This window comes from Callorhinchus milii, unplaced genomic scaffold, assembly GCF_018977255.1.
Source record: "Callorhinchus milii isolate IMCB2004 unplaced genomic scaffold, IMCB_Cmil_1.0 Scaffold18, whole genome shotgun sequence".
Lineage (NCBI taxonomy): Eukaryota > Metazoa > Chordata > Chondrichthyes > Chimaeriformes > Callorhinchidae > Callorhinchus > Callorhinchus milii.
The window spans coordinates 4,110,988-4,255,166 of record NW_024704759.1 but is presented as its reverse complement, the minus strand read 5'-3'; the positions used below and the strand labels follow the sequence as shown (position 1 = coordinate 4,255,166).

Here is a 144,179-nt window from a genome sequence, read left to right as displayed (position 1 = left end):
TTTTTGCCAAAATAGGGCACATTCAGAGAATTTGTTCGAAACCACTGTTTATGTTAAATATGTGTGTTTGTTTATTCTGCTAAGAAGTGCAACTGCAAAACAAGGGATAACTACTTTTTAGTCCAGCCAGGACTTTAAAGAAATGAGGGATTTTGTTTTTAAAAAAAGATGTTATTTGACAGTATGTTTCAGAAGAAAATCTACAGGGTGACCAAAAAAGTTGTGATATCTCCCCTATTATCTAAAAAAAAATCATCCTTTCTTTAAGACTTATTCGACATTGTAATGGCATCGCAACATTTTGGTTGTGAAGCAGATGTTTGGTTCAATGGTTGAAAGTTTAGATGAAAATGTACGAGTTAAATGTGCCCTCAGAATCCAAGCAGAGACTGAATGACTGAGCAGCCTGTGGGCCTTTAGGTTGGATGTGTAAAACTAGTTTGATTTGGATTAATTGGGTTGAAATTTGAGCTGATTTCTCCTGAAGACTTAAAGCAAGCTCAAGAAATAAAGTTAGCTTAACTTGTTGTCAGTCTCTTGTTGCTTGACTCTACCCATTCTAGAAATGTTTGGTGTCTGATCTTGCGAGCCTTCTTGCATTCTTGTGGAATAGGGATCCACATATGATTGCGATTACAGCTGTGTTATCTTGAGGCACTAGTTTAGCATTCCATTTCCAAGCCAGAGACTGCTGATGGCATTCTTGAGCTTCTGAGCAACAAAAATAATAAATTCCAAAGCTTGGGTAGGCAGTTGCTTAAACCTTGACCCATTGCGGTGAACTTGGACTGGATCATTTTAAAGTCTTAAAAAGTTTTGAGACATGATTTAAAAACTTAATTTTACTGCTAATTACTGTATTTACTGAAGTAATTTGTTTAGCTGAGAAAAATTGCCAAACAAATGGGAGTATGTATTTTTTTTGTGGGGGTGGAACTTTCATCCCTCCTCTTCTCCAGAAGGTGCAAACTGCTTCTGGGTAAAGTTGAATACATGGCAATCACCCTCCAGAACCTCAACCAAATGATCATTTCAACAAGGACATGCACTTGTATAGCGTCCTTCACACGGGGCAGCGTCTCAGAGTGCTTAACAGCGGTGGAGCCTGACACCGAGCTGGGGGGGGGAGGAGGTGACCTTAAGCACGGTCCAAGAAGAAGGTCTTCAGTCGTGATCTAAAAGGGCAGGAGAGGGCAAGGTGGAGGGATTGGGGAAGAGAGTTTCAAGGTTTGGGGTGTAGTGCTTGAAAGCATTTCATTGGAACCCAGGAAATGAGTCTTTGCAATGAAGCAGGCTGCTTGACCATGGATGGAGGGCACCTTGCTGAGCTGAGCCCAATCCTATTTTCAGTGCTCCGGGACACTACCCCACGTGAAGTGGGCTATATAAATGCAAGTTGTTGTATTCCAGGCTGGTGCCCACACTCTCCAGCTAGAGACACCGGAAAGCGATTCATACCAGAAATTCTTCCCCTTTACCCATTGGCTACTGTTTTCTGGTTCCAATCGGCTAGCTCAGCTTAGTGTTCAACTATGTAGGATCTTTAGGGGAAGCCAAATAAGCTTCGGTTTTACCCCTTGTCAGAAGCCTGTTTGAAAGCAAAACTATTAACTTTATATTGGGCAAAAATTAAAGTGAGGAGCTTTGGATACAGACCTCTAGTTGAAACCATAACACCTCTAAAATGCCTAGTATACCTCAGTTGCTAAAGAAATCAGATTGTAGAAAGCAAATCCTGATGCTCACATTTTATTTTGAAATATTTTCTTCAGCTCTGATCTCCGACACTGGTTGTGTTTTTTTTCCCTGTTGTGATATTAATCAATAGGGCGTTTGAACTTCTAACCCATTCGCCTGCGCATTTCATATAAAACTGAAATATGGTTGCTTTAACAACAGATCACCAAGTTGTAAAGGAGCTTGGAGCAAAATGTGGACGATAAAATGAGCCCATACATATACTCATCTAACTCATCTGTTTCAACAGTAGTTTTGTTGCATGCAAAGTCAGGTAATTGAGTATTAATAGCTGGTGAGAGAGTAGCCACTGACTGATGTAACTAACTGACTCATAACGTTTTGATCTGGAGATGCCTTCTGCCATCAGCTTACCTTAAATTTACAGTATGACGTTAAGCCTGGACTCTTTACAGAAAGTGATCCCATTTCCTCTAATGTGTTCGGATAAAATGATTGGGTATAATTTAGGCGAGGAGCAGTCATGTGGTGTGTGGAGGAATAATTGGACACAGAAAGTGAGGAGAGGAAAATCTCATCTCTTAAATTTAACTTCTTGCAAAACGAAAGGAATGAATGACCCATATGGGAACCACATTGGCCAGGGGAGTAGGAGAACCCCTTCTTTGAAGTGCTTTAGCGTCTTTGGTGTTAGTTAAAATAAACTAACATTTGGAAGCCATTAGGAAAATGCGGGGGAGATATAAAACCTTGGATCTATTCTGACACAAAGCCTGTGAAATAGTCGAGGTTGTGTTATCATTAACCAGTTCATACAGGACTTGGCATTCTTGCAATGCTCAAGGACAATTAGTGAAAAATAGAATTGTATCTTCTGTCTGCAACAGTTAAATTTATTAATAATCCCTTGGGCAAAGCAACTACAATCATCCCAGCTTTGCTTGCCTGCTTGTACAATTGATACGTAGGAATGAACCTTTGGACTTGAGGTAGTTGCGTAGTTATTGGATTGGAATGTTTCTGGGCAGTTAGACACAAAACTGGTGGGCATATTCTTGTATAGAAATTAAGGGGAGAGAAAGGAAAGTGTCTGAAATATCTAAATGTGTATTACTGTAATGCCTTTCTTTTCCTGGTACATTGAAACAGGACGTGATGTAACTTTAGACATTTACTAACAACAAGTTACATTTGTACAGTGCCTTTCACGTCGGTGGGGAAGGAGGGTCTTGAGACATGCCTCTCAGCCCCGAGGCTCTGGAACTCCATCCCCCAGTGCCTTCGCCGCCTCCTCCCTTTCCTCCTTCAAGGCCTGTCTCAAGACCTTTCTCTTTGACCGTGCCTTCAGCTCCCCTCTCGACTCTCTACCCCCTCCTCGCTCCCTCCCTTCCCTCCCCTCACCCTGACCATTTCCCCCCTGCTTGGGTCCCGACCCAACTGTCCAGCACCTTGGGACGTCCTCCCGACGTGAAAGGCGCTCTATAAATGGAATCTTGTTGTTGTTGTTGAAGGAAGTAAGGGAGGGAGCAAGCCAAAGGGACTGTGGGTTGGAATTCCAAAGCGTCGGGGGCAGAGACGCTGAACGCCCAATCGCCAATGGTGGGGCGTGCCGGGCGGGGGACGTGGAGCAGGCTGAGCAGAGGGAGTGGACAGGTTGATATGGATTTAAGCAGGTCACAGAGGTAGGAAGGAGCAAGGCCGCGGAAGATCGTGAAGGTGAGGACGAGGATTTTGAACCCTATCCTCTGGATAAATACTAGGTGGAAGATCTGGACTTGATGCTTGGATCGTGAGTCACAAATGGAAGTTTAATGTGTGTAGGAATCAGCCGGGGATGAAATGGTTAAAAGGAAGCAATGGGGAGAGCATTGGCAGTCGGTGTATTTAATGGAGTTCCCTGAAATTTGTATCCATGGGTGTGCCTGGATGGGAGGAAATGGCTTTAGGAAGCTGTGTGTTGATTGGTATCAGCTGTTTTNCCAGTTCAAGCGTTGCGGATACATTAATGAACATACTTTAAATGTAGTAATAATAATAATAAATTATACATTTATTAATAATAAATGATAACAATAAATGTGATCAGCTCTCAATTAAGGGCCATGTTTGGTATTGGCAGCAGTTTCTCTGGACGACAGAGCTTAAATAAATGCCTCGGAAATGCTGTTTTTTGCAAAGAATTATTGTTATAGAGCTAGTATATAACTTGAGCGATTATAATAATCCTTGCAGTCGATATTGTGCCTTTCATGGACAGAAGACTTTTTGAAGCGCGTAACATGATACTGTGATGTGAACTGACTGTATTTTGTAGACAAAAGGCAAGAAATTTATATACGCCTTAGCACAAGAGAGAGAATGGTGCAAATCTTATTTTTGGCCCGCATTTTGAACAGATAACTTTAAAAGTTCTTGATCACATTCACAACTCAAATTTAATGCTCTACAGGTGGAATAAGTGAACATGCGCAGAATTGCTCCAGCAGTATAAACTAGAGAAAATACTTTAAGGACTTCCCTGATTTCGTGTGAACAACATGCTGCGGACATGAATAGTCAAGGACACCTCCGGTTACGTACAGTGAGATTCAGGGCATTAGTATAAAAAAACAAATGAAGTAGTTGCAACCTCCCTTAATCTGTGAAGGCTTATTGTTTTGAGAATTCACTGAACTCCTGTTACTCATTCTGTCTGCCATTCCCTGTCGTTGGGGAAACGCCCGTCTAAAGTTATACTTTTGTCCATTGTTAGAAGATCAAATTCTAAGTTCAATCCTGTACACCCATCATGTAAAAATGCATGTCTGAGACAATATGATGGGACAATGCAGCATTTCTCCCTCTTAACTGCAAATGGTTAAGGAAAAATGAGGAGGAGTTGACTAAAAGTCTGCAATCTGTTGCACTGCCATCTATATTTGGCTTGTTATTTATCAAGGCAACACGTATGGTGCACGCAGCAGTGTCTTATAGTGCTACACTGCTAACCACTTTATGAGTTTGTAGAGTTCCTCACTAGTTCTTGTTTGTTTAAATATCCGTGACCAGCGGTTTGGGAGTGGGGAAAGTGGATAAAACATATTCCGTAAATGTATGCAAAGAAAATAGTTTCTAGTTGGGGATCTTAAAATAAGTAGATTAATGTAGGTGACCTCTTTTCAGTTAGTTATACAACTTCACATACCTGTGTGGTGTATAAACACTGGTGTGGACTCGCTAGGCCAAGTGGCGGGCTGTTTCTGTGCTGTACATTCTCTGTAAATACAGTACTATAAAGGAGATCCTGATGTGATTCCTTTAAAATATAATTTTTTGAGTCTGGACGGTTGAATTCTCTTTCCATCTGACAGTTTAAACATTAATCCAGATTTGAAAGTTGTGCATCTGAAATAAAATATAAAAGGCAGGCAGTGCAATGTGTCATTGGATAGCATAGTAAACACAGTGAAGATATAAATGGAATGCGAGTGCTCTTTCTCTGCGCTCTCTCTCTCTCTCTCTCTCTCTCTGAACCACTTTCATCTCTCCTGACCGAAGGTGGCAATGGTATCTCAATGTCACTAAAGTTATACTAAATGATCGTAGCAATTCTATTTTACCCTTGATCAAATGTGCAATGGAGTAAAGATCCTTATACCCAGGCAAATGTGAATGGGTAGCTACGTTTAAGTAAATGCATGCAATTGGAGTTTTGAAATAGCCTTTCATTTTAAAATAAAACAAAGGTCAAATAATTGATTTGCAGTCAAACTTCCACAGGAACGGCCCAGTATATAATGTGACGCAACTAATAATAATTACATTTGTGGATGGCTGGATGGGTAATTGTTGTTTGGCGGCTAGTAACCCAGAAAGGAATTACCATGTTGAGCCCCTGAGTTTGGCTGATTTACAATGCAGCCACGGCAAGGGACCCACAATTGACCTCGGTATCCCTCTGTGCTAGGGAGTGAAAATTGCTAATGTGCCCAATTGTCACATTAAGTAGTTATTGTAGGCAGAACCCTCATTTCCTGAGCTTCACATTGCATTTCAAACTTTTTTTTGTTCTGTCCCATAGAATTTCCATACCCCTCCCTCCTTGACCATTGTAATTGGTCCTGTTTTTGAAGACTGCTCTGTTGTCACATAACCATTGCTTTCTTCTCCCTTTCCAATACCTTGTCCTGACCGCCATTGTTCATGAGGGAGCCTTGGCCAGTTGGCTGGATTTTGAACACAGGGGGGGCATCACAGCAGAGTCTGTTATCCCGAAGTCCACACTTTTGAGAAGGGTTGATATTGGTTTCAATGGCGGGAGGGGGGTGGGGGGGGGGCAAGGAAACCTGACTGCAATCAACGCCATTTCTCAATGTTCTGCTTTCAACATGTTGAGCTTCACCTTAACCATGTCGTGTGATTGGAATCCTACTGGAAAAAGTTATGGTTTTTGATTTCTTTTCTCCCCCTCCCCAATAAAAAAGCTTTTAATCATATTCTTTACTTGCCAGATCACCAAGTCTTCAACATGTCGAGCAAAAGATCAAAGGGGAAGACAACCAAGAAACGCCCTCAGCGTGCGACTTCCAATGTATTCGCTATGTTTGATCAGTCTCAGATCCAGGAGTTCAAAGAGGCTTTCAACATGATCGACCAAAACCGGGATGGCTTCATTGATAAGGAGGATCTCCATGATATGCTGGCTTCCCTGGGTAATGCCACATAACTTCTAATAGAACCTATAGTACTTTCATGTTAAATTACACTTGAATTGTAAATGAAGAATTTTTTTTTCATCTTTCTTACTGTCATTATCTGCTACTCGTACTTGTCTGCATAATATACAGATCATAATGGCACCCAACTGCCATTAATGTTATAAGTAGGTCGTGTATGTTTGTCTTGTCACTCGCTCTGTTTTATAAAACTGTGTGACTGTTTTGCTAAATATATTGTTTTTTTTCAAGTTGCTTAAATTCCCCACGACCGGTGTGTGCTGTGATCCACATTGTGCAGTCAGTTTCTACTGTGTGACCTGTATCAAATAATTCAGGTGGTTCACTTTGAATTCTTTTTTTACAAAAAACACAGGAAAGAATCCAACAGATGAGTACCTGGAGGGAATGATGAATGAAGCTCCTGGCCCCATTAACTTCACCATGTTCCTCACTATGTTTGGTGAGAAACTGAATGGCACCGATCCAGAAGATGTCATTCGGAATGCGTTTGCCTGCTTTGATGAAGAAGGAACAGGTAAATGTGATTGTGTCAGTTAATAAAGTGTCTAGGCTGTCACTGCAGTGCTTGGGGAGCCCTGCAACGTTGGAGATGCCATCCTTTTGGATGAGACTGAGGTCCCATCTGAGCCTGTTCAGATGTATGTTATGATTTCTGTGGCACTTCTGAAAGAGGAGAGAGTTTCAACCAGTATGTTGGCCAACAGTTCCCTGGATCAAATTGGTCAGTAACTTCATGGCTGATTGTACAAATGGACTACCGCATTCGCCTAGAAAATATGCGGTCACTACATTTAGTGTTCCACCTGTAAAGCGCTTTGAGACATTTCAATGACATAAGGCTCTATATCAATGGAAGGATTATTATTATAACGCTCTATTCTGAAGACCTAAAACAAAGTGTGTTAGAATTGATATGGATTTGTAAACCTGGATCTAAGATTGTATGAATGCTTAATATTTGCAAGTCGTGTCCTTAGGAAGGATTTCACTTGCATTCTATCGCTGGAAGGGACAGGCATGTTTACTCAATCTTGTTACCGATAAGCATCACATATGAATTACTGCTGTCCTTCCCTGTGAACACTGTAATTTAAAAATTACAAATGCATCTTGAATTGGCAAGTATCTTTTCTTTTGATCATTTATCAGTTGATCTGTTGATAATTTAGCTTAAAAACATAAATATTGCTAGACGAAAGAAGACCAAGGTCCATCCAGTTCGCCTTACGTTTACACAACACCTTTCACGTCAGGCGGACATTCCAAGACAGTCAGGGATCTGCACCCGAGCTGGTTGTTCAGATCAGGAGTTTCCTCTTTTACAATTCAAGTGGTAGGAGGATAACCGAAGGCACGATCAAAGAGGAGGGTCTTGAAGGGGGCGAGGCAGAGGGACTGTGGAATGGAGTTCAAGAGAGTGGGGGCAGAGAGGCTGAAGGCCCACCTACCAACGTTGGGGTGGGCAAGGCGGGGACGTGAAGCATGCCAGAGCCCGCTGAGCGGAGGGAGCGTACAGGTTGGTAGCAAAGAAAGATATCTGCCTAAGTAAGAGGTTAACTATTCACCAGTTTTCCCCATGTTACTGTAGGTTTCATTCACGAAGATCACCTACGAGAGTTGTTGACCACGATGGGGGACCGATTCACAGACGAGGAAGTGGATGAACTTTTTCGAGAGGCACCGATTGACAAGAAGAGCAATTTCAATTATGTGGAGTTCACCCGCATTCTGAAACACGGTGCCAAGGATAAGGATGATTAATTAAAAAAAATTCTGCTGTAATCTGCTTCAAAACTCACCTAGGTTTCAAAATCTTTCTACAAAGCACATCTGTCACCGTTGATGTACCTGTCTTAATGCATCTTCTGTAAGCAGCAACCTCCCTTCAGTTTGAGGTTTTAACTGGGCAAAGGGCAGTATCCCTTGTTTTGTGAATACTGGGGATATGGATATAATCAAAGTAATGTGGAACGCATGTAATCAAAGCCAAGCGAGAGAAAGGGTGGGATCACAAGTTAATCTCTTCCATATTAAAGTCGAAACTGACCGCTCACAATAAACATCGTTAATGGACTCCTGCCGCATATTGGTATCACAAAGGACTATAATGAATGTTTTAAAGAGGAAACAAACGCATGAGGATAGCAGAATCTTGTATTTAGGCTTGTATGTAACTTTATACTTTTTCTGTGTATTGTACTAAATGGCTTAATAAATGGTCCATTACACAATGATGTTGTGGTCTGTAATTGTGCATTCACACAACTGGTTGTTCTTGGAGGGAGAATCCTGAAACGTTGCCTTTTTGGTGGTGCCCTCGTATTGGAGGTTGAGGTGCTTTAATTTACAAGGAGAAATGCAAGTTTTTTTTAATCTGGAATATTTTTTATCACCTCTTTGCATACAGGAGAGATTAGGAAGTGTGTAGGTATGTGGGAGAGTATGAAACAGCAAATAGCTCATTGCCATGTTTAACATTCTATTCAAACTGAGTTTCGCCCACAAAATACAGTCAATCCACTTTACAGTATATCCTGCGAAGCTCTTTGAGATGTCTCAACGGTGTGATAAAGTGCCATCAAATGCAAGGATTATTATAACTTGGGATAGTTTATTTCAGAAAAATATACGTTTGTGTGAGATCTCAGACACAACTCCTGAACAGAAAATACATTGAAAAAAATTTGGTTTTCTTTTATGGTTCACCCTCTCTGAACCAATCATAATTTTTTCCCCTTCCTCCATTTTACTAAATGCTACGACAGACATTCTTTTCAACTTTCCTTTGAAACTCCAAAATGAGTCAAAAGTTGAAGTTTCCGTTTTTCTAGCAAGAACTCATTCTGATTAATAATTAACTCTAGGTCACAGCCTGCAAGGCAATCGTCAGAAACTTAATGGTTGCCAAGGTCACAACATACACTTTACCTTTCCCTCAACTCCTCCAGTCTAAGGTTTTGAGGAAGTTTTATCAAAAATAAACGTCCTCCATGCTTTCCCTCCTGTAATCCCGAACAGATACTCTACCAAGCAGATAAACTATGATATTGTCACGTTTTCTTTAAACTGGCAACAAATGCCTCCACCTTATGTGATGGGGTGTTTTACCCACAAAATACACAGTCGATCCACTTTACAATATTTTCTGTGAAGCACATCTCAACAACGTGATTAGGCGCTATATCAAATGCAAGGATTATCAGGATTATAAATACTGTATTCAAATGTTCAGTAACTTTGCTTTCCTCTCACTGATAATCCTCCATCTGGCCCACGGGGTTAAGGCAGTCTCTTGTGTCAGGCTTTCAGTCTGCTAAGTTTGCGGATCTCAGCTGGGAGCCACCAACACCATTGGAGGAAGGAGACATCTACCCGGGTTCCCCACTTCTCCTAAGAGTTAGTAGAGCTATTAATAATAATAATCCTTGCATTTAATATAGCGCCTTTTCACATATTTGAGACGTCTCAAAGCGCTTCACAGAATATACTGTAAAATGAATTGACTATATTTAAAGGGCATTGGCAATAGCAACAATAAGATTACATTTGTATAGCGTCTTTCACGTCGGGAGGATGTCCCAAGATCTGCCATGATCTCATAAACTGGTGGTCAACAACAACAACAAATTGGATTTATATAGCGCCTTTCGTCGGGAGGACAAGGGTTTGCATCTGAGCTGGGGGTTGGAAACAAAAGTGGTTGAGGTCAAGGTGGATGGAGGTGGGAGGAAAATTGTTTAGATGGGCTGAACGGCCTTCTCCTGTTGTTGTTTTCGTCTGTTCCACTAATGAACAACAATAACAACAACTTGCAATTAATCATACAGCGCCCTTCACATGGGGTAGCGTCTCGGAGCACTTAGTCGTAAGAGTGGCCTCTGCTGGCAGGTGTGTGTGTGTTCAAGGTCCAGGCAAGGAGAGGATCAGTGGTGGCTGTGATACCCCGCCCCTGGACAGCCAAGGTTCCTGCTCCTGATTAAACACATTAACCTCAGCTGCAAGTTGCATGTGTGAAAGTCAGATAAGGCCAGAGATTGGCGCAGCTCTGATTACCCGCCACACACACATACGTAAACACACACACCAAATCACTAACAGCCCAGCCCACTGGTGTTCCCATCTCGTCTGTCTCGCACGTGAGGAAGGGCGAATGACTTGGTTACGTTAACTGAGGACTGACTGCTGGCTTTGTGGAGCAGCACCAGTATGCTCCATCACCTCATTCCCCTGGATGGTTGAGTCTGCCTTGTAACACGACTCGACTCAGCAATTAGCAAAGGAATGTGCAGGCTGGGGAGCACCTCAGCCCCACAAGGATCAGGTTTCTAATTTGTTGCACGAGTACTTGTTTCTCTTACAATAAGCTGGACGGCAGACCGTGACACGCTGGGAGACGGATTGTATTAGGAATCTACCAAAAAAAGCAAAACTCACCTTATGCACTGAGTTGATCGCTTCAATACACATATAATAATAATAATGATAATCCTTGCATTTTATCTAGCACTTTATCATGCCATTGAGATGCCTCAAAGCGCTTCACGCAATATATTGTAAAGTGGATTGTGGGTGAAACGCGGCAGCCAATTGCACACGGCAGTGTACAACAAACAGTCGTGGATTTTTTTTTGAACCTGGGAGCTGATCAAGCATTCAACAAAAAACAACCACCTCGACAGCTTGCATTGATGTAGCACCCCAACTCGGAGTGAGTACAATGTTTTTGGAGGTGGGGGGGCAATGCCAGGATAAGCACACGAGTTTCACAACCAACCCTGTGTGTGTGTGTGTGTTTGCTGCCGAGAGTGGGTTTTAAAAACTCTCTGAAACCCCCCACCCCCACCCCCCTCCCCAACTAGTTTGACAACTTTTTGGGAAAAGCAGCGGTGTGTAAAGAAAACGGTAAAACGTCACTCAACGGCTATGTTCCTGCTGAACCGCGACTTCCAGCGAAACAGATGACAATTGAAGCGTTGTGGTTTTTTTTGCCACAGGCTTCATTCTGGAGTCATTTGATACCGATTTAATTGAGTGAAGCGTACAGTGTAAACCATTCATGCCAGCGGCCAGACCAGTGCAAAACGTCACTGGCACAGCTGTGGCTTTCTCACTAGCGCACTGTAAACATGGCCCTAAAATCACAAACCACAGGTCGTTCAACCCCAGGAACACCCAGCAGTGTAAATTAGGAGTTTTTTTTTAATTCCCTTTTTTTGCTTCTTTGTTTTTTAAAACAAATCCTTAAAGTGCAGAAAACAAATCATCTGCTGTTTCACGGCCACCGGTTTTACTATCTTAAGATGACCTTTTACCTCAGGAGGACATCCCAAGGTGCTGGACAATCCAAGGTTTGCACCTGAGCTGAGGGTTGGAATCGAGGGGGATGGAGGGTTCGGGGAAGGTGGGAAGATGACCAAAGGCAAGGTTGAAGAGGAAGGTCTTGAGACAGGCCTTGAAGGAGGCAAGGGAAGGTGTGACGAGGTGAAAGGACTCTGGGATGGAGTTCCAATTGGTGGGGGCAAGAAAGGCTTGACCGCTGATGGTGGGGCGGGCAGGGCGATGGTCATGGGAACATCTTTCTGTAGGTTATTCGCTTCATGTCTGTTTGTGGGACTTTGCTGCGCGCAAATTGTCTATTGCCTTTGTCTAAATATACACAGTGTCCTCGCTTCAAATAACTATGAAGTCCTTTGAAATGTGTCTGACGTGTTGCGTGCGAATATCAAAAAGAAAGGATTATTATTGATAAAATTAAATAAATTCCAGATATCCTGTGGCTCAGTGGTTAGAGCATTCGCCTCCCAAGTGAGAGACCTGGGTTTGATTCCCGGCAGGGTGAAACCTTGGGCAAGTTTCCTTATTCCACATGCCTGATAATAATCCCTCAAGAAAAAAAAGAATTATTTGGTCACTCAATTATTTGGACTCTTGTGGGACACTGCTGTGCGCAATTGGCTGCTGGCGTTTCGCCCACAAAATATACAGTCAATTCACTTTACAGTATATTCTGTGAAGCGCTTTGAGACGTCGAGAAGACGTGATAAGGCGCTGCATCAAATGCAAGGATTATTATTATTAATATATGGAGTTATAATAATAATACTCCTTGCAATTGATGAGGTCTCAAAGTGCTTCACAGACAGAATATACTGTAAGTGAAATGACTGCACATTTTGTGGGCGAAACACTCTGAAACCAGCAAATAGAGCATTCCACATAGAGCAGCTTCATATAACTCGAGCCCAGGTTACTTTAGCCAATCTCTGCATGAGGAAGAAAAGCATACCCTGTTTATTCTGGGAGGGTAAAACCCTGATGGAACCCGCACTCTTGAATTGAGTGTGAAAATGCATCCTCGCAGGACGGGTGCCTCAATTGTAAGCACTGCTCCTCGCCTCAAGCCACTCTCTGTGATTTTTCATGTATTTAACTTGGAGTCTCCGATTGCCTTGTTTATCAGAAAAAAAATGAGCAAACACCAATCTCAAAATAATTTCAGCAGCTTGCACTGTAAAAAACATTTTCAAGTAAAATAAATAATCTGGTCACTCAATCCACTGCTGTGCGCAATTGGCTGCTGCGTTTCGCCCACAAAATGCACAGTCAATCCACTCTACAGTTTACGCTGTATCAAAAGCATCATTTTTATTATGTTTCCAAAGAACTGTCTGATTGAGGACAAGATAAAACTCAGCGTAATTATGTCTCACCCTCAGGCAGGGTGATGACCAGTAACTTGTATGGTTTTGGGTGGGAGTTTGTGCGATAAAGATTGTCACAGACACTTCACATTTTCAGATAATTTTAAGATAGCTCATACGTTAGACAGACAACTCAAGGGTTAACACAGCACTCCAAAGTCCACACAATGCTATTCAGTCACATTTATTCTTTTTTCCGCACTAATTATACTTTCAATTTCTCCCCCACCCCAAAGGTAGTTTTAATTAATAAGTAGTTATTATTCACTTGTGTGAGTGGGGTGGGGGGGAGTGAAATACCAGCCTTGTTACCCCCTCTTCCACTGCTCTCTGGAACTCTCCTCACCTCCTCACTCCCTCCCTTTCTACTTTCAGACCTCTTCCAAAAAACATACTTCTTTGACTAAGCCTTCAGTCACCTCTCTCCAATCAACCCCTCCCCTCCCCCTCGGACTCCCAACTTGCTCGGGCTGTCTCTCACTCTGTCTCTGTCGAACTCTTTGAGATGCTTATTGCATGCGAGCGGAGAGATCTATGAAGTGCAAGCTGCTGCAATGTTTTTGTGTGAGCCTCAGCAGTGCAAGCTGCTGACAGGCATGTTCGATTGCAAGGGTCAAAGCAGCCGTGAGTGGAGAGCAACAATTGTCCTCAGTCTCCCCGGCCTATAAAGTGGGAACATCAGAAAATCCTGCTCATCGTTGCTAACCCCCCTCTCTTAGAGCTACGGCAAGGACAGGACCGAGCTTGAATCTGTCATCCCCTTCACGACTGAGCAGCTTGTCAACACTCACAGAGGCCTGAAATTCCTCACTCCCATCCCCCCCTCATTCACACGGTTCTTTCTCTTGACATTTTAAGATGGTGCAGAATTGTGGAAAGATTCAGCCTCAGTCACCCGAAGTTCTTTTTCGAGACAATTTCCAAAACGATGACTGTCTTTCGAGACCTTTCGAAAATCCAGGACAATCTTAAACCTAAGGCAGTGAGAAATGATGTGCCTCTATTTCCAAGTGTGGGAAAGTGTGTTCGTGTCAGTGACTGGTGACTGGTGCATGTTAGACTCCAGCTGGACACATCCAAGGCATGTCATGGAATCTCTGAGGCTTGTATCTTCCTAATAGCAGGTGAGGGGAGGCGGGGGCGTATATGTTTTTACTGCCTTTTCAGGCAAACCTGCGTGCAACACATTTAATGATAATAATTATACTAGTAATAATAGTAATCCTTGCATTCGATACAGCGCCTTATCACGTCTTCGAGACGTCTCAAAGCGCTTCACAGGATATACTGTAAAGTGAATTTAAAAATGAAAGAATTTAAAGTAAAAAAAATTCATCGCATTCTGAATCAATAGGATCAGATTACATTTTTAACAGCATTCCTTGAATGATTTACGTTTTTCAGTTCTTGTTATGGATGTTCAGAAATGGAGAACAACTGAAGCCAACAGTCACTATTAACAACAACAACAGTTACGGACCTGAGCTTAAAGTACAAATGGGAAATGCATTTTCAGTAATAATAATAATCCTTGCATTTGATATAGCACCTTTCCAGTCGATGAGACACCTCAAAGCACTTTGCAGGATATACTGTAAAATGGAGTGACTGTGTATTTTGGGAGTGAAACACGGCAGCCAATTGCGCACAGCAATGTCCCACAAACAGCTTTTTTGCTGTGATTCTACGAAAGAGAAGCAAAACAATTGGGGAGAAACCAATCACATGGGAATGCCAAGAGATACAATTGTATGTCAAAAATTCAGGAGGCAAGATTAAAGTTTTATTAGTCAATAGGATTGGCAGTAGTTTGCAGATTAGAATGTCCTTTGAGAGACCATTTAGACTAATAGCCTTGGACAAAAATGCAGGTGTCACATATAGTTAAAATCTTAGGTAGACACCTGCTTTTGAGATCTCTGGTCTCCCCGTTAGGTAATAAGGAAAAGGAAATTTTGGTGTTAACCTTTCTCGTTACCTATTTATGTGGGCTTTCGGCCACAAAATTAGGCCCAAAGTCAACAGTTTCCAATTTCCTTTTAACGTCAGTGGCCTTGACTGATCCTGCTATATGGCTCCACTAGTGTTGGAAGCTTCTCAATATCTTGCCCAAAAGGCTGTTCTCCATGCAACAGTCTGGACGGTAAGTGTCGGCAAAACCTGTTTGAGTCCAATTGTGCCCTCATCTAACATTTATACACACCCTTACCAGTAAGTGGACACTGGATAATGAACAAGAGTGGGAACCTCGGCTGTTTTTCCTCTCCTCACACAGTGATACTGAGGTCAATTACAGCTTCACAACACACTGCCCTACCTGCTATCAGCACACACATGAATTCAAGATTTTCTAGTTTATGGCTCGGTTTCACTCAGCAACGATGACAAATAACGACAACAACTTCCATTTGCACAGCGCCCTTCACAGCGGATAACATTTCACAAAGGCAGGGTTGGACTAGGCAGTGGCTTCCCAAATTCCCCCATCAAAAGAGCCCAATAAATACTACTATAAACACTATAACACACACATGTACACACACATATCTGTCAGCCCAGGCAAACAGCAATAGTGCAACATGCACACGCACAAACAGGAGAACAGGAACTTAGAACATAGGGGTTAAATACCTTGGACATACATCATCTGTGTGGCCTAGTTCACAATAAGCAAATTCATTATCTTAGCTGACTTGGTTTAAACATTTTCTGGTGTTGCCGTTTACGGTGCAGAAACAAGAGCAACAAAACAAACATGCTCAGTGATTAACAGGCATTCAAACATGCCTCTTCCTGTTAGCACAATGATGGTATTAGGTATTTAATTTAGATATCTGCAGGTTACGTCAGACTCAAGCTGGATGTATTGCAGTCGCGACAGCTCACTGTAATGTAAAAATAGAACTTGCAGAGTTTGAGTAATGGTGAGGAAACGCACTTGATAATCAATACAATTTACGTAGGCAAATCAGTTCCCGATATCATCATCCATAAATACATTAAGGCAGAGATTATACTCCCGCACATTCACAAAGTAAAATGTTATTACCAAGTACGTGAAGCGGTTTACTCTGCCTTGTCTTGTCCTTCCTAACCGACACTTTGCCCTGTGTAAGCGTGCCATTTAATAGACAGTGTGTTGTGGTTCAGTAATATGCTGTTGCAGGAGGCAAACACGCAACAAAAGGAAACGCGTTTAAACTGCTGATGCTTTGGGAGTCCCTGATCTGAAGTGTGCTGTGTGGTGGGAGGGACATAACTGACATGAGAATGATCCTCAGGGTAACGTCACACACTGCTTCAGTGATCAGCTCAGGAAAGCATTGTTTGAGGCCTAGGGAAGGAGGTCAGGCTCAGGACATGTGGAGAAACCAGGCTGGGAAGGAACAAAGAAAAAGTTTATGCCTCCACTCACTTTGCCGTGCAAACCAAAACACATCGTGCTAAATTGGGATTTATTGCTGCTGCTGGGGGTGGCGGGTGGCGGGGGGGGGGCTGGGTGCTAATTATTAAATAAAATAATAAATAATGAGGCTTGTATTTGATATCGGGAGGACGTCTCGAAGCACTGCACAGTATTTACTGTAGCATGTAGTGACTGTGTGTTTTGAAATATGGACAAGCCTCGCAGTTGATATAAGGTTGTTCACGTTTCCGAGACGTCCGAAACCGCTTCGCACAATTGGTGCGTCAATGTCCCGCAAACAGCCATGAAGTGAACGACCAATTCATTCGGAGGGGTGGGGTGGGGGTAGGGTTGGTGGTCATGGGAAACTGCGCCACGAGATCTTTAAAGCCCACCTGTACAGGCAGGCAGCGGTGCCCTTGGTTTAACATCAATTTACGATCAATACATTTATTATAAATAAGTTTTATTTTGGATTGTTTAAAAAAAACACTAGTTTTTTTCTGTGTGTGTGTGGGTGGCGGGGTGGGGGGGGGGGGAGGGTGATGGAGGTGCACATGAATAGGTAAAGTGCCCCAATACATGTTAGTTTCATCTGTGTTTTTTAATATATCTTTATGGGTTTTGTTTTTAAGACAGGAAAGGCTGACCTTACAAGGTAGTGGAACCGAGAGAGACACAGAGACAGAGACAGAGGAGGGGGTTGCAGAATAGACAGGAATTGGATTGGAAAATCGAGGCTGTGTCCTTATTTCACCATTGATAAATAGAGCTGCTTTACAAATCCAGACACAACCTCGTGTTACATTAATCCTTCCCTTTATTGTCACTCTTTTCCCTGGAAATTCTCAAAACCTGCAACAACCCCTCCTCTCCCCTCTCCCCCCCCCATTCCCTTATCAATCTCCCCCTCCTCTCCTTGTTTTAAAGTAGAAATGGGGGGAACACTTATTTTGCAATACATATAACTGCATACTTAAAAATGAAGATCATTCCCAATTTGTGGTGAGGAGATGCAAGATTGATATTTCTGCAACATTAATAGGGGGACGTGTCTGTGTGTGTGTGTGTGTGTCGAGTGTGTTGTGTGTGTGTCTGTGTGTGAGGTTTGTGTGTGAGTGTGTTATCTGTGTTTGGGTCTGTGTGAGTGTTATGTCTGTGTTTGGGTCTGTGTGTGTGAGTGTTATGTGTCCTTGTTTGTGTGTTGTGTGTATGTGTTGTACCTGTGTGTGAGTGTTGTGTGTGTTGTGTGTGTTGTCTGTGTTGTGTGTGTTATGTCTGTTTTTGTGTTACGTCTGTGTGTGTGTTATGTCTGTGTGTGTTGTGTATGAGTGTGTTGTCTGTGTGTGTGAGTGTTGTCTGTCTGTATGAGTGTTGTGTGTGTTGTCTGTCTGTCTGTGTGAGTGAGTGTGTGAGTGTTGTCTGTCTGTATGAGTGAGTGTGTGAGTGTTGTCTGTCTGTGTGAGGAAGTGTGTGATCAGGGAGTGTGTGAGTGCATTGTCTGTGTCTGTGAGTGTGTTGTCTGTCTGTGTGTGAGAGTGAGTGAGTGAGTGTGTGTGAGAGTGAGTGAGTGTCTGTGACTGTGTGAGTGTGTGTGACTGTGAGTGAGTGTGAGTGTGGTGTGTGTTCAGGGAGTTGTGACAGATCTGAGGGTCACATTGCGGTGTGTATCGCAGCTCCGGGGGGAGGGGAGGAAACAGGTTTGTGATTTTAGATCTTTTTTGGGGGGAGGGGGGGGAGAGAGAGGAGAGAGGGGAGAGGGGGGAGAGAGAGGAGAGAGGGAGGGGGAGAGAGGGAGAGGGGGGAGAGAGGGAGGAGGGGGAGAGGGGGAGAGAGGGGAGGGGGGAGAGAGGAGAGGGGGGGAGAGAGGGAGAGGGAGGGAGGGAGAGAGGGAGAGGGGGGAGAGAGGGAGAGGGAGGGAGAGAGGGAGAAGGGGGAGAGAGGGGGGGGAGAGGGGAGAGGGGGGGAGAGAGGGGAAGGGGAGAGAGGGGAGGGGGGAGAGAGGGAGAGGGGGGAGAGAGGAGAGGGGGGAAAGGGGGAGAGGGGGAGAGAGGGGAGGGGGGAGAGAGGGGGGGGGAGAAGAGGGAGAGGGGGAGAGAGGGAGAGAGGGGGAGGGGGAGAGAGGGAGAGGGGGGGAAGAGAGAGGGAGGAGAGAGGGGGAGAGGGAAAAAGAAGAGAGAGAGAGAGAGAGGAGGGGGTGACTTGACGTCTGTTTGCGAGGTCGTTTCCGGGGTGAGCTGTCACACAGTGAGAGAGAGAGAAAGAAAGAATAGAAAGAAAGAGAGAGGAGAGAGGGAAAGAGAGAGAGAGAGAGAGAGATCTGTCCAAAGCAGATAGGTAGAGAGAGAGAGAGAGGGGGGAGAGAGAGAGAGAGAGAGAGAAAGAGAGGGGGGAGAGAGAGAGGGGGGGAAAGAGAGAGAGAGAGAGATCTGTCCAAAACAGATAGGTAGAGAGAGGGGAGAGAGAGAGAGAGGGAAAGAGAGAGAGAGAGAGAGAAGGGGGAAAGAGAGAGAGGGAGATCTGTCCAAAACAGATAGGTAGAGAGAGAGAGAGGGGGAGAGAGAGAGAGAGAGGGGGGAGAGAGAGAGAGAGAGGGCGGGGAGAGAGAGAGAGAGGGGGGAGGAGAGAGAGAGGGAGAGCTTTGTGTAACTGCGCCACGCTATCCTTACAGGAGAGAGAGAGAGAGAGAAAGAACAGAGAGAGAGAGAGAGAGAACAGCAATAGAGAGAGAGAGAGAGAGAGACGCGATCCAACAGCATTGCGCACACACTGTAACGTGCTCAGTCAGGTCAGGCTCCCACTCTCTCTCTCTCTCTCTCTCCAGCTCCAGCCACAAGCTTTTACTGCCTGATATACATATATATATATACACACACATATATATATATATTCCAGATATAAATACAGATTATAAACCCATAGAGAGAGAGAGAGATTAGAGAGAGAGGGAGAGAGAGATTTATTTATTGCAACCTCTCTCTCTCTCTCTCTCTCTCCCCATCAGTCAAACCCAACAACATCAACACTAAAGCTGCAACAAGATGAAAGCTGCAAAGAAAGGTAGGTTAAGGTGTTGACCTTGTTAATTTTTCTTTATTTAAAATGATTGCTCCCCCCCTCCCTCCCTCCCTCTCTCTCCCTCCCTCTCTCTCTCTCTCTCTCTCTCCCTCTTTCTCTCTCTCCCCACCTTGTCCTTGTCAAAGTGGTGCTGGTGCTGGTGGTGGAGGTGACTGACCCCCTCCCCATCCACTACTCCCCTCCCAACAGCCTGACTCCTCTCCCCATTTCCTTCAAACAAGGTGGTTTTTTTTTCTGGGATTAAAAACAAATTTGTGTTGGGGTGGGGAGAGAAGGGGGGAAGGTGGAAGAAGAGAAAAGAAAGAAAGAAAGGGAGGGAGGGAGGCTGTGTGGTGCTGGTGGGGAGAGAAAGGATGTTTCTCTGCCTGTGTGTGTGGTGTGTGTTTTATTATTATTATTATTATTTATTTCTCTTGTGAATTGAATTGTGGCGGAAAAGCTCCTGGAAACATTAGGGGGAGAGAGAGGAGAGAGAGAGGGGGGGAGGGAGGGGGGGTCTGAGCTGAACGCGTGGAGTCGGTCTGTTCATTCAGTGGCTTTTTGCTACTGAAAGGCAGAATAGTATCTCTCTGTCTGTGTCTATGTATCCGTGTGTCTGTGTCTATGTATCCGTGTGTGTATGTATCTATTTGTCTATTGTGTGTGTCTGTGTGTATTTCTGTGTCTGTGTGTGTGTCTGTATCTGTGTGTGTGTATCTCTGTGTGTGTCTGTATCTCTGTGTGTGTGTCTGTATCTCTGTGTGTGTCTGTATCTCTGTGTGTGTGTGTGTCTGTGTGTGTGTCTGTATCTCTGTGTGTGTCTATCTCTGTGTGTGTGTGTGTCTGTGTGTGTGTGTGTCTGTATCTCTGTGTGTGTCTGTATCTGTGTGTGTGTGACTGTGTGTGTGTCTGTGTCTCTGTGTGTGTCTGTATCTGTGTGTGTGTCTGTGTGTGTGTCTGTGTGTGTGTGTGTCTGTATCTGTGTGTGTCTGTGTGTGTGTCTGTGTGTCTGTGTGTGTGTGTGTGTGCACAGATGTTTTGCAGAGTGAGAGACATTCAGACAGACAGACAGACAGTGTGGGGTTGAGGGCTGAAGTCCGCCGTCTGCTCTTTTGTTGTTGTTGCAAAGAAAGGAGAACGTGTGCGTCTCCAGTCTTTCTCTTACTTTCTCTCCCTCCCCTCCCTCCCAGTCCCTTTTACCCCAGATCCCCCCCCCACCCCCCTCTAACACCCCCCTCTAACACCCCCCTCCTCCCCAACACCCCCCCCCCCCCACAAACAAAAACACCACCAAAAAAAAAGTTTTTAAAAAGCTGAGCACATTGAGCTGCTCAGACCATGATGGGAATCTCCTAACACGAGGTCCTTCAGATGTGAAGCCTTCTCCATGATTGTACTCACTCCCCACCCCCCCACCCCCCCTCACTCCCCATTCCCCACCCCTCACACTACTCCCCAGCACCCCCTCCCCACACACATACACTCCCCACTCCCCCCCACTCACTCCCCAGCCTCCACGCCCCCCCACCCCCACCCTCAACAAGAGAGAGAGACACACACACACACACACAGAGCAAGGGGTGTGAGTGTGGGTGGTGTCAGGGGGTGGGGGGGGGGAGAAGAGGGGCAAAAAAAAAGTTAAAAAGTTTATTTTAAGTTGCAGACAGAACTTCCTGTTGAAGCCTCTGACAGATGAGGTTTGCTTCTTGGGTTGGGAATAAACCCTGTTTGTTCCTCTTTTACCAGCAACAAAAAGAAACCAGAGCAAGAGAGAGAGAGAGGGGTGGGGGGGGGGGTGGGAATTTGGGGGCTAGTGTCTTAGCTCACTCACTTGTCAAATGGCGGCAAAAAATGTGTCCCTTAAATAAACTTTGGGATCGTTTTCTTTATGTCTTTTTATATAAAAAGTAAGGTCGTTTCCCCCCCCCCCTTCCTCCCCCGCCTCGCTCTCTCTCTCTCGCTCTCTTTTGTCTACGTTGTAAAGGTGGGAGGGGGAATAAAAGCAGGAGGGAGCTTTTGCGCCGCTTTAATTCCTTGACACGACACTTATTCTTTTGACAGATAGATTTAAAAAAAACAAGAGAGTTAACGTTTGTTTGTTGGGGGCGGGGGGGGGGGGGGGGCGGGCGGTGTGTGGGGTGGGCGTTTGGGGGGTAAGATAACAAAGAGTTTGGAGGAGAAGAGAGGGGGGAGGTGGGGAGGAGAAAGAATTTGGGTGAGTTAAGTTCTGAGCAACTTGTTTCAAACTTTTTTCCTCCTTCCCTCTCTTTCTCTCCTGCACTTCCTCTCTCTCTCTCTCTCTCTCTCTCTTTCATTCCCCTCTTTGTTGTAATAAGTGGCTTTTTCTCCCGTCTTCGCAATCTGTTACGAGTCGTGCGTTTCCTTACTGCCCTGTTGTTGATAGCCATCCGAGACGCCGTCCAGCGTATAAATGCAAGATGTTGTTGTTACTGTTGTTGTTATTATTGTTACACTTGCAATGCGATTTAATAATAAATAATAATAATCCCTCGCATTTGATACAGCGCCTCATCACGTCTTCCAGACGTCTCAAGGCGCTTCACGGGATTGCACTGTAAAGTGAATCGACGTCTTATTTTGTGGGCGAAACGCGGCAGCCAATTGCGCACAGCAGCGTCTGTCCCCACAAACAGCCGTGGGTTGAAGTGACCAAATTATCTTTTAATTTATTTTGAAGGAAATTATTTTTGAAGGATTTGTTTTTGCCTCTGTCGCCGGTAACTGAACTCATTCACTAACCAGTCGATCTCCTCTCTCTCTCTCTTTCTGTCTCTCCTCTTTTCCCTTTGTCCCCAGCCTTTGCTAGCCAGAGGTCGGTGGAATTGACCATGTCAGACAGCGAGACGGGCGAAGAAGATGGCAGTTTCTCTCCGGACATGGCCAATTCCAAAAAGAGGAAAAGGCATGTGATTTTTTCCAAAGAGTCTGTGACCATCCTGCGGGACTGGCTTTACGAACATCGACTCAACGCATATCCGTCCGAGCAGGAGAAGCTGAGCTTGTCTGGACAGGCTAACCTCACAGTCCTGCAGGTAGGAAATGAGTTAGTCAGATTTTTAAATCAATGTGAAGTTTGCCACTGGCTAAAGTTTTCAAACCTCTTTCTACTTTCCTGACAGTTTGACTCCTTTCTTCCACCTCCCAAACACCACCCCCCCCCACCCCATCCCTTTTCTCTGAGGGCAGCAATAATAACAAGAATAAGTATAATACTTACATTCGATACAGTACTCTCCAAACCCACACACACACACAGGACATCGAAATGCGCTTCACAGGACACTACTGAAAAGTAAGAGCTCCGGATGTCATCCTGCATGAAGAACGCTATATAGGTGCAAGTTGTGGTTGAAGTTTAGTGCCTGTCCTTTTTGTAGGTGAACACGGCAGCCTAGTTGACAGTAACGACTTACAAACAGCGACAAAATGAACGACTGATTTTATCTGCCACGGTTTGTTGGCCAGGACACCCAGGGAGTGAAACTGCCTTTCTATAAGGAACAACAGTTATTGTCCTTATATTTGGACTCCAGTGTCTGTTAAAGCCAGAAACGTCAGCGGCTCGCTCGAGTGGAATGGAATTTGTTGCAATTTTGGTATTTTGTTGTTTTTTAAAATTGTATTATTGTATTCGCCGCAAGCGGGAACCATCACCGCGATTAAGAGTATCCAAACTAAACAGAGTTCCAAGCATCCCATCTAGACGTGGAAATTCCCGAGATATTTGTTGGGATAGAATGCGCATTCTCTCCCTGGAGGGATGCATCCTGCTTACCTATTGCCAGAAAGTATTAGGCGCAGGTTGGCAAGAGCCAAGGCTTGGGGACCCCAGAGTGTGGGTTGGGGGTAACTGCTGGAGTCCAACCAGCTAAAACTGCATAGCTTGCTATTGAGAGTGCCTTCTGGCAAGCTTTCCCGCTGCTTGACCAGCTGGGACCACCCTGCCCATTAGGGCTTTGGCTTGCAGGATTAGCAGGAGCTGAGTGGAAAGATTCCCTGCCCCCAGTGACTGGTCTGCCCTTCCAAATCCTGCCGATGAGCCAGGCCGGCTGTGCTGTCATCAGCAAGTGCCCTGGAATACTGCAGACCAGTCTGGCTCAGGGACTGGACTACCAAGACCGCCACAGACCTATTCAGCTCCAAGGAGACCCTGTTTACCTCCCCTCCCCCACTCCTCTCAGGAGGATACTCACTAGTTGGCCAAAAGAAAATTGTGGTTAGTCTCCTGTTCGGACATAAGCAAACCAGGAATCGAGTGACTGTGAGGTGCTCGAGGATTTTGTTTTGCACTTGAGAGTCTTGTGCTTTTTGAGTGCGTTGATCTCAGCTGTGTCTTTCCCACTGACAGGAAGGGAAACGGTGAGAGTGGGCGATTTCACCGGCCACACTTGTGTATCTTGACATCGGTGGCCTTTGGAATGTCACCACACCACACAGTGCCGGTTCAGAACCTTTGCCAAGTGTGTGTGTGGGGGTGGGTGGGCGCCAGAGGGAGATCCTATGGAGGGGAGGGGAGGGGAGGCGAGGTAGGCAGCGGAAGTGGAGTGTAAAAGAAAGGAGTGCTATTCTCATTCGAAAATAATTAAACTGCACTCTGTATGGACATGTCAGCTCTTAACGTGGCACAGTTTTCATTAGAATCGTAGAATTTCACATCGCACAAGGAGGTCGTTTTGACCCAACTTCCAATGATCTTTTCCAAGTATTAGTTTAATATCCTTTCCAAAGGCTCTGAGTTAGGGTTAGGGGCGCTATATAAATGCAAGTTGTTGTTGTACATGTTCTGCTTCAAGCACTGTTTTTTGAGGTAGTGTATCACATGTGGTGATAACAAGAACAATAACAACTTGCATTTAACTTGCATTTAAATAGCGCCCCTCGTGCAGGGTAGCATCCCAGAGCACTTGACAGTGGCGGAGCATGATGTGTGTGTGTGTGTCTTCAAAAATATATATTTGCCTAACCGTTCCCTTTGGGGGATTTTTAGGCAGTTAAGTTTATTAAACACAAATCCTTGGTGCGATACAGCGCCTATCACACAGGGAGACGGACATCTTAAAGTGCGCTCACAGGGTTTACTGTAAAGTATAGTGACTATGTTTTTGTACTGACTGACTGACTAACTGACTGACCTGTTTTAAGGTGCGATGGCGAGATTTTGTACTGTGGTTGTTCCAGAGATACAAGTCTGCATACTCTTCTCTTTGTAATTTTTTTGGGGGGAGGGGGGAAAGGAAACACACTCACAGCTGATTGAAAGACCTAGTAAAAGTGAAAATAGCCAGTTCCTGCTGCAGTTACAGGGCCTTAGCATTTTGCGATTTCTTGTAATTGGTGCGAGTTTCGTTTTCTTCTTTCCTTCAAAAGCTTTCATCTGATCCTGTTAAAATTTACAGAGAGCCGTTTCCACAGCTGAGGATTAAATGGACATTTTATTGCACGCTAGAAAGAGCAGGAGAGACTTTTGAAAAGTTTTTTTGTGTGTGTGTGTGTTGGGGGTGGATGGGGAGAGGGTTTTATTAAATTTGAGACCGAAAAGCAAAGCACGGGAGGTACAGAAAACAATTTCCTCGCACATGCCTGACAATCGGGCTGATCTAGGAGATACAGCAATCAAAACACGAAGAGACTTTACGTTACTCTTGTCCGCGATTAAAGCTGCTTCCTGTTCGTGGCTGTTGCATCACAGCAGGAATTAGGAAGAGATGTTATTCTGCGCTGTGTTAATAGTTAATACAAGGGCTAGTGGCAGAGTACAAGAAATTCAGTTTGCAAGGTTAGTGGTGGGGGTGGGAGGGTGGGGGGGGAAAGAATGACTCATGTTAAGGTGATTTTCAGGGTTTTCCCACATCGCAAGTTTAACACTAAAAAATATTTCAACCTGCTCCGTCCCTTGTTGGAACTGCGCTCATCAATCAGTCGATGATTTCACTGGTGAATTCCTGTGTTACTCCACTCTGCACCTTCATTACTATTTAATTAAATTCGGTTACTGGGGATTCAAGGCTGGGTCGGTCAGGAAGATTAAGAGTCGATTTGCACTTCAGTTAGTAGGGCAATAATGAGCTACATTTTGTTTCTCTACCTCCCACCCCCACACACACACAGAGTTTCCATAGAGTTTCCTTCTCTCCCCCACTTAAAGCGTAATATATTCTCTTCGAAACAGGGTAGAACAGCGAGACTTCTGTACAGTGCACCCCAATGCACATAGACTCCAGGAGCCAAGCTGATTGCAAGTGGAGCAGTCGTTTCCGCCCCCCCCCCCCCCACCGCCCCCACCCCGCATTGCTACGTCCCAATGGATACGTGAGTTGTGAGGAGCAGATGCCAGGCTCAGAAATCTAGTAATTCCTTATAATTAATGAAGAGAGGCTGAGCCTTTCTACATTTGGGTTACATTGACCACATGTTTTGCAACCCTTACAAAGGGATTCATTCCACCCATTGCCCGAGTCTCTATCAGGCGGGCCATCCCCAAAGCGTATAAACAGGAACGACTGCACGCGCTCACTATAAACCCTGGCCCACTCAAGTCCACGTTTGATTTTAAAATAGCAGATTGCTGCCTTTTATAGGGTTGCAAAGCAACAATGGATTGACCTTTAACACTGGCCTCTGTTGTTTTACTGTCAGTTATGCCAGCTAGTGGATGGTAAATTTGAGTTCAAACCTAGCCTTAATCCTGTGCACAAATTGGCTGCCGTGTTTGCCTACGAATGCAGCGGGCCACACTTGACTGTAATTCCCTATGAAGTGCTTTGAAGCGTTTTTTTTTGACGTTGCATCGAATGCAAAGATTTATCAGTATTAATATTTGCAGACAGTGTTGCTCAGTTACAAATTGCGGCGTATAAACCCGACGATTTTGTTTTGCACAGCAATTGATTTAATCCTTTTGCATTAGGGATAAGACTTGGTGGGGGTGGCAGGAGGGGTTAGTGTGTGTGTGTGTGTGTGTGTATGTGTTTGGAGGAAACAGTCTTACATCTTGTCTTTACTTGACTCAGATATTTTCAAACGTTACAGGGTTTTTTTTTTGACAAAAACCCAATGAGTCACAGCATAGAATTAGTTCACTCTTCACAAGAGTAAATTGTCCCCAGTTTAGGAAATCCTAGGTGTAAATTTCAATCTTTGTATTTTTTGCTCTTGAAAAGTAACTTACTGATCATTGTTTCCCTTCCCTCTTTCTCTCTCCCCTCCCACTTTCCATGCCCATCCCCACCATTGGCTTCTTTCTCTCTTTGTGAGAGAGTACGTTTTAGCCAATATATTTCTACTCGTAAATCAATAACGGCTACAAAAGTTGGTATTTCTTTGTCTTTCTTTCTGACTCAGTAACTCCGGCTACTCCACATTCTTCGCTTCCTCTACCCCACCATCGGTGGCTGATCTGTAAGCCACGGTGCCCCTAAACCCCTGGAATTCCCTCCCTCTGACTCTTTGCCTTCTCCTCCCTCTTTATCTATGTTTAAAAAAAAACTACGTTCACCTCATTCTCCCCACCCCACCACACTCCTGTGTCCCGCAGTGTCTCTGTGATGACATTTTGAGACATTAACCCTATGTGGAGGATGCTCATTCCAAGTGTGTGTTATTATATTCCCTCTGGTTTCAGATCCATTAGAGTTACCCCCGCACCCCCCCACACATGTTGTAATAATAACATAATAATAATCCTTGCATTTGATATAGCACCTTACTACATCGTTGAGACATGTCAAAGAACTTCACAGGGTATACTGTGAAGTGAATTGACTTAATTAATGAATGTGGATGCCCGTTCCCTCTGCTCGGCCGGCTCTGGCTGCTCCACGTCCCCTGACCCACAATTGGCGGGAGAGCCTTCAGCCTCTCTGCCCCCAACCTCTGGAATTCCATCCCCCAGTCACTCCGCCTCGCCCCCTCCTTAGACTCCTTCAAGGCCTGCCTCAAGACCCTCCTCTTTGACCATGCCATCAGCCACCCCCCTTCCCCTCCCCTCCCTTCTGCCCCCCTGACCCCAGCTCGGGTCTGAAATGCTGTACACAGTCCAGCACTTTGGGACGTCCTCCCGACGTGAAAGGCGCTATACAAATGTAATCTTGTTGTTGTTGCTGTTGTTTATGGTGCAGTGTATTCAGTGCAATGCAAATAGTGACCAGTTATCAAAAGAAAGGGATAATCGGCAGATAGAGAGGGGAGAGAATACACACTGTTTCACTGAGGGATGGTTAAGGGAAAAGCATTTATTTAGTCTTAACTTTGGTCCAAGCGAAAACCAAGATTCCTGTTCCTGATTGCTATTGTTTCACCGTGCTGAAGGCAGGCACTTATCAAAAGACCCACAAGGAAACTGTTCAGACTCTGGAGCAAAAGCAGCGAGCTTGTGAGTTAGTGGCTCGTCTGGTTAGTTTGTAAACTGCTGAAGCATCTTGTAAGCAACCCCGTCCTCTGCTGGGTTACTGCGTGTGTGACCTGGCTTCAGTCTGGAGGAATAGAGCAAAATACTGTAGATGCTGGAAAGCTGAAATAAAAACAGAAGTTGCTCGGAACTCTCAGCAGGTCAGGCAGCATCTATGGAGAGAGGAAAGTGAGTTAATGTTTCAGGTCGCTAACCTTTCATCAGTCGGGAGGATGCTAGCAGTGCGCACTTTGTGGCGCGTCGCTCGCCACGAAGTGAGCACATCGAACAATAGCTCAAGCCCGAACTTGTCAGCTTTCTAATGTCTAACACGGGAAGTTCCTACTGGGAGGGGGAAGAGAGGTGAAGGTTAGTGCTCTCAACCGCACTGGTCTTTACCCCCTGAAGCCTTCAGTAAAACGGTGAACTCAGTGACACAATACCTGAGGCAGGCAGGTCTGCAGTATTCCAGCGCAATGTTGATGATTAACCAGCCAGTCTGGCTTGTCAATGGGACTTGGGAGGGTGTGGACATTCTACAGATGTAGTGAAGGGATTCAGGGCAGCAACAGCCACAGGTGGCCATTGTTGTCGCCATTTCTATTAGTAAAACCATCTTCAAAATGGACTTTGAGAGACTGAAAATCATTGGGGCCACTTATTTAAAGCACCTCTGATGTACAGTTATCAGTAATAATTCCACTAACAGTCCTTGTATTTGGTGTATCACTTTGTCGAGACGGCTCAAAGCGCTTCACGGGATTTTACTGCCAGGTGTGGCGAGTGAATGTTTATCGGGGAACGTGCACACCAGTTTGTGCCCAGCGATGACCTGCAAACAGCCAGGAAGCGAGTGACCAATCTTAGCGAGATTGGAAGTTCTCCATACTGGCTGTCCAGCTTGGTCTGTTTTTCCACATTGTCACTATGGACACATGTATACACATTGCAGCTTGCTATGTGACATGCTCTGTGATGGACGCCTCAGGTAAATCCGCATCCTGTATCAATGTAAAACTGTTCTTTTTAGTTGTAGCTCTCCCGAGACACTGCCCCGTTTGAAAAGCGCTGCATGATTCCAAATTGTTGTAGTATTCAGATGCATTTTACCACAAGTTCTTACCCCCTCTGGGAAGTTCTGTGGCAATTAACACCTCACGAGAGAGGGGGGAATTTTAAGTCAGGGGATTCCTTCACGTCAGGAACAAAAGGACTTTTGAGTAGTGTGTCGTGCCGAGCGAGGCTGGTTCTGACCTGGGTTTGATTTTGATGGGTCCAGGATTCGTTCAAAAACTCGACTCGCCTTAAAAAAAAACCCTGAAATAATGACCGGTCGGGCTCGTTACTTGCTAATCATTAGCAAGCTTTCATTCCGCTTTGTTTTGTCTCATGTGGTCAGAGGCTGTGGCGTGGGTTGATTCATGAAACTGACATTGAATCACCGAAGAGCATCTTTGCATGTTTTGCTGGATGCGAGCAGGGGAGAGTCAGGAGAATTGTGTTTTAATGGATCGAATCACTAAAATTCCTGTGGCTTAGAAGCCGGTCAGTTCACAGCAAATTCTTTAAAGTGCTGTAGAGTAAACGATTTGTCTGGAAATCTTGAGTTTTTTATATAACAGGACATTTTTGTACCTGGAAATAGTCTTCCATCAACACAGGGCCTCTGCAGAGTTTACACTTTTGCTCTCCGTCATGTTCTGGCCTAAAATGCCACAGCCTCATACCAAGCCATTGGGGTGGAAAATTGTTTTAAAGGAACAGTATCCTCTCATCTCGTTGCACTCACTCTCAAAGCCCTGACGCTCACAGCATTCCAAACGCACAGCAGCAAAACGGTTCGAAAGTAGAAATTTTCCGTCTGATAGCAGAACCTAACTGCTTCACCGGGATCGTTAAAGAGTTTGTCAGCAGCTAAAGATGAAACGAGAGAATCTAGCTGCTTTGCTTTGCTTTGCTCAAGGGCCACGTGAGAGTGGAAACTGGGTAAAGATTTCAGAAAATTAGCTTTGTTTTTCTTCGCTGGCGGCCTGTGTTACTGACCTTCCCGGGCACTGGTCAGACAATACAGATCTTGATTATCCCCCCCTCCTCCCCCCACTCTCCACCAGCTCAGAATTTATTTATAGTTGCAAATGTCTGTCAAATTGCTCAAAACTAAAGGCAGGGATTTGGTCTCTTGTCAGGAACCACGAACAAACGTTACAAATTTAAAATTCTCCCACAAAATACACAGCCAAATCACTTTACAATATATCCTGTGAAGCGCTCCGAGACCACTCAACGACATGATAAGGCGGTAGATCAAATACAAAGCTTATTTGATGCAAGAAATACGTCCCAAATCCCTGACTGTCCAGCAACTTGGGACAACCTCTCGATGTGAAAGGTGCCAAACAAATGTAATTTTGTATTGTATTGAATTATTATTACAACCTGAGAGCACTCGGAGTGAGACTACAAGGAGACACCCCATCTCCCCAACTTCCCACCTTCCTGCTCAGTGGTTACACAGTGACCATTTAGCCACCTGGGAATTTTCCTCTTTAAACCTGTGCACTTACGCCAGTACGAGGACAGTTTACACCTATCCAGCGCCTTTCACAACCGGAGGACGTCTCAAAGCGCTTCACAGACTGACTGAGCCTGAAATGAGTGGTGGTGGTGGATGGGGGTCAAGGTGTTTCTTGCGTCATTAGACCTGGAAGGGGTGTTGCATTGTTGGATGTGCCATCCTTTGGATGAGCCATTAAATTGAGGTGCAGTCTGAGTTTTCAGATGGACGTTAAAAATCCTGCGGCACTATTCGAAAAGAGAAGGGGGCCCAGGGTTGGGGTGAGGGCGGGCAGAGAGGCAGGAGGGCGGCTGAAGGCACGGTCGAAAGGGAGGATCTTGAATCGTGCCTTGAAGGAAGCAAGGGAGGGAGCAAGGAGAAGGGATTGTGGGATGGAGTTCCAAAGGGTGGGGGGCAGAGAGGCTGAAAGCCCGGCCGCTGATGGTAGAGCGGGTCGGGCGGGAGATATGGAGCAGGCTGGAGCCTGGCTGAGCGGAGGGAACAAGACAGGTTGATCGGGAGTCAGCCTGTCCGCTCCGCTCCAAATTACATCTACAAAGTCACTGCACTTCACAATAAATCCTGCAAAGCGCTTTGAGAAGCCCTCTCGACGTGAAAGGTGTTTGTATGAATGTAAATTGTACGTTTGTTGTATTGCAGTAAAGTAACTGGTTTATAAGGTTTTATCGGGGACTTCCGCAGAAGTGTTTTTTTGGGGTGAATTGTACAAAATAATCCTGGCTTCAAAGTTTTTTTAAATTTTTTAAAAATACTTTATATATACTTTATATATATAGAAAAAAAGTAACATTTCCTTAAAAGGCTTCAATCTGTGCAAGAGACTCGCCATAAAGTCAGGGAGTGAGACTTGACATGCCTGAGAAACAAAGAAAAAGTCTTTACTACAGGGTGGGATGTGGGGGGTGTGGGAAAGATCCACTTAGTCAGAACTCTTAACATTAAACGCACAGAGACCTAAAACTGCTAACGCTCACAGCCCTTAAAATTGGGATTCGGAGGTTGAAGATTCTGGGTTCGACGGGTTTTATTTAATTCACTTTTTGTGGGTTTCTTTCACTTTCCTGCCAGGCTCGTGTGTGTGTGTGTGTGTGTGTGTTTGGAGAGAGCAAAAAAACAGAGTCAGCCCCTTCCCCCACTCCCCACCACTGGCTGCTGAATGTGCTTTGTGCAACACATTAACTTCAGTCCACAGTTGAAGGGCCATAATGGCACTTCTTTCCTCCAGCACTGGTTTCGAATTACATGAGCTGATCAGTGTGTAGGGTGCACCCCATGCTGTTACGTGCACTGCCACAGACCAACGGCTTTCACATCAGGGCTTGTTTACAAGGAGCTTTGTCCAGGCTCCAGTTAAGTAGAAGCAAACTTGCAACGGCTGTGATTTGCTCTTTCACAACTTTTAAAGCTTCTGCAACCACCAACCGTTGTTCCTTACAACTCCTTTGTATGTGTGTGTGTCTGTGTCTGTGTGCGTAAAAAAAACTTGAGCCTTCTGGTGTTTATCTGAACCTCCATCAAACCCGACTGAGTCAGTCAATAAGGTGACTGCCTAACCTTGCTCCGGTGCGGTGCAAGCTAACGGAATCAATAGGGAATGTGCATCAGAAAAGAATGGGAAAGGGAAATCACAGTGACAATCTGTGGATAAGGAAATCGGAGAGAGTTGCCTTCATTTCAAACTCACCACTTTATAGGTGAAGGTTGATGTTGAAGGCAGTGATTGACTGTCGAGTTACACTGCGCTGCCTGGGTTAGCACTCCAGATACTTTCCGGAATTAGGGCAGCAGGATTCATCTCTCCAGGGGGAGAGAGAGAGAGTGCGCATTCCATTCCAATAATCTATCTCTGGGATTTCCATGTGTGTAGGTGGGCTGCATGGAATTCTCAGTTTGGTTTGGATACTCTTAAGCGTCCGAGTTGTTCGGATCTGGAATGCATTGCCAGAAAGGCTGGTGGAAGCCGATTCGATAACAACTTTTAAGAGAGAAGTAGATAATCATCTGGGGAGGACAAGTTTGCAGGGCTATGGGGAAACTTTTCAAAGAGCCGAGGCAGACACGATGGGCTGAATGGCCTCCTTCTGTGCTGTATAATTCTACGATTCTATGATGCTTATGTCAGTCACTTGTCTGAACCCCCCCCCACACACACACAAAAAAAGCAAAAACACACACACACACACGAGTCTGGCAGCCAATACGCCCCAAAACTCTGGAACACTCTCCTTCAATCTCTCCTACAGTAACACATAATGGCTACACCTTACATTAAATCCTCGGAAATTCTTTGAGATGTCCTGATAGATATGAAAGGCGCTATTTCAATGCAAGGATTATTTTTCCGAAACAGAACATTTAAGGTTTAAAATAAAACAAACCACCTTTGGCGAGTGTGGGTAACAGTTGCTTTTTTGTCGTTAACGTTTAAGGTCTCCAATTGGTTCATCAACGCAAGGAGAAGACTGTTGCCCGACATGCTGAGGAAAGACGGCAAAGACCCTCATCAATTCACCATTTCTCGCAAGAGCAAGGCCTCGGAACTGGGCCTCTCACGAAGCCCGAGTGGAACAAGCCCGTCCGAGAACTCGGGGACGGGCAGCACCTCCCCCAGTTTATCTCCGTCCGTTCGGCCTTCTGTCATTTGTCACGCCACCACCAACGCAGCCAAGGATACGCCTGCAATCTCCTGCCCGGACTCTGGCAGCAACAACACCACCAACAGCAACAGCAGCAAGAAAACCTCAAAACTGACTGACCAAGAGCTGGTTGCCCCTCACTGCAAAACTAACACTACCACAGAGGCAACCGGTCCAGCCAACGGACTGTTCAACACACCGCCTCCCACTCCGCCAGAGCTCCACCAGGACTTCAGCGGCTTCCAGCTGCTGGTGGACGTGGCACTCCAGCGAGCGGCTGAACTGGAATCACAGAAACGCAACGTCAAAATCCAGTCTTAAACCCCACTGCGCGCGCGCGAGAGAGAGAGCGCAGTGGACGGCAGTAGAAACGTCGAGCGAAACCTTTCAGTTGGTTCCAGTCTGCGGACTGACTGACTGTCGAGCGACTGCGATCGTTTTTCATCACCCTCGTGAAATCCCTATTTGGAGAAATGACAATTTTTCCCCATTCGGACAGGAAGCTTGCAAAGTTTGCCCTCTTGAACTGGAAGTGAAAATCTGTTGTGATCGTCTGGTTGATCGGAGGGATTTTCCCCCCTCGCTGCCCCCTCTTCTGCCCCCCCCCCCCCTTCCCTACTCCTCTCTTACAGCAAAGGGTTCTGATGATTAGTTCCAGTGCTATTCTCAGAGCCTCCACTTGCACTCTGCAACGGCTGGGATTGCTGCGCAGTAAGAATTTCTAGCATAATAATAAATAATAAATGATAATTGCCCGCAAGCTATACATACATACGCAAGCTGCACTGGTCTCCCAAAAGCTGCAGAACGATCCGATTACGCGACGTGTTCGACCCACATTTGTGTCAGCTGGGGGTCAATACCGTCGCAGTCCTGCAAAAAGTTATTTTTTTTTGCAAAAAAAAAACCCACGATCTCATTTAACGCAGAGGTGAACAAACCATGAGGGGTAGCGTGAAAGCTCAGTGTGAAACAATGGGCACCTAAGACTGGAAAACCTCCTGCATGTTTTTGTAGGGCTTCAAAACTTGCAGAGCATTTGATAAGCGAGACAAATTCGTCAAAAATTATTTTTTCATTTGTATATAATGGATCTTTACTACTGAGCTGAAAAATTGCAACTTTGAATTGCGGTCCTGATAGAGATGAACTATAAAAGTGACAACTTCCCCTTGTAATCACTACTAAATAGATTTAAGATATACCAATGTGAAATTAAGCTCTGAGCTATTCATTTGTTACTTTATATATAAATACAGAGCTATTAAAAAGGCAAACTAATTCCTATTTGTTAGTTCTATCTGTGAATGTAGCCGTCCTTATTTCGACTTTTTTTTATATACTTTTCTTTTTAAAAAGTAGTATCGTTAAAGGTGATGTGAAACTTCCCTTTTAAAACAGAAGGGATGAGAACACTATGTGCGGGAGTTTGGGGTTTAAAATAATCAGTTCATTTTTGGCTTTAAGAACTCATTTCATAAATGGCTCTCAGTGCAGTCACATGCAAAGAAAATGCATCCTGACAACATGTCTAATGAAGGATCCTGAACAATTTGATTTATTCAGACAGATTTATATGTCACCTTTACATACCAAAGTACAAATTAATCCCCTGTATGTGGCGATGGTACATTGCAGGAATGGGACCGACACCAATAACTTGAATTGTCTTCCAGCAAGCCATTCCTGCAGGTTGTATTTAGCCTAATAGCAAAGTATGGGCTTGTGTTGGGGGAAGAAATATTTGGTTGGCAAACCATTTACAGTTGAACATCACAGCTCCAGAGCTTTGCTTCATACACTGGCCCATTGCCTGTAAATCTCACACATACACACACACCCACACACACAACCAAAATGTGTATCTGAGTTTCTATTGAAAACGTTCTATCAAAACTATTCACGTTTTAAAAAGCTTTACAAATCAGTTCAGTCAAGGGGTTAATGCAAAAGGGGCTTTGCAGATAGATCATCGTGTATATAAATGAGATAAATGCAAATGTGCCTTAAGACGCTATGTTTTGTTTTTCAAGGGACCACCTAACTCTTCAGTTTCAATCTGTGCAATACTTAAAGGAGTTCTTTTAACTCAACTCTCAGTCTTACAGGAACATTGATCACGTCTGTGAATTGTTTTTTTTTAATACCACTCTAATAAAGCTCTTGACATTTGGTAATTGAGAGTTCTGTAATTATTTAATATTGAACTAAACCAACGGACTAAGGATCAACGGGCGTTAGCAATTGCTATTTTTTTCCAGGGATGGCTTAATTGATGCCCGCACGCAAGCAACTTTGTCAGCCCCAGACTTTGTGACAGAGTCATACGATTTATCTTCAGAATGGCTGAGCAGTTATTGTTTTGAGATCTGTGCAACCGAATGACTCCCCAGGATGAAGGCTGTGAGTCGACAGTCAAACATCACTATATAACAGGACGTTTTCATGACCTGTACATGTTGCATACTATTGAACCAACAGCACTTCTCTGAAGTCAAAAGCTGTAATGCAACTCAGGCTATAATAGAACTGTAACTCTTGTTTGTTCCAAGCTGATTTTTGTTACCCTGATCAATATTACTCCTCTCTCCCTGCCCTTGGATTGATTTCCCCCACCTTATAGAAAAAAAATTGTTCACTCAATCCATGACTGTTTGTGGGACGCTGCTGTGCGCAATTGGCTTCCACATTTCGCCCACAAAATATACAATCAATTCATTTTACAATATATTCTATGAAAAGCTTGGAGACCTCTCAATGACATGATAAGGCACTACATCAAATGCAAGGATTCATATTATTATTAAGCACAGGCCTGAATAAGATGCATAATTCGAAACTTGCTTTTTTTATATAAAAAGACAACTGAAATTATCTCGGTCCATTTAAAAGTGCCAATGTAGTGGTTATTGTGTAGGGTGCCAATCAAATGTTTGTCAATGAAACACAGATTTCACTTCTACACATCGGGCTTCCAGTACTTTAATTCCTCTTTAAATTCCTTTCATAGAGACAGAGGCAGAATCTCATTGGATCTAAGTTACGCAAGAAGCAATAAATATGTGGGCATTTGATTCTACTCCAAACCTGCCTGCCGGAGGTTTATGTATTTTCTCTTGAGAGGAAGCATTGTCTGTAGGTTTTAAAGTGAGGGTGTGCTGCTGGCAAAGACTACCCAAGGCTAGGCTTTTGTCAGTCGTAATAAAATCTAAAGAGAGATAGTTGACACCACATATCAGTTAAACATCACGTCCTCTATAGAGGCCAAATTGCAGCAACAAAAATAATTTGCAATTACACAGGGCCTTTTATGTGGCTCACATTTTACAAAGGTGGGGTGCAAGTCCTAAATTTGGGTGGGGGGAGGTGGCAGTCAAAGATATAGGTCTTTAAAAAGCTTTTGAAAGCAAGAGTGAGAAGGATTTCAGAAGTGTTTCACACAGCAGGGGAAAAGATTCTGAAATATTGCCCACAAATGGTGGATCTGAGGTTTTTTTTTGAGTGGGGGGGTGTTGGGCGAAGAAGGGCAAGTATGAGGCTTAGGAAGCAGGGTTGCAGGAGATCGCAGAGATAGGGTGGGGCAAGGCAGTGGAGGCATTTTAAAGCAACAATAACCACGGCTACAAATGACATTCGTACGGAGCCTTTCACGTCGGGAGGACGTCCCAAGGCGCTGGACTGTCAGTGATATAGACCACGGCTAAGAGTCCGAAAAAGCAATCCACTGGGGGATAGGGAGCCGGGCGCAGATGGATCCTGCAGGCTCTGGAAGATCTGGATCTTGTGGAGTATGGAGCTGCGGAGGTCGGTCGGCAAGTCTGGAGGTGATGGAGACGTTGATCAGCGTTCGGGCTGCACTGGGGGGTGAGGTAGCTGGTGGCGGAGGCGTAGGATTACGTGGAGGCGGGAGAAAGTGATTCGATTTTGCGGGGAGCATCGAGTGCTCTGGGACGCTACCCTGGGCGAGGCGGGAGGGGGGCACTAATATAAATGCAAGTTGTTGTTGTTGCTGATGGATGGAAATGTCCCACTTGAAGACAATTTAAAGCAGTTTCGATGAATTTCATGTCACTCCCAGGCAGCCTGGCCTCAGAACAGTGCCCCCCAGTGGCGATTGGATGATACCGCAACAGTCCCCTTTTGAGCGTGGGACCTGCTAATTGCAGCAATGACAAAGCTATCCATCGATGTATGGCCTGAGAAACCCTGATCTCAGCTGCCCCTCTGGAGCGAAAGATAAGTCTATTCTGTGAAGCGCTTTGAGACGTCTAGAAGATGTGAAAAGCCGCTATATCAAATGCAAGGATTATTACTATAATAATAATAGGAATAATCCTTGCATTTGACAGAGCGCTTTTCACGTCTTCTCGACGTCTTCTCGACGTCTTAAAGCGCTTCACAGAATAGACTATAAAGTGAATTGACCGTATATTTGTGGGTGAAACGCGGCAGCCAATTGCGCACAGCAGCGTCCCACAAACAGTCGTGGATTGAAAATGACCAGTTTATTATTGTTTTGTTTTGGAGGGCTTATCATTAGGCTCTGTGTGGAGTAAGGAAACTTGCCCAAGGTTTCGCCCTCTGCCTGGAATTGATCCCAGGTGTCTTGCTTGCAAGGCGAGTGCTCTAACCAGTGAGCTACAGGTCTCCACATAATAGTATATAATAATAATAATATTATTCTAAAGAGATGCAGCTAGGTTTATAAGTGGTGAGTTTTTGTGTGCACACACACACACACACACACACACACAGGTTAATGTCCAGCTAGCGCACAGGTGCTGAGCTGTCCAGTTAGTGCTGTACCAGTTCAAGTGTCACTCACTCTCCTCCTTGGACAATATTAGCTCAGTGGTTAGAGCACTCGCTTTGCAAGCGAGAGACCTGAGTTCAATTCCAGGCAGAGGGCGAAACCTTGGGCAAGTTTCCTTACTTCACACACCTAATAATAATCCCTCCAAAAACCAAAAAAACAATAATAAATTGGTCATTTTCAATTTACGACTGTTTGTGGGACATTGCTGTGCGCAATTGGCTGCCGCGTTCGCCCACAAATATAGTCAATTCACTTTACAGTGTGTTCTGTGAAGCGCTTTGGGACGTCCTCCCGACGTGAAAAGCGCTATATCAAATGCAAGGATTATTATTATTATTATTATTACAGCAAATTGGTGTCAACTGCAATCTACCGCAGCTCTAGGGCATAATACATTATTTCAGGGTTATCCCACAATGAATAACTTATCCCAAGTTATTCATCATAAAAAGGGCATTTGTGTTTGATTTTGAAAGTTCAACTAACTCAGTGACATCTGCTACAACTACTTTTTTGGGGGAAAAAAAACAACGTGGACACAGCACAATGTGCAGGTTTGCCCCCAGGCGACATTGCTCACCACCAGAACGGTGTCAAATAAACCTTGGTGGTTAATGTATTAAGACAGAGGGTGCAAGTTGGAAAACCGAACAGTTCTTTGCAGTGGATTTGGGCCAAACACCCACTGAACCTTTGTTCCAGTCTCTGCCTGCATGTCTGTCTGTTGTCTGTCTGTCTGTTCTGTCTGTCTGTAAGAGCAAATCCAGAGTGAATCATAGTGAATCACTACTTTGTGAGCCATCCAGGATTGAAACACAGCTCAGAAGTGAAACGCCTCTGCCAAAAAACTTCCCACCACCAATAATATCCCTTTACAATCAGAAATGCACAAAATCACACGCCTGCAAATATGAAGTGCTGAACTGAGCCAGTTGCACCTTCCCAATAACCAGCTAGTCTGTCCTTATAAGAAACTGTGACATCCATTTAGCTTTTTGAATCACTTCTCTGTTCACTGGAGAATGTGCTTTTTTTTTTCATCGCAACGTATATCGAGGAACAAAGCCACAACCGCCTCGCATAAGAAATAACTGGAGATTAGCACCACAGCAAAAAAAAAAGAAACCCGCGAATGCACTGGTCAACAAATCGTGCATTTAAAATTTACACTTTTTTTTTGCTTTGTGTTTGTGTGAGTTTTTTTTGCCACCCCCCCCCAAAAAAAAATAGAGCAAGATGTGTGTTCTCCACTGGCTAATTATTGTAGTAAATGCAGTAACTTACCTGGTTTGAAAGGTGATGCTTTAATAAGATTGCTTGCGTTAGAGACTGGGCTGCCTTTTTCTCTCTCTCTCTCTCCTGTTGTATCTGGCAAGTGACTGGAGTGAGACAGCGCCCATGTGCCACATTCTCTGTACACAGGTCGCCGCTGTTCAGCCACAGTGTGTGCTGGCTTTGGATATACAGATCCCAAGAGGCTCCAAGCACTTTAAATAATAGTGAAAGTCGCATAAGTCTGATCTGTATAAATCATATCATTGGCCCAAGTCATTGCATCCGCCTCAAACGAAAAAACAGAAGTTGCCGGGAATGCTCAGCGAGTCAGGCAGCATCTATGGAGAGAGGAAAGCGAGTCGACATTTCGGGTCCATGACCCTTCGTCAGTGACTTGTTTTTGTTTCAGATTTCCAGCAACTGCACTATTTTGCGTTTTGCTTATTATACATCTGCCTAAATCCCGCTCGAGAGTTTATATTCTATGCACGTCCCGCGCCTTGGGACGTCCTCCCGACATGAAAGGCTTTATACAAATGTAATTTTGTTGTTTGCCACAATTCATACTTTGCGTAAGTCGTATTAAATGTAAGGGTCTCAACTGATACGATGACTTAGGTGAGGTTTACTGTACCCCCTTTCACCACAAACAGGAGCCTGTTGCATTGCAGCCAGCGAATAAAGAGGGACAGACTGCACAAAAACACAAATCTGTCTGACCTTTTGTATCTGTATTCTCCAAATATCAAACATTTCAATTGCATAGTTTACAGAATGGCGGCCCTAATTTATTGAAATTTGGGGGTTTGCACATCATTTTGCATGAGTTGTTTTCCCGCTCCACAGGATAAGAGATTCATACGATTTCAGACTTGAAATTAGCCACTGCAGTAATCAGCAAATTATTCCAGTTTATTAGATTTTTAATGAAACCAGGAGCAGAAAATAGTTTGAACACACTTAACAGAGGCATAGAGGGAAACTGTAACAACCTGGCATAAGAGATAGAAGCAAACAATGAAAATAGGTGAGAATTGTCTTGAGCTATTTAAGAAAAAAGGAAAAATATACAGACAACTAAATGGTTAAACCAAATATAGGCAAAAGTTGATAGTAATGAAATTGGATACGTTTAAATGATTAATTCTGTACTTAATTTAATGGCATCATTCAAAATTATCCCAAATATAAGTTTTACCATAGAATTTCTGCAGTAAAAGCATGACCAGTATCCACAAAGCAAGCGGTTGATGGTATTTCACTGCAAAGACTTGCTAATGTGCAATTTATATTGCACCTTGATATTTTAGGGGACCAGTCAAAGCAGTGAATTCAATTCATATTTGTTCAATAAGATGAGATCAGGCCATCAGTGTGCGTGTGTGTGGTGGGGAGAATCGTGGGGGATTCATTTTTTTTGTAACACTTTCATGAAGGGGAATTTTAAAATAATGTGGTGTGTCAATGTTTGGTTATGAGTAAATACCAACACTGAACCAATCACTGAAAGCTTTTATTTGATGTACAACTAACCATTAGAATTTCTCCCTTTTTTAAAAAAAATCCACATTTACACCATCACTTTCTAACCCAAGAATGATTAGTTAGAGCAGTTCTAACACTCCTTGTTGCTCGCGGGTAAAAAAAAAACTAAAGTTTTGGAACAGGCTGATACGCCTACCAATTGGTTCAGTTCCCACTGAACAGCTTTCGATGCAACATTTGAGCAGTGGCTTCTGCATGCATCAGTACACCCTTGAGGCTGGACACCTTTTGATTTTGAACATATGAAATCACCAACATAAGAACTGGCAAAAGTGCAAATGCTGGTGAACTGAACCCCTGCCAGTGCCACAGTAGCCATAACAAAGCCGCAATCTGGTCAATAACATGGCACAATTGTAGGCTGTGCTAAAATATGCTTCTCGATCAGCTCAGATTTATAGAAATGTTCGCAATGATACAGGATTCCAGCTTCTCTGTTGTCAATAAGCAAAATGCTACTTTTCTCTAGAGATGGTCATTTCATGCTCCTAATAGTTTTATGGGTAGACATTTGAAATATATTGTGGTATTCAATATTGAGATATTAAAGTGTGCTGCAAACAACTGGAACAGACAGCTAATGCACAGCATTTGATCAATAGTAATAAACTTTTCATTAAAAATCAATTTGGAGCAATCATGTTAGCCCTTATGCTTATTTTTTTGAAAAGTCCTTGTTCTAAATACCTCGCCCAATGTGCACAGCAGAACACTTCAAAAAAGCTTGTGTACTGCGAATAAGTGGTAATAGTGTCGACTTAATTTCATGACAAGGTCAGCCCTACTTGTAGTGGTGATTGCCGTGAAAAATAAAGTGCTTAAGCGAAACATACTGCAATCTAAAATGAATAAGGATCGCATCTCGTTACAAAGTCTATAAATTAACAAGCCATTTCTTTGGCTTATTTACAAATCAAATGGAGAAATTTGGTAAAAAGGTAAATCAGAAATGAAAAAACACATTTTATAGCACCCGACCACGTCAAAACATCTTCCAGCGCTTCACGGGTAATTGGTGTGAAGTGTACGGACGATTTTGTAGGCAAACACAGCAGTTTGCGCACAGCAAGATGTCAAGACGACGAGACGACTGACCAATGAATCTTGGAGAATTAGAAACTCCATTCTCTTTAAACCCTTTTGTGGGATATTTAAGGCTTACCTGGACATACAGCTCTCAGGTGGCAATTTGTTGGGTCAGGGTATCAAGGGAAATGTGGGAATGGTAGGTAATTGGAGTTGAGGTACAGATCAGCCAGGATCTTACATAATGGAGGAACAGGCCTGAGCGGCTGAATGACCTACTCCTGTTCCTATGTTGTAGGTACTTTTTAATTAGCATGCAAATCTCATTTGAACCATTCCTGTCCTTTGGTGCGATAGAAATTCACCAGGTCCTAACCATCAGTTTATACAAGCATCATGAGCCTCCTTTTTTTGCTGACCGCGCACGTGTGTGGGTGAGGAGGTTAAAGAGAAAGATGATAAAGTATACAGTTCGGGATGGGAAATTAAACGCATTTTTTTTTTTACAATCAACATGACAACTCCTACAAAAATATAAATTTTGCCTCAGGGAAGGGTGGTGATGTTCGATGTGCTGGTAAATGTAGTGCACTTTTGCCAATGTGCACAGGTAGTGGGATTTCTCATTGTAACCCCAAATCACCAAATGCACTAAAACGACAGCCACACAAGCATCACCCCTAAAAATGCCAAAAATGATACATCTTTGGAACACTTACACATTCATGAAACATTGCACACACGTTTGTTTAGAGAAAAATAAAATGACTACAGATCGCAAAGGTTTTTCCTTTCATATTTTTCAAGTCAGTAAAATCATTAAATATTTCATGTGAGAATATACAGAGCATACACCAGGTTTCTTGAAAAGACTGTGAGCTATTTGCTGGTCTATTCAGACATTCAAAGAGATAAACCTACAAAATGTTTTGTGCAAGTGAGGGGATGTCAATGCTGGCAATTGGAATGTTTCTTCCTTTGAGTAACCAACAGCAGCATCAAGCAATTTCAAGTCAGGTTGTGTAAAGTTCCTTCTGTTTAAGCCTGATCTGGGACAGGCACTCCCCACTACAGCAATGTACATTTTTCTTTCTCTTGGTGATCACATCTCCTTGTTGGATCTTCAGCACTACTTGCTCTTGGCACCTTTGCTCTGACAAACAGTAGTAACACCAAAAGCCAGATACTAGACACTATCCAGGGCATTTTCTTTTAATGCAATTGCTTCACTGCTTCATAAAGAGTGCATATTGTCATTTGCCACACAATCCAGTTTTTGCATCACTGCTTGGTTTCAGGAATAAGACTAAATTGCATGGCTTGAATTTAAGAATCTCTCTAAAACAGTCAAATTAGACCAACAAACAGAATAGCATCTCACACTAATATGTTAGATTTGTCGTAGGATTGAGGCATTCTTCAGAGTTTTGTTTTTACAAACTGCAATTTTTTATACTTTAAATATATAATGTTACCAATATACCTTTTAAGAGTACACAGGGCAAAATGAAAGCAAGAGTACTTTGTATTGTCACAATGATTATTTAAGGAACACTCAATGTATTGGTTCAGTTCAGGAAGATGCGAGTTGATGCAAGTTTCTACTGCACTACCATAAATTCACAATAACAGCAGAATATTTAACAGAAGCAGTAAAATAAGGGCTATAAGTTCTGTAAATGACAAGACCTGGCCAAGATGGTACAAACATTGAGTTAGGGTTAAAGAGAAATAATTGCACTAGTTAAAATATGTGCAAATGGATAAGGGTTTAGTCAGGTCACACATGGGACTTTAACAAGACAGTGAAATTATGGTGCTCGATACACATTTCAGCTGAAAGGTATCAGCCCTAGAAGACGAGCTGTTTCAAAAAGGCAGAAGACTGAAGGTGTGGTGGCCTTCAAACCTTTTCTTTATGAGAAATAAAAAGATTTTCTTTCAAACATTCCACAAACAAAGATGACCGTTCAGTGATGGGATTCTAAAACAGTATGACACAGGAACAAATCTCATACATGTCCGATTGACCAAGATCTCATCTCATCGTGGTCAAACCTGTACAAAAACTGCAGATAATCAATTTCTCGTGCAGCAGTCAACAGAATGAGCAAACAGTTCAAAGCAGTCAGCTCAGGTTTACCACAGTTGCAATATAGTTGAACAATATTTTATTGGTCATTTCCTGTGCTACAAAATCCTACGCTCATGGGATTTAAACAAGTTGAAGCAAATGTTGGCATTTTGACTGTTGAAAAGGTAATTCTTTTAAAAAGGAAAAGTTTTCAACGAGGAGGAAACAAAATGAAAGGGGCAAGGACGTGCATTATGCAACAAATTATGCAACCTTCTAGACAACACAAAGAACATCAGAGGGTGGAGTGTGGACACGGAGTAACAAAAGCCACCGATATAAAGTATATTTGGACAAAAGCTATTAATTAGGTAGTGCTTATTTCACATTTCTTATGAATGTTCACCAATTGTTTTTGAACAGTACACATTCACCTAACAGGTTTCTTTCTTACATCAATCCAAATTTATGGTTTATCTCCATAATTTAATTTCCATTTGTATGCTTAAAATCTTAACTACCGTACGTATCTACATATAAACAGCCATTTTAAGCTATCGCTAGGATCAGGAAGTAATAACAAATGAAACAATGTTAAAAGTACTCACTGCAAAATCCAAGATCCACATCCTAAAAGATTCTAACGAAAGTTCCATTTTAATTGTTTTTGTATGTGCTTGTTTTCATAAAATGGTTCCATGATTGTGAATTACGTTGTTTTTTGTGTGTTGCTTATGTACATTTTGGAAAAAACATGAGACAGGTAAATGCTCTATTGCTTTGTTCTACTGAATGTTTGAGGAGTTTCACATCATTTTACACCAGCACTCTAAATTTACAGAGCAAATGGAAGCATATTCTGAGAAACTGTAGTTTCTACAGATGACTCATGAGAATACATTTCTTAGAAGAAAAGTAAGAAACCAAATAAAATTGAGCTCAGAAGTAAAACCAATCTTAAGTTCAGTTGGTTAAAGAAACTTGAGCTTCCTTCAAATAGTCAGCAATCGAAGTAACAAATATTTTGTACTTCATCTAATTTTCTTGTATATGCTAGAAAAACACGGTTTACTATTAATAGGCATGACAATGGTACAAAGCAATTAATTTACTGTACAGAAAGATTGACGTGAGGTTATGGCTAAGACAAAGCCATGCAAATGATGAGAAGCATGGCAACCAATGAACACATTGCTGATGAGATACAAGACAAGTTGTAGAAAGAATGACTAAATCTGGCGTTCACTGTCAATGCCATAATTACTAACAAACATTGCATTCTAGTATCTGATACTTAAATGTTGCTTGTAGAACAGCGGAGGCCACAGAAGTTTTAAAGTTGGCCCAAAATGTATACAAAAGATCAATTCACAGCCGCGTCTGTGCCTCAGGTACGTATATCTCAATACTGTCTGCACTCTCTGTTGCTGAGTTCTGTCGTACAGATGCAGCGCGTTTGGCAGCCATCAGTCGTTTGCGAGCTTCCTGGCGCTGTTTGTCTGCTGAATCGGTCAGTTTCTCACGATTTACAGGAGGCTTAGTCTTTGCTGGTTTCTTTGGCACTGGAGGGGGCAACTTTTTCTCTTCCTTTGTGAAAAAGAAACACATGTTAAGAATTGAAAACTTTCAACTGCAAAAGGCTCTCTCCACAATTAAATCATGCACCAATCTTCCCGGGACTACTGTTTAATGATGCTATTTGTGGTTTGATATCCATTTATATTCTGTGTTTGCTGTTGACATCATAAACACCAGCCACATATTCATCACATAAAAGGAGCGGTGACCTGAGAGTCTGTAGCACCGGGCACCAGTTTGTGATTAACAGACGTCATTCCTGCTTGCAGGGCAAACAAAAGCCGCAGACCAAAGTTAGAAGCAACAAGTAAAAACAGGCTGAGAAGCTGAAAATAATGAATTGTAAGTGGGGAACTTTTCCAGTCAAAAGATTGGTCGGTTTAAGATCTTTCATCAACACGTAGTTCTGGTAGCTTTCCCAAACACTGAGGAAACCGCTGCATAGGTACGCAGAATAAAACCACCTTACATCGAAAGGAGTGGAAGCCATTCTGGTGGTGGCAGAATGTTTGCTTGCACCGTCTTCTTCCCTGGTTGATGCTAAACCAATTTGTAAATATTTTGAAGTGACTTTTGAAGTATTTTGTGGGCAAATGTATTTTGTGCGCAAGTGTATTTTGTGTAGGATCAGCTGCAGGACTGGAACAGACCACCTTTTGGCAAGCAATGCTGTAATATACAAAACAAGAAAATCCAACATATACTTTGTAATCTTAACTGTCTGGTCACAAGTCAAAGAAAATCATAACCGCGTATGTAGATTCTAGATGCCAAATGTTTGAAACCTGGATTTTGTTTCAATGAATAAGACAGTTAGGACACTTTCTGCAGCTGAATAAACTTAAGAGAGTTTAAACAGGCTGATAAAGGATTAACATTTTCACATTAAAAAAATGTTTTCTAGATGGATAAACCCAGGTGTTGAAGAAATACCATTTGGTAGCACTGAGCTGAATAGAAAGGACAGTGGCACCTCAGCTAAGAATTAGCATTTGCACTGCTGGGATAGGGAAATGGAAAATATGAACCAGTGCTCCAATTTCCAGTCAATGACTCATATGGGATGACTACAAAGACAAGATCCGATGACTGTAATGCCATCGCTCAGTAACCATTGTGTAATAATAATGCTCACATTTGATATAGCATCTTTCACGCCCCAAGGACGTCTCAAAGTGCTTCACAGGGTAAGAGTGAAGTGACTGTACTTTGTGGGCAAATGTATTTTGTGTAGGATCATACATGAAAAATATCACATACCTCTATCTGGTGAATTGGAGTAGCATTGATAGAGGCCCGAGAGCAGCTTGACTGCATGCTCTCGATCACAGGATGTGCATGCCGTGCTCACACTGGCAGGTTCATACTGTACTTTTGGCACAGCACTGGTGCCAAAGTTGCACTTTATGGCTGCATAAGAAAGAATGATGTCAGAAGCAACAGTTTTTGAGGAAAGCTCTCAAGACCAAAATAGTTTGGTGGGGGGGAGGGGGGAGGAACAGGAGTGATGTGACTTCACTCATCCTGTTGGCTTGTGTTCAACACCCAAGGTACACTCTCACTGCCCTTGTGAATTTCAGTAATTTCTTAGCAGCACTGAAATAACAATAGTAGAACCCTGTTCTAAACACTTCATTATAACACAGGTTCAATTACTTACCCATTTACTAATCCAAAATGCACACGCCAGCTCCATCGACGCTTCAAAACACTGCCCAGCAAGGGGAAAGTCAAAATGGCTGACTTCAGGGTCAACGAGTCACGTACTGGAAGTGATGCCATTGGTAATTTGATGACCCCAGAAGTCGGATACTTTAGCTTTCCACCACAAGTATTTTGAAGAACCGATGGGAGTCGGCCCTCTCTATTGTGAGCAGGTGCAGTATGAGCTGACCTGCAATCTCACCCCAGTTGGGAATTAGCTGGGAATATATGGACCTGAATTACTGCGTTATAACAACGTTCGATCACATAACGCAAACTTACTAGCATATGAGTATCATTTCCAAATACACACAATGTGAATGAATGAAGTTTTTTTTAAGATGCTTCAGCAAGTATAGCACATAAATGAGTCAAATTTTAAAAGCGACCAAAAATGTAGAACTGGAGACAAGCACTTGTGCACCCACACCAAGGAACATTTGTGCATAACCAAAATTTGGTTATTGATTAACCACAAATGTAACATTTGGCAATGTTATGTGGGAATTAATGCCAAAAGAGGTTACCCATAATTCAGTGTTTAAAATACAATTCTATTGTGCTGAGTTTACAGGCCAGGCTTTACTGGAACATAAACAAAGAGGTGTTGTTTCTATGTGTTTTAAGTTAGAAACCTAGTATGAAGAAAGAAAGCCTCATAAAACTTGGTGAAAGCCTAGCATTGCATTTTCTAAAGCTGACATTCAAGTACAGAATGCTTATAGACACAAGTTTCAGTCTAAATTATTTCAAAATGCAAGATTGGGGAGTAGAAAACCGCTTAGATAATTTGGTGGGGGGGAAAAAAAAATCAAAGATTTGTCTATTGATCGGGATGAGATCCAAGAGCAAACTATAACAGCCACAAAAAAAATTAGGCAGTGAACTAAAATTTTAAATAAATTGAAATAAAGTGAAAGGTGTTTATGATTTTGACTTTGACCTTTCTCGAAGAAGTGTAATCAATTGGGTTAGCATTAAAAATCCTGTAATGATTTACATTAAAAATAAATAATAATAAAACAATAATAAATCGGTCATTTTCAATCTACGACTGTTTGTGGGACATTGCTGTGCGCAATTGGCTGCCGCGTTTGCCCACATATATAGAGTCAATTCACTTTACAGTGTGTTCTGTGAAGCGCTTTGGGACGTCCTCCCGACGTGAAAAGCGCTATATCAAATGCAAGGATTATTATTATTATTATTATTACAGGAGCCATCTGAAGTTGTGATAAAACTGAAGCAGCCAGAGTACTGCGTCTCATTCTGTGGACAATGTCAATTGTCCTTTGTCATTTCACCCAAGCAGTCATTCTTCATGGGTGAGCTCAAACAGTGAAGGACATCCAGCTATTCAGAGTTTGTTTTTGCTTTTTTTTAAACTTGAGTGCAATCCTGCCTTCGTGGGCAGAGTTATCTCGTCCAACATTTTTCCACATTCTTCCTCCAAGTGGAACAGCAATTCATTACTGATGGCAAAATCAATTTAGAAAATAATTTACATGTAAGCTTACCATCATAGGAGCTTCTTCCCTCTTGAACTCAGTGGATCAACTGCGGAAAAACAGATTTAAGAGTGTGCATGGAGATCTCTTCAGTGTGGACATCATCACACAGTGCAGAACAGACCTCCATACACACTCTAACCCAATCAACAAATCCTACAGACTGTATAGTTATGTGGCCTTTCATCTGCTGCAATCAAAAAGATAGCACAGAAGTCAAAGCTGAATCTGCAAATGTCACCAACAAATTCGGTCTCTGCATTAACTAGGCAAACATTTTCAGAATTTCTAAACACTGCAGCTGGAATGTGATTTCATTTTCAAGAGTCCAGTTTGAAAATGTTATCTTGAAAAAGTACATTTACAGTGTGTAGGACTAGAGGATAGTGCAACAACGAAACCCTGATTATTTGCCATAATGACAAGTTCATGCAGGAATTACTGAAAGTGTTATTTGATCAAGGATATGCCGTAAAATGGGAGGCAGAAGCTGAGATTAGCTACATTCCCAATTATGCCAGATAATCAAGGTTCCACTGTATATTTTGTTATCCACTGAGCAATCAGGAAGTTCTAAGCTTTAACTCGGCAAGATTTGGGAACGGATACTTAAGTTTGCTATGGAAGTGATGCAATGTAACACTTATTTTTCAGCGCCTTGGGTTGTCCTCCTGATGTGAAAGACGCTCTAAAAATGTAATTTTGTTGTTGTACAAGTTGAATCAGACTTTATTTTACAACTCTTAAATTTTAAAGCTGTAGGGAGCCTCAAGTTTCGACCATTAGCTCTCCCAACATTGAATATCCTTTGCATTGCTTTAGAATAATTTCTGGACATTTATTAAAACCATCAATAAAGTTATACTGAACCATGGAGCTTTCCTCCACCCCCACAAATTAAAGCTTAAAGCTATTTTACACCAGTATAGAAATGCTATTAAAGTTCTCAAAGGGTTAGTATTCATAACTATTAGTTTCAACCAAAAGTAGATAAAACTGCAAGTTACCTTCTTTTCTGGCATTTCAACAATTCTCCACTCATTTGTCTTCAGGTGATAAAGTTCATCAAACTTCATACTGATGTCTTCAATGGAAAGCTGCAGCATATCCCAAAAGCCAGCTAGATCTTGTGCAGTGGGTCGTGGGTTTGTATTTTGATTCTAGAGAGTAAAATCAATAATAGAATTAACTGAAACGTAAAACTTATTTCTCGTCTTGCTTCCTTCCCTTAAACTTGTCAGATAGCTTTTTTTTAAATAGGTGCTTGTGTTAGACTTCACCTGTCAAGTGCCTATCCTCCTACAAAAAAAAAATCACCCCTTTGTGGCCACCTTCAAAAGCATATTTTTTTCTTAAGCAAGTTAATTTTGGTGTCAAACTAACTACAGTGCATAGCTTCACACAATGCTTTTTAGTGTTCTATTTTAGTTTGCTGAAGTCAGCGAAAGAGCAGGAAATTCTGTGGGCAACTTCACGAGTGCATTGACCTTGGTTATAAAGTTACCATTGTTTTGTTTATCACAAGACATCAGCTCTCTGAACTGCCTTAAATCTCTTTAAAGCTGTCTGAAACCACCCAATTGTACCAATCCAATAGGAAACTCCTTGTTTACAGATAACAATTTCAAAGTAGGAAGATGCATAAATCACAGAGATCCACCTATGGTCAAACGATGTAAACTGGTGGGATCAGTAAGAATAATAATCCTTGCACTTGATATAGAGCCTTATCACACCTTCGAGACATCCCAAAGTGCTTCACAGAATATACAACAACAACTTAGGTTTATATAGCGCCCTCCACGCTGGATGGTGTCTGAGCGCTTTGCAGTAACGGATCCTGGGATCGAGCCAGGGGGAGGGGGAGGAAGGTGACCAAAGGCGCGGTCAAAAGGTCTTCAGCAGAGACCTGAAAATGGGAAGGGAGTCGTGTATATTGTATAGTGTATATTGATACTGTAGTGAATTGACATTACAGTCAATTGACATTACAGTCAATTCACAATTACTGAAATTAAATTGGCTATTGCTATTAGCTCAAATGTATTGCTGAACATAAGCACTCACCAGGTTTTGCTCACAGAGGCCATGGAATTGCTGGAATTTCTGAGACATCAAAAGCTGTGCACTTCCAACTGCACTCCGAATTTTTCCTAGGACTAAAGAAAAGGATGGTTACGCACATGAATCATAAGGTTATAAGGTTTTGATCTGGACAAGAAGCCCAAAAGGAAAAAAAAGATTTGTACTAGAACTTAACAAATCAATATCCAAATTGAAGAGCTCTGGGACCCTACCTGCATGAAGGGTGCTATATAAATGCAAGTTATTGTTTAGAATATTTGTAATCACTCTAGTGAATCATTAGTCAAAAAAACAAATCCAATTGATATCTGCACAGTTATCCAGTGCTTTGCAGCTGAAATCTGAACATTATAGGCCACTTAATCCTACAGTTCAAAATTCGTCTCCAAACCAAGGCATTTCACTTTTCCTAGCTTGAGTTTTCTCCTCTAGAATTTCACCCTACAAGCAGGAAGTGTAAACTGGGAACCAAGGCACATGCAACATTTAACTCTCCAGTTGGGGAAATGATTCAACTAATCTTAGTGAAATGCCAGTGACTATAAGGCAAACTGTAAGAATTTTCCACAATCCTCAAAATAAACATTGAAAAGTATTCAGGCTCAAAACACAACAATTATTTGATCTTGCAACATACTAAGGACTTCTATGATGCAGCAAAACAACAATAATTGTAACAGTATACCTTCTTCAGACAGAGTATTTTCTTTGGTTTCTGTCTCTATTTGATGACACCATCCTTCCATTCTTTCTTTTTCTGCTTGTAACAGTTTCAAGAACGAATAGCCATCCCGACGACAGGAAGTTGCCTGCACTGGCTCCACAGGCAGGTTATTTGTAGATTCTAACCAAGGTTCAGGTGGCGGTAAAGAAGATGGGTCTAGAGCTGGGTCCAAATTGTCTCCATAAGCAAAAGCTTTATTTTTTGTCTGGGAACCTTTTGCATGCTGTCGTGAAGCAGGTTCGGGGTTCAAAGCATTGTGATGCTGCGAAGAGTCTGAAAATTTATTAATTTTGTCCTGGGATCCAGCGGTTGAATTCCCACACTCTTGCGCAGCAGAATCAATCTCTTGTTTTGACATCATGCTGCTAGAGCGGCCAGTCCTGTTCAAATAATGAGAAGTTAGATTTAGTTAAGTTGTCTTTTAACATTAGTTAATTATAAGGTTTGCCTTTGAATAAATAAAAAGGAACCATAAAAGTGACATTATCTTTATAACAAAACGTTGATTGAAATCATGGTGTAAAAAACAGTCAAAAATGTGCAATGTCATTTCAGATAAGTGAAAGTTTTGCAATGTAAATTACCAATCTGGCCTTTAAAATTGCTTTTCTCACCTCACTTTTACAAAGTTTAATTTTATGCACTTAGAAAAATCACAGAAATAATAATCATAAGCATACTCTTGTACAATATGCTAAAATAGTTGCAGCTAGAATCCTTTTTGTGTGATCCTATTTGAAAACTTGCAGTGAACTCACAATAGAGGGAAACAACCAGAGCCAACACACTATAGCAAGTGGAGCCAAATCCACCTGGAATGCATTCAAGATAGAATGTTCTGGAATTACAAAGGTCCTGGGAGCAACTGCCTGGGCAGAATATGGAGAAAATAAACCAATTAAAGCTGTTCATGTGACAATTATTTTTACTCACTGCCACTCGGTCTCTACTTGTATTCCAATCGACTGGAACTTGTTGATGAGTTGAGTGTCTTCTTCCTTGATCACACTCTGCTGCATACAGTCAACCTAGAGAAAGGAAACAAGTTACCACTTCCACTCTTACCATTTTGTCCATTTCAAAAGATGTGTAAAAAAAATTACCAATAGTTTTCAGAACTAGTATAAACATTATCAATATAGTTCCATGCACGCATTCATAACATTGAGGCTTGACTATGCAAAGTCATTGCCTGTCGGCCTCCCCAACTATTCCCTCCATTGGCTGCAGATCATCCAGAACTCTGCAGTCTGTGTGCTCTCCCACACCAGGCTCCATGACCCTATCAGCCCCATCCTTGCCCGACTCCACTGGCTTCCCATCACTCTGAGGATACAGTTCAAAATAATAATAATAATCCTTGCATTTGATATAGCGCTTTTCACGTCGGGAGGACGTCCCAAAGCGCTTCACAGAACACACTGTAAAGTGAATTGACTGTATATTTGTGGGCGAACGCAGCAGCCAATTGCACACAGCAATGTCCCACAAACAGTCGTAGATTGAAAATGACCAATTTATTATTGTTTTTGGTTTTGGAGGGATTATTATTAGGCTCTGTGTGGAGTAAGGAAACTTGCCCAAGGTTTCGCCCTCTGCCTGGAATTGAACTCAGGTCTGTCGCTTGCAAAGCGAGTGCTCTAACCACTGAGCTACAGGACTCCGAGATCCTGGTCCTCACCTTCAAAATGCTCCGTGGCCTTGCTCCCCGCTACCTCTGCGACCTCCAAACCCCTACCAACCTTCCTGCACCTTCCGCTCAGCAGGCTCCGGCCTGCTTCGCGTTCCCTGCCTCGCCCGCCCGACCATTGACGGGCACTTCTGCCACTCTGTTCCTACTCTCGGGAACTCCCATCCCACAGTCCCTCCGCCTCGCCCCCTCCCTTGTCTCCTTCAAGACCCTCTTTAACCGTGCTTTTGATCACCCTGCTCCCCCACCCTGCCCTCCACACTCCCCAATCCCGACCCCCAGCTCGGGTCCGAAACACTGACTGTCGAGCGCCTTGGGATATCCTCCTGGCGTGAAAGGTGCTATGCAAATGTAATTTTGTTGTTATTGTACGTTTTAACAGGACACTAATCAAATTGTTGGGATTATAGTTAGCTTTAAGTTTTCTCGCTATTATGTTTTGAATATTTTGATACAACTTTAAATGACCTACAACTAAACTTTATGTACTGGCCTAGATTCAAATATACTTTTTAAATCAAGCACATTACCTGGGGGCTATAACGTAAAATGGTGATGTATTGCATTTGCATTACTACTTGAAAAGTTGTATTGTTCTTTTAATTGTTTTCTTCTGCAATAAAATTTGTTAATCAGAAGAATCACAAGACTGAGTTTGTTAAATTGTTCCGCACAATTACTTTAATTTGGCAAAATTTTCAGCAGACACTTACCTGTATTCCTATGGAAGAAAGCTTTCTTTTGGGGGGAGGTTCCGCCTTTGGTTCCTCAGGAGGGAGTGTTGCTTTCTCACTCGTCACTGTGGCATTTCGATGTTGGTTTTCCAATTGTTCACGAACTGGGGCATTAAGGCTTCCTGGCTTGGTTGTGTTCAGCGCCCTGGCACTATCCAGGCTGTCTGAAGAATTACTGCGACCAGACTGGCTGTTTATATCACTCTTATGATCCTGATTATCAAGGTATGTATCTTGGGCTGATTCCGTGCTGCTCTGGACTGTAACGGATATAAACGGTTTAGACGTGGTCCGTGGTGGAACTGGCGGTGGGGTCTTCTTATAAGTGGTTATACACGATGACACTGGGCAGGGAAAGAAAAACAAGTTGTAAGTTAGTGCATCATCAGAGAAGCCATTCTTTCTTTTGGAGTATTCCACAATTCCTATTACCACAAAATGTTCTTGATTATTGTTAAGCAAAAACTGCTGTTCTTAAAATAACGTTTCACATTGTGGTATGGAGTGCCACACTCTTGAATAATTTTAGATCAAGTTAACACTGTTTCTCCAATTGATTTTGCTGTCAAGAATTTCAGTACAGTAAAATTCAGTCTTTACAGTATGTTCAGTCATCACATCTCAGTGATGAGCAAGAAAATAATTCTAGTTAAACAGAAACATTACTGATTGGTAGGAGCTATATTATAAATCTTTCAAAACACTAATATCGCATAGACAACTTTTTGCATGAATTCAAACAAAGAAATAATTCTATTGAATTTGTCAGTTTTGAGACACTTTTGGTGTAGTAGCATGAAGAAACTACAAGGTACTTCTTTGGCTAGAAAGCACTAAAGACACAAGAATTAATTGATTTACCAAACTTGCTGCTAAATTCACTACCTTATTAAAAAGCACTCAGGTAGCTCAAGTGTATGTGAACAACTTTGTTATGCTTTAAGGAAGATTTATTATGCATACACGTTTGTGCTACATTCACATGCCAGCACTGTTTATTGAACTTAAATCATATATTCTAACAGTTCTCTTAACTGCCTGCCAAAATTCACTCTATAGCAGCCAGTTTGTCATCTTTCAGCAGGGATTCCCTTAGGCTTAAATGATACAGCAATGATTAACATTTCAGATCTTTGATCGACAGTACAACCAGAAAGACAAAGCATCATTTTGAAAATAAAACAGACTGAACAAATGCTTCCACTACTGAAACAAGTTTGTAAAAGACGAGAGTCAAAATGCAATTCGACCTGAAGATTTGATTAATGTAAAATAAAGCCAACACAAGATGTAGTACAGTACACGTGCTTCACTGAATAACTGTACCAAGCAGATTATCCGAATGTGAAAAGTAGCATAAATCTTCCAGGAATTATGAATGCAAGCAAGCACACTGTAATAATGTCCTACAGTGCCTTTAAACAATTACTGAAATGAGTAAAATTGACGTACATTGCGCACACTTATGTATACACATATTTTGTAAAGACTTACAGCAACTATCGTACTTGTACACAGATGCAGTAGACAAGACTACAGTTAACATTTTGCCCAGCCACACACTTGAGGAATTTCCATTGCTTCATAGAAATTCAGCATCTTTAACCTTTTCCCATCCGAAGTGTTCAAAGAAGCAGTTTCCATGTTTCAGCTTCAGTTGCACTAAACAGATTGCGCTCAGATTCCTGAGCATGTTCCTTTTATCATGTAATAAGATGATGAAACTGGTGCAAGCTTAACACTACATTAAATACTGTTCTATGCTTGAAAATACACCAAATCAAATTCTAGTAAGTCTTTTAGGATCAACTCCTTGCCATGTATAATTGTAGAACAGTTTATTTATTGTTAAACCTCTGTTTAATTGTACCCAAATTCTCTATGTATCATCCTGAATCATACAAGAAACAGAATTTTTCACATTATATCATAGCAGTGCAATGCAAAACAGACTAAATTGCATGCACAAGCACAGAGCAGTCCAGTAGCCATAATTTGCATTATTTTATACCTACATCATAATGCAAATGCACATTTTTAAAGAAAATCAAGAACTGATGGGTCAGGTAATATTCCAGTATTGAAATGGTAAAACACTCCCAACTATTCTTATACAAAACAACTTGCTATTTCACACTGGAGCATTTTGGCACGGTTTGCTGAATGGAATTAAGCTTAGTGTGTAAAGGACTTCAGTGAAGAAAAAATAAGATTAAGGACAGAATTTAAAACAAAATCCAAAGAGGAATAAAGGGAAAACAAAGAAGTTCAAAAGAATAGCGATGGAGTGAGGGAGAGAAAAAGCAACCTTGTCTTCACTTTCAAAACCTCAAATCCCCATGCTACGTATGTACCCTCTGCATTTCTGCTACCATGAACGGGGTTTTGCACTGCAGCTTCCATAAAATACTACAGTGAATCACAGACAAGTTTCTTACCAGCAGACTCAGAATAGTTCCTCTTCAGCACAAAGCTTGTGGTCGGATTTATATCTGTGTGTAAAATGAAAATTTTTTAGGTAGCTAATTTCAGGGGCAGGTGTAATTTGGAATCGCACACCAGTATCCCTGGCTGGATACAAAAAAAATTCAAATATTGCACCCAATTATGGGTTAATTGCAAAACAGGTGAACAGCCCCCTTGATATAGATTTATTACATAATTGTGCCATCACTAAATTCAAGACAATATAGGCTTGAATTTTTCCAATGAAATTCCTTGAGACGAGCAATAAATCTACACTAATTTACCTCAAATTATCTTATTTTGCAGGTAAACTCACCAATATTTCTGTTGAAAATATCAATTGTGCCCAACAAGTGTACTGAACTGCTTGCTCTCTTGATTTTTGTAAAATCAAACAGTAAGTAGCAACTATTTCTAGGAGCTGAACAGCCCTTAAGCTTCAGTCAGTAAACTTAATTATATTCACTTTCTAAAAATAAACACTAGTGCATAATTTTGGTATTGCGACAAGTCAGCAATATGATAAATTAACTGGCCAAAACCAAGTCCTTCACCCAAGACAATAAATGAACAACCACTGGTTTGTTTTGTATGCAAGATACAGAAAAATCTTGGCATTGTACCTCCTTGATGCCTTTTGTAGGCAACCCAGCCTACATTCTACAGTGTGAAAAATTTCTAAGCACATTCCTCTGACTAACTTTCTGTCTACAAAGCACAATTGTAACAAAGATCTGGCACACATTTTATGGGCTGAAAATACCTCGCTTATCATATCTACCATTCCTGGACAAGCAAGCACACACAAGGCACTTTATTCAATGTTTTTTTTTAAAAAGTCCTCCAGATGAAAAAGGGCTGATTTTTAATATTATTACACCATTTTAACTGTAACTAAATGCTAAGACATGCACATTCCCCTGTGTTTGTTGGAGTGATTCAGAGCAGGAAACTGGTCTCGTACTCCAAGCCAAGGAGAACTCTGTACATGTACAAACGCCACTAACCACTGCCCAACACCAATAGTGTGCAACCAACTATCACCATAAAAAACTATAAGATCTAACTAATGGTCTATTAATAGCAGTCAATGGCAACAATTAGATTCTGCAGGTTCAAATTAAATTGACACCCCTAAACTAGAATCAGTGCCTTGGGACTCTCTCCTGGCATGAAAGAAGCTAAATAATGCAATTTGACTTTATGTTACAATTTTAGCACTGATTCAAGAAACTACAAAAATGACCATTTTTTGAACTTCAAAATGAATTTTAAAAGTGTCAATCCTACATGACGTTCATTTTCTAAAAGAATTTGAAGGAGAGGACATTTCTTTTACTGAAATTCCAACAGAGTTTAAGCTAATTTCATTTTGTTGCTCACAAATTCAAAATTGCAACATCTGAATCATTCCTAGCTTCCTTTTCTTGCCACCTCCCCTCAATAATCCTTTTCTTGAAGATAGAAGTTGCTGCAGAATGGATCCACATGTGCTGGTAGTCTTCAAGAACTTTGCCCATGTGTTCATTCTTCATGGGAGCCTAGGCAATGAAAGGGCAGGTCGGTTTAGGGCTTTTACCTTGATCTGGATGACCAGGGATGCTGTACTCTGGAAGTAGGGATAAAGTCAGCGGTACATGTCTTGAATATGATACAAGTGTTTATGGAGTCAAGCGATCTAGATTGGCACCCACCTTCCCACTACGGAGGCGTTACTGAGGCAAGATCAAAGACGACTTTTAATGCAAAGCCTCATATTTCGCTCTCCTCCAAAACAATTTATACAGCAGCCAGATGGACTTGAAGTGCCACTAAATAAGATTTGAAATTAAGTGCACCTAAACTATAGTATGTCAATGAACAAAATTTGTCTGTGTAGACAGTGCACAAAATCAGAGTCAGCCCACTATATATTGAGATCTATTTAAGATGTGAAAATCTTAATGTGAAGATCTATTTACATGTGAAAACGGTTAATGGGTTGTTAGTAGAGGAAATATACCCAACTTAATTAAAATATCTAACTTAAGTAGTTTAGGTGAGAGGAAAAATCTCTACGATAGATACACCATCTATACTTGAGGCTGCATAAAATCAAACTTTCCTATTGGCATAATTTTACCATTTCTCAAATCTTCAGGAACACCCAAGAACTACAAAAACCAAATTCAAACAAATATGTAAGCAAATTATTTTGAAAACCTGTATCCCCCTTGTCCCTTGATCCTGACATTGAGGTTTTTTATGTCAAGGGAATATCAGGGCTTCCATCCAACCAAAGCACTGGAAACTAGTTAAACCTTTGGTTACAGAAGGTAATAAAGTAGGATAATTGTACTTTTTTTTAATATCACATATATATGGATTTATGTGCATCCTCTTATATTTTTTTCAATTGAAAAACAATCAACACCAAAGGGCTGTAAAATAAGATTGATAATATCAGTTTTCTCATAGAGTGAAAATGTGTCTTTCAATGCAATTCTGTCTCTTTTTAAAATACAGATATACACACTAAATTAAATCCAAATCATTGTAATTGTCATCAATCACTCCTCTGGAATACATGATTCCAAAGCAAATGATGTCTCAAAGCAAATCCAAACTGCTTTTAAATGGCATTTCATTCATTGGAAGCATTTGACTGAAGATAACATTCTTTAATACGTCAACACTGATTACCCATGATACATTATACCTTTGCAGTCTTTTTAAACCATTATAAATCTGTCACATTAGAGTTTTCCACATTACTCACATTTTGATTGAATTTCTCAAAACAATAATGAACTTTTACACAATTGATATTCCCTCTACAAAGGGTTTTAAACAAAAGTTTCATGCAAGTCAACCTGTGTGTCTTCAGAGGCAGAAAATTGTTGATGCTTGTGTTATTTCTTGCCATTTTTCCTGGCCACAGGCAAGCTGTTCTTAGCCCAGCAATTATGTCAGTTACTCAAATTACTGGTCTTGTTGAGTTCATAAGTGGATCTAAACTCAATTTGAGTGTTCCTTAGGTGGTAGCCATCAAAAGACAGAAATAAAAGTTTTAGACAAAATAGAGCATTACATGTTTATGGACAATTGTAGTAAAAATTCGGATGACACACACACACTATACAGTAAGCTAATGGCTTTTCGCTTATCTTCAAATTTGAGCCCTGCTTAAATGCCACCACTGTAACAGATGTTATTACCAGTGCAAATAATGATCACATGATTCTACTGAGCTTTAAATTCTCGGCAAAGCATTTCAGACGAGCCAAGAATTTTCTACTTATTGCGGCAAGTGTTATTAAGGATTAAAGATGAAGATTTGTTGAATTATCCCTAAAAGATTTCATTAATACTGTCTGGCTTTCCCTTAAACATGGAATAAAATTACATAGGATTCAACGTGAGCAGTTGCCCAGGGCAACAAGCTTATTTATCAGTAAATCACCTATTTACACTTCCAAACACAGGCCCGTGCATGGATTAATCCTAAAGTATCTTGGTTCAAACAAGAATTATGCAAACTGTCTGGAACTCTGTGACAGTGTGACTTGGTTTTCCTAAAAAGATCCATCTATACCTGGATGACACATATGAAAATTGTGTATGAGTTAAAATGTTAAGCAATTCTTATTAAATTTGGTCGCAGAATCAGACAATGCAACTTAATTTTACAGCCAGTGATAACCCTGCTGATTTGGTAGATAGAAGTCTAAAGGAACCGATCAGAATCATTTTGTACCAGCACCTTAGTTTGGATCAGTTGAAAGCACTCTCCCTCTGGGTCACAAGAATTTGGATTGTAAAGACTTTGCTTTGATGAAAGACTGAATTTCAAGCTGGAACCAAAAAGTGTCTAAATTCAAAGACATGGGGAAGATGCAATAAATTAAAATATCTACAGATGATGTGCTTTTTTTTAATATACGTTCAATGGAACAAACACAAAATGTCTTTATGCCCAAAACAATTATGTCAGGCAAATCAATTTAAAACGATGTTAACGTAAAAGGCCTTCAATTAGTTTATTAATTTTGTAATAGCAGCTGCACTAGTCAAATCTAAATATCATCTTAAAATTGACAATTTGTACTATCAATCAGACATCAAGCTAATAAGTGTACATATATGATATACAGTGTACATATATACAGTGTATACATATGATCACCTGAAAATCTTGTTCTAAGGCAAATGGAAATACAGATCAACCATAAATAGTACAATTTATTTTAATTTGTAATCAATGGCTTTCGTGTCCATTTCCAGTAATGTGCTGCCACACTATTGCAATGCAAAAGCATTAGTAGTAATACATGATCCTGCATCACTATCACAATTGCACAACCCATCATACTCAGTCTAAAAAAGTTTAAATGAACTATCAACTAAAGAACATCTGTTTGTGAGCTCAGACGATGATTCAATCTCACTATTCTAAGGAGGTTTAGAAACTACTTCAATACTTGCTGTAATCTACTCGTGTCCCTAATGTATTTTGCCCAAATGAACTGGGTCTTATTCAGCTTGGTGCCAAAAGTTACGACAAGATAACCAAAAAGGCAGACTCCCCCACCATTGTTTCAATTGTTCAAAATATTAAAATTCCAGAATAAAGCCAATTACCTCTGCAGTTTTTGCATTATTTCTAATGAATACAAAGTTCTAAGCTTTAAGACATTCGTTAAATGGTGTTCACATTCCGTTGCACACAGCACGTGTTCAAAATGTAGTTTGATCATTTCCCCCTGCCACCCACGAATGACATAGCAACCTTAGTCGATTTCCTTTACATGCATGTTCCAGTGGTCATGTTTGCTACATTAATGAATTCCTAAGCATAACTGTAAGGGGTAATTTGAATCTTCCCAATTTGAACTCCATGCAACCATGCCAAATGCTGCACATAATATGAACAGCTGTTAATGAATAGATTATCCATTTTGAATATTAAATTCCAGTGTCTTCACTACACAGTTTGAACTTTATGAATCCAGACATGAGTATCTTCCTAGCTCTGAGTAAGGCTAGTACTCAAACCAACATCACAAACAAAAGCTGTTTTGAAGAAAAAAAAGATGAAGTCCACATATCACCTGCAAATAAACTTGGTGATACCAAAGATAACAACACAGGGTTATTTTATGAGAAATCAATTTTGTGGACACATTCAGTGTAGAACATCATGACAGATTCCTCACATTCTTACAATTACTTTAACTTGAAGTTGTAACCAGTGTGGAATGAAAGGAGGTGAGCAGTGCACACCCAACTGTTGCGTGCGCAAGAGCATCTAATAATAGTAATCCTTGCATTTGATTTAGCACATCATCAAGTCGTCGAAATGCCTCAAAAGCTCTTCACAGGATTTCCTGTAAAATTGATTTGGCTATTCTGTGGGTGAAACATGACAGCCAATTTGCACGCAGCAATGCTCCACAAACAGCCATCAAGTGAGTGACCAATTGCATTTGGGGATTTGTTTGCCAGGACACTGGGAGAACTCCATTCTCTTTTCGAATAGTGCCAATATGGGGATCGTTAATGTTCACATATAATGTATGTTCTCTGTGACATTTTAAAGAAATATGTAAACTTTTTTTAAAAAAAAACACTGCAACATCATTTTCTGGAATTAAAGTTCAGCTTCTGAAAAAATAGATTTATGATTCAAACAAACAATGGTGCATCTGTGCGCAAAGAAATGCAAATTACACCATCAAGAAGTAACAGACTGCATTGCATCTGTCAGATAATTTCTCACAGATGTTTTTATTATTTTATAATCACAATTCTGTACAATATTCATGACATGTCAATGTTTAAGCCAGCCATTTAAATAGCATTTAATTGAAGTTTAAGAAATTCAGTTTCTAATATTTCAGAAGAATAACATAGTAATCTGAAGTGGAGAAATGTGCATTCAAACTGGTACCAGACAGTAACCATCCTCAAACTAGAACTTGTGAGCAATTCTGTTAGCTTTCTCCCCAAGGTTAAACATTCTCTATTTCAGGGCCCATGGAATGATATACAGTCAAACCTGCCTTCAACAACCTCTCTTAGTGGATGGGCTAAAGTGGCCTCTGTTTAAAGGTGGCCTCTGAGTAACGGTTTGTTGGTGTGCACATCAAAGGGGCTGTTCTAAGGTGGTTGTTACCAGGGGTGTTTGCTGATCGGAGGCATTTGCTTGAACAGGTTTGACTGTACATGTACAAGTTAATATCTTCAAGAATGAAAACCAGATGCAGCTTCCAAAAAAGAAAAAAAACTATAAGGCAGCAATACTTTTTTTAATTTCACGCATCAAAAATTGGCAAATTATTTGTTGCAACAATTTCTTTCCATTGCTGGACCAACACACTATTGTACATAGTTGGCAAACCTGAAAATAGGGGAGAAGTACAGAGGGAAACAAACATGCAAGATCCACAAAGCATTAAAGTCATGCATCCCCACGTAGTGGGCTATGTTGTTAAGTCTTTGCACAGAACATAGTTCAAGTATTGTAGTACAAGGCTGACATTTATTGAGTTTGTTAACACACCATGCCAAGGAGACCAGCAATACAAATACTATTTTTTACTGTCTAAATATTGAAGCTGCTCTATTTTAATGCAGCCACTAATACAGACCAACAGTGAATTTTAAATTCAGCAATGTACATTCACAAATAAGGTATTTTATTCAGTATTGTAAATGTTTGATGGGCCACTGATTCACTGGCAGCCACACAGGCAAGTACTAGTAAATCTTTGCATAGTGGTTACCGATATAGCCAGGCCATCAAGGGAAGATGAACAATAAGAAGCCATGGACCACTTCCTCACAGGGAAAGGAGCGGTAGGGATCGAAGGTTAGAGATAAAGCCACAAAAGTCGTATTTCTTATCAGGTAGTTACAGGGTGTTTCCCTACCCTTTTTGGCTGAAAACTTAATGGAAGAGGAGGTTCAGGAGATAAAAAAAAATTAAGGTATTTATTTTGTCTGAACAGTCACAGATTTCACAAATGTAGTATACTTAAAAAATGGACATGTAAGTTCAGTGGGCTATTTCATCACAGAGAAGCACTGTATCAAAGCCTAATGTTGCCCGCAGCAAAAAAGCCTCTAGATAGTGATAAGCACCAGAAATGACGACTTTTTCCCCTCCTCCTTTGTCTGGGCTTACCAAAGCCATTTTAAGTATTAACCACGACCACCCACTGTCCTAGCTGAGAACAGTCTGGCTCGGGACATTTCTTTTGTGATTAGCTCACTAAACATCAGACACCACCAGATCACCCAGTGATCATAGCAGACCAAAAATGGAAATTGAGATGTATGCCTATTCAAATTCTATGAAAATTTCTTGCTTATGAATTAGTGCATCAATCTTAAACAATATGAGATTGGCAATGGACTATGAGACTAGAATCCAACCCAGCCTTTCTGATGATGCCACAAACCACAAGCAGAGCCACTTATGAATGAAAGCTGGCCATAGGGATTGAACAGTCTTAAAACTGACTGCCAGCAAAAAGATACATGGCGAGCGTGGAAGAGATGACTTTCAAAAAATACAATGATATGGCTGAATGAGTAATAAAGTCAGCAGTAGCAAGACCCAAAGATAAACCATGGAATTTTTTCTTAGAGAATTAACTGCTCGATACATTTACACCAGGCACAGAACTTCACTGCAACCACTTGTAGATTTCTCAAACAGAAAGTAATGAAGTCACAATTATTAAAAACTTTGGGTCAAGGGGTGTGGTGCAGTGGTTTAAGCAAACTGCCCTTTTTGCAGCTGCACATGTTGTACCTGATCTGGGAATGTCTGATGAGCTTGTAAAAATCGAATTTTTTTTTAGTACAGCAGTGGTATGCCTCATTTTGTATACAAAACACATCCATTTTAATAATGGTGTAGTCAACAACTACAAGCATTAATATAGCGCCCTTCACACAGGGTAGCATAGCAGAGTGCTTTAGTCATGTCATCATAGTCCACAAACAACTATGACAATAAAGTCAATAATAATAACAACTTGGATTTATAGGGCACTAATAACTCAGTCTAATGAAAGAAACTACCACAGGTTCATTATTATGGTTTATTTAATCTGATCTCTTAATTATGGGTAACCATTATTCTTGTTGTATACCCATAAATGGAACAAATTAGATATCCATATAAAATGGAAGGAAGGAACAAAAACATTTGATCAACTTCCAACCATTTGCATTATTCTATACCAATAGTCTCGTCAACATCCACGACTAAAGAAACTGAACTCCAAATTTTCATTAGCTTTACCACTAAGAACCAGGAATTGCGCTAGCTTAAATATAAAATCAGCAGATTTTATAAAAAGACAACCGCGTTCAAGGAAAAAGCATGTCTATGACCCCCCCATGTCTAAGCATGTACATTTCCAAATATGTTGATCTACTCTGTTTGGTATATTTAGGCTACAAGAAAGAAAGTGAACACAAAGTTGGCTTCTGTTCAAGATGCAATATATTTCATGCTGCTGAAATAATGATTTCTGCTTAAATTACACATTTTATACATCACACTATATTCATAGTTACATAATTTTCTGCAGGTTAACCTGCATATGACAGTTCACTATTCATGATTAATGTCTTTCTAGAGTAAAGTCAAATAATCAGAAGATTAGTAAGACTAAAAGGTAATATGCCACATTAATTCAGATATTATCTCGCTATCCTAATTTATCCCATCTTAAAATCAATATTTATTTATTAAAACTAACAAATGCTTTATTTTCTTTCTCATCTGCCAAGCACTGATTTACACTGAACTATGGTTCCACAGGCATCTGTAGCCCTCCAGTTTTTTTTTTGGATGAACGCAGGTATGAATATAGGTAGGATGTTCCAACACAGAGGATATTAGAATTAAGTCTGACTATTGTCACTCACCCAACATGTACTTTTACATCAAATGCTACTAATTTTCAAACATCATAATAATCCTTGCATTTGATATAGTGCTTTCCCACATAATTGAGATGTCTCAAAGCGCTCCACAGGATATACTGTAAAGTGGATTGAGTGTGTATTTTATGGTAAGGCGGGGCAGCCAGTTACACAGTGGAATGAGTGACTAATTTTATTTGGGGGATTGTTGGGCAGGGCACTAGGAGAAACTCCCTTCTCTTTTCGAATAGTACAATGGGATCTTTAACATCCACCTGAACGGGACGTCGGCTTAATGTCAGCAGATATGTCTGGCAGAATTTGTCCTCTGCCTATCCTGGGGTACTGCAATGGCACTGAGACAACTGCAATGCCCCGGCTGAGTTCACCGTACTCAGTCCAAACAGGAGAACAAAGCTGTGCGTTTCTGGGTGTCTACACATCCGTTTCACACCAATCAGTGATTTTACTAACTGAGCCAAGAGGGGAGTTCAAGAAAAAAGACTTATGAATTCACATGCAAACACGACACTTCCATATTTCGATACAAGTATGCAACATGCATATAGACACCCTTCATTACGAAAGGCCAAGACAGTGTAGAAAATAAACAAAGCAGCAAAATTGAATTCCAGCTTTACTTTCTAAAATATTTTCACGAGACCGGCATTAAACCCTCATTGGTGCCCACAAGCTGCCCGTTTCTGATCCCATTGATACACTCATGCCAAACAGAAAAGGTACATTCATAATATTAAATAATAATAATAATTATTAACAACTAATAATCACATGGCAGGTGCCTTTACAGGATAAGGAGTACATTACCGAAAGATTTCTAAATATTCTTTACTTTGGTTTAAAAAAAACTGCCACATATTCCACTATATTTCGCTGATGGCATGGGTACAAAAGCAGAATAAATTATCAATTTCTAGGCTCCTAGTTGTGGCATCGTACATCAGACACAGCTGTATTGCAAATAAGCACCACCCTTTATTTTCACAGCAACCGCCCTATATTAAGATTACTCGAGATTAAAAATCACCGAGCGATTTGGCAACACATAAGAAAAGCACACACACAACAGGTATAAACCACAATATCGAGGCATTTTACCGTTTTCAGAAATCGCGACAGGTTTTCTTTCCAGGTTGAGGAACAAAGCTTTTTATTCTCCGTGCCTGTAGTAAAAATCCCCCGCTGAGAACCAGCCAGCTAATAGCAAGCAACCTCACACTTTTGCGTACAAAACTTGGAAGCACACTGGAAATAAAAACCGCTGAGGCAATTTCTGTCTCACTCCTCCCGGGCACCCACGCACTGAACTCAGAGCACGAATCCGGTGGAAGTTATATTTTTTTCCCCTTCTCTTTTGGCCACGTAATTAGGTGAAAAGGGCGAAAAAGACGACAGTGGTAACCCACAAAACACTCGAATCATGGAGCCAGTTCCTACTCCCAGTTCTGGTCCACACACCACACACCACTCCCTTAATTAAAATAAAACTTTACGTTACTAAAACGGAGAGAGAGAGAGAGAGTGTGTGTGTGTGTGTGTGTGGAAGGGGGCGGGAGAGAGGAAGAGGTCAGGAGAAACTCTTTGTGTTTGCTTGCAAAGAGCAACAGGACTGTGGGGGGAAAAAAAAGATGAAAAAAGGGGCAGCCAGGCGAGAGCTGAGAGGATGACACTGGCGAAGGAAGAAGACAAAGGCATCCTCCAGCATCCTTATTACAGGAATAAAAATGCATATTTTGTAGATCAAGAAGACTGGAGGGGAGGGGTGAGGCTTTCTAAACAAATGGACAGGCGCTGTCCCGCCTTGGAGGAGGGGGGATGTGTGTGTGATGGTGGGTGGATGTGTGCGTGTGTGTATATATATATATGTTGAGGGGTGCAATTTGCAAATGCTTTGTGAAGCGGGGCCGAGGCGTGGGGAGAGGGTGGGGATGGGGGGAGAGGGTGGGGAGAGGGAGGGGGAGAGGGTGGGGATGGGGAGAGAGGGTGGAGATGGGGAGAGAGGGTGGGGATGGGGAGAGGAGGGGGAGAGGGTGGGGAGGGGGAGAAGGTGGGGATGGGGTGGGGAGGGGGAGAGGGTGGGGATGAAGGGAGAGGGTGGGGATGGAGAGAGAGAGGGTGGGGATGGAGAGGGGGGAGAGGGTGGGGATGGAGAGAGAGAGAGAGGTTTGGCGACAGGGTGTGAGCCGCTCGAGTCCATCCCACCCGCCTCCCGGCATCAAATCGAGATTGAGATCCATCCATAAATCCCGTTACTCCCTCCCTCCCTCCCTCCAAAAAAAAAACTAATTCCCCCACATCCACAAGTGCTCCACCCGCACAAGTTTTAAACGACTCTGACAGACAGACAGAGAGACAGAGAGAGAGCGAGAGAGACGGGGAGAGAGAGAGGAAGAGTGAGGGAGGGAGTGAGGGAGGGAGGGAGTGAGGGAGGGAGGGAGGGGGCGCGAGCGAGCGAGCGAACGTCGCCCGCCTGTCAACCAACCGTCCAGTTACAACCGCTTCCCCACATAACATCGCCGGTTATGATGTTTTAAAAACATTTTTTTTTGAAAAAAAAGTCACCCACCGCGAACGGAGATGGAGGAGGAGGAGGAGCCGCGGTCGACGCTCCCCCCCCCCCACACACACACACAACCTGACTTTTCCCCCCCCCGCCCCCTCTTTCGATCCTCGCTCGCTCACCTATCGGCATCGCAGACCGCTTCTTCTCTCCGTCTGGTCGTCCGCTTGCCCCTGAAGGAAGACAATGGCAGCGCCGCCGCTGCCGCTCGCCCACTCGGCCATGGCGCTCGCTCACTCGCTCGCGCTCGCCCGCCGCCGCCGCCCGCCCCGCCCCAGCCCAGACAGGACGTGACGCCCGATGGGCGGGGTCGGCGGCGGCCCCCGCGAGGTGAGGTGAGGGGAGGGGAGGGCGGGGCGCGCGCGTGGGGGAGGGTGGGTGGGCGGGGCCGGGGTGGGCGGGGTGGGGGAGGGGCACCGCTCGCGCAGGCGCACGGACGGCCGTCCTCACGGCTGCCTGTGCCACTCCTCTCCACGTGTGTTACACACACTCACTCACACACTCACTTCACTCCCTCCCCCCCCCACCAGACACGTCGCCCCAACCTGACGCAATCCAAACCGCCGCAGCGCGGTCACGCACTGTGGGTTCCCCCCCCCTCGCAGCTCTGCGGCGAGAGCGCTGGCCCGGCCAGCGAGAGCGAGAGGGACCCCCCCCCCCCCCCGGGTTCAATTCCCGGGGGCGGGGGTGGTGGGGAGACCTCAGGCGGGTTACCTTCCTCGCCAGACACGCCCTCCGTTTACCTGCCCAGGAACCCGGTTATTCATCGATTGGCGCATTGTTTTTTGGAGGGGGTTGGGGCGGGGGGGGGGGGGGGGTAAATAATCCACCACTGCTCGCGGGGCGCTGCTGTGCGGCGATTGGTTGCTGTGCTTCGACCACAAAATATACAGTCACTACGCTTGACAGTATATTCTTTGGAGCGCTTTGAGACATCTCGAAGACGACAACAACAAGATTACATTTGTATAGCGCCTTTCACGTCGGGAGGACGTCCCAAGGCACTGGACTGTGTACAGCATTTCAGACCCGAGCTGGGGTCAGAGGGGGGGGAAGGGGAAGCGGGGTGGCCGATGGCGTGGTCAAAGAGGAGGGTTTTGAGGCAGGACTTGAAGGAGGGAGGGGGTGAGGCGGAGTGACTGGGGGATGGAATTCCAGAGGTTGGGGGCAGAGTGGCTGAAAGCTCTCCCGCCAATGGTGGGGCGGGTGGGTTGGGGGACGTAGAGTAGGCCGGAGTCGGCTGAGCGGAGGGAGCGGGCGGGTTGGTAGAGGTTTAGGAGGTCGCAGAGGTAGGGTGGGGCGAGATCATGGAGGGCTTTGTATGTGAGGACCAGGATCTTGAACTGGATCCTCTGAAGGATAGGGAGCCAATGGAGTCGGGCGAGAGTGGGGGAGATGGGGTCACGGAGTTTGGTGCGGGAGAGGACATGGGCTGCAGAGTTCTGGATTATCTGCAGCCTGTGGAGGGAGGAGTTGGGAAGGCCGACAAGCAGGACATTTGCATAGTCGAGCCTGGAGCTGATGAAGGCATGAACAAGAGTTTCAGCGGCCTGAGGGGTGAGGTAGTGGCGGAGTCGGGCGATGTTATGGAGGTGAGGGAAGGTAGAGCGGGTCATGGCTTGGATGTAGGGAAGAAAAGACAGTTAAGGATCGAACAAGACACCGAGGTTCCTGACTGGCTGGTGAGTTGTAGTGAGCAACCATGGAGGTTGATGTTGCCAGAGCCTGAGGTGCTGAGGCGCTGGCGTGAGTCAATCAGGAGGGCCTCAGTCTTGTTCACATTCAACTGTAGGAAATTTGCCCTCATCCAGGACTTGATGTCTGACAGGCAGTCTGTCAGGACAGCAGTGGTCCTGGAGTTGAGGGTGGAGGCAGAAAGATAGAGTTGGGCGTCATCCGCATAAATGTGGAAGTTGACCCCATGTCTGCGGATGATGTCACCAAAGGGGGAGCATGTAGACGTAATAAGGCGCTATATCAAATGCAAGGATTATTATTATCCTTTCAGTCTCACCATAAACCACCTACCATTCCTATCCCACCAATAAGAATATCACCCACCCTTCTTCCCATCTAATAATACACACCTAGTTTTTAGCTATTAAAAATTAACAATTGTTAAAAAATGCTATCTAATAATGATCAGTTACCCTTAATAATGATCAATCACCCGTTCCTCAGTACTCACTCATCCAATCTAATAATACCCCTCCATCTCACCAAAAAACGTTAACGTTTCAGGTCGATGACCTGTCAGCAGAACAAGTCATCGACGAAAGGTCATCAACCTGAAACCTTAACTGATATTCACTCATCCAATCTAATAATAGCCCTCCAGCCCACCAAAAAACGTTAACGTTTCAGGTCGATGACCTGTCAGCAGAACAAGTCATCGACGAAAGGTCATCAACCTGAAACCTTAACTAGTTTTCCTCTCTCCATAGATGCTGCCTGACCTGCTGAGAGAAGAAGGCCATTCAGCCGATCGAACCTGTTCCACCGGTCGATTACACCTTGTCAGATCTTTTAATCTCAATGTTCTGCCCTTTTGCCATATCGCTTAATAAAACCTTTGACAATGGTACTGTATTTCATCCAACGCATTTACTTTGCGTCATTATTCTGTCTTCAAATACCAGATCTCCAACTTTGCAACAATATCTTGTATGAAAGGGTGGAGTTTTTACTGTCTATCTTAATTGCATATAATAACTTGCTATAAAATGCAAGCCTTTGTTATTGAGCAAAATGAAAACACTGTTTTTTTTAAAAGGCTGCCTTATGTACCCTCCCATGTTTTCCCCTGCTTCCCTGAAAATATGTATTGACTCATCCTAGGAGTTGCCATTCATCACCTAAGTGGCCATTCTTAATGAGTCGGGCCAGGGTTTGTATAATAATAATCCTTGCATTTGATATAGCGCCTTATCATATCTTCGAGACGTCTCAAAGCGCTTCACAGAATATATTGTAAAGTGAATTGACTGTATGGTTTGTCGGCAAAACGCGGCAGCCAATTATGCACAGTAGTGTCCTACAAACAGTCTTGGATTGGGTAACCAATTTTTTTTAAGGCATTAATATCCCTGGGAAAGTGATCTGCCAATCAACTAAAAAACAGGTGCCTACTTCTGCTCGGTAAACAGAGATGTGTGGAGTAAGGAAGCTTGCCTAACGTTTTGCCCTGCCGGAAATCGAACCCAGTCTCTCGCTTGCAAGGCAAACCACTGAGGTACAGGACTCCTACAGATATAGTGCCTAATCACGTCTTCGAGATGTCTCAAAGCACTTCATACAATATACTGTAAATTGAATTGACTGTATTTTGTGGGCAAAACAAAAATATACAGTCCACCTTGTATGGTGCAGGCCATCACATTCTCACCTTAAAACTGAGCTAACCCACAATTCATAAACATGAACTTTGCAAAAGTGGATAGCGAGCAGGAGCCGTGAGTGATTCTCCACTCCCTACCCTGAGGGCAATTGCAATGACCTCAGAATTGTTTGGCTGGAGTCAGGTTCTTCAGCAAAGACAAGCTATCAAGCCTGATCATAGAATCATAGAATTATACAGCACACAAGGAGGCCATTCGGCCCTTCATGTCTGTGCCGGCTCTTTGAAAAGAGCTATCCAATTTAATCCCACTCACCTGCTTTCTCCCCATAGCTCTGATGGTTCCATCCTTAATCCCCATGGTTCCATCCTTAATTGCTTCCTGGTCCTCCCCAAATAATTATCTAATTTGATCTTCTAGCTCTGCAGCATTCTGTTCTGCAGTAGTCACTTTATTTCTGAACTGAGCCTTTTGAGGAGTTAAGTACAAAATTTAAGTTTAGTGGAAGATGGAAAGGGAGGGGAAGAATAGATGGTAGAGATATACAATTGTCTGAGTTTATAATTTCCAGTCAAAGTCAGATTGTGTGAACTTTCCATTTACGGATCATAAATGTACTCGGCGGGAAAAATATTGATTGCAGCATTGTAGAGTCAAATTAAAATTAAAACTGCCCTGAAAAATGTATGCTGGATACCAGTGTCAGGATAAGGTAAAAAAACTCAAACACTCATTGGTTTGAATGAAGAAGGCCCTTTGGCCCATTTGATTTAATCTTTTCAAAAAACCCACTGTACCGTCTTCCCATCACAAGCTGTTTTTAAATGAAGGCCTTCCTGTTAAGCAGCTTTGACAGCAGCTAACTTGCTAAATGGATTACAGGCTCAGTTAATGGGAGCTTTGTTGGGTGGTGGAGGAGGGAGAGAGGTGGATATATTCACAGGACTTTATGTACTAGTTTTCTAGTATGGTGGTGGCTGCAAAAAAGAGGATCAAGGAAGACAAGGGAGGGAGAGAACAGGAAAAAAAGATGGGAGAGGTAGAAAGGAAATGAGTGGCGACAGGATGCCTTTTGAAAGAAATGTGGGATACAACAGAATGAAATGAGGAAGAAGGTGTAGAAATTAAATTTGTCTCAAACAAGGATAATAATAATAATGTAATAATAATTCTTGCATTTGATATAGCGCTTTTTCATGTCTTCTAGAATTATAGGATTATGACAGTGGGCAGGTACAGGGCAATGGTTCCATCCTTAATTGCTTCCTGGTTTTATACAATGCTGATCAGTTTGTTTCAGTGGTTTTGCAATTGGTTTCACTGTTTTGTGTGGGATGCAACCCTGCATGAGGAGTGCTATATAAATGCAAGTTGTTGTAGTTGTTGTTTAACAAAATTGGAATTGTTGGTTTGATGCTTGTAATTATGTAAATGGAAATATATTTCAGGTACACCAACACATGAGAACAATTCTTCAGTGAACACTGTGAATGTAGATGGTCTCTTAGCTTACTTGGTTCATACAATTCATCTACATAAAATTCAGTCACCAGGTCTACAGTATATCCTGTGAAGCGTTTTGAGTCATCTCAATGATGTGATAAGGCGACATATCAAATGCAAGTTTTTTTTAAAAAAAATCTATCTAATGTGAAAGACGCAATATCAAGTGTAAGGATTCTTATCATAATTACCATTTTACAATAATCTGTTTTCAAAAATATCAAATATTAATTTGCTTATATCCTGTTGTGAAAAGCTGTATTCATGTTAAGTCAGGATTTAACAAGTCCTTTGAATGATGGGGTATTTTTAAAGCTTGTAAATCAGGAAGGGTGCATTTTGCTTATAGTCAAATTCCTAGCCATTTCATTTGCGTGCCCAATTCTGTATTGCTCTCTCTGTGTCTTTCTGTGTGCACCTGTTATCTCACATTTGACTCACAAGGATATGTCAGTTCTGTTCATGCCAATTAAGAAAAATGAGATGTGCCATAACAATAAAAGAGAATGTTCCATTAGATATGGCACTGGGCCATACAGAATCATTAAGGCTTATTTCTTGATCTCTGAGTTAATTGGTCTCAGCTTGGCGTCAGTGAGGGGTGTTACACTTGGCTTCAGCACCACCATGATAACAAGGGGTCTCCACTGGAGAAGGTGGGGCAGGGCTGGCGAAGGGGGATGAGAAGACGGGGAGTGGTGGGGTTGGATGAGGGGTCGAAAAATACATGCATCTCATTTCAATAGTTACATTATCACCTGTAATTTAGTCACTCAAGAGTACTCACACTGTAAATAACATTTTAAAACTCCAGCCTTGTACCTTTTGACTTTGGATCCGGATAAATCCAAGATCTCAAGCATGTCTTTGATCAATCGAAGGAAGCATTTATTCAGACAAACTCAGACCCAAGTCTGATCATCAAACTCTTTCACAAGTGTAATGCTGGGCAATAAGCAAGCAGCATTATCAAAGTCAAGGAGGCTGATTTTACATCATCAGCAAGTGAAACACCACAATGCCAACACGCAACATGCTTTTTATGCACACTCATTTATTTTATGAGCTAATTTTAAACAAATTCCTGCAGTGTATTTATTACTTGCTCACTTTCAGTGGCATAGAAAATATCAACTGTGCAAACATTAAGGCAAACTTTGCTCACTGCAAAGTGCACTGCAAAAGGAAAACAGAAAGAAAGAACTTTACCACTAACGATGATAATAATAATCCTTGCATTTGATATAGCTCCTTATCACATCTTCAAGATGTCTCAAAGCGCCTCACAGTATATAATGTAAAGTGAATTGAATGTATATTTTGTGGCAGTCAATTGCACACAGCAGTGTTTCCCAAACAGTCATGGACTCAATGCCACCACATCTGAGATCAAGAATGAAACCGAAAACTTCCTGATCAATGAGGCTTTAACAACACACCATTTGTGCACTGAGCCATCAGAGAAGTCAACCCGCAACTTCTAATTCAAAAATAGACTTCTCCCATTCTGTGACCCGATTCATTGCTGATCAAAAAAAGAGATGCTATAAATTACTCCCACACACATCCCTCAGTACTTTCTGCATTAATTCTCTTCCAATGTAAAGTCTATGGAACATATTTAAGAATGGCTAATGGGAGCGTACAGAATTCCTACATGTGCTTCAAATTCACTCGGGTTGCCTGTATTTTCGAGTATTATTTAAGATTTCCAGCAGCTAGTTCTCCCTTTTTGGAAGAATTAACTAATCTCCAATTACAGTTTTATATACATTATGCTTAATTTAAAGTCTCTTGCATCTAAGAACTCATGGCTGCATAACCCAATATAATAATCCTTGTATTTGATACAGCACTTTATCATGTCTTTGAGACTCTCAAAGCGCTTCACAGAATATCCTGTGAAGTGAATTAATCGTATATTTTGTGGGCGAAACGTGGCAACCAATTGCGCACAACAGTGTCCCACAAACAGCTAAGGATTGAAATGATGAAATTTTGTTTTAATTATTTTATTTTTTGAATGGATTATTACCTCAGAATAGCAATCTGCCAATCAACTAATAACCAAGTTCTTATTTACTGCTAGGTAAACAGAGGCAACTTTCCCAATGTTTCGTCTGGAATCGAACCCATGTCCTCTTGCTTGCGAGGCAAGTGCTCTAACCACTCACCTAGAATATGAGAAGCATAGCCTATACATATCTCTTCTTTACAAATACAATATAATCAAACCCTCATTAAAAATGTCCCCATTCGAATTCCTGCTTATTACTTGGAAGAAAGAGAGTTGAAGTACAGTACCATATGATCCGATGATGCTATATGTTCCTGTTCTGAATCGTATGAAATCTGTATTCCATCAAATAAAATGCTCCACAAAAAAAATGTAGCTATGCCAGTTTAATTTGCGATGCAGTTGTCTGGTCTGTCACTTGACTGATACCAGATGCACTTTGCTTTCCCAGAACCTAATCACATTCATTACCAATTTTGCTCTATTGGACCCAAAATCTGGCAACAGGCCCAATCTCTCAGTCCTGCCTGTGGAACCAACTATATGGCTACAATCCCAGCCCGCACGAGCAGGAACAAATGGTGAATAGTGTATATTACCCTGAAACAGGGAACAAAGATCAACTACAACACTGGTTTAACTTCCTGTGTGCGTGTTTTTTTGTAAAGTGTTTTTTTATTATCTGACAACTGCTTCTATGTTTCTGTATTCCTTCTGGTTAATGATGTTCCTTTCCATTCCTTTCAGTTCCTTTCTGCTTTTATGAATATTCTGCACATGCACCGGATATAGTCCAACCTATTTACTGTTGTTCCTCATGGACCATATGTTACACAAATCTGGCTATAATCCCAGCCAGCAGGAGCATGAACTAACAGTGAATAGTGTGTAGTAGGCTGGAACGAGAAACAAAGATCATATGTGCATTTTTAATGTTATATGCCATGTCCAATTCTGTTTGTTGGAAAATACTTTAGGTTTGATATTGTGTGAGGCAATTTAGTTTTCTCTTCCTACTTTGTTTGCCACCTCGTAGTGTCATCTCTTCCACTCTTTATTTTCTCTTGGCCGTTGATACTTGGGACCTACTCTTATCGGTCTCTCTTTGAGTTGTTGGTTGATCGGTGGGGGAAGCACCATTTCAAAGGGAAGGAAAGCATGTGAGGGCGGAAATGGGAGGGTTAATTTGATATAATGTGATAGATATCACCAGTGATAAAATGTACTTTTCAATCGCTCTTAGATTTCCTCCTGCGCAGAAGTGCTTTCAAAAGTATAGTTAAACATACAGTGTTGACACTAGTTTCCAAAACTAGAAACATAATTGTATTTCCTGTCATGAGCATTGCGTTTACCTAAAAAATACACAGTCACTACACTTTACAGTAAATCCTGTGAAGTGCATTGAGACAACCTCCTGAGACAGCCTATGAGACAAGAGTATGAGACAGTGCTTTGAGACAGCCTAGGCTTTCTATCTAATGCAAGGATTATTACCGTTAGTATTATCACACACCTTGATCAACACAGGACCATGAAAATAAAATAAATGAGTTGGGATGGTATTGCAAATCCTTTGAGGGTCATTCAAGCTGGTAAGATTTATGTTTTAACAACGGTTTTTCTATGTGATGATTTACTGAAATAAACCATGTTAGCAGGGATAGCAAAGTCAAGGCACAAGGAATTACCGGAGCCCTGGAGACAAATTGATTCCTCCCAGTTAAAAAGGAAATCAATTGCAACTTCCAAAACATTTTATGCAAAGAATTACAAATCAATACGATTCCATTAACATATAGCAACAAAAAAATTGTCCATTATATACTTATGACCATAAAACAGGAAAGCTCCTAATGCAGAATGATAACCCAGAATAATTAGAGCTCTGGGGCTCATAATTTCCCCTTAGTCTGCAAAACTAGTTGCTCTTAAAATTTAACATTCTTCAAATTGTGGAGAACTTTCAGGTGTAGTACGAATTTGAAATCAAGTTCTTTTGAAGAACTGCAGCAATATGACCTCCAAAAACAGACTGAATTGAAGATCTTTTCTCAATCTTACACATAAAATTGGATAGGATTTTGCACCTTTATTACCTTTCAACATATTACTTATTCATGGAAGTTTTGTCAACAAATTATTTCATCTAATATGCCTAGAAACCATAACCAGACTATCATCTGTCTGGAAAGATGAATTGACTTACAAATAAAACTCTAATTATAATAATGTGCGTTAGTAACTTTACCTGGAGCAGTAAAATAGGATTTGAGAAATATATAGCAACACAAGGTAATAATTGCACTGAAATGGAAATACCAGTTCCATTGACATTCTGTCAAAAACAAAAGACTGAATAAAATCAATATTGCTATAAAGTGCAATGGGCTAGAGATAGCAGAACAACAGCAGCAAAGGGAACAATAATGTGGTTGCACTTTCAGATGGTTTCATGGCCTTCCCGTTATTATGTCTCCTTCACTTAATGTCAACCAAGTGGTGGCAGGTGACAGCTGAACACATGTAATGTATTCTGATACCAGTAAAAGCCCTTGCTACAGACTTAGCCTGAATCAATCAGTTCATATCATTGTTGAGATTGCTTTTCAATTGCACTTCAGCAAAATTCCTCAATCCAAGCAGAAGCGGAAAACAGCTTTTACTCCCTCCTTTGACTTCAAATATTGATGTCTTATGTTTAGAATAGAAGTTAATTATAAATAACCACTGCAGTTATTACCAATCTAATTGCCAGTTATTTTTTTTCCCTTTCATGATACAGTACAAACGTCTGGTCTGCTGAAAAGCATTCCAAACAATATCAATGTCTGACAATTCTGAGTGTTACGGTTCCTTGCTATTGATTCAGTTAACACTGCTGTTCTTGATATAATCAAAACTGGCAAATAAACTGAGGACAAGAAACAATTTCTTTAAAGACCCCATGTCATCACTTGGGACATCGAGTTAAATCTCCATTGTTGGATGCAGAAATCACGTTTCCAACTTTTCTCTTCGCTTTGACTGAAAATGGGAATGTGATACTATTCTTTTGATCTGTTTTGGGTTCAATTATAACTATCCTGAAGATAACCTGTCCTTGCATTCGGATTTGCCAATTGTGATTCACAACAATTACCACAAAACAGGAAACAAATTGTATCTACAGCACTGTTTTATCCAGATGGTAATTAATTTAAAAGTCATTCTCATCATAACATTGTCCTTGATTTATTCCTAATAACATTTTTCATCATTTTACCTACTTTTCAATTTTTAATTTTAATTTTTAATTCAACAATATTCTTTAAGGAACGTCTGGTGTATACTTACTTCTAGAAGAAACTACAAATGTTGACACCAGTTGAAAATAGTTAGAAATTGAGCAAATGGGAAGGTTAGGAGAATTGGTTTCACACACTTCGTGATTTGCCACGTCATGTTGTGGATGGTGATATTAGCTTTCAAAAGAGAACTAGACAGATATCTAAAAAAGGAGTAAACAACAGGGGGATAGGGGAAAGGGTAGGTAAATCGGACTGTAAGTCTCTTTAAACGAGACAGCACAGACACGACGGGCCGAATGACAGTCCTCTGTGCAGTAGCTTTGTAAATTCTTCTTAAACAGGAACTATTTGCGGCAGAAGAAAATAGCAAATCCAATGACAAGTTAGATGATAGATCTTGAGCATAGTTAGAAGCTGTGAATCTGAAATGATTGTTAATATTAAAACATGTGACACCCTCTGGGGGTTTAATGTTTCTAAACTACTGACTGTTCACACCCCCAGCCATCTGTTTCCTGCCATATGATAATTTATTTAAAAGTCATTAGCATCATTACATTATCCTCTTACTCGATTTATTCCTAATACAATTTCTCATCATTTTAACTGCTTTTTCGTGAATATTCAACAATATTCTTTAAAAAGAAATTGTACAATCCGTGCTGCGAATGAGTAGTTACAACTCATTTTCCACTATTTACCATGAAACCGAAACAATAAAATTCTCTGTTCTCATACGCAGTTCTATTTGCCTCGCCAGGAAAGGACATTCCCGCGGAAGTGGCAAGAGATCCTTTTCAAAATCTACACGTTCTATTCCGACATCATTAGATGCTGTGCGAAATAGATCTCTGAAGTTATAGACAAAGAGAAAGGGAATGTCTGAGATTTAAGCGTGCATTGCTTTATTGAATATTGAACAATGTATGTGATGTGACTGTGAACTGCTTCCCTAATGATCCGTCATATTGAGTGCTGTGGAAATAGCTGTGAACAAAAGTGCTTAAGGGCTAGAAGGCTGAGACACAATGATGCTCAATGCATGATAACTGGGCGGGAAGGGTGGGGTGAGGTGGTTGTTGTTGGTAATTTGAAGGATTTGGGCAGATGAGAATTTTGTATTGTCTGCCTGGACACAAATGTACTGTCTTCAGAGAATGTAATCTTATAATAATAATCCTTGCATTTGATATAGCGCCTTATCAGGTCTTCGGACATCTCAAAGCGCTTCATAGAATATACCGTAAAGTGAATTGACTGTGTTGTTTGTGGGCGAAAATCTTATCACGAAAATCTTATCAAGTTCTAGAAATTCACAGGTGACTGGAATTTGCCCCCTTAACAATTGAGAATGATCGACATGTCTTGGAATTTCAGTCACATTGTAAGTTTCATACAATAAACGTCAGCAATTTACAGTGTTTAAAACTGAAGAAATAATCCAGACAGTTCAGTTAGATTTGAGGGAGGATAGTTGATTAAAATAACTTTCTGACAGTTTATATAGTCACCTTGATCTGTATTGTGATTGTATTGTGTATTGAGAACAATATGAACTGTATTGTGTCAGAACTGTGGAAATTCATGTCCTCACACTCACTTTCAAATCCTTTCATGCCCTGGCATCTCCCTACCTCTCCGACCTGCTTACCCCCAACCCACAACCCGCTGCCTCCGCTCGACTGGCTCCGGTCTTCTGCACGCCCTTGTGCCCTCCGTGCCACCATTGGTGGCTGTGTTTTCAGCCACTACTCCAAGAAAACTCTGGAACGGTCTTCCTCTAAATCTCCGCCTTGCCCCTTCCTTCCCCATCTTCTGGTCTTGCCTGAAGACCTTCCTATTCGACCGTGCCAATGGTCACCACCCCCTCCCCCTGGCTCGGCATCATGCTTCACCACTGTCGAGCGCTCTGGGACACTACCCTGCATGAGGGGCACTATATAAATGCAAGTTGTTGTTGTGGAAATAGAATAATAGGCTTATTTAATGCAAAATAATGTTTTAAGGTGCTTCACAAATGTGGCAGTGCCAACCAGGCAGTGAAGTGAGAGACTAAGCAAGAAGTTGACCAAAGGCATAAAGGAGCTCAATGATTGACATATCCTGAAAAAGTGGTTGTTATTCATGAGTGAGCCTTGAAGATTAGTATTCGTATACTCATGGGTAGGGGGGGAGGGTTGAAAAGATCACAGCTGATCCTATCCTAATGTCCTCACACATGTACCTTCAAACATAAGTCCCCAGACAGAATTTCAGAGTGGGAATCCTGGCTAGATTTCTCCCCCTCCCTCAGGCCAATTAGTCACTAACTCAGCACAGCCCTGCACCCACACCTGCTCCTTTCTGGTCTTCCTTTATTTAAGCAGTCGGAGAAGCTCTAAGCATTTTAATGTTAACTTAAAAAGATTCAAAACTCCGTGAGCAACTGCACAACAAAGCCGAGCAGGGCCTTGACACAAGCTTGACACTATTCACAGCCACACAAACATCCTTGCATTCCTTTGACAAAGGGGATCTTAGGGTTCAATTAAGTTTGCAACGGCTATGTGGAGTCCTGTAGCTCAATGGTTAGAGCACTTGCTTTGCAAGCGAGAGGACCTGGGTTCAATTCCTAGGCAGGGTGAAACGCTGGACAAGTTTCCTTACTCCACACACCTCTGTTTACCTAGCAGAAAGTAGGAACCCTGTTGGTAGTTGATTAGTGGATCGCTTTTCCGGGGGTAATAATCTCTTAAAAAAAGAATAATAATAATATTTTGGTCACTCAATCCACGACTGTTTGTGGGATACTGCTGTGCGCAATTCGCTGCATGTTTCGCCCACAACATGTACAGTCAATTCACTTTACAATATATTCTGTGAAGCGCTTTGAGACGTCTCGAAGACTTGATAAGGCGCTATATCAAATGCGAAGATTATTATCATAATTCACCTTACTTTTAAGTAATTTAAGTAGTTGTTGCCATTTGGCACCCAGGTTTTAAAACAAGGAATGCATATTTAATCAGCTCATTGGTTTTAATCCACCAAAATATTGTTAGCATTGACTGTTAAATGCCCTATTTCTCTGACTAGGTTTCCTTTGGTATGATAATTTTCCTTGAGGCTAATTGCTTTGTATTTCCCAACAGACAAGATGACCATCACTTCAATCCTCCAGATGATTTGCCAGTATCCAAACATGTACAGAAGCAAAAACAGCCTGTAAAATATTATTGTTGGCTTCAATTCGCCTAAAGCTGTCTTTGAAAGCACTGGAATGTCTAGGGTGCAAAAATAACCAAACATTTCCAGAATCTTTATTCTCAGAAAGTGCTTTTTACAGATGCTAAACTTACCTAAAACACCATTTGTAATATGGGTCCATTACTTCTGGTTCTGATGCTTAGGAATCTTTCTCTGACTGAATCCAAAAGCACCTTCCAATCCCAATTAAAACAGCAACAACTTGCAATTATATAGCACTCTTCACGCAGAGCATTGCACAGGGTTGGACACCAAATGAGGAAGGGGGGAAAAGGGGGTGGGGGGGAAGGGGAGGTGACCATAGGACATGGTCAAAGAGGTAAATCTTGAGGGATTTAAAGGTAAAGAGGGGGCAAGGCGAGGCAGAGGTGTTGGTTAAGTGCAGACTGCTTTCAGGTTTTGAAAGATACCATGGCTGCTTCAATAAAAACACGCTAAAGACTTAAAGTAACCTTACGATTCTTATACTAATTCTAAAGTTCAAGGCAAAATCGTCCCTTGTTGCAAATCTTTAATGACAGACGTCAAGTCCTGAGATGGTAATGGACTTCAAATTGGACGTCAAATCGACATGATGTGTTCCGACATGCGACTACTAAATTATTAAAAACACACCATCATCTGCCTGGAAGCTAGAATTCAAGGGCCACAGGACTAATTGCAGCACTTTTAAAGCAAGGGCAAATAAACAAGGCCGGTCTTGTGGCAAACCTTGGTGAACTTTTTGGCGGTGTTGAAGCACAGTGAAAAGCAGAGATTTTCAAAGATGTTTTCCTTTTTCTTTATTTGTGTGAGGGTTCAGATTAATTTGTTTAATGGGAGCCGACCCTGAGGTGAAATTGTGGCTTGCTCCATTTATTTTGTGTAAATATAATTTTATATCACAAGGGAAAGGGCACATAGTGTGAGTGCTCACCTCAACCGTTTTCCAGGCACAAAGCTCTGGCATCCATCAAATCACCTTTTAACTGGCCATTTATTGGGAAGGATTAGCCACACGAAAACTCAGGTTAATTCATTGGACATATGCAGTGTGACAACGTTGAGTACATTCTGGTGCATGTGACTGCACATGCCAGGCAAAGGAGATTTGAGCAAGAGGCTAACTCCTTTACATCCAGGTTTATCTGCCCCACTGGAGTTTCCTGGCTATTAACTGAAAGGAAAGCCAGATGGGGATTTAGTAATATTCTGCTGCCATTTTATGCAGGCTTGGTACAAATGTTACTGTGTTCAAACCATTACAATCCCAATATAATCGTTTAAGCACACTTAACAATGTTAAAATCTTATTTTGCCAGCCCCTATTACATCTCACTTTCAGCAACGTTTCCTGATTAATATTTCAACCAGGATGTCTGACCCACCAACTGACTAGTCAACATCTGGAAGAGATCAGATGAGCAATGACTTATCTGTCTGAATCATCTGGCTTTGTTAAGTGAGGCAAAGACCTCATATGGTCTTGTGTGACCTAAGAGGAACAGACTTGAATTTCCCAGCATAAGCCTCTCCAGAAATGCAAGATCTTTAAGACTGAACACTTGCCATGGAAGTGTGACTGCAAGGAGTGTGTGATTAGGATCCTCCGATGCCTAATCCCATGTATTTTAATGCCCTGCTTGAAATTCCACACCATAACCTGACTCATATTAGTAGCAAGTCCACAGAGCTAGCCTTAAATTAGCAATTGAGTTAGCAAGATTTCCTGAATTATTTGAATACCTTCTTGTCAGACAGGAGTGATTATCTAATGCAGGTTGTACAACAGGCTTTGGTTTATTAAATACAGTCACTACACTTCACCGTAAATCCTGTGAAGCATTTTGAGACATTCTCCCAACGTGAAAGGCACAATATCAAATGCAAGGGTTATTATCAATTATTGCCCATATTAAGTGTTAAATGCAATTGACTTCCTAACTACAAACTAACCTAAATAATATATCAAAAGATAGCAAAGTCTTAGAGGAATGTCATGATTTAGCTAACAATGCTGTGAAACTTGCTTCTCAGAAAACAAGTACATTTCTGGATCTTCCTGAGGGATTATTTTCTCCATTGACTGTGAATAAGGGAAGAATTTCATCAAGTCTGCCGGCTAATGCATTCCTTACTTGCAAATAATAAAAACAAAACTATTTGCCCTGGAGATTGCATAAGGAGTCTGACTCAGCAATCTTTGCCTAACCAAATCCTCAAAAATCAATATTAAATTGTTTCAGGCATTAATTCTATATCAGTCCTAATAGACTGGTTAATTTTAATTTCAAAAAATCTAATTTAACAACTTCCACATGAATGCCAAAACATTGAAGATTCTTTTTGAACTCAACACATTGCCCATTCTGCCAAACAACAACAATTTGCATTTGTACAGTGAAGTAATGTCTTGGAGGGCTTAACTCAGTCTTCAACACATTTACAAATCTCAAACTCATCTAGGATCAATCCATTCCCCCTAAGCCCCTCTCCTAAACTTCTCTATTCCCCTCTCCCTCAAGTATGTAGACAGCTTACTTTTAAAATACATTGAAAAGCTCTCTGTTGTAACTATGATTTGCTCATTTCACATGCAAAACTTTTACGTTTGCTTCCACCAAGTTGAATTAAAAAAAAACTTTTTTTGCATTCGGGTAATTAAGCTTGAGCGCAGATCAATATTTAAAACTGTTAGCTCAAAGGTAAAGAATATTGCAACAAACCTAGCGTTAGAGAATTGCTCTTGGGCATTTCATTGTTCAAGCTCATTCACTGTCACGGGTTAGCTTCACTTGCCGCAAGTCAAACCAAGAGGAAACCCCCCTAACGTCAGAATGGCACACCACTTCCAGAGTCAAATCAGAACTAAAGCCTTACCTGTTCCACCATTGATTTCACACGAGTATGACTCTATATTCAGGGCGATACATACGGAATCGTGCCTGGCCCAGCTGTTGCCTGGAAACAGAAGAGCTAATAGAGCTTCCGTGGTATCTGAGGTCATTTTTCCAGCATTTTCTGCATCTTTAAACTGTTTGGGCATGCCCAACCGATTATCAGTAATCAGAGCCTCCCACTGTGTAAGCAAGGAGAGGATAAGGTTGCCACGAGTCTGATTATTGTGACTAAGAGAGCAGCTACTTGTCTGAACGAATCAAAGCTTGCCTCGAGTTTCATCCACAAACTTTAAAGTATATTCTGTGAAGCGCTTTGAGCCGTCTCAACGACGTGATAAGGCGCTATATCAAATACAAGGATTATTATTATTATAAGGCTGAATGGAAAAGGAGCAGGAATGGAATTGGAGACCAAAATCCCACCTCGTCTGAAGCCTTTGAGGTTATTCTTTGTCTCACGATCTTAAGTTGACGTAAACGTTCTGACAAAAAATCTTTGAACTCAAGTTTCAACTTCCAAACCGCTCTATTCTGTAATTCTTCTTTTAAAAAAATAAGGTGGGATTTTCATGCACAATTTTTCATGAACTGAACATGTTTGGATGAAATGTTCTCAACAGGCCAAAACTTGGTGGAATTTCATGCCTAGAACGAGACATCCAGTGGACCATCTGGAATAGATGGGGCTGGGTGTTAGCCGTATGGTGCGATTTCTAAAGTGTTTCCATTGCCTTCTCAATGTGACAGCAAAAACATGCCTTTGTGTACATCTGGCATTGTGTTGTCTTGGCGTACAATGTGCCCAAGCTAATGCCAACGCAGTCAGAAGCCAACGTTCTGATGATGCAATAAAAATTGTGACATAAAACAGTAGGGTATTTAAAGAAAAACTTACATTGTTCTGAAATGCATGAGTACATGCAAACAAAGGTACATGATGAAGCACGTATCCCCCTTTCTCCCCCCCATCCCACCGCCCCCGTCTTCCTCACCACCTGTTTCATCCGTCACACTATTGCAAGGAAAACATTCCCACAACTTGGGCTTATTTGTCATGTCATTAAACAGTACTTTCCCCTGGACGGCGCTCGTGGAAAATATTTTTCCTCCAACAGAAGAGGGAAAACTGGGTCAATGTCAATGAACGAGACTGGAGAAGGGAATGCTGGTTCTCGTGCAGAAGGGCTGTCAGAACATATTAAAAAGTACAAGAAAGAGTCCCGCGATGGGTGACATTGCCATGGACGTGATTAATTATTCACATGCTAAACGCACAGCTTCAATTTCACTTGTGGCTCACGGTTCGGAGGACTGGTGTTAAATAGAGAGCGGACTGGGTCTGCGGATCTGGCAAAATTGCGAGCCGTGAATGAATTGCCAAACTACCCACAAGCGATCGACCAAATAGTGTCAAACACTGCTCGAGAGCTGCAGGGGATCTGGGGCCCTCTTGTGAGGAGCGCAATATATCAGCCCAAACTCTTACAAGACGGATAAGAACTGTCAAACCTCATGCTTTTGGTAATCTATGATACTGTTCGACTCCCATGGTATTCGTACAGTGTAATATTTTCACTCTTGCACGTAAACTGCTGCATCAATCTGTGCTGTCGACAGGAGCTGGGAAGGGAGAGGACAGCAATCTTTTACAGTCAACTACTGTCGTTCATTTTTCTTCGCTTTGCGAGGAACTCTTTTTTTTCTTTCTTTGGCAGTTCCTGCTCCTCTCCTTCCTCCTTCTCCTATTTCTCTTCGTAGGGCACTGACCCCTGGTGGGATGTGCCATCCCAGCCTAATCTTTTTCTTACCAGACAATCACGAGCACTCACACTTTCCAGCAGGGGACAAGTCTCACCGTATAAGACATCAGGAGCTATTTACCCCATTCTCTGAACGCAAGATGGAGCGGGGCGAAATTACATTGCCACAATCGCTGCTTTGGCTGAGCTCAGCCAGCTCAGCACAGACAAGGCCTCAAATCTGTAATTACAGTTCTGTAACGATCAGTATTCAGTATACACATTTACGCATCTCACATGCACTCGATGCATTCTTGTTTCCCAGGAGAAGCTGACAATGTCAGCAACGAGGAGGAGCCCCCATGTTAGAGGTAAGAGCCAGAAGCAATGACAAGGCAAGCCTTGAGAAAAGACGCCTTGGACACGTATAAAAGTTTTTCAAATGGGATTGAAAAAAGTTAACCCGGGACAATACTTAAGGATGCACCAAGACCAACAAAGAAAAGCCTTGCAAAAGGGGCGATTTCAGGAGAGACAACAGGAAGGTTTTCTTTACCAAGGAGGGTAAATAGTGACTGGAACAAGTGGCCAGGAAGGGTGACTGAGGTCAGGATACTGCGACTCATTTAAAAAAACAGGAAGACTACAGAGTAAGTATTCTGTAAGAGTGAGATTAGAGGAGTCAAAGGGCCTTCTTTAACCAAACTTATCTTGTGATCTTGTGATTGTTAGCTTTTAATCATAGAATCATAGAAGTCATAGAATATTTCAGCACAGAAGGAGGCCATTTGGCCTATCATGCCTGTGTCGACTCTTTAGAAGAACTATCCAATCAGTCCCCCAGTCCTGCTCTTTCCCCATATCCTTGCAAATTTTTCCACAGATTTTTGCATTCTACAGACTGCCCCAGTCATGAAACATTTAAGAGCCTCTTGGAAAACTTGTGCCTCAGCTAATTGGAATATGGCTTTAGTTAGTGCTTTGCGAGGAGACAAGAGAGAGAGAGATAGTACCCGCTTTATGTGAGAAAAAGCTGGATGTTATCGCACAATACTGGATGTGCACTTCTGTTTTTATTGTAAACTGCTATTCTTGTCTGTAAGAGAATTGGGCTCTAACCAGCAATGTTTGCAAACCCGATTTGTTGCCTTTACTGTAAATAACAGCCAATGGAAAGAATGGGTGGGCAGTTACATCACCGTGAAGGCCATTTTTAATCCAGGGGTGATTGACAGACTGCCAGCCATCACATGGAAACCTCTGTTTTAGGTGTGCCAGCGTGAACGATGCTGCCTCTTACACAGTGCACGCACCGCACAGTTACCATCAACTACACCGTCAGCAGCTAAAGTAGCTATTATTTCTCGCCCACCCCGTGCCTTCCTTCCCCTTGAAAACCAGCCGCCATTTTATCATGCTTAAAGCAATCAGTATGCAGGATTTTAATTCGAATGTAATGATAGTGATTTCAGTTCTCGTGAAGACAGTATCTATTATCAGCCACTGCTCGCAAACATAGAGCTGGTTAATGACTGACAAACTGCTTTTATTGTGCTTGCTGAACAGAACTGTTTCCAGTTTGTGGTGGTATTTCGAAGCCCTTCTGACTCAGCCCACGCAGACATTTTAATTAAGAATGACTCAGTACTAGAAACCTGAGCTATAATCCACTATTATTATCCTAAAAGTAAGGGGAACCAAAGAATTCAGCACTGTGCTTGCGAGTGAGATCATGAGGTCCATTCTCATATGTTGCTAAGTCCCAAGTCCCTCATCTCGGCTGCAAGTGCGCTTCTCATTGGGAAACAAATCTAATTGCGTTGCCAATCTGGTTTGTTCCAAGAAGCAGAGATTCTTCCGGTTTCAGTTTCCGATGCCAGCACAAGAACATAGGAGGGCACCGAATGAGAAAAGCCCTTTTGGCCTATCAAATCCCACTCTTTCCACACAAACTCCCTCTCCTTCCCTTCCACCCTCCTACCTCTCCCCTTACTGAGGACGTCATCCCACCCACTCGATATGGGGAATGTTGTACACAGAGAGCACCTGAACCTAAAAGTCAACCAAGCAAAAAAAAATAATTCATGACAAAATTCCATTCCAACTGCTCTACTCTCCTCCTTCCCGCGACAAGCAACATTCTTCACCCTTCCTCTTCCCCTTGTACCCTCCCCCTTACTAACACACCTACCAGCACAGAAGTCACTGGAATAGTTGAAATACCAAAGTGCAATATGGTTTGAGGCTCCATCCTAGAGAATTATTTGGGGAGGACAAGTTTGCAGGGCTATGGGGAGAGAGAGTGGGAGTGGGATTGATTTGGAGAGCTCTTTTCAAAGAGTAGGCACAGACACGATGGGCCAAATGGCCTCCTTCTGTGCCGTATAATTCTATGATTCTATGATCCTGGGATAAGATGTTTAACTGAGGTCACATCTCCCTGGGATTCGGGCCTTTGTTAAAGATCCCACTCTTCTGAAGCAGAGTGAGACATTCTCTTGGTGACCTGGCCAATAGTCCTCCCTCGTTTAAATTCACCCAAATCAGATCACTTGTTCAACAGATCACCATTGTTTGTTGCTACTGCAGATTAACTGTTGCGTCCGCCCACACGACAAGAGTCACTGCACTTCAAAGTAGCTCATTGTGTGAAGGGCTTTGAGATGTTTCAATGTGGCAAGGCACTGGGATCAAATGTGAGCATTTATTAATTAATTTATTTGAAAGAGTCTTTGCTTTATTTCAAAATGCTGCACTCTTTATTTCATCGTCACACAACTATTGTTAATTTGTACACACCACAGATTCCTACAATATTTTCCTTCTCAATCCTGCAACACTGCCAGCAGCAGAACATTGAAAATGCAGTCCCAGGTTTTTAAGGCCCCAAAAACCTACTGTACTTCACAGTTTCTGCAATCTCCTGATTACACGAGAATCATACCCAACCACAAAGAGGCAGCAACCAAATCACGACGCAACAGCATTTGCCCCATTTGTCTGCAAGGAGGGGCACGGATAAGATAAAAACTCTCCAATTTGTTCGGTTTTCCTTAATTAAAACAGATCTGTGAAAAGGAGGTAAAATTATTTAAAATGACTTACCCGTTGCACAGCTACAGCAGCACACAGATCCCACTCTGAAGACATTTAAACAAAGCGGCTCAATCGGACATAACACAGACATTGGCTCATTGCTCAGGTATTGTGTGGTTATGTCCATTGACTGTTTAAATATGATATTGCACAATGAGGTGGGCACCAATTCTCTGGTTATAGCATGTACCGTTTCGGTTACACATTTGTTGTAATTCACGAGCTTGACAGACTTTCGATCGCCGTTCGAAGTTGTCTGTCAGCGGAAGCGAATGTTGAGAGTTCTGAACTTACATCACACATCGACAGAGCAATAGAATGTTCAAGGTACAAATATTTCCAAGCGCACACATTGCACAAATATCGGATCACGTCACACTCGAAACTACCCCCAGGCGCGCGAGAGACCGTCACATTTTTTTTAACCTGTTTAATTCATGTTAGCAGACGCTTTGCTGGATTCCTTTAACGTTTCAGGGAAATCGAATATACTACGAAACACCATGGGATATGATCGCGATTCCATTCCTGGCGCTGATTTCAGCTCACTTGGAACTGTGCTGGTACCAAGTGATGAGTTCAGTCCAATCATCAGGTTTTGCCATAGCCCATGGGTCTCCATATAATATCCTACAATCATAGAAATTTACAGCACAGAAGAAGGCCATTCATTCGGCCCTATTGTCTAAAGAGCAAGCATTTTGATGCTGCAACACCAAATATCACAATGTTAACAAACCCTATCTGATGAAACACAAAGATGTCCTGCCTGAAATTGACTTGCTACATGGATGTGGACATCTCATTTTCCAGCCGTTACAGGAACATTGCATACTTGATGGGAGTTACATTAGGTGTACAGTACTTACTGGTGCTGGTTTGCATGGTTCTAACCGTGGTAGTTATAGGCGGAGGAGATACAGAACGGACAGATACATTGTCATCATCCTGAGAACAGCCGGCCTGGATAGCTCTGAGATAGCTGTGACTCCTTGATCGGAAACAGCCAGGGATGGGCAGGTCCAAGGCATCCATTGCTTGGGACTCCATCTCGTTGAAGACGGCCTCACAGACATTGTCAAACTGATCGTTCATCTCGACCTCTCTCTCCTGAAGAGGAAAGGAAACCAAATTGAGGTCAGGCGGCTTTGAAATGGAGTTTTAAAACAAATTCTTCGTAAGCTTCAATTAACTTTGCAAAGTGTGTTCCTCTCATTGCCTCCCTCTCCATTCTTCACAGTTATGTCTTCACGGCCAATTCCTGGTTCCTTGCCAAAGTGTTCACTCTTCACATTAGATTTGGAATGACACCATGCTACGTAGAAACATCAACATTTTCCCTACAAAACCCACAGTCACTACACTTTACAGTGAACCCCATGAAGCACTCTGAGACGTCATCTCATCACCCTGTTCCCTGTGATATATATGCGGCATAATACATTTCTGTACTACTTAATTATACTCTTTATTTTCACTGCATTTAAAAATAAATTCCCTTCATTTATCTCTCCCTTTCCGCCCCTTATTTCAAGCAATGTTTTTCTCCGTGTGCCTTAACGGCGGGGCTGTTGCATTACTGGAGAGGAGATGTGACTAAGGAACAGATTTGATCATGTTCTGGACCTCAAGCACCCCGATCAATCGTTTCTAAGGCTTCAAAATGACATCTACACAACCGCAGATCTGCTAACTAACCGTGTAAGTCCAAATGCCAATATCGTAACTAGTAAATCAATTGCCTTTGCCGTTTCAGCTGAAAGTTAATGTAACCAGTGGCTCTGCTCCCCTCAAGAGGCAAAGGCTGCACTCACCTGCATGATAGAAGTGGTGGACTGGATAGTGTCCAGACCCATTCCGTAGTCTGTGTTCCATCTGCGGAACTGAGGTGAATTCAGCCCCTCCGTATCCAGGCAATCGAGACTCCTGTTGATGGCCTCACTCACTGATGCGAGGTAGCTGTGGCTGCGGTAACACAAGGAACAGGAGATTGTTCTTTAATATTAAAAGTAGTAATATTCCTTGCATTTGATACTGCGCCTTATCACGTTGTTGACATGCCTCAAAGCGCTTCGCAGAATATATTGTAAAATGAAATGACTACGTTTTTGTGGGCGAAATGCGACAGCCAATTGCGTACAGCAGTGTCCCAGAAACAGTCATGGATTGAGTGAGCTAATTTTTTTTGAAGGTATTATTTCCCCCGGAAAGCGATCTGCTAGTCGACTAACAACCAGGTTCTTGCTTGCTGCTAGGTAAACAGAGGCGTGCGGAGTAAGGAAACTTGCCTAAGGTTTTGCCCGCCCAGGAACCTTTGGTAAGTTTTATCCATCATTCTTGTGCCATCTCTACCTTTTAACATGGGGCAGTTGAGAAAAAGAAAGACTGTACGGAAAGCAAGTCTTTTGAGGACATGAATCTTCCCCCCATTTTAGCCTGTTAATCTGACACGTTCTTAAGCCATTTTTAGAGCAAAAAAAGTACATGGAGTATCTATTCTGAGCTCAGAAAATGTGCTTTCAACAAATATTTGGCTTATTGAGTGACTGATGTTATCAGCGCCGGTTTAAAATACTTATTGAAGGTATTAGCATTACACATAATACACAGCAGCTGTGTGTTCTGTATGTGTGTGTACATACATAGGGCTGTACAATCAGCCTACAAAAGAGACATCTCAGAGAGGGCTGTAGAGAGATAAAGGTGATTCTCAATGGAATTGAGAACGAAGACTTAAAACAATGCTTTTGAATACAACAGAGCAGCAGAACAAGAGGGTACTGGTTGAGGGTTGAATCGACAAAGGGTGGAACTGCCTGACAATTCAGGACAAACACCAGGAGGTATTTTTTNCAGACAGAGAGTAATTAACAACTGGAAGAAGGTTATGAGGAAGGGTGCTTGATGCCTTCTTTATTTACCAAAACCTTCCAATAATCAGCCTTATCTTTGCTTAAAAGTACTATCTCCTCACCCCCCACACCGGGTTTTTAATACAATTGCACTGACTGCCTATAACATGACAGTACATAGTATTTAAAGGCACTGAGTCTTCATATTCTAGTCTAGATGGATTTGAAGCAATTAGTGACTGCTGTCAGGTAATAAGAAACATGTTAATGAACTGCTAAAATAATAATAATAATAATAATAATTATCCTTGCATTTGATATAGTTGTCTATATCACGTCTTCTAGACGTCTCAAAGTGCGTCACAGGAGATATTGTAAAGTGAATTGACTGTATATTATCAGCCCGTGTTTTAGAGAAACTCACTGGCCAGTGTATTTGTGCATCAACAATGAAACGCTTCGTGGAGCTTCCCTTTACATCTTCACAGCGATTCCCTTGACATTTTTGAGAAAGAACGTTATTGTGGTTTTCACACCCACTGAAGGACAGCTGTCGGGAGTAAATTATTTGACCATTGGCTTTAATAAAAACGTACCTGCGATAACGGAATGAGAGAAGGGGCCTTACCTCTCTGCAGAATGAAAAGAGCAAAAGCTGAGAATTTAATTTGCTGCGAGAGTACATTTGGCACTATCGATGTCATTGCCTTTGACAGATTTCCACTCTGTGGTGAGGGATGAGAGTCTGGTGCAGCTTCATATATCAATCAGGTCAGATGTGCTGCGGGCATAAGGTTGTCTGGAATATGCTGCTAAAAAGCCATCACATGAAGCAGCAGCAATGATTTATTTATCAATAATTTAATATCCTTCCATTCCCGTTTATGATATTTGTCATTGAGTGTAGTGTAAAGTACTGGAACAGAGAATTCATCACGAGGAGTAAATCTGCCCTGGGTTGGAGCCAACATGGAGGCTGGGGGGGGTGGGGGGGTGGGGGTGGGTAGCATTGGGTTTGACATTTTCTAGTTTGAGGAAGCTCTAGCTCCCCATTATGATGAGTTGCTGGCTAACACAGAGTTCACTGCTTTATTTAATTGTGTTTGGTTGAAGGCACCAAGTAAGTATACGTTGAGAAATGCTGTAACACTATCTGCAGATCAGCACCTAATGGAATGGGCAGAGCAGAGCAGGAGTTGAAAGTCTACGCTCCTGCTCTCTTGCAACTCTCTCCCACTTGCTCCTTCTCTCCCTACATTCAAAACCCTTTTGGAAACGGATCTCTTGGGTCGTGCCTCTAGCCAAAATCTTTAAATTCTCCTTCCTCTTCTCGCTGCTCAGTGCACCTGCTGATATCTCTCTGTGGAGTCATTACCCCAGAACGAGATCCCACAACCTTCAGGTGAGGAGCGAGAGAAGGCGATTGCAAGAGGCAGTGCAGAGGAGAGCAATGATGATGATTCCCAGTGTTAAGAGGAATGAGCTATAAGCAACATTCAGACAAGCTGCAGCTCTTCAGTCTTGAGAAAAGATATCTCAGAGGGCACCTTATAGAGACATATAACATTTTAAGTGGGATTGATAAAGTAAAACCCAGAACAATACGTTAGGATGCACTTAGACAGTAGGTTTAAGAATCGCAAAGGGCAATTTCAGGACAGATACCGTGAATTTTTTTAATAATAAATAATAATAATCCTTGCATTTATACAGCGCATTATCACATCTTCAAGACATCGCAAAGTTCTTCACAGAATATACTGTAAAGTGAATTGTCTATGTTTTGTGGGCAAAACACGGCAGCCAATTGCGCACAGCAGTGTCTCAATTACAGGTTAATTAACTTCTTAACCAGAAGGTAATTAATGACTGGAAAAGGTTGCCAGGAAGAATGATTGAGTCGAGAACACCGGAGAGGGTGGGTACTGTGGAAGGATGAGATAAAAATGAGTCAAAGGACGTTCTTTGTCCAAGATCTTGCGATCTTGCAAGTGGTGGATTGAATTGGATTGGATAGAGAAGCCAAATTTGTAACACGGGACAACAGACAGTGGAATGGCTGTACAAGCAGAAGCATCCGAAGAACTCCTTAACCTGTGGCCGTACATTTCTTTCATAGGGAAACTGTGAAACTGGCAACACTTAAAAAAAACTCAGACTTCGCAGGAAATCAGGAGGAGCAAAATGCGAACCTTTTTGCTGTTGCGAGACCCCTAGTGGTGGGCTTTGCTCAGTGCAAAAATCTTTTGTTACTTGTGTTGGAGGATTGCTGTCTTTGTGAATACGCTTTCGGCAAAGCCGAAAAACCAAGAGCCAATCAAGTGTGTCGTTACCCATCAACTCAGTGCAAGGAAAGAGAGTCCCTGATTATCTCGCTCATCTCTCTCACTCTCTCTCCCACCCCCCAAAAGGAAATATTTGGCAAACACGTGTCAGGAGCTTGTGAATCGCTAACAAAAACGTCAACAGCAACGTGTACTTATGCAGCGTCCCTCATGTAGGATAACCTCTTGGAGCGCCTCACACTGGCTGGGTCAGACCCCGAGCAAGGGCACGGGGAAAGGGGATCGTAAAGGTCTCATCCTTTGGCTGAGATAAAGTGTAGTTTTAACTGCGATGAGTCACAGACATCAAACAGATGTTGATCACATAGAGATGTTAATAGTGGAACTGCTACTTGCCATGCCTCTTGATGGTTTGAGGGGCTGGCATTTGCTTACTTTGCTTTGACCCACCTTGGGGAGTTGGCTTAATAAAACAACCAGAACAATTTACATTAATGCAGTGTCTTTCTCGTCGGGAGGAAGCCTCAAGGCGCTTCACGCAACTAATTGGACACCCGAGGAAATGGAGTAGACGCTGAGGGACATTTGGCAATTTGACTAATTCAAATTGAATTGGGGGGGAGAGGTGGTGGGGGTGGAGGTGGGGGGGGGAGGATGTGTTGATTAAGAAGAAATACCACAAGTTTGAACCCAGAGATGTGTTACGTGGGAAGCAAGTGTATTAAGGGATACGGAGGCAAGGAACGAAATAATCTTGCCGTGGTCTGATAAACTGGTAGAACAGGCTCGATGGGCTGAATGGCCTCCCCTTGATCCTGTGTTCTTCTGATATTCCTATTGCAGACAAAACCAAGCAGCTGCTGGCACAGTTGGTTCTGGTCTGGCTGGTTGCCCAGAGTCTGTGTCTCTGTAGCCTACAAACATCTAATTGTTCGGGACAAGTAAATAATACCAAAATATAGAAAATAGCTCCTCGTTCACAGATGTGGCCCATCGTTCCCTCCGCTCATGGTTTCTGTCCCTTTTCAGGCAGCTGCGAGAGGGAGGTCTCCTTATCTCTTGCTCTCAAAGCCTAAATTATTCCCGCGGAAACTAGGCAAACAGGGCACTGCAACGTGACTGAGCCAGGACTCAAATACCACAGTGTGAGCGTTGTGATATGCTGCCTCCTAGCATCATGGGCACAAGAGTCACTGAGATACAGTGAAAGAAAAAGTGGCCAGCACTGAGAGACAGAGACGCTCGGGACTCAGCAGTATTGGGTCTTGTTTGTCAAAGTAATCTTATCCGATGGCTTAGGAACCCACGGATCACTTTTCTGGGGCAATGATTCCTTCAAAAAACAATAATAATTTGGTCACTTAATCCACGACTGTTTGTGGGACACTGCTACGCGCAATTGGCTGTTGCGATTCGCCCGCAAAAAATATACAATCAATTCACTTTACAGTATATTCTGTGAAGCGCTTTGAGACGTCTTGAAGACGTGATTAGGCGCTGTATCAAATGCAAGGATTATTATTATTATGGGACATCCTCCTGACGTGAAAGGTGCTACTTTAATGCAATTTGTTGTGATTGTTGTTGTTATTTGGGAATACAATTGCGATTTGAAAACTGTGGGTGAGAAAAACAATTATTCCACAAAACCCAAAGACCTTTTATTTGCGAAAGTCATTTTACGGAGAGTAGCTATCAGACAAGTGCGATGTTGCAGGGCACCATTAAAATGTCTGGCAACACTAATTGGTGATCAGGATGCAATGGGGGATGGGTGCATTGAGCACTATCTGTGCAGAAAGTGATTGGACAAGACAGCGGTGTGGCTGTCTGAGAAAGGTAACAAGCTGAGGGATAAGAAAGAGAAAGAGAGAGAAAGAGAGTTGTGCTGCTCCTATGTTGCAGAGTGAAAGCAGCTCAGACAATTCGACATTGAGGTTCACGTGTTCCATTTTCTAATGCACCTTGGTTTGGGAGAGAAATTCCATCCGGGTCTAGATTTACGCTATTTCCTTAGCATGTCAGATAAAAGATACCCTAGCTATTCATCTGACAAATACAAGCACTGCATCTTACGGTTGATAGGTTCAAACATTTGAAGACGTTTCAACACTGTGATAAGTGCCATATCAGCGTATCAAATGCACAGATTATTGTTGTTAACACGGTTTTTGCTTCAAGTCAAAGCGATCCGAAACATTATTCGATGTGAAAGGCGCTATATAAGTGCGAGTTTGGTAGGGCATTCCGTGTCCAAACAAGAGAAGTTCTAACCTTTTCACGCCCAATGTCAATGAGTGGATTAAATCCCCGTTTCCACTGCTGATTGAATCAGGGCATAAACAAACACGAAGGACCACGTGGTCCTCATGTTTCTTGACAATGGAAAATGCCAAGGAACTACTTTGTACTAAATGCTCTCCCGGGGGGAAGTGGGTTGTTTTAAGTCAGCAATTTATCTGGGAGATGAGATGACGCGAGAATCGATTGCAAATGCTGGACGGGTTATAAGCACCTAGTTATCCAGTGTATAACAGAGATAGTGCTGCATAAATGCTCTGCCTTCTTGCTAAACGCCAAGCAAACCTGCAAGTCCACTGGAGGGCAACTGATTTCATTGCTTTTGACAACGAGCAGCAGGAGATATCTGTTCAATGTCTTCAATGATTTATAAAAGCTGTGATTTCATTGAACTTTCTGTTAGTGCGTGACACTTCAGCTGCATCTTTTTGATTGGGCAGCAATAACTCCTACCCTCGCACCCCCAATGGAGAGGAAAGGGACTATCACAGCAAAAATATTTTTCTGCCTTTTGTCTGCGTTAGCTCAGGATGTGCATTAGTCTGGGTTGTGCAGACTGCTGGAGATCGAAATAAAACTAAACATGCTTTTCCTCTCTTCATGCTGTGCTCCGTTAAAGTGGAAAATGCTCATTTCTACTGCAGACCAAAAACAAGAGCAAGTGATTTGCAAACGGGAATTTGCGTAGAATGAACATGTGTATTTGTTACAATAACACAGTCTCCCTGCATCGTTAGAGGTGTCGTCCTTCGGATGATACTTTAAACTGCCGGTTCAGGTTGACGTTAAAGATCCCACGGCCCAAATTGAAAAGAGAAGGGACTTCCTCTCTCCTGGTGCCTTGTACAACAATCCATCCCCAGTTTAAACCGGCCAGCCACTTGATGAGTGTTTGTGGGACACATTTGCGGGATATTGCTGTGTACAAGTTAGCTGCCGCATTTGCTTATGAAATACAAAGTCACTACACGTCACAGTATATCCTGTGAAGCGTATTTCCACGTCCTTCTGATGTGAAAGGCGTTGGATCCAAATTTTTGGAGGACGATGCTTGCTTGTTATACATACAATCACCAGCAGGTGGCACTGGCTCCTGTGGCGAAAGCAAACAGCACAGACAAATTTAACTAAAAACAGTGCTGTAGTGTGATTTTGTTCCCAGTGCTATTTATACAGACATTATATAAGTGATACATTAACCGGATTAAATGCAAAATAAACTATTTGATTGCTATGTTCTCCTTAAAGGTGAAGTTCTTCGCAGATGGTATTTCTGGAGGCAGTATCATTGATGCAATATATATATATTTTTAAAAAAACACCCATTAATAATCCTTATATCTTTATCTTTCACATTGGGAGGGAATCTCAAATGCTTTGTGGAGCATTATCCGTGAAGTGCAGTGACTCTCCATTTGAGCAGCCAATTTGTGCACGGCAAAGTCCCACGAACAGCCACAAAGCGAGAGACCAATTTTTTCTGGGGGGTTGTGGGTCGGGGTTACTGGGAGAAAGTCCAATCTCTTTTCGAGTAGTGCAATGGGATCTTCTTCTTAACATCCACTTGTACGGGCACAGGCGGGAGCTCGGCTTAACATCCCTCCTGAAGGACGGGTTACCTCTGGCGATGCTGTGTTTTCCCGGGCACTGTCCTGGCTCGTAAGCCTCCCCCCTGCTCCTTCACACAGTGTGGGGATGAGGAGAAGGGGGAGGCTGTGTGGTCTGAGCAGACTCTAACTACGTGCTCCTCACCCGGCTTCGTCGGCTGTGCTCGGCAGCGACAGACGCGTGCTAATGCGTCTATCACTGCTGTTGACCTGGAAATAACTTGGCAGGAAGTGAACGAGGCCAGATGGATTTGGGCATCAATTCCCTCGAGTATTTCAAAGTAGATAGTTACTGTGGCCATTTCCCACAGCCCCCCCCCCTCCGGCCCCCAGGTAAAATTAAACGACGTAATTGAGGAATGTTAAAGAAAACAACTAATATTAATAACCAACACGTTTGATGTTGCACCTTTCCCATTGGGAACCGGTCTCAAAGCGTTTCACAGGATGCACTGTAAATTGTAGTGGTCATGTACTTTGTGGGTGAACATCTTCGAGTTTAATGATTAACAACGTCATATACTGTACTATCTTTCACAATAAGCACCCTCACTAATTTGCTAAAGATGCCAAATTTACTGCGTGATTTATTTTGTCCCTTATTCGGGTTGAAAAAGTTTACCGATATCCTGCATGATTTCTAAATTGTAAGGCGTTCAATCAGTTAAGCAGTGTAATTTCACTGTCTTTTAGTATTTACAATTTGTGACAGCGAATCTGAATGCTGAAATCACTGATTCGGAATTGTATTCAGTTAACTAATATTAAACATCATCTCTTAGGGGAAAGAACATAAGAACGTAAGAATTTGCTTGGCAAAAGAAGACCAAGATCCATCTGGTTCGCCTTCCACCATCCAGACAATCGCATGACATGTCGGGTCCCAAACTACATATTGTATCCTGAGATATTATTTCCTAACAGAAATCTCACATAAATCTGTTGGAAAACAGAAAGCGAAGGGTTAAATAGAGTTCGCTCGTGGAGACCAAAGCTCCTCAGTATTCAGCTGGAACCTTGCCTTCCTGCTCAAAAAGGCACACCAGGAATGTATTTAAATTAGCCGATGAATATTTATTTAACGGCAGTAACTTGCAATGCTGGTAGCTCTGCTGGTAACACAGTGCTCCGAATCGTGATCAGCATCTGCAAGCATCGAGAATATCATTCGGTTACAATTTTTGACGGCAAATAAAGGATGCCCGGCCACAAAGAGGCAACTGCTCTGAGCAACCTATTCAATTCTCGTCTCCTTCACTACCCATCAGGGACACACGGGTCTGCAGTATGATGAATGTGTGCGCCTGTTATTTCGGTTAGTTTAGTTCAGCTGTGTGTGTGTGTCTGTGTGTGTGTGTGTGCTAGGGTTATCAGCGATGGTTCTGCCCTATGATTTCCTATATCGTCTGCAAAGGATGAATTGCGCTCATTGCCCACTCGCTGATATCTTTTGCCCACGTCCCTTGACTGCAGCAGGTAAAAGGCTTCTCTGCTCAATTATTAATTATTAATTAATTATTAATTAAGGAAACATCTTTACTGTAGATTGGTGACTGTGTATTTTGTTAATACATCGTGGAGTCCTGTAGCTCAGTGGTTAGAGCACTCGCTTTGCAAGCGAGAGACCTGAGTTCAATTCCAGGCAGAGGGCGAAACCTTGGGCAAATTTCCTTACTCCACACAGAGCCTAACAATAATCCCTCCAAAACCAAAAACAATAATAAATTGGTCATTTTCAATCTACGACGGTTGGTGGGACATTGCTGTGCGCAATTGACTGCCGCGTTCGCCCACAAATATACAGTCAATTCACTTTACAGTGTGTTCTGTGAAGTGCTTTGGGACGTCCTCCCGACGTGAAAAGCGCTATATCAAATGCAAGGATTATTATTATTATTAATATTGTGGCTCGGAGCATTGCTGTGAGCAATTGGGCCTACAAATGCATTCCGTCTACACGTACAATACATCCTGTGAAGCTCTCTGGGACGTCCTCCCGACTTGAAAGGAGCTATAAGCAAATGCAAGGATTATTATTATAAATCGGAACAGTGAACAAAAGGCGCTTTGTTCTTATAATAATAATCCAGCCTCTTGCCCCCAGCCTTTGGAACTCCATCCCGCATTCCCTCCGCCTCTCTCCCTCCTTCCCTTGCATCCTTCAAGGCACGTCTCAAGAGCCTCGTCTTCGACTGCGCCTTCGGCCACCTTCCTACCCTCCCTGCCCTCCACCCCTCTTAATCCCGACCCACCTGCCTTGGGTCCAAATTTCTGCTGTCCAGCGACTTGGGACGTCTTCCTGATGTGAAAGGAGCTGCGCAAATATAACTTGCTGTTTGTGGTTGCGTTTGGGTGGGGGTGGGGGGGGGCTATTTCGAAACGGGGGGGAGAGGGTGCCATACTTTTTCTACCAAAAAACACAACAAAATGCGCGCGGGGAAGAGTTGGGAATGGGTTAAAGCTTACGTTCGCTGATTGGTCTGCTCGCTGAGCGATTGCTGCGTGGCTTTCAGGTAGCTCTGGCGTCTGGCTGCGGTCTTCGGGGACGGCTTGGGGCTGATCTCAGAATCCTCGCTGTCGTCGTCTCCCATGGCCTTGATGTAACTGCCGCTGCGCATTCGCCGACAGGGAATCTCCGACACCTTGCTGCGCGTGAGGGTGCTGTTCCAGTCTTCGTGAGGAGGCACCTGCCCGAGATGGAGCACCCGGCGTTAATTAGCCCGAACGCATTTCCAGATTAATTCCCCCCCACCCGCACCCACTCCCCCCCCCCAATAAAAATCGCGGAGCAGCAGGAACCCACTTTCTCCACCCGGCAGATTGTAAGCACCGTCTTTCGAATCGTTTTAGAATTTGTGACGCGTGAGAGACCTGGGGTCAGTCATCACACGACGCCCTGCACATCTATCACGTAACTACTGCTGTGCGCCATTGGCTGCCGTGTTTCGCCCACAAAATACAGTCAATTCACTTTACAGTATATTCTGCGAAGCACTTTGAGACGTCTCGAAGACGTGATAAGGCGCTATATCAAATGCAAAGATTATTATTATGATTAGCTACTAGCACCTTGGCAAGATCACAAGATCGATTGGGATTAAGATAGGCCCTGCCAGGCCATTTGATCTCATCCCTCCACTGTCCCCACCTCACACCGGCCTCCAATCACAGCGTCAAGCTGTTTGTTCAATGAGTTCCAGTTTCCTGGCCCCCAAATAAGAGGCTGACACACTGCGATGATTACTGACTTCAGGTTGGATTGTATAGAACTGTGGCTATTTTTCAAAACAAATACTGCATCACTGCAACTCTTGGCATTTACTTTGGAATCAATCTTACACACAATCTCAGGATCTATCAGCCCGGTTTGTTTCTCTACTTGTGACACAGTTAGATTTAATATCAGCGTTCCCAGAACCTGGCACAGTTGCGTTAAAAGCTCCCTCGACCATTTTGTACCTGGGATAAAAGGCAAGCTTTAACCTCCATATCTTCTCTAAATCCACCTCCGAAGCCTTCTTTGGTACAAAACCACTTTTATTAAAAAAAATCATATCATTTTTATTTGATTTTTATTAATGGTGACTCTCCACACTCAAGCATCAATCAGCAGATCTCAAACCCATGCACTTCTAAAGCTGGTCAATAATGCAAGGATTTCCGAGGTATAATCCATTTAAATCCACAACTCGTTAGCTTTTTCAGCATGAGCAATATATCAGGGTGTAACCCCCACTGAGCTGACGGGCTTCACACAAAGAGGATTTGAGAACATGTTTTTGCTGACCTCCAAGAGTTAAGATGTATTGTCTAGTGTGGAGCTTTTGCTAAGAAGGGAGTCTCGTAGCATTATGGTTACCTCGCAAGCGAGAGGACCCGGGTTCGATTCCCGGACGGGAAGAATCCTTAGTCACGTTTCCTTACTCCACACCATTCTGTTAACCTGGCAGTCATTTTTCCCCCGATAACGTATAACTAGGGAGGTAGATTGAGCTTTTAAACTAATAAGGGGGGAGGGAGTGTTACGGTTAAATGTAAACTTGCAAAGCGAATAAGAAAAGTCAAGGCTGCAGAGCAGAGTAGCGACCTGGGAGATGAAGAACAGAGTGTATCAACAACAAAAACAAAATTACATTTGAAAAGCCTTTTTCACGTCGGGAGGACGTCCCAAGGCAAGGATGTAGAATCAGTATGGGTGGACCTAAGAAACAACAAGGGGCAGAAAACACTCGTGGGAGTAGTTTATAGACCCCCGAACAGCAGTTGCAGTATTGGGCAGAGTATTCATCAGGAAATTAGAGGAGCATGTAACAAGGGGAATGCAGTAATAGTGGGTGATTTTAATCTTCATATAGGCTGGGAAAACCAAATTGGCAAGAGTAAATTAGAGGATGAGTTTACGGAATGCATTAGAGATAATTTTCTAGAACAGTTTGCTGAGGAACCAACCAGGGAACAGGCTATCCTAGATCTTGTATTGTGTAACGAAGCAGAGCTAATCAGTAATCTTGAAGTTAAGGATCCTCTAGGGCAGAATGACCATAATATGATGGAATTTAATATTAAGTTTGAGAGTGATGTAGTTAAGTCTGAAACAAGGGTCTTAAACTCAAATAAAGCCAACTTTGCAGGTATGAGGGATGATTTGGCTAAAATAGACTGGGAAAGTAGATTACAAGATATGACGGTAGACAAGCAATGGCAAACGTTCAAAGATATATTAGATAATTCCTAGCGAATGCATATTCCCTTGAGAAATAAAAATTCCACAGGAAAAGTGGTTCAACCATGGCTAAATAGAGAAGTTAAGGAAAGTATAAAATTAAAAAAGGCCTATAATATTGCCAAAAAGAGCTGTAAACCTGAGGATTGAGAGGGCTTTGGAAATCAGCAAAGATAACTAAGAAACTGATCAAGAAGGAGAAAAGGGAATATGAGAGTAAACTAGCTAGAGATATAAAGACAGATTGTAAGAGCTTTTACAAGTAAATAAAGAGGAAGAGATTAACAAAAGTAAATGTGGGTCCCTTACAGGCAGAGGCAGGAGAAATTATAATGGGGAATAAAGAAATGGCAGAGTCACTGAACAAATACTTTGCTTCTGTCTTCACGTTGGAAGATACTTAAAACTTACCAGAAATAGTGGGGAACCAAGAGACTAATGTTAGTGAGGAACTTAAAGAAATTAATATCAGTAAAGTAATAGAGAAATTGATGGGACTAAAAACTGATAAATCCCCTGGACCTGATGGCCTGCATCCTAGGGTTTTAAAAGAGGTGGCTACAGAGATAGTGGATGCATTGTTTTTGATCTTCCAGAATTCCCTGGATTCTGGAACGGTTCCCGTTGATTGGAAGATTGCAAATGTAAGAAGGGTGGGAGAGAAAAAATGGGGAACTATAGACCAATTAGCCTGACATCGGTGGTAGGGAAAATTCTCGTGTCTATAATTAGGGACGTTATCCTGGGGCTCTTAGAAAGTCATAATATGGTTAGGTAGAGTCAACATGGTTTTATGAAAGGGAAATCGTGTTTAACAAATCTTTTAGAGTTTTTCTTGAAGATGTAACTAGCAGGTTAGATGGGGGGAAACCAGTGGATATAGTGTACTTAGATTTTCAGAAGGCACTCGACAAGGTGCCACATAAAAGGTTGTTACGTAAGATTATAGCTCATGGAATTAAGAGTAATATATTAGCATGGATCGAAGAATGGTTAACAGACAGAAAACAGAGAGTACGGATAAACAGTCCTTCTCAGATTGGCAAGTTGTGACTAGTGGAGTGCCGCAAGGATCAGTGCTTGGGCCTCAACTGTTTGCAGTCTACATCAATGACTTAGATGAGGAAATAGAGCTTAATATATCTAAATTTGCAGACGATACAAAGCTAGGTGGGAAAGTAAACTGTGAGGAGGACACAAGGAGGATGCAAAGGGATACAGACAGGTTAAGGGAGTGGGGAAGAAGGTGGCAGATGGAGTATAATGTGGGGAAGTGTGAAGTTATTCACCTAAGTAGAGAAAATAGCAAAGCAGATTATTTTCTAGAGAGGGAGAGACTAGATAGTGTTAGTATTCAGAGGGATTTAGGTGTCCTTGTACACCAATCACAGAAAGTTAGGATGCAGGTACAGCAAGCAATTAGGAAGGCTAACGGCATGTTAGCGTTTATTGCAAAGGGGTTAGAGTACAAGAGTAGGGAAGTCTTACTGCAATTGTATAGGGCCTTGGTGAGACTGCACCTGGAATATTATGTGCAGTTTTGGTCTCCTTATCTAAGAAAGGATATACTGGCCTTAGAGGGGGTGCAACGTAGGTTCACTAGGTTGGTTTCTGAGAAGAGGGGCTTGACCTACGAGGAGAGGTTGAGTAGACTAGGCCTACATACTCTAGAATAAAGAAGAATTAGAGGTGATCTTATAGAAACCTATAAGATTCTTAAGGGTCTTGACAGGGTAGATAGTGTGAGACTTTCCTCTGGTTGGAGAATCTAAAACTAGGGTTCATAGTCTCAGGACTGAATTGAAAAAATATTTCTTCACTCAGAGGGTAGTGAATTTATGGAATTCTCTAACCCAGAAGGCTGTGGATGCTCAGTCATTGAACATCTTCAAGACTGAGATTGATAGATTTTTAAAAACTAAAGGGATTAAGGGATATGGGGAAAGGGGGGGTAAATGGAATTAGGTTAGAAGATCGGCCATGATCTTATTAAATGGAGGGTCAGGCTCGAGGGGCCGAATGGCCTATCCCTGCTCCTATTTCTTATGTTCTTATGATGTTTGCATCAAATACATCAGTACTCGCTCAGCGGCAGAACAACAACTTGCATTTATAAAGTACCCCTCACACAGAGACTCAGAGCCATTGACAGTGGCGGAGACTCATGCCGAGCCAGGGAGGCGGTGACCATAAGCACTATCGAAGAGGAAGGTCACCAGGCGTGATCTGAAGATGGGGAAGGAGGAGGCAAGGTGGAGGGACTGAGAGAGCTTGAGATTGAGGGCTGGATGGAAGTCTGAGCTTGTTAAGGAACCACAGATTGGAGATCAAGATCATTCAAAACCCATTCAACATAATACCACTTTCCAGAAATAGTACACATTCAACCAGACGCCTTACTCCAGCCACTGAAAATAGCCATTGTCAATCTTATTCCTTACAGTTGCAGCTAAGACCCTTTATTGCCAGCTCCCTGCAAACTCTAACCCAGTCTGGGGTTACAGTAAGCAAAATGCAATGCATGATGTGGTCATTTATTGGTGATGATGATTCTCTCTCTATATACAGTTCCGCACAGTCTTTAATACATGGATGAGATATAAGGTTCACCATGCCCATGCTTAATAATCTTGGTCAGATGCTGCTAAGATTTTTGAGCTGAATACAAAAAGCAGCAGGTTTCAAGGTTAAAAGGTAATGGTAACAAATAAAATAAATTGAAGTTTGTGTGAAAATTTCTGACACATTTTTCAAGAGTTCTTTTTGCCGGCTCCCTCTAATCTCCCTTTCGGTTTTCTTATTTCGTTCCAGAGTCTCAACTCATCTTGTTTCTGACAGCTTTTTTTATTTTTGAAAAACGTCTTTGAAACTTAAAGCGCCGAGGCAGATGGATATTCATTTGACTCGCTGCCCACTGCAAGATTTCACTGACAGACCACCCTTTATGTATGCGCACTCACACACTCGCCCACCAAGTAAGCAGATCAACTTCATATATCACCAAGTCACTGGGGTCAGCTGCAGATAATATTGAAGACGTTGGCTTTTTTGACAATGTGCTTGTCACAGCTGAGCTCCACATCACTGTCAAATTCAATTCCCTTATGTAAGAAAATTCCACGTCTTTGACATAGCTGCATGATAAGATCATGAAGGCTGGGAATTTGCATCAGGAGTCAATTCAATAATAATATAATCCTTGCATATGATATGGCGCCTTATCATGGTTTTCCAGACGTCTCGAAGCGCTTCACAGAATATATTGCAAAGTAAATTGACTATATTTTCTGGGCGAAACACAGCAGCCAATTGTGCACATCAGTGTCCCACAAACAGTCGTGGATTGAGTGACCAAATTATTATTATTTTTTTGAAGGGATTATTATCCCTGGAAAAGCAATCCGCCAATCACCTAACCAACTAGCTCCCTACTTACTGTGTATGGAGTAAGGAAACTTGCTTAATGTTTCAGCCTGCCCAGGAGTAAATCAAAAAACAAGTAAAGCTATGAGTTTCCGCTCATCAGCATTGAAGATCTATAATCCTGACTCTCTTTGTAATGGCTTTACATTCAGCCTCTATGACCATTGTGGTTCTGCCTTAAGTGCTTGAACTATAGAAACACTTTATGATACAGACCGAACCCATTTGGGTGTTTGCATTTCATATCCTTCGCAAATTCCTATTTAATAAAAAGACAAAATGTCTTATTATTTTTCTAGCTGACACATTGGATTTGAAACACAACAGTGTCAGACTGCAAAACAATTGCTGGTGAGTGCCAGAACATAAATAATCTACTACTATGCTAAGACTTTCACTCGTGACATGCGCAATGTCCTGAAGTGAAGAGCCTCCAAATTTTATCAAATTCTTAAATACACGACTAAATAACTTTGACTTTGAGGCCAGTTTTCTGAAAGTTTCTTTCAAGAGCTCATTCTAAACGACTTCTAAAGTTAAGATTGAATCCCAACAATTTGCCAAATTCATGATGCTCTGAAAGGCTTTGAAAATCAAGTAAATCTAGTGCCAGGTAGAATTTCTCCTCTGTAATGCCTTCCTTTGATTTCCCATCTAAACTCAGACTCGAAAGCCAAGCTAGTTCAACATCTATTGAAGTCCTTGGGCGATCCATTGAACTGCAAAGTATCTTTTTTTAATGTTATCATAGAGCCAATTGCACGAACAGCCAAACACAGTAATAAAGTCTGATTTCTGGGGTTTGTATTGGGCTTTGTGTTGAGCTTGACATTCTCAGAACTCTGAAATGACAACACAACATAAATTTACATTTATATAGCATCTTTCTTGTCGAGAGGATGTCGTAAGTCGCTTAACAATGCTGGCTGGGCACCCGAGCTGGGGGTGGGAGCCGAAGAGAGTGGGGAGGGAAAGATGACCGAAAGTGTGGTCAAAGAGCTTAGAAAGGTAATTTGCTTTATATACGGCCCCAATTCTATGTGATGTGGAGCAGCGAGGGAGCGGCATTGCTCCCAGCAGTATAAACACAGCAAAAGACCAGTGTGAGCTGGTACAAGCTCAAAAGGCCCTCCTTCTGTGCCATAGATTTCGATGACAACAATCTCTCATTTGTTTCCGTATATTTCTCATCTAAATACAGTCTAAATCACGTTGTATCCGGCTCATGACCTCGGTGAACAATAACCTTTTCTGCTCATACAGGTGGATGTGCTCTCTACACATCACAAAGTCTCTTGTGAAACAGGCTGGTAGATTGCTCATCCACTGTTTGTTTCAATGGCTTTTTCTCTTGAGTTATTTTCACGAGCCTTCGTGTAAAAAAAAATTCCAGCTGACTTCTCTTATTGTTCCTAACTTTTTGATTTTCAACTTGTGGCAAGAAACCAAATGAACAAATGGTCTGGATTAACATTTCAATCTCTTGCAAACTTCGCTCCTCACCTCACAACAGCCCCTTTTCAAAGAGAACCAACTGCATTTCTCAACCTTTCTTCATACCTTACAGTTTCTAAGACTTGGTGTCTTTTGACTGTTTATCCCCTCTCACTGGCAAAACTATTCTCCCTACAATGATTTAACCAAAACTGCACGCAGCATTAATCCTCTTCCATCTCTGATAACTTGGAGTAAGGAACACAATACTGCAGTTAGATATCACATTTTATTGAAACATCAATTCAACAGCAGAACGAATCACTACTATATACATATATCCAACAACAACAAACAACAAATTACATTTGTAAAGCGCCTTTCACGTTGGGAGAACGTCCCAAGGCGCAGAACAGTCGGGGATGGGAAGGAGTTCCAAAGGGTGAGGATGAGAATGCAGAGGGAGCCCTGGTCACAGATGGACAGGATGTCGTTTGTCACCTTGACCAGAGCAGTTTCCATCCTGTGAGCAGCACAGAAACCCGATTGGAGGGGCCCATGAAGATGAAGAGAGTGGTAGAAGAGGAATGAGCGAAGCTGGGAACCAACGAATATTCAAGGATCTTGGAAAGAAAAGGGAGATTGGAGATGGGCTGGTAGTTAAAAAGCAGCGATGGGTCCAGGGAAGTTTTTTTCAGGATGCGATTGATTATAGCTGTTTTTAGGGGGATGGGAACGGTCCTAGATGATAAGAAAAGATTGATGGTGTCAGAGAGTAGAGGGGCGAGGAGGTAGAGCTGGGAGGTAAGGAGAGGGGTGGGGATGGGGTCAAGGGAGCAGTTGGTTTGTTTCATGCTGGATATGGTGGTGATGAGAGAGGAGGGGGAGACAGGTTCGAAAATGTGGAGGAAGGGATGGGTAGGGGTTGGAGTGTGGGGGGAGATGGGAGGGAGTGGCGGTTGGTAGGGCAGAGGCATTTTGGACTAAGGAAATCCGGTAACTCCTCACAGTCAGAGCTTGAGGAGAGAATGGACAAGGCCTCGGGGGTTGACAGAGCAGCCGAGCCTGGGGCTGTCCTTCACCTCCAGGATTAGCTTGGAGCACTTGGAGTAGAAGGACGATTTGGTGAGGGCGGAGTGGTACGCTTTGATGTGATCCAACTAGATCTGCCGGTGGACCGTTAGATCAGATTTTGAGCCAGGTGCATTCGGCAACCCGCACCTGACCCTTGAGGGAGCGAAGGTGGCTGGTGTACCAGGGTGAGGTTCGTGTGTAGGAGGTGGTTTGGGAGGTGAGGGGGGAAAGGGCATCAAGAGTGGTGGAGAGGGAGTTGTGGAGGAGAGCGAGCGAGGAGGATAAATCGGTGCGGGAGATTGGCCAGAGGGAGAGGAGTTCAGATGATTCCAGGGCAGCAGAGAGGGATTTGCGGGGAAATTGCAGGAAGGTATCACATGGGGTGATCCAGGTTTCAGTGAGGCCCACAATGTCAATATTTTCCTCAAGGATGAGGTCATTGATGGTCAGAGTCTTGTTGCAGAGGGAGCGGACATTTTGTAGGCTGGTGCGGAGAGGACACTTGCCGGGGGAATGCGTGAGATGAGAAGGGGTGATGGAGGGATTGGCAGGGAGGGTGGGAATGTGGATGAGGGAGGAGAGGTTGGCCCCTGAGGTCTGGGTTGGGCGGGGCTTGTGGTGATAGTGGGGAACGGAAGAGTTGCAGGGTCATTTTGGGGCAAGGACTGCTCGGATCTAGGGCGGCAGCCAAAATGCACCCGCCGAGACTTGAGGCAGGCGGTTAAGTGGGGCATAGTCAGCCAGCAAACATGGAGACTGCAGGGCCTAGAGGTGGCACAGAGGGGGCAGAGTGGTCAGGGCACTCTGTGTTATCCAACTGGTTGCCCAACCTGAAAGATAGCACCGAGCAGCCTGCAGGGGAAAAGACAGAGGAGGGGAAAGAGATACCATTAAATATCCTACACAAATATAGATGCACAGATACACAAATGTCCTATACCTGGTTCCAGGGATTCAAACCTGGCGGAAAATTCTGAAATGGCAGCTCCGCCCAATCCCCAGGACCTCGGTCCTGCCTTTACCTGCCGGCTCCTGCCGACCTCACTCCCGGAGGCCTCGCTGCTGCTACTCACCGCTCACACCTATAGCAATACGTGACACGCAACTAGATTGTTGCACAAATCCTCACTGAGCACCTCTAACCTATTTCTCCAATGTGTATCATAGAATCCATTTGCAAGACTGATGTTTGGGATTGCCACTGCTCACTTCTCTGGAACAATCGATATTGTGGATGAATGAACTCTGATGCCCAGTTTAGACAGTTCAGCCTTCCTAATTGCATTTTATTTCCCACTCAGTGCTTGTGTTTGCTGATTTTGCAAACGTGGAAACAAGCCCTTATAAAATATGCCTCGTGTCCGGAGAGAATGTTCACCACTCCATTAATCTGTCAGCAACAGGGACAATTATCTGAACTCCTTCCTGCCGTCACACAACGATTTGATACTGGGGCAATTGACAGAGCACAGATCCAAGTATTTTATTTCGAACACATCTGTTATTGTAACCTGCTGGCACGAAATTGGCACTGTGCATAGCGGCTGAATGAACAGATGGTGTATACCTGCTGCACACATGGCAGTAAGATGGACACCAGAGACTGTAAATCTTAGTTTTCAGACCATTGCCTTCAAAATACATTGGCGACTCAACAAAGCTTCTTTAAGGGGATTTCTTGTCCTCCTGCCATAAGGTTACAGTGTGTTAAACTTAATTCACCGCAACAGGAAGAAAGTATCAGGCAAGTGCCAGCCAGCTAGCTAACCAAACGTGCGTTAACCTAACAAAAATAAGGGCTTTAAAACAACTTTGAAGAATGAAGTGCTATTTTTGCAATCCTTGACACCGGAGATGTTATTAACCTTATTCCTCTGACCACTGTCAAGTTGATGATAAACTTCAGCTGATGTGACAAAAAGAGAATGAACAAAATGGAATTGTCAACAATTTTGCTTTGTTGGTTCTGTGCTATTCTTATGATGTAATATTTTCACCTCCAGGAGGCCCCATGTTACATGGATTGACAGAATGTCCCGTCATCGTGAAATGCCACTTGTGGTTATATGGGATTTGCCTTGTTAGCCTGAAGGCATCAAACACAAGGTCTTTCACCGCAGAGGTCTTATGCAGTAAGAGACTTTTAGTGCTGGATTTGGGAAGATCTCATTGCAAGATGAATCTTTATTCATCTCTGATATCGGAAATGTAATCCTGTCCATAAGTAAAGCCACTTCAGGAAACCTGCGATCCCATCTAGTCCAATGACTGGGATGCTATCCCATGTGAAGTGCGCTTTATAAATGCAAATTGTTGTTGTTTGCATTAGCTGAAAGGCAATTTTGTCTTAATATTTAAAATTGTGCAGAAATGGGGAAAACCTATATATTTGGTATTCATTTGGAGGTCATTTTCCAGCAGTTTTTAAAAAGGTTTCCAAAATAAGAGAGTATTTAAGAATTGTCCACCTTTCTGCGCCACCTTGAATCTTAAGACAAAACGGTCTTGCAGGATCAGACGAGGTGTAATTTCCGGCCTCAGAGTTGGTTTCAGGCTCATAAAAATTCAGGGGCTACATTTGATCGATCGCATTCGATTTTACCGCATGTTGAGTTTCCAACTTCTGCTGTGCAGTCAAGAGGAAGTGCTGTGGTGTGAAAGTCAAATACTTCCACACAGGGGAGAGAGAGAGAGTTCAAGAGAACAGCAATAGCTTTTAACACCATTTAGTTAATGCCTCGAGCCCAGGCTTCAGTTGCCTGCCTCTTTGCTCGCCATTCACCAAGGCAGCTGCCTCCAATACACAGTTCGAAGCTATTTTCAATCTCTCATTCACTTACTGGGCAACAGGGAAAAATTCTACTTGGGTCTAAATTCCACTGGAGTCCTGTAGCTCAGTGGTTAGAGCACTCACCTCGCAAGCGAGAGACCCAGGTTTGATTCCCGGTAGGGCAAAACCTTGGGCAAGTTTCCTTACTCCACACGCCTGATAATAATCCCTCAAGAAAAAAGAACAATAATAAATTGGTCACTTCAATCCACGATTGTTTGTGGGACGCTACTGTGCACAACTGGCTGCTGCGTTTCGCCCACAAAAATACAGTCAATTCACTTTACAGTATATTCTGTGAAGCGCTTTAGGACGTCCTCCCGACGTGAAAAGCGCTATATCAAATGCAAGGATTATTATTATTATTATTATTCTGTGAAGCGCTTTGAGACATCTCGAAGACATGATAAGTGCTATATCAAATGCAAGGATTATTATTATTATTATTATTAAATTGACTCTGCTTTCAGAGAGTCCAGACTTTGGCACTTTGCCCACTTCAGGCGTAACTTTCAAGTTCTAAGAGATAATTTACAGGAAATGAGCTTCAAAATTAAAAACTGCATTTATGAATTTGCCAAATCTGGACCCAGGTGGAATATCTATCGGCAAGTTGTTTTCCTGCAAGAGTTTATTTTGAAATGGTAACATAGCTAGCCAACCCCACAGTAAGGCGATATATTAAATGCAAGGATTATAATACTATTATGAACCATTCTCCTATGCCTCCCATTGCTGCATTCGAACATTAATTAATTTTCACTATTTACTATTTAAATAAATAGAATAAAACATTTACAGGAATTAAAATGGGGGGAGGGTGATGACGGAATTTTTTTTCAAAAAAAGATTTCATTATAGGACTGTATAAAGCTCAGGAATGTTCAACATCAATTAAACCAGGACTCAATTATAAAGTTCTATTAAATTGATATGACTGTGGTATTAAATATTGATGTGAAACATCACTTATGTTGAAGCAGGATGGCGCAGTCAGCTGATGTTTGTGCTCACTTAACCAATTGCTACGAACAACCTGTTTCTCATAATATGGGGGAGAAATTTCATCTCTGTCCTGATTTACTCAATTCATACAGCATTTTAGGGCATTCAGAATTCTTAAATTCAACCTTCTGCAGCTGGTTTTCTATCTGCTCTTTGCTTACAAAATATACAGTCACTACACTTTACAGTATATCTTATGAAGCGCTTTGAGATACCCTGGCGTGAAAAGTGCTTTATCAAATGCAAGCGCTCTATCAGATGAATAGCGATGATTAATAAATGATTCTTATTATAATTATTAATAATATTTTAACTGCAGAATAAATACTGAATTCCACATTTGACCAAATTATGCAGGTTCTGAAATGCTATGTTGATTTAAATTCTGCCCCAAGTTGGTTCTCATGGGGTCAGCCGTGATGTTGTGAATCCTTAAGAGTTAAAAAAAGGTTGGATTAAGCCAAAAATGCTCGTGCAAGACCGGTCATGCACTCCAAAGTGACCTTTTTGATGCCTTCATCGAGTCAAAACAAATGGGCAATTAATAGGACAGGAGGTTCAATGAACTGTAGCTAAGTCTGTTCTTTTTAACAACGGCCCCATTGTACGAATCAAACAGCCAAGCATTGTTTATCGTGTTTGGAATAATATTGCATATGCTTTTTCCGCACCACCCCTCCCCTCCCATTATACCCCCTTGCTCCCCCCCCCCTTCCAAATTGCACCAGAGCTTTGATTGAATTTCTTGCAGGTTTATGCCTTGCCGCTGTGCATTCTCCGTGGATGGTGGAAGCGGCAACTGTGGGATCTGGCGAACGTTTTGACGTCTAAATAAAGTCTCGAAGTCTGCCGCACTGGCGACAGCTCAGCACTGGAGCTCTATTTCGCTACGAGCTGAGTACAAAGTGTTGCGAATGTTTTATGCAGGAAGATCAACTCCTGTGACTGACCCACATACCCGCAGAGCGAGTGGCTCAGGACTCGCGAGCTTCGCTCGTTCTTTTTTTGGCCGTAAGTAGAACGGCAGTCGCAACACCAGGAGCGGATTCCGAGACCGGTGGAAGGTGGAGCGGACTCTGAACTCTCAGCGCAGCTGATGTTTGTGGGGCACTGCTGTGCGCAATTGGCTGCAATTAATAATAATACTAATCCTTGCATTTGATATCGCACTTTTCACGTCTTCTAGACGTCTCGAAACGCTTCACAGAATAAAGTGTAAAGTGAAAAGACTGTGCATTTGTGGGCGAAATGCGTCAGCCAATTGCGCACAGCAGCGTCCCACAAATAGCTGCAGATTGAAGTGACCAATTTATTGTTTTGTTTCTTGAGGGATCATTATCAGGAATAAGGAATAAGGAAACTTGCCCAGGGTTTCGCCCTGCTGAGAATTGAACCCAGGTCTCTCGCTTGCGAGACAAGTGCTCTAGGATTCCTGTAGCACAGGTCATAGATCTGGTTAACTTGATATTTTTATGATCTGCAGATGGCAGAATTTGGAAATCGTTTGAAATGCCTCAAGAAATATCGCTTGCCCCTGTTTCAAACTATAGAGAGGGAATGTCTCTGACCCAAATGAAATGTTTTCGTATTGGATTGAGGGGAATTCAAAGTGCATTTTTGATTGATTGCCAGAAAAGAAAAATTCCTTTGGAAATAAAGTCAACATGTCACGGATTTCTGCTTCTCGGTTATCTCTGGTTTCCTCTACCATCTCCCCAACCTCACAGACAGACAGACAGACAAGACACATACACCCACATACATCCACACACACACACACAGAGGACCGTCAAAGAGACAAAAAAATCCTTCACATCAGCTGCAGTTAAAAGATCTCACAGTGGCCGCTGAGAGGATCTGCGGGTTGCTAAGCAATAGAACGCTTAACCAATAAACCAAGGCATTTTTGGTCAGCTGGGTGTCTGACACATGCGGAAATCCATCACCATGCTTAGGTATCCAAACCAAACCAAAAATTCTATGCGTCCCACCTACACATGTAAATTTCAGAGATATTTGTTGGAATGAAATGCGCACTCTCTCCCTGGAGGGATGCATCCTGTTTACCTAATTCCGGAAAGCATTAGGCGCAGGTTGGCAAGAGCCAAGGCTTGTGGACCCCAGAGTGTGCGTTGGGGTAACTGCTGGAGTGCAACCAGCTTCAACCACGTAGCTTGCCATTGAGAGCACTGTCTGGCAAGCTTTCCTGCTGCTTGATCAGGTAGGTATACCCTATCCACTAGGGCTTTGGCTTGCAGGATTAACAGGAGCTGAGTGGGAGGATTTCCTGCCCCCAGTGACTGGTCTGCCCTTCCAAGTCCTGCCGATGAGCCAGGCCGGCTGTGCTGTCATCAGCAAGTGCCCTGGAGTCTACCTACCATTGAGAAAGTAGATTTGTGTAAAGAAATTCAACATTTGAGCCCTTTGCCTTGCCCCGAACCACTTTGATCGGACGGCAGAAATATGTTTTGCAGAAATATCAGCAGAGTTGAAATATGTTTTGGAGCTCTGTGGTTAGCTGTCACGAATATTTAGCTTCCTTTTCTGATCTCCCATGAAACAGTGCTCACACTAATATGAACATGTGCATCAATTGTGCATCTTTGAGAACTTTAAGAAGAAGGTCTTAATATTTGGCAGCGAAGCAGGAGAGCTATATTAACAGATTCACATCTGATCTGAAAAGAAATGCAAAGTAATAATAATAATAATCCTTACATTTGATATAGCGCCTTTTACGTCTTATAGACTTCGCAAAGCGTTTCACAGAATATACTGCAAAGTGAATTGACTGTATATTTGTGAGCAAAACGTGGCAGCCAATTGCGCACAGCAGTGTCCCACAAACAGTCGTGGATTGAGTGACCAAATGATTATTTTTTTTTAAGGATTATTATTCCCGGAAAAGTGATCTGTCAATCAACTAACAACCGGGTTCCTACTTACTGTTAGGTAAACAGAGGAGTGTGGAGTAAATGAGACTTGCCCAACATTTCGCCCTGCCGGGAGTATAACCCAGGTCTCTCGCTTGCGAGGCGAGTGCTCCAACCACTGAGCTGCAGGACTCCACATGAACTCTTTTGATGAACTCTTAAAACGAAGCACTTCGCTTACCTTCAAGTAATGACATGCTAGGTCTTGGTGGCAGGACTTGGATTTCAATAGCGATCTATCCATCGTAGCAGATGTTTTTTGGCAAACTTCACGAGCCTGACTCAGGGTTAGCGTTGACCAGGAACCCCTCTTAATGTACTTGGAATCAGCGTTTATGGGAATGTTCACGCACGGTGTACATTTCAAGTCATTATTGCTCTTTGAAGCTTTGAGAGTGTGTTCACTGATGGTGTTGTATGCGTTCATGAAGTACTTGGCAGGGCCGTGATCGGGACGTCTGCCCAGTGTCATCAGGCTCATTGGATTCCGATAGTTGCAGTTGTCGCTGTCTAAGTTATCGTCTGAGCTCCACCAGCCTGAGATGTTCGATCTCGTTCTGCGTTTGGTGTCCGTCTTCCTATCCTTGCTCTTGCTCCTCTTGCTCTGCTTGCCGTCCTCTGTGCCAAACTTACCACCGTTCACGCTGCCTTTTCCAGCGCCTTCCAGAGACTGGGATTTGGCAAACAGCTTCTGAACCGAGTGAACGAGGTGGCGGATGCGACCGGGGCTCTCGCTCCGGTGCTTGTTGTCGCTCCTCTGGAACTGCAGGGTGTGAAAGCCGTCCCTATGGATAGGCAGCTGCTTCTCAAACTGGTCCAGGAGGTTGGCGGGGATGCGGTTGATTTTGCTGGTGGACGTGTTCGGAGTGAAGCCGCACTCGTCTCGCAGGTCAAAGTGGGAGTTGTAATGGATCCGGGGGAAAGTGCTGCTGGCAATTTGGTTGTTGAGAGGCAAGAGGCAGTCGCCATGGTTGGAGTTTGGCACAGTGAACCTGTGGTGGTCCATCTGATAGGATTCTGACGGACTGAGAAGGTAGGGGTTCCTCTCCTGTCCTGGGCTCGGGTACATGGTATCGCTTGGGGGTTCGCAGTTGTCAGAATGGTGTCGGTTTCGATTACCACCTAACCCTTTCATGGCTCCACGTGTCCATATACCATGCCTTCACACCGAAGGGTAGACGGCTGATTTCTAACTGGACCTACAAGCAAATAAACAAAAAACACACCGCATGTGAATCGAGCAGCAAACATTGCGCGTGTGTGTGTGTGTGTGTGTGTGTGTGCAAAATCATTCAAATTCAGCTATTACATCTCATTCCCATTCCGTGGTTTCCTTACAACATGATAAAATATTTAAATCAATGGGAGTATAATAATAACATTAATAATGTAATTTGAGCATTCGATATTGAGCCTTGTCACGTCGTTGAGACTTCATAAAAGGGCTTTAATAATTTTGCTGTAAAGTGGAGTGACTGTGTATTTTGGCCCCCTGGCGTGCCAAATACAACAACCAAATTTTAGCGCCTCACGTCACCCACCGCCACATGACCCAATTTGCTGTATAAAGGGAACTGGATAACCTCAAAGAGAAAGGTTTTGAGACCGGCCTTGAAGGAGGAAAGGGAGGAAGCAAGGCGAAGGCACTGGGGGATGGAGTTCCAGAGCCTCGGGGCTGAGAGGCTGAAGGCCCGACCACCGATGGTAGGGCGGTTGGGGCGGGGGACGTGGAGCAGACCGGAGCCAGAGGAACGGAGGGTACGGACAGGTAGGTAGGGGGATAGTAGGTTGGAGAGGTAGGAGGGAGCAAGGCCGTGAATGGCCTTGTAGGTGAGGATGAGGATCTTGAAATCAATCCTCTGGGGGATGGGGAGCCAGTGGAGGCGAGCGAGGGTGGGAGTGATGTGGTCCCGAAGCCTGGTGCGGGACAGTACACGAGCTGCAGAGTTCTGAATGACCTGCAGTGTGGAGGGAGGTGGTGGGAAGGCCGGTGAGGAGAGAGTTCCCATAGTCCAGCCTTGAGGTGACAAAGGCGTGAACCAGGGTTTCAGCAGCGTGAGGGGTGAGGTAGTGCCGTAGTCTGGCGATGTTCCGGAGGGACTGGATAAACACCAGGGCGGTAGAAAGAATGGATATGGGGAAAGAAAGTGGGAATGATACACAAAAGGTGATTTGCTAATAGTACCCTAGACTGAATGGTCCCGTTCTGTGCTGAAAAATAACACTTTCTTTGTGTGTTAAGTCTTATAAATGGCTGAACCTGCACTTAAGCAGATTATGCAGTGAGATGCTGTAATTCGTAAACGTAGCAGCATGTTAGCCAGGCAAAAGAAAGTACAGTATGTTTTAACATTCACCAACATGATATGTAAATGCGAGCAGCAAAAATGACTTCAAAGGCTAATTCTGACCCGAAGTGCAATTCCAAGCTGCACGGAGGTACAGGGCGCTTTTATTTGACAGTGTGAAGAGCAAGTGAGCGCCATCAAATAAATATTCATCAGTTAATTTAAACCAGTTCCGGGCATGTCCCTCACATTGGCGACTCACAACAGAGCACCGGGAGAAAACAGCCTAATTATCCTGAGGTTTGGGAAAAGGATGAAACTAAACCAAATAGCACTCCTGTAAAAATGTTTGTTAATGAGAAGATTTGTCTGACTGAGGTCAATGACCCGGAATCTGAAATTTCCTCTTTAATTTTCCACGCATCTAACACCCCAGAAGTGTGATCTCTTCAGAAGAATTATAATCATCAATATTGCACCACCATGTCTACAACGCCACCTTATTAAAATAGGGCACCGGCAGGTATTTTGTAATTGCCTCGTTTTGTTCTCCTAAATTAAAAAATAAAACATCTCGGAAGCAAGCGAAAGGGACGTTTAATAAGATAGGGGCTTTGAAGACCGTTTCCGACAGGCTTGATGTGGCTCAAGGTTACGTGGAGGTTACGTACATCATCAGATGCGATGCCGAGGCACTGGATTTGAAATTGACAACGAGGGACAAGCTTAGACAACTGAGCTTAAATGTCAATCATAATGTCCCTTCTTCCCCTTATGGCACTTTCAATCTGGGCTTCCTGAAAGCTAGGCTGTGTGGAGCTTCGCAGCCCTGAGTCATTAAAACATGACACTTTTCACCGTTCACTACAGAATGTGAATCCGCAGACGGCCTTTCACAGGGCTTTTTCACAGTCGAGAGACACGAGGGTAATTCACTCAGGCAGTTTCAACCCAGTTTCTATGAGCCCAAGTCTACAGTGCAACACAGCTCCCATTCCACACTAATGGTTACTAATCTTTTCACGTCAAGAGGATGTCTTAAAGCGCTTCACAGGATTTAGTGTAAAGAGCATTGACTGTGTATTCTGTAGTCGAAAGCAATAATGCAATAACAACAACAACAACAACTAACTGCATTTATATACAGCACCTTTCACGTAAGGAGGACGTCCCAAGGTGCTGGAAAATTAGGGGCATGCACCCGAACTGCAGGTTGGGATCACAGAGGGATAGAGGGCAAGTGGGGTGGAGGAGGGAAGATGACCAAATAAGAATAATCAATTTAATCTTGGGGATTGTTGGCCAGGGCAATGGGATTAACTCCCTTATCTTTTCGAACAGTGCTACCAACTGAGCCAGTAATGTAGATAGAGTCTGCTAATATACAGGCTACAGAGGGAGGTGTGCAGTTGATTCTAATCTGTACATTTGTTTCTATAACGATGACGTTGTTATAGATACAATTGGTGGCTTCCTGAATGCTATTATTCTTGTAGACATTTTTTCTCTTGAATATTTTTATTCTTATCCCCTCTTCCTCCAAGCCTTGTCTCCGGCCAGCCTTCAGCAGCTCACTCGAGTGAGCATTTTTCATGTGCGCTTGACAGTTAAGTGTTAGCAGGCTATTTGACCACAGGGGCATCAGTGTTGAGTCTGATCCTGTCCTAACTTAAGGCCCGAAAACCCTCATGCTCTCCAGCCTTATGACCGCGCTCTTAAAAGTTATAACCACACTAAATGTTGTTTTGGAAAGCTCTTCAATTTAGTTTTTATTTGCAAACAGTGATATATAATTATCATTTGCAACGTTCCAGAATGAGGTAAAATTTCAAATCATAATAATGATAATAATTGGATTTCATATAGCGCCTTATAAAGTCTTTGAGACGTCTCAAAGCACTTCGCAGAATATACTGTAAAGTGAATTGACTGTACATTTTGTGGGCAAAGCTACTACTACCAATAATAATCCTCGCATTTGATATAACGCCTTTTCAAGTCGTTGAGATGTCTCAAAGAGCTTCACAGAATATACTGTATATTTTGTGGGTAAAACAACAATAATTTTCATTCGTCTAGTGATCTTCACGTAGGGAGCTCTGCCCAGTGTTTGGGATTGGATGCCAAACATGGGGGGGGGGGCAGGCGGGGGGAGGGGGAGGGAGGAGGCAGATAATTGTAGACACTTTACTCCAAAGCCCCCGTGGACTTAGAAGCTGAGGGTGAGAAGTTTATCTCACTGCTAAGTGACTTTGACATGTGTGCTTCCAATGTGTGCTTCCACTGAGACAGTCCTCGCACGTTGTGTGGCATAAGGAATTCAGGCCCTAATGCCTCCAAATTGACCAAATAAGTCCCATGATTTACCTAGCAAATTTAATTTTGTCTTCAATTTTTTCTTTGCGAGCAGATTACACAGACAGCTGCCGTTATTATAGAAGGCGAGTGCTGTGTGTGTGTTTGTTTAATGGAAATCAGCTACCAAGAAAAGCCCACGAGACTTTGCAAAGAATACAAAGCAAATTCTGCAAGCCTTCACGTCATCCTAATTTCACTCTGTTAGCAAAGTAGCGCTGTGCAAACCGGTTCAGGGCACAAGTTTACCGTGCAGCCATTTCATATAAAGGATTAAAATATTTGTTGTTGTTGTTGTAGTAGTAGTAGTGAGCAAAAAGATCCTCTGTACGTGTGACCCATTGCATGTGCATTCGTGTGTGCGTGAGAAGGTCTCAAGCTCAGATAGTGCAAGTGAGTTTGCCCAGAACCTCCTGTCAATGAGTGTTTCTGACTCTCCACTAGGCTGTGCAATGGATCTGAGGCATAAGCCATCAGCTCTTAGCTTCTGTACTAACCAGGTTGTCGGACTCTCATCTCGGGGGTTTGGGCAGCAGAGTGGCTTGCAACACCACTAGCTCAAACCCAACCCAAAAGATACATAGAAACCATGAAGCTTTAAAGCTTTCGGAGTCTTGTAGCTCAGTGGTTAGAGCACTTGTCTCGCAAGCAAGAGACGTGGGTGCGATTCCCGGCAGTGTGAAACCTTGGGCGAGTCTCCTCACTTCACATGCCTGATAATAATCCCTCAAGAAAAAAAAACAATAATAAACTTGGTCACTTCAAACCACAACTGTTTGTGGGACACTGCTGTGCGCAATTGGCTGCCGTGCTTCGCCCACAAATAATACAGTCAATTCTCTTTACAGTATATTCTGTGAAGGGCTTTGAGACGTCTGGAAGACATGAAAAGCCTGATATCACATGCAAGGATTTTTCTTTTTATTATTAAAGCTTTAAATGTAAACCTTTGTGGGCTCATGTCCAGAGCTCAGAAGTGGCCTTATTTGGCACTGGGTTGCATTAATTCTTCAGTGAAAAAAGCCATAAGGATAGCTCCTATGGGGAATGGAAATGTCACACTGGGCCAGTACACAATGTTTCTCTCGGGCTGGTTTCAAGCCAGTACAGAAGGATCTTTGCTCAACACTCAATCTGCAATATACCCGACCTGGAAGGGCATAATAATAATAATCCTTACATTTGCTACAGTGCCTTTCGTATCAGGAGGATGTCTGAAAGTGCTTCATAGGAACTGTACTGTGAAATGTAGTGACTGTGCATTTTTATAAGTTGTGAACAGCATGACTGACACCCATTATTATCCTTGCATTTGACCATCGCACCTTCCGAAAAGAGAAAAGAGCTTCTGTTTCTCAGTGTCCTAGCTAATCCCACAACCCGCACCCCCCACACCCCCCCACCCCAGATAAATATTTGTGGGACATTGCTATACACAAAATGGCTGCTGCAATGGTGTAAAAATCCACAGTCACCATGCTTCCCAGTAAATGTGTGAAACACTGTATCAGATGCAAGGAATACGAAGGGTTATTATTTTTGATGTCAGCTTGGGTCTCTCTGGATTCCATATTTATTCATACGTTAAATCTGACAGCTGTCTTTGCCCGACTGTGGAGGGGATCCCATTTCGGCCGACATAAAATATTTCCTCTTTGCTGTTCAACATCTTACAGCCACAGGGAATGGGTCTTTGCATTGCTGTCGGAACCACGAACCACTCCTCTCAAAAGCTCTTGAGCATTTCCACTGGTTGCAAATGCAAGCAAACCTCTGGAAGATGGATTGAAATTGGGATAAGAGCCGCAAACATTCAAACCTCGCACTGTATGATAAAGCACGATTTATTGTTCTGAAGCAAAGCGTGACTGCCCAGGAAAGACCAAGGATGCAGCTTGTGACTACCAGGATGGTAGAAGGCAAACTAGACGAACTTGGTCTTTCTTTGTCTCGCAATTCCTGTGTTCCTATGATGGTACCACTGTTGCCAGGGAGCTCGCCGCAGAAGGTGACAACTAGCTTTCATTCAATGAAAGAGTTATAACTTTGAGGATTTTACATTGGTTGGTTGGAACCTTCCTCTTCGACTGCGCTCACAGCCACCTCCTTTCCTCCACCCCACCCCTCCCCATAGCTTGGAATCAGGCTCCACCACTGTTAAGTGCTCTGAGATGCTACCCACCATTAAGCGCTCTGAGGGCACTATATAAGTGCAAGTTGTTGTTGTTGTTGTTGTTGGAAGCAGGCTTCAAGCCTGAACAGCAGAGAAAGTGGGGGAGGAAAGAAAATTGGCCGAAGTTTGACTCGGGAGTGAAGCAAATGGGATTTGAATTGATTTAGAATTTTGCTCCATGATGGAATTTGGACATCACACATCAACAAGACATGGAACTTGATTTGCAGGTAACTGTGTCCAACAGGCGTGTGATTTAGGAATGGGCCAGCACTTCAATTAGATTCTCAAGTCAGCATTTCTCATTCATTATCAAAAGGACCTGAAGCCCGAAGGCTCTCACTTGATGGATGGCATGAAACATGGCTGAAGGATTTATACACTGGGGTTTATTAACAAAGCGCTGCACTGACTGTCTCGAATAAAACAGTTCTGACATTCAAATTACACAATAATAATAATCCTTGCACTTCATATAGTGCCTTATCACATCGTCGAGACATCTCAAAGTCTTCACAGGATATACTGTAAAGTGGTGTGACTGTGTATTTTGTGGGTGAAACTCGGCAGCCAGTTTGCGCACAGCAGTGTCCTACAAACAACCATGGAGTGAGTGAGTGAGTGAGTGAGTGAGTGAATGAGTAACCAATTTTATTTGGGGGATTTGTTGGCCAGGACACTGGGACAGAGACTTCTCTTTTCGTAAAGAGATTTTCGACAAAAATTGTTGCCCAACTAGAAGATAGTTCTACTTGCTCCCTGCGGAAGTCAACCGTGGCTGAATGCATGTAAATGTTGGCGATTCTTTTCTTCTGCTATCACTTTCTTTGGGCTGCTATTAACTTCAACTAATTAGAAATCCCTCTCTCCCTCCTCCTGGTTGTGTTGAGCAGAGCTGAATGCCTCATCACCGATCAGATCTGAACAATGTTGGCAACAGTTCAGATGCATTTCAAACCATTTATTCTGAATAAGCCATTCGCTTTCCTTCAGCCGGGGAATTCAGAAACCCCTCTGACAATCTCTGGTTGCGGCTTACCGAGAACTAAACAAGAGTAGAGTTCACAGTTGTGCAGTGCCTAAATTCTCATCTGGGGAAGCCCATATCTGTGTTACTAATGGACTATGTCTTTGTCCTGCCTATGCCCAAAGCCACACCGCAAAGGGATCCGCAAATTTGACACAGTATTACTGGAACTGAACCAGAGGAAACTGGGCAGCTTTCCAACACGAGATAGATATAAAACATTATACTATTCATGGTATTGCTCAGGGAATGATTCAGCATGAACACGAAAACGTGGACTGAGAAAAAAACAGATGAGAAAACAAAGTGCGTGTGGAAATGCAAAAGAGCAAACAGATGTAAGTAAAGCTAAATTACACGGGCAAGAGGTACATTGAGCTAAAAATGATTTATTTTTTCGAAAGCAATTGAGTTGGGAGCCAGCCAACAGCCGAAGTGGGATTACTGAGCAATCGTACAAGTGGAAGATAAGGTTGTATCTCTCGCTGTGTTTGGTGAGTGCTACCACTTCAGGTGGAGCTGCACGCACTCGAGAATAGAACAAAGTTCTTAAATAATCCGTTTTAATTCATGAAAATATGAAACGGAGCAAAGCTCTCCAAATCAACCACAATTCTATCAGGTTTAGTTTTGGGTATACATGGGTCTGAGTGAAGTATGCCACATATTTTGCTCTGCTTTTAATATTCCACATATATGATTACAACAACAGCAACAACTTGCATTTATACAGCGCCCTTCACACGGGGTAGCATCCTGGAGCGGTTAGTGTTAGTGGCGAGTATTCTGCGCATTAATTAACAAATTCATCTGAAATCAGAGAAGCTGCGGTGAAATGTTGGCCTGGGGTTCACCGCTGGTGAGGATAATGACACAACTTCTGACGACGGTGATTGAGAATGGAAGCCTCCTGAATCCGCATATATTGACTGCTTTGGCGCTCTGAGGCACTGCCCCGCCTGAAGGGCGATATATAAACAAAATGCTGTAAACCACCACCCAGCCACGGGCACCACAGCTCATCAGCAATGGTAGGTCGGATTGGACACGCAGCCTTTACAATTAACTTTCACTTAGGACACTAACGATTGACATACGTCAATATTATGCCCCGTTTGATGCAAACCCATCTTGTTGCAAGTGGTAGCGCTTGGTGTCGGTTTTATTTGGTTGGTTGCTGGTGTTTTAAGCCCTCCGAGATGTCGTCCGGCACGAAGGGCGCTATGTAAATGCAAGTTGTTGTTGTTGTTGTTTTATTACTGCACTATGGAATCAATGCTAACTTTTCAACATGTCCTTTTTTATGATCCAGATTTACCCAACAATGTTGATTCCTTTATCAAATGTAGCTGAAAGAGTTCTCCAAAAAGCCAGTGTTTTATATTTGCTACGTCCAAACTGTCAGCTCAAGGCACCGGTAACCGTGTTGCCACTGTTTCAAAATGGTAAACCTCTATAAGGTCCCCTCCTTTCAAGACTATAGATTCCTGGGCTTGTCTAATCGCCGCTCAGAAGGAAAGTTCCTGACTTATGTTATCTGCGACCAGGATCTACCACTATGTGGTAATTGAGAAAGTCACTGACTTTATTAACATTGTCTGAAAAATGGCACAAAAAATGGAAAAAAGTGCTGAACTGTTAGATCGCTTTCCGGTGGTAATCCCTTCAAAAAAAAAAATTTGGTCGCCCAATCCATGACTGTTTGAGGGACACTGCTGTGCGCAATTGGCTGCTGAGTTTCGCCCATCAAAGATACAGTCAATTAATTTTACAGTATATTCTGTGAAACATTTTGAGATGGTCTCAACGACGTGATAAGGCTCTATATCATAGGCAAGGAATATTATTATTGACTGGAAGCTCCAGTAATTCAGTTCTGTTCCACTTAATATGAAAGTTACATCTGCAAAGCTTCTCACTGGAAGTGGGACTTCATTAGAAAAAGCCATACACCATTAGCTTCCACTTGAGATGGAATACGCAGATCACATCTGGAATGAAAAGATCTACATTTATGTGAAATACTTGCCCCCTGTCCGAGTTTCGCTGAACCCAAAACGTTCTCAAGAAAGCAAACGGTAAGTCAAACCACCACCTACCTCTGCACTACACCAACGCAGCTAAAGACAGTGCAGAAAGGACAGGGCAGAGCTCAGTCTAAGAAAAATCACGGGTTTGATGTGCAAGAACAATGTCAAACTTGACATTCAAAGTGTTACACAAGATCGAGTCAGATTCAGGCAATTTGTGACCGCCTGCAGTCTTGCACTCAACTGATGATGATAGGTCTCTGAGGTTTTGAAGCTGTGTGTGTTACAGTCAGGTATAGCTGACAAAAGGTATTCGCTCTTTATCCTCTGATGCTGCTGAAAACGACAAATAAAACCTGACGTGCAACAGCTGCGAGGAAAATATTGTACCTTTTCCAGTAATGAGAGCCACTGCTTATTTGCGTAAACCAAACATGTGATTACACTGAGAACTGTCTCACGTTTTGCTACTTTTAATATTTCTCTGTCTGGCACCTCTCTGTTTCATCTCAGAATGCTTCATCAAGTCATTCTTTCCATTCCCTGCTTCAACCACAGTGTGGTCAGAATTTCTTCACAAAAAGAACGCACAGAAAACCATCTCCTGAATTTAACATCTGTCCAAACTTTTGCTCTCATAATTCAATGGAAAAAATGATCAACAACAACAACAACAAAATTACATGTGTATAGCGTTTTTCACGTCGGGAGGACATCCCAAGGAGCTGGACAGTCAGTGTTTCGGACCCGAGCTGGGGGTCAGGATTGGGGAGGGTGGAGGGCAGTGGTGGGGGAAGGAAGGCGATCAAAAGCACGGTTGAGAGGAGGGCCTTGAGATGGGTTTTGAAGGCAAGGGAGGAGGCGAAATGGAGGGACCGTGGGATTGAGTTTCAGAGGGTGGGGGCAGACTGGCAGAAGGCCTGCCCTCCAATGGTGGGGTGGGCGCGGGGGGATGTGAAACAAGTTAGAGCCCGCTGAGCAGAGGGAGTGGGCAGGTTGGTAGGGCGTTAGGAGGTCGCAGAGGTAGGGGGGAAGCGGTCAAGTATGGAACCAGGTAATAATAATAATCCTTGCATTTGATACAGTGCCTTATCACGTCTTCGAGACGTCTCAAAATGCTTCACAGAATATACTGTAAAGTGTAGCGACTTTCCCGTAAAGGTAGAATTTCACTCAATGCCAAATTTTGGATTACGGAGGGCAATGTGGCGCACTCTATATAAAAAATAATTATAATAATTTGGTCGCTTAATCCATGACTGTTTGTGGGAAACTGCTGTGTGCAATTGGCTCCCGCGTTTCACCTACAATATACACTTTACCGTATATTCTGTGAAGTGCTTTGCGACATCTCAACAATGTGATAAGGCCCTGTATCAAATGCGTGGATTACTATTATTATTATAAATTTACTTTAAAAATCAGCCTTTGAGGACAGTTGCAGGGTGTACGTTCACTCTGAAATACATTTGCCTTCTTGTACGGCAAACTACTTTGAAGAGACCATAGCTTTTCTTGTCTTTTGCGCATATCACCCACATGTCACAGCTAATACAAATCAAAGCAACCAAGTGCATCTCGTCAGCCCGGTTATCACACAAAGCTTCAGTTCTGTTTATCTGAAAATTTAATGGGATGGCTGTAATCTACTCTCATGCTGATGGATCCACTCTCTGCGTTCATCAATTTCCTTCAGTTTCAATACCCACAGTCCACACTGTCTGGTCAAAAATCATTAACACTTGATCTCTGTTCAGACCTTTCCATGGTGCAATGCTGATTTTCTTTCTCGTGGGTCATTGCTTGGATGGCCCAATAGTCTACTCTTGCCTGCAAATTTTATCGTGTTACAATAATAAGTTCCTCAATAATAATAACAATAATCCTTGCATTTGATATAGCGACTTATCAAATCGTTGAGACGTCTCAAAGCGCTTCACAGAATATACTATAAAGTGAATTGACTGTATATTTTGTGGGCGAAACGTGGCAGCAAATTGAGCACAGCAGTGTCCCACAAACAGTCGTGGATTGAGTGACCAAATTATTTTCTTTAAGGGATTAGCCTCAAAGTCAAGTTGTATAAATATAACAACATAAAGAGTCATGATTAGAACAACATAAGAAAGGGTAGAACGAGAAAAGCTCACTAATCCGTCCTCCTGTGGAATATTTCTTCATTTCAATCTCCATTTATCTCTATAGCCTCGAATAGTAACCGCAATTATTGGCTTATCTAATTTCTCCGCTCCCGTTTTGAACTTTGTTGGTTTCCTGCACTAAACTCATAGCCTTTCAACTTGGTTCGAAATAAATCTGGCACACTCTCGCAGATGATTGGAATATCAAATAGTCAGCTATGAAGGTGGAAGTTAAATGCAAGCGTACGGAGCAGTTTGATTAGAAGATTATGTTTCATCTTCCCATTCCATTAAAATATGTAGAGAAAATCTGCAGGACTGCTTCAGTTTACAAGAGGCTCTTCACAGGACAATGAATAATGATTTGGAGTCTGCATAAATGTGTAAGGAACGGCTGATAGTTAGTTACTGAACAAACAGTTTGGAGCCCTGTGGTGTTGTGGTTTGTGTGCTCGCCTCGCAACCAAGAGGACCGGCATTTGAATACCAGTCTTGGTGAAATCTTAGACAAATTTCCTTACTATACACATCTAGCAGTAAATAAGAACTAGTTGTTTGTCAATTGGTGGATTGGTTTCTGGGTAATAATCCCACACCAGAAGAATTATCATAATTTGGTCACATAATCCACATAATCCCATGTTTGTGGGACACTGCTGTGTGCAATTGGCTACCGCGTTTCACCCACAAAATAGACAGTCAATCCACGTTACAATATCTTCTGTGAAGCGCTTTGAGACGTCCCAATAACACGATAAGGTGCTATATCAAATGCAAATGCATTATTATTTATCTCAGCAGTATCCCTCACACGCACGACAGAGCTCACAGTGAATGACTTACAGCTGACTCCTACAAGATAGACAATTTCCAAGCTAAAATTTGGCAATTCAGTTCACTTATTTTTGCCTCCAGAGGGAAGGGGAACAAAAAAAAATTGGATTTTGGTCGAACCCAAAACATTGCACGGAAATACGTTCCTTTGTGTGAAAACTCATTTATACAGCACAGGAACAATATCACCTTTGGTGTTCTTGATCATTGTGTTGACAAAGCCACAGCAATAGTCAGTGTAGGAACACAAACAATTTTCCGAGAGAGAGAGAGAGAGAAAGAGAGAGAGATGCCAACGTGGTTTGGATCAACAACAAGAACAACTTCAACAAAACTTGCTTTTATGTAGTGCCGTTCATGTGGGGCAGTTTGCATTAAACAACCTCATGTTTTGAGAATTAGAACCGCGTATCTTATCAGTATGAAGCACTGGTGAAGCTTCATGGTTTATTTCCAGTTTGGACCATAACCATTAGGACGTGAGGTTGAGAACATGGCTGCATCTCCAAGTCTCACCGATGAGCCAGGAAGGTTGGTGCGACTAACAACCATGACCTGGTTGAACTTGCCAGGCCTCACTCGTTGCGTCTCCTGAAAGCCACTGGAAAACGTGTACTTTGTAGACATGTCATTTATTTTCATTATTGTCAAAAGAAAAGCATAACGCATTATTAACTTGGAACCCAAATAGGTATAACAGTAAGATGCTACTTGACTCGCCTATTGAATCAGTTCAACTCTTTGTGATGTGATAATCTGTTTTGTCATTTTAACAATCTATATGCTAATAAAGCTCATTTCATATCCTATACAAGAGAACCAGTTAAGCCATTTTTATTGAGGAAAGATTTGGATTTTGGCGGATGCTAGTCCGTTGAGCAATAGGGGAAGGACGTATTCATTAATTAATAAAGGGACAAACAGCTCGACACTGTCAATGTCATTTACTTCAGGATAAATTACTTTCAGATGAGAGTGAGAAACTAAAGTGAATCATTCATATTACTTCTATTAGGAAATGATGCAATATACACTCAGGGGCACGACATGTCAAGTGACTGCCAGGATGGCGGAAGGCAAACTAGATGGACCTTGGTCTTCTTTTGCCAGCAAGTTCTCATGTTCTTACGTTCACACAGCTTTGTCAGGCGGTGCTTTAACCGTTGGACATGATCTTTGAGTGCCCTCACACTCTGGCACTCCAATGCAATGGTTAATGGTGTCAAGTTGGTTCTGAAGGAAGAAATGCCAACTTGTCTTAGTTTAAAAGGACTATTTTGTTTTCAAATTCACGCTGCTCAAAACTGTAGAAGATTCTCAAAGTCAGTCTTAATTTGGAATGTGGTTCTTTAAGAACTGCAGGGAGGGGGAGAAAAAAAACGCTACAAAAATTAAGCAGTTGGTCTTGATTTCATCTGATTTTGATCCAATGCAAACTCTGCAGTCAAAGGGTCCCCAGAAACCAATTCAGAGACGCTCCATGAAGCAGGCAGATTGTTTGGGCTGGTCAGCTGTGTACGGCTGGCAGCCTGACTTCGCTAAGCAAAGTTATAAACTCACAAATAACTTTAAGACTCTCCTGGCCTGTCGTTGAGGATTCCAACATTATTAAGGTGGGCGGAATAAATCTAGAGCTTTGGGCACCTGTGTACTGTACACATACATTTTTTGGTAATTTAGTGCAAAGTGACAGTGATATGTAACTTCGGTCTGCCTGCTGGCTCACATCCTATTAACGCAAGCATTTGTTGGAATCGGTGCCTTTGGTGTAACTGATACACATTGCATCATTTATTGATGTGACCCAACACTCGTGAGGAGGTTTCAAACAAATTACATGCATTTTCTACACACAATCCTGTTGCAGAATGTTGTGTCGATCTACTTTGATCATTTTGAATTGCAGCTTAAATACTCTGACGAAGAGCAAGCAGCGTAATGGGTGACCCGTGACACATTTCAATGTCAGCAGGACGTTGTCGACTGATGGATTCCATTAAATAACGGGTCACCTTTAAAAACAAAGGATTTGCGCATCGCTATTCAGCTCAGGTTCATATTAGCAGAGTTCCGGCAGAGTGCAAATTCTCCTGCTCTTTAAGTTTTGCTTCCCTGCCAATACATTTTCCCTCTTCACATCCTCAGTTGATCACTCTTGGCCGCAGAAACACAACGTGCAGTGTGCTCTGCATGTCGATTTGTCGCCAACGCTGGGAAAGCTTTCAGCCATTTCTGTCCCCTACTCTCTGGAACTCCATCTCACAGTCTCCCTGCCTCGCCTCTCTCCCCCCACCTTTAAAACATGCCGCAAGACGTTCCTTTTTAAACCTGCTTTCAATCAAGAAAAGACACTCACAAAAGGATACACTTCCGTGAGAATTTTCATAACATGGTTACTTTAGAATGAGGTGTGAGAAAGCATGGGATCTGGACAACAATTCCGTCCCTCCGGATGAAATTGATCGCTCACTTTGTGGGTGTTTGTGGGACATTACTGTGCACAAATTGACTGCTGCCTTTGCCTACAAAATACACAGACACTACACTGCACAGTAAAATCCTGCGATGCACTTCAACATATCTCTACAATGCGATCAGGCACCACATAAAATGCAAGGATTATAATTATTATTATTTTTATTATGATAAATAACACATTTGACCTCCACTTGTCGCCAAATTGCCCACAAAACATGCAGCCAATTCACAGTATACTCTGTGAAGCGCTTTGAGATGTCTTGAAAACATGGGGTACACTTCCACATGTATGCGGACGACACCCAACTCTATTTTTCTACTTCTCTTTGCGACTCCCAGTCCCCTGATGTTCTGTCAGCCTGCCTGTCAGACCTCAGGGGCTGGATGAGCATAAATTTTCTCCACTGAACGTTGACAGGATGGAAGCCATACTCTTTGGCTCTCGTCAACGTCTAAAATCTCACGGTTCTCACCTCCTCCATCTACCCGACCTCCCCCTAAAACTCTCTGAACCCGTACCCAACCTAGGCATCAGGTTCGATCCCCTATTATCCTTCCTCCACCACATCTGGTCCCTCACCAGCACCGCTTTCGTCCACCTCCGACGCATCGCCCGTCTCTGCCAATACCGCTCTCTGAAAGCCGCTGAAACCCTGGTCCATGCCTTTGTCACCTCCCGGCTGGACTATTCTAACGCCCTCCTCGCCGGCCTCCCATCCACTACCATCCATAAAATCCAGATTATGCAAAACTCTGCCGCCTGCATTCTCACCCGCGCCAAACTCTGCTCCCCGATCCCCCCAGTCCTTGCCAGACTGCACCGGCTGCCTGTCCCAGAGAGGATCAACTTCAAGATCTTCACCCTTGTCTTCATAATCCTTCCGCTCCTCTGCACCCCCTGACCTCCTCTCTTCTCAAAACAGTGCCCTTTGCCTTCGTTCCACCGAGACTGGCCTCCTCCTTGTCCCCCGAGTCCTCCGCTCCACCCTCGGCGGCCCGAGGCTCTGGAACTGCCTTCCTCACTCCCTTTACCTCGCCCCCTCTCTTCCTATTTTCAGGTCTCTGCTGAAGACCTTTCTTTTCGACCGCGCCTTTGGTCACCTTCCCTCCCCCTCCCCCTGGCTCGGCCCCGGGATCCGTTACTGTGAAGCGCTATGAGACACCGTCCGGCGTGGAGGGAGCTATATAAATCCAAGTTGTTGCTGCTGTTGTTGTGGTAACGTGCTAAATCAAATGCATGGATTATTATTATCATTAAGGATCAATAAAATACCATCAGAAAGTTCCTAAAAAGATGCAATGTAACCGGAATTCTTTTGATGTGCAACAAATATGAAGTGCTTGGGAGGGAGTTGACGTTGAAATGTGCTTGTCCGACGATTTAAAGAGAACAACAATAACAAATTATATTTGTACAGCGCCTTTCACATCTGGAGGGCATCCCAAGGTGCTGGACAGTCAGGAATCTGCACCCGGGCTGGTGGTTGAGATCAGGAGGGGTGGAGGGTGGAGAGGGTAGAGGTAGTAGGGTGACCAAAGAGGAGGGTCTTGAGATGGGTCTTGAAGGAAGCATGAGAGGGGGAAAGGCAGAGAGACTGTGGATAGAGAAGCACAATAAGAGTGAAATGGTAACTTTATCACTTGGAAAATGAATGGCAAGCTAATGGAAAGAGGGCGAACGTGTCGGGGCAGAAAAAAATGGGACAATTGCGAGATGGTGACAGTGAATAAAGTGGCAATAAGTGGACACCATCATATTTTTAGATGACTGATCATTTACGAAACAATCCCACCGACTGTCAGACCTTGATCAACCGCCGTTCTAATACAGGCAGCTTCTTGAAGCCAGAGTAATGATCCCAAACGTGTCTGTCCCTACTAATTACTGAAAGCTCCTACAAGTGTTGCAGCTTTGCATTAAAACACTGCGCAATATCTATATCATCTATCATTTCATTCATTTATGGATTGCTTTGTAATGTGGGATTTTTGGGGGGGAAATGAGGAAGATGTCCTGTGTTATCTCTTTCATTTTATCTGGCTTCATTTGGTGTGTCAGGCTCATTGTGATTTTAATAGTGGCTTTTAAACGATCGCTCCAATTCAATTAAACTTGTGCAGATTGCTACCAGTGTTCCCGTTTGATAACTCCATCAGGAGTCATTTGATATGCCAGAACTAAGGATTGCCATTCACACGAGCTACAGATTTACATGATCTAAACCTTAACTGCGGACTCCGTTTTGTTCTGAAACCGAATTAATGCTCTCTTTATTCACGCAGCGGAATGGAACGTTAAAATGGTCAGCCTCTGCCTGTGAGCTGTCCAGATGTACCAGCATCTCTCGACAGCCAGCTGAGAAACCTAAGCATCGCTCGACTGAAATGGGAATTAACATTTTCAATTAAGTCGATGATTTAGTTCATTAAGGAGATTTGAAACCTGACGTGTGGCTTGTAACGACCAGAATTCGTGTACGTCACGTTAATCATTAATTTTATTTTTTCTGAGCTTCCTCTGACACCAGCCTTCGTGAATCTGAACGTGAGCAGAATGTGAGACACAAGTCAAAGTAAGCACCTTCTTCCTCCTGCTCATAAATATTGCTCGGGGAAGGAAATGAACGATTGAATAGATGTGCCACCCACTCCTTAGACACATCAGCTATTCAGCGTCAATGAGAAAAATACTCTCGTCGAGGTTGTGCGAGGATCAAATGCACCCAATCAGACAGGAAGCAATCAATGATCTGCGACAACATTTGACATCAACGACATTTGACTAAGGGTCAAAATAAATCTGTTTAAGATTATATAAAAAAGATTATATAAGGAAAAGGTCAATCAACCCATCAAAGTTTCTTGCAGGCACACAAAAGGGCATTTCTCTCGGTGTCTTGGCCAGCAATCCCTCAAATAAAATTGGTCACTCACTTCACGGCTGTTTGTGGGACATTGCTGTGCGCAAACTGGCTGCCGGCTTCACCTACAAAATACACAGTCACTCCGCTTCACGGAAAAATCCTGAGAAGCACTTTGAGTCGTCTTGACGATGTGATAAGGCGCTACATCAAATGCAAAGATTATGATTGTTCTTATTAAAATCTACCCTAATGCAGTGCTCACCTCGCTGGTTCCTTCTCCAATACAATCTGAACCCTAAAGAACACAGCAATATTTTTACACAGTCCTGCTGTGCCACATTGCAAAGAAATATTGTAAAGGGATTTGCTATCTCTAAGGCTGAAGTCACCATACTTTAAAAGCAGGCTTGCATTTGGAGGGGAAACAGTTTACATATTAATTTTCCTGCCCAATGCCATACACTCTTGCAAAAATACCATATGAAAACTCTGTATTTTCCTTTTGTACGCTTGCTCAGATGTAATTCCACAATCAACACTTGGAAAGCAAGGAGCAGTCAAATTTCATCCATTTCCCACTGGTATCCGTCGGCAGCTAATTTAGGACAAAATAAATTAGAAAAATCTGCACTTTTCATCAGGTTTAGTGCACAGGGGACTGGTTTGGCACAAGGTGAGGCTGAATGCTAAAAGAAGTCCATGGGTGTGAAATCCCAGCTCAATGCTCACCTCTAGGGCATTTTTTTTTACTGCGGTTACATGATGAGTGAGGGCTATTTCTGTGTGTGTGCTTCGAAAAAGTGTATTTTTTGCAAGCTGTCTGCTTCACACTCGTTAATAGGAGTTTACAGAATGTGAGACACATGTTTCCTTCACTGCCCCCAAAAATGAAATACCGTCGCACAAGTCGAAACACCAATTACCAAGAGAGATTTACTATTACTTCCTGTAAATATAAGTTTTGATGGTATAGAACAGAGGTGGAGAGATACTGCTACTTCCTAAATACCTTACTCTTGTAAAAGGGGAGCCTGATTTTATCTCGTCATCTAAACCACTCCTAGTAACTCGTAGGCATGTTTTGCAGCCTCGGTTTTCAAATCCATCTGATTTTTGCACTCTCAAAATGTAGATGTAGAAAATAAGAGTGACGTGCTGAAAAATATACTAATTTAGAGAAATGATACCAAACGTTTACTGTTAGTTATTAAATCAAAAACATATACAGGGTGATCAAAAAGGTCATGATACCATGTATTTTAATAATAATTATTAATAATTATCATCATTTCTTTAAGACATTGTGTATGTATCACAACTTTTTGGCCCTCCTGTATTATTGGAGGAAATACAACAATAACTTTACATTTTTATAGTGCCTTTTATGTCAGCAGATCGTCTTAAAGCACTTCACTGAGCTGACTAGAAAGTAGGGAGAGCTCAGAAAGAGGGAGGGAGGGTGAAGAAAAAGGAAAAGGTTACAAGTTGAAAGTGTGTATGTGTGTGAGTGAGTGAACAAGGATAGCTAAACTGCAAGCTTTGAGTGCATTTATTCCCATTTAAACAAAAGCACTGCTTCTGAAAACCAGTGCGGTGTAATAAATAATTCAAAGGACAATGGCAAGCGAAGGATAAATTCATACAAATGGGTTTCATTAAAAGCTCAGTTGGCACCAGCATTTCTGAACACAATTTGTTCTAAGGACAACTTTCAGAAATCTGGGATTCATCCAACGCAACTGTTATAACGCTTCAAGGATTGTGTCGCTGATCCACACGTAAAAGCTTCAGGATATATTGTTCAAGAATCTGAGTGAACGCACAGGGAGTGAGAGAATACAAATCGAGAGAATGCAATATTTTCTTACTGTATGTTCTGTGCACGACAAGGCAGAAGGGAGTTTCTCCCAGTGTCCTGGATAACAATGCCCCAAAAATAATTGGACATTCACTTTATGGCTGTTTGTCAGCTGCTACGTTTGCCTGCAAAATACACAGTCACCAACAATAAATCCTGACCTCCTGACTTGAAAAGCACTGTATCAAATGCAAGGATTATTATTAAGATCCTTGGAGAGAAAAGGAAGGTTACCCTTATTCTGACAGGAGCCTGAAAAAACTTCTCGTTTTATTTCTAATAACAAAGAGTTAAAACTCTCAAGAATTTTTTTGGCATTAAAAAAAGATAAGCAGCTTGAAACCCTTCATCAATGCAAATGGTCACCTTCAAAATCAAAGCCATCTCACAATTTCTATTCAGTTCACTTTTATAATAGCGCAAGCCTGCAGAGATAAAGCCCCTGGTCCCTCCAATTTGCTTTTGATATTCATTATGTGCTTTGCAGGTCTCCGGAAAGGATGCATGCATATTTGCTCAGATCGAAATGCGGCACAGCTGTTGGGATCATTCAGATATTCTCACCTGTTTGTTTCCAGATTCCCCAAACCAGAATTGCCGCTTGCTAACTGCTTTCTCACATGCAAAATGCACAGTCAATCAATCCACTTTACAGAATATGATGTGAAGCGCTTTGAGACGTCTCGATCAAGTGATCATCAATTCTTGCTGAATTATCTGATTAGAGTAGAGAAAAAAATTGCATTGAAAAAAAATCTCATTTGAAATATTGCACAAATTAATTCACCAATCCTTTTTTCGCCAAAGGCAGTTTGATTAAGTGCGCACCGAGAGAAAATCATTAATTTAATCAAGTCAATCCAGGTAGCCTTCACGTTCACGAGGGAGGTGGATTTTTAAAGGATACTTGGGCTTGAGGATCTGGATTCAATTCAAGGAACAGAACTTAAGACTGAAGTACGAAATGAAGGCAAATTCTTTCCAATGCTCCTTTGGTGGAAGTGAAACCATTGTAATAAGGACTGCACGTGCAAAAAGCCTGGTTAAGAATGTGTAGCTTTTTGGTTGGCATGTTTATTATGAGGACAACTGCTGTAACAGAACATCTCTCATGGTTCTCATTCAGCCCTGTTCCTCCACTGTGGCAAGCTTGGCAAAAGCTGCGGCAGATATTGATATTGAGTTATGGGACTATACCCTGAGAAGCTACATGGCTATAATGCTCTGCGCCACTGGGACTAGTTGAAGGCAGCTGGTCAGGGCTTATGGATTGATGCTTTGAAGCTTTGTTTGGTTATCTCTCGGCGTTTTGAGAGAAATTATAGGGAACTTTTTCAACTGAAGATTAAAGGTTTGAGGTGGATGGAAGGTTGCAGTCAACAACAAAACAATGGTGTGAAATACATAGATACACAGATATAGAAACAGGAGTACAACAACAACAACAAGATTCCATTTATAGAGCGCCTTTCACGTCGGGAGGACGTCCCAAGGCGCTGTACAGTTGGGTCAGGACCCGAGCAGGGGGGGAAATGATCAGGGTGAGGGGAGGGAAGGGAGGGAGTGAGGAGGGGGTTGAGAGTCGAGAGGGGAGCTGAAGGCACGGTCAAAGAGAAAGCTCTTGAGACCGGCCTTGAAGGAGGAAAGGGAGGAGGCAAAGCGAAGGCACTGGGGGATAGAGTTCCAGAGCCTCGGGGCTGAGAGGCTGAAGGCCCGGCCACCGATGGGAGGGCGGTTGGGGCGGGGGATATGGAGCAGACCGGAGCCAGAGGAACGGAGGGTACGGGCAGGTAGGTAGGGGGATAGTAGGTCGGAGAGGTAGGAGGGAGCAAGGCCCTGAATGGCCTTGTAGGTGAGGATGAGGATCTTGAATTCGAAGTAGGCTATTCAGCCTCTCAAGCTTGTTCCGCCATTTTATAAAATCATGGCTGATCTATGCCTCAAGTCCAATTACCTGCCCTTGTCCCTTATACCTTAATACCCTGAACCTAACAAAAATCTATCTACCTCTGGCTTGAAAATGTGAATGGATTCAATATCCACAGCCTTTTGGGGGAGAGATTCCCAGATTTCCACTCCCCTTTGGGTGAAAAAATACCTGCTAATTACACTCCTAAATGGCCGAGCTCTAATTTTAAGATGATGCCACCTTGTTCTGGATTCCCCTACCAGAGGAAGTAGCTTCTCTGAATCTATCCTATCGAATCCCTTCATTATTTTAAAAACCTTAATCAGATCACTCCTCGACCTTATGAACACAAAGGAATAGAGACTAAGTTTATGCACCTGGTCCTCATAATTCAAACCTTTAAGCTTTGGTGAATCTGTGCTGCATCCCCTCCAGAGCCAATATTATCATTCCTGAGGTGTGGTGCCCAAAGCTGAACGCAGTACTCCAGATGAGGTCTAACCAAGGCTCTGTATAGTTGAAGCAGACCGGAAAAGGCTTTTTCCCATTCTTATTGCTTATTTGCTTACTTTTCCGCCCGTCCCTCTACTCTCTCCATTGGGTAGTCCAAGCCCCACCTGGGATACCTATTATAAAATTAATCCTTGCATTGGATATAGCACTGTATATATACTGTAAAGTGTAGTGACTGTGTATTTTGTGGGCAGATCGATATAGTCAATTGTGCACAGAGGCGTCCCACAAACAGTTGAGGATTGAAAACATCTCTCACCTACCTCACCCATGGATGAACCAGGCGAGTGGGAATCAGCAGAGTATTCGATCATTGGGAGCCAAGGCAAATCAAGCCCTCAACCATTGCCTACACATCCACACTTTATATCAGAAGTCACTAAAATGAAATTTGGGGCAGCAAACCCTGGCTGTTTATCCCTTTCCAGCCCAGGGACACTGAGAGCAATTGAAATGTCCCTACTGTCTGGCCAATGTATACTTGTGCTTGAACATTTGGGTCTGTGTGGCTTCGATATTCTCACTTCAATGATATAATAATAATAATAATCCTTGCATTTGATAATCCAGATAATAATACAGCGCTTTATCATGCCTTCTGGATGTTTCAAAGCGCTTCACAGAATATACTGTAAAGTGAATTGACTGTATGTTTTGTGGGTGAAACACGGCAGCCAATTGCGCACAGCAGTGTCCCACAAACAGTTGTGGATTAAGTGACCAAATATATATATTTTTTGATACAATTATTACCCTAGAAAAGTGATCCACCAATCAACTAACAACTGGGTTCCTACTCACTGCTAGGTAAACAAATATGTGTGGAGTAAGGAAACCTGCCTAACTTTTTGCCCTGTCGGGAATCGAACCCAGTTCCTCTCACTTGTGAGGCGAGTGCTCTCGTTCTCTAGATATACTGTTGTCTGCAACATTAGTGCTTCCTATGAAGGACTTCATTGCTTGGCACTGATTATTGGTAATGTTATGGGTCTTGAAAGAGTCTCTCCCATTGCAATGGTTTCCTTTGTGTTAAGCCTAGCCTTCAGCTGATGTTAATGTTTCCAGTCATCTGCCCCCAATTCAAGAAGGGAAAATAGCACTTAGAGCACATTTTGCTCTGACCTGACCTCCCATTAGACTGTTCAGAGGCCAAAACAGAATCTAGAACTAAGTCCTGTCACAAAGGCAATATTGGAAGTGAATACACTCAGCACAAAGTGCGCAGTAATGGACTTGGGCTCATATAAATCGCAATCCAGCATAAAAGTACTGAACACCGAAGCAAAAAAGTGCCATGATTACAAACGGCTAAACTGTATATCCTTTCAAAGCTGCAAAGACCTTTTAAATTGCAATTAACTGTACTTGATAGATTCACAGTCGTCAATGTTTCTTTCAAGCGCTTTTTATAACTTGTCGTTTCTCTAGCAATTAGCACTGCTGCCCATTTATTTACGTTGTGACCCATCATCATTTCAGCCTGGTGTCAGTCTGGCTCAGCAGGTAGCACTCTCGCCTCTGAGTCAGAAGGTCGTGGGTTCAAGCTCCCGAGTCCCACCCACCGGGTTGCAGCGTGGAAAACAGTTTTGCCTCAACGTTTAAGATCTTCGCAGAATTCTGGCAAATTCTTAAACTCAGGCTTAATTTGGAAGCTGGGAAAACTGCCTTTCAAAATGAAACCGATTTTAAGAATTTAAGGATAAGAGCTCACTTAAAAGAATAGGGATATGGAAAGAAAGAAAAACTGAAATATAACGACATCTTGCTCTATGGATGGCATTTATACATTTGTGCTTATATAACGCTTTTTCTACCTATTGTTAGCGGTGCATGTTATAACAACCGAAATCTGAAAATGAGGATGAATGGAAAGATTTAAAACCGAGGATTTAAATGCGCTGTAATTTGTCAATGTCAAAGAGCTTTTAACATAATTTTGCATAGTGCACGAGCTAAACCCATCTAAATCTCTCCTCAGAATTACTGTGGATGAGAAAGAACTCTTGCCATTGTCGTTGGAAAGTTCAGAACTCTTCTTTGATAAGGATTAGAGCCCTAAACTGAGAAGCCGTCAGAAAAGCTAGACCCTTCTCATCAGAGGCAAATCATCCCTGACCATGCTCCCTGCTGGTTCTTTGGCTGGTCTATTTTTATCCCTACAGGCTACAGGAAACGGATGACTCAAACCGCACAATGAGATAGTGAGAGGTTGCATTGTGTTGCCTGGGTTGCTTACTCCTGCAGAAGGGAGAGATCCACCCTAGTTACGAAAGGATTTTTCCAGCACGTTTTCAACCACAACGATGACAAATTATATTTCTATTGCGCCCTTCACGTCGGGAGGACGTCCCAAAGTGCTAGTTGTTGACCCGCGCTAATTTTTGGACTTTTCCTCCCAGGATCCTGTTTTTCTAGGCAACATACCATCTGCAAATTCTGCTTCCAATAGCTTCTGTTGAAATGAATAAAATCCAGTATTGTCGTTTCACCCAAAGGGTTGTGGAAATCTAGAACTCTCTCCCCCAAAAGGATGTGGATCCTGGATCAATTGAAATTTTCAAGACTGAGGTCGATAGATAGGAATATGGAGCAAGGGCAGGTAAATGGAGTTGAGGTACCGATTAGCCGTGATCTAATAGAATGGCAGAACAGGCTCGAGGGGCTGAATGGTCTACTCTTATATTCCTATTTACCGCAGAGGAGAATTCATGTCGTTTTACATCTGGTGTCAATTTCTTTCCCTCCTTCTCTCCCCCAAATAAATCTAGAAGATATGTGTACCCACATGCATTTCAGGACATTTTGAAAAGCCGGGATAATATATTGGGACCTTATTTTTTGAGGTTGGAATGATGAGGTGGATAATAATATAATAGATGTTTGTGGCATTTTCAGGCACCTCCTGGCAATGGTTGCATAGTTGCGTTGAAAGTGTCTCACTCAACAACAACAACAACAAGATTTCATTTATAGAGCACCTTTCACGTCAGGAGGACGTCCCAAGGCGCTGGACAGTTGGGTCAGGACCCAAACAGGGGGGAAAAGGTCAGGGTGAGGGGAGGGAAGGGAGGGAGCGAGGAGGAGTAGAGAGTCGAGAGGGGAGCTGAAGGCACGGTCAAAGAGAAAGGTCTTGAGACCAGCCTTGAAGGAGGAAAGGGAGGAAGCAAGGCGAAGGCACTGGGGGATGGAGTTCCAGAGCCTCGGGGCTGAGAGACTGAAGGCCTGGCCACCGATGGTAGGGCGGTTGGGGCGGGGGATGTGGAGCAGACCGGAGTCAGAGGAACGGAAGGTACGGGCAGGTAAGTAGGGGGATAGTAGGTCGGAGAGTTAGGAGGGAGCAAAGCCGTGAATGGCCTTATAGGTGAGGATGAGGATCTTGAATTCGATCCTCTGGGGGTTGGGAAGCCAGTGGAGCGAGCGAGGGTGGGAGTGATGTGGTCGCGAAGCCTGGTGCGGGACAGTACATGAGCTGCAGAGTTCACTCAAAGGAGAAGAGAGTAAACCAGACAATTAGTTTGCTAAATTATATGGAAGTAACAAGATAATGATGAATGACAGTTCCTCTAATTGACCAGATACGAATTGCAAAGTACCTTGGAAACACTGCTGTCCACAATAATATTATTCATCTCAACAAAAGTTATTGGAAGCAGAATTTGCAAGATGGTATGTTGCCTAGAAAAACAGGATCCTGGGAGAAAAGATCCAAAAATTAGCACGGGTCAACAATTAAACGTGGATTTGTAGACTGAGAAACGTATGGCAATGGACATTGCCACTAAAATAGAAAATTAAGTTATAAAATAAAGGTATACAATTAAATCAGAAAAAGCCCCCCAAAAAGTACAGTACTGGAGGCTGGATCTCATTTGCTACTAGACCGATCCCAACCCCCAGCTCGGGTCCAAATTACTGATTGTCCAACTCCTTGGGATGTCCTCCCGACATGAAAGGTACTATACAAATGTCATTTTGTTGTTGTGGTTGTAGACAATTAAGACTGTTCCATCAGACTCCTCTGTGTATACAGAGCAACTGAAACCAAACACAGACGAAAGGTCATAGACCTGAAACGTTAACTAATTTATTTTGTGTGGCTTCTGTTTTTATTACAGACTTGTGTTAAATGCACGACAAGGCTTTAACTTGGATAGTTAGAGGGATAATGGGCAATTGGGAGAGGGCAGGGCATTGGAATTAGATCTGCCAAGATCTCATAAACTGGTGGAACAGGCTCAGTGGGCTGAATGGCCTCTTCCTGTTCCAGTGTTCATATGTTCCTAACAGACAGTTACATTTCTACTACTTTTGCACCAATTCATTTTGAGTCAATGGAAACTTACTGAGGTGATCCCCTGAGCCAATTAAGGGACGCTGTGGGAGTTAGTCTCCCAGTGACTCACTTCACAGCTATTGTAGTGGCAACAGCCGGTGCCACCATTAAAGTTATTGATGTTGTTAAATAGCTGGCACGACAATTTAATTCATAATGCAAAAAATTAAGGGACCCTGATCAGCAGAGTTCCATTGCTTAAACACAAGAATCGAGTGAGAAACGCATGCACAGAACCTGGTGACAACAACAAAAAAATTACATCTGTATAGCGCCATTAATAATAATAATAATCCTTGCATTTGATATAGCGCTTTTCACATCTTCTCGACGTCTCAAAGCGCTTCACAGCATATGCTCTAAAGTGAATTGACCGTATATTTGTGGGCGAAACGCGGCAGCCAATTGCGCACAGCAGCGGCCCATAAACAGTCGTGGATTGAAAATGACCAATTTATTATTGTTTTGGTTTTGGAGGGATTATTATTATTTCACGTTGGGAGAACGTCCCAAGGCGCTGGACCGTCAGGGATTTGGAACTGAGGTAGGGGTAGGAGGGTGAGGTCAAAGAGATGGGTCTTGAGATGTGCCTTGAAGGAGACAACAACAACAACAACAAGATTCCATTTATAGAGCGCCTTTCACATCGGGAGGACGTCCCAAGGCGCTGGACAGTTGGGTCAGGACCCGAGCATTGGGGGGAAATGGTCAGGGTGAGGGGAGGGAAGGGAGGGAGCGAGGAGGGGGTAGAGAGTCGAGAGGGGAGCTGAAGGTACGGTCAAAGAGAAAGGTCTTGAGACCGGCCTTGAAGGAGGAAAGGGAGGAGGCGGCGAAGGCACTGGGGGATAGAGTTCCAGAGCCTAGGGGCTGAGAGGCTGAAGGTCCGGCTACCGATGGTAGGGCGGTTGGGGCGGGGGATGTGGAGCAGACCGGAGCCAGAGGAACGGAGGGTACGGGCAGGTAGGTAGGGGGATAGTAGGTCAGAGAGGTAGGAAGGAGCAAGGCCATGAATGGCCTTGTAGGTGAGGATGAGGATCTTGAATTCGAGGCGAGACAGCGAGGCGAAGGCACTATGGGTTCCAAATGGTGGGGGCAGAGAGGCTGAAGGCCTGACCGCCAATGGTGAAGCGAGCCAGGCGAGGGACGTGGAGCAGGCCAGAGCCCACTGCGCGGAAGGAGCAGACAGGTCTATTTGGAAAATGGTCAAGCGGATTTAACCTGCACAAGAAGTCAGGAAGGGAAATGCAATCAGAGCCAGATGGAGACAAAAAGGTAGGGGGGAGAAAATAAAAGGATGAAACTGGGTAGGTATCACATTGTCAATAAATACTTCAGAGAAACATCAGGTTGGGTTTAGAAACATGGCTCCAACGCTCCATAGACAGCGACGGAGAAAGTAAACAATTAAATAGAATACAGATTTCCCTATCAAGAACCATTCCATTAGAACCATGCTGATGTGCAGTGAGATTAGATTTCAGTGCTTACAAAATTTTTTGGTTGAGGCAATTTAACAGTGAGTTCATTGTGCAGTGAAATTGCTATCTTCTACATCTGCCGAGCTTGGCAAATCACACACTTCTAATTTTCCCTTCAAACCGTTGGAGATATCCACGAGATAAATTGACACAAACTTAATTACAAAATACAGCACTGTAGCTGGTAAATAAGTGAAGCTACTTTCAGACCTCTTCCCAGATAGCGTGTACCTGCCTGTTTGCCCGGATACACCACACTTTAATGAATAAAAACCTTCTGGTGCTTTTCATAATGAACTGAAATTATGCTCATTCAATCAACCCTTAATATTTGTATTTTATGCGCGAGTTGATTAAGTTTTTGAGAGTGTTCCGCAAAGTTAGACGGTAAAATTTT

At 42.7% G+C, this 144,179-nt stretch overlaps 3 protein-coding genes and 1 non-coding gene across 11 annotated transcripts in view; 3 read left to right on the top strand and 1 right to left on the bottom strand.

Moving 5' to 3' along the window:
• Positions 1 to 8,647, top strand: part of myl9 (myosin light chain 9) — a 12,187-nt gene extending 3,540 nt beyond the window's left edge. For 2 of the 3 annotated variants that reach the window (XM_007884762.2, XM_007884769.2), the window contains exons 3-5: positions 6,189 to 6,389; positions 6,769 to 6,930; positions 8,005 to 8,647. In XM_007884762.2, the coding sequence (XP_007882953.1) occupies positions 6,206 to 6,389; positions 6,769 to 6,930; positions 8,005 to 8,177 (519 nt within the window). In that variant the 5' untranslated portion in view covers positions 6,189 to 6,205 and the 3' untranslated portion in view covers positions 8,178 to 8,647. 3 annotated transcript variants of the gene reach the window in all.
• Positions 8,648 to 12,183: 3,536 nt separating this feature from the next.
• On the top strand, positions 12,184 to 12,255 carry trnag-ccc. Its single transcript has one exon. It is a non-coding gene; the product is annotated as a tRNA-Gly (tRNA).
• A 4,514-nt stretch (positions 12,256 to 16,769) lies between these two features.
• Positions 16,770 to 33,798, top strand: LOC103171991 (homeobox protein TGIF1). 4 transcript variants are annotated; one of them, XM_042341912.1, is made up of 4 exons: positions 16,770 to 16,802; positions 19,528 to 19,583; positions 22,398 to 22,633; positions 32,992 to 33,798. In XM_042341912.1, exons 2-4 carry the CDS (start codon positions 19,565 to 19,567, stop codon positions 33,517 to 33,519), a joined length of 783 nt encoding a protein of 260 aa, XP_042197846.1. In that variant the 5' UTR covers positions 16,770 to 16,802; positions 19,528 to 19,564; the 3' UTR covers positions 33,520 to 33,798. The 4 variants fall into 4 exon arrangements, with proteins under 4 accessions (XP_042197846.1, XP_042197843.1, XP_042197844.1 ...); XM_042341909.1 differs by lacking the exon at positions 16,770 to 16,802 and adding an exon at positions 18,112 to 18,223; XM_042341910.1 differs by lacking the exon at positions 16,770 to 16,802 and adding an exon at positions 18,713 to 18,755.
• Positions 33,799 to 40,197: 6,399 nt separating this feature from the next.
• LOC103171997 (disks large-associated protein 4) lies at positions 40,198 to 116,657 on the bottom strand. Of its 3 annotated transcripts, XM_042341730.1 has the most exons (11): positions 115,683 to 116,657; positions 100,546 to 100,766; positions 98,214 to 98,219; positions 90,849 to 91,029; positions 89,904 to 90,135; positions 53,937 to 54,301; positions 52,467 to 52,561; positions 51,495 to 51,913; positions 50,792 to 50,883; positions 49,732 to 49,884; positions 40,198 to 45,521 (listed from the first exon to the last, which is right to left on the bottom strand). In XM_042341730.1, exons 1-11 carry the CDS (start codon positions 116,634 to 116,636, stop codon positions 45,303 to 45,305), a joined length of 2,937 nt encoding a protein of 978 aa, XP_042197664.1. In that variant the 5' UTR covers positions 116,637 to 116,657; the 3' UTR covers positions 40,198 to 45,302. The 3 variants fall into 3 exon arrangements, with proteins under 3 accessions (XP_042197664.1, XP_042197662.1, XP_042197663.1); XM_042341728.1 differs by lacking the exons at positions 89,904 to 90,135; positions 90,849 to 91,029; positions 98,214 to 98,219; positions 100,546 to 100,766; positions 115,683 to 116,657 and adding exons at positions 56,396 to 56,449; positions 68,049 to 68,165; XM_042341729.1 differs by lacking the exons at positions 89,904 to 90,135; positions 90,849 to 91,029; positions 98,214 to 98,219; positions 100,546 to 100,766; positions 115,683 to 116,657 and adding an exon at positions 68,049 to 68,165.
• Positions 116,658 to 144,179: the final 27,522 nt, after the last annotated feature.

Coding starts and splice junctions, on each gene's coding strand:
- LOC103171991 (XM_042341912.1), top strand. Junction 22,634..32,991: donor CTAACCTCACAGTCCTGCAG/GTAGGAAATGAG, acceptor TTAACGTTTAAG/GTCTCCAATTGGTTCATCAA.
- LOC103171997 (XM_042341730.1), bottom strand. CDS start 116,636: ATGAAAGGGTTAGGTGGTAATCGAAACCGACACCATTCTGACAACTGC. Junction 54,302..89,903: donor AACCATGCAAACCAGCACCA/GTAAGTACTGTA, acceptor TTCCCTGCCCAG/TGTCATCGTGTATAACCACT. Junction 52,562..53,936: donor TTTCTTCCATAGGAATACAG/GTAAGTGTCTGC, acceptor TCCTTTCTCTAG/GTTGACTGTATGCAGCAGAG.